This window comes from Pecten maximus, chromosome 13 (genome assembly GCF_902652985.1).
Source record: "Pecten maximus chromosome 13, xPecMax1.1, whole genome shotgun sequence".
Classification (NCBI taxonomy): Eukaryota; Metazoa; Mollusca; class Bivalvia; order Pectinida; family Pectinidae; genus Pecten; species Pecten maximus.
Genome location: NC_047027.1, coordinates 26,936,502 through 27,080,680, shown reverse-complemented (window position 1 = coordinate 27,080,680; position 144,179 = coordinate 26,936,502). Strand labels below are relative to the sequence as shown.

At 36.7% G+C, this 144,179-nt stretch overlaps 4 protein-coding genes across 8 annotated transcripts; 1 reads left to right on the top strand and 3 right to left on the bottom strand.

Annotated features, from left to right (window-relative positions):
• Positions 1-31,920: 31,920 nt before the first annotated feature.
• Positions 31,921-63,908, bottom strand: LOC117340773 (ubiquitin carboxyl-terminal hydrolase 25-like). Of its 2 annotated transcripts, none has more exons than XM_033902541.1 (24): positions 63,608-63,908; positions 61,395-61,577; positions 60,163-60,334; positions 59,667-59,796; positions 58,839-59,004; positions 58,062-58,142; positions 57,312-57,470; positions 56,850-56,941; positions 54,954-55,045; positions 54,452-54,600; positions 53,507-53,634; positions 53,060-53,155; positions 49,535-49,675; positions 48,748-48,950; positions 48,004-48,074; positions 47,100-47,325; positions 45,755-45,925; positions 45,318-45,472; positions 43,793-43,980; positions 43,090-43,165; positions 40,490-40,569; positions 39,950-40,076; positions 38,288-38,474; positions 31,921-33,973 (listed from the first exon to the last, which is right to left on the bottom strand). In XM_033902541.1, exons 1-24 carry the CDS (start codon positions 63,650-63,652, stop codon positions 33,789-33,791), a joined length of 3,303 nt encoding a protein of 1,100 aa, XP_033758432.1. In that variant the 5' UTR covers positions 63,653-63,908; the 3' UTR covers positions 31,921-33,788. The 2 variants fall into 2 exon arrangements, with proteins under 2 accessions (XP_033758432.1, XP_033758433.1); XM_033902542.1 differs by having other exon boundaries at positions 59,667-59,784.
• Positions 63,909-64,252: 344 nt separating this feature from the next.
• On the top strand, positions 64,253-85,008 carry LOC117341490 (Golgi pH regulator A-like). The gene is made up of 15 exons (XM_033903365.1): positions 64,253-64,424; positions 65,971-66,030; positions 66,864-66,967; positions 68,345-68,451; positions 69,109-69,219; positions 69,615-69,735; positions 70,207-70,287; positions 70,900-71,012; positions 71,497-71,585; positions 72,254-72,346; positions 73,101-73,196; positions 73,660-73,749; positions 74,611-74,676; positions 82,028-82,086; positions 82,457-85,008. The coding sequence occupies exons 1-15, from the start codon at positions 64,383-64,385 to the stop codon at positions 82,599-82,601; spliced, it is 1,377 nt and encodes a 458-aa protein (XP_033759256.1). The 5' UTR covers positions 64,253-64,382; the 3' UTR covers positions 82,602-85,008.
• A 2,479-nt stretch (positions 85,009-87,487) lies between these two features.
• On the bottom strand, positions 87,488-122,173 carry LOC117341487. Of its 3 annotated transcripts, XM_033903362.1 has the most exons (6): positions 122,056-122,168; positions 116,002-116,300; positions 114,355-114,432; positions 110,430-110,618; positions 109,082-109,272; positions 87,488-88,549 (listed from the first exon to the last, which is right to left on the bottom strand). In XM_033903362.1, the coding sequence occupies exons 2-6, from the start codon at positions 116,288-116,290 to the stop codon at positions 88,085-88,087; spliced, it is 1,212 nt and encodes a 403-aa protein (XP_033759253.1). In that variant the 5' UTR covers positions 116,291-116,300; positions 122,056-122,168; the 3' UTR covers positions 87,488-88,084. The 3 variants fall into 3 exon arrangements, with proteins under 3 accessions (XP_033759253.1, XP_033759251.1, XP_033759252.1); XM_033903360.1 differs by lacking the exon at positions 87,488-88,549 and having other exon boundaries at positions 108,380-109,272; positions 122,056-122,173; XM_033903361.1 differs by lacking the exon at positions 87,488-88,549 and having other exon boundaries at positions 108,380-109,272; positions 116,002-116,291; positions 122,056-122,173.
• LOC117341489 lies at positions 88,549-100,413 on the bottom strand. Of its 2 annotated transcripts, XM_033903363.1 has the most exons (5): positions 100,327-100,413; positions 95,398-95,687; positions 93,793-93,855; positions 89,829-90,017; positions 88,549-88,730 (listed from the first exon to the last, which is right to left on the bottom strand). In XM_033903363.1, exons 2-5 carry the CDS (start codon positions 95,684-95,686, stop codon positions 88,615-88,617), a joined length of 657 nt encoding a protein of 218 aa, XP_033759254.1. In that variant the 5' UTR covers position 95,687; positions 100,327-100,413; the 3' UTR covers positions 88,549-88,614. The 2 variants fall into 2 exon arrangements, with proteins under 2 accessions (XP_033759254.1, XP_033759255.1); XM_033903364.1 differs by lacking the exon at positions 100,327-100,413 and having other exon boundaries at positions 95,398-95,696.
• Positions 122,174-144,179: the final 22,006 nt, after the last annotated feature.

The following is a 144,179-nucleotide window of genomic DNA, read 5'->3' as shown; positions in this document are numbered from 1 at the left end:
TTGGATTTTGACAATTGAAGATTGTTATCGCTATTTCTCAGAAAGTAACGAAGGGATCTTTCTCAAATTTCATACATACGTTCCCCTCAGTGCCTTGATATGCATACTGCATTTTGAGACCAATCAGAAAACAACATGGCTGACAGGTAGCCATCTTGGATATTGACAATTGAAGTTTGTTATCGCTATTTCTCAGAAAGTACTGAAGGGATCTTTCTCAAATTTCATATGTAGGTTCCCCTTGGTGCCTAGCATTTTGGGACCGATCGGAAAACAACATGGCCGACAGGCAGCCATCTTGGATTTTGACCATTGAAGATTGTTATCGCTATTTCTGAGAAAGTACTAACGGGATCTTTCTCAAATTTCATATGTAGGTTCCCCTTGGTGCCTAGTTATGCATATTGCGTTTTGAGACCAATCAGAAAACAACATGGCTGACAGGCAGCCATCTTGGATTTTGACAATTTAAGTTTGTTATCACTATTTCTGAGAAAGTACTGAAGGGATCTTTCTCAAATTTCATAAGTAGGTTCACCTTGGTCCCTTGTATTGCATTTTTGGACCAGTCTGTCCTGAAAACAACCTGGCAAACAAACAGCCATTATCGTTAAATCTCAAATTTCTTATATAGCTTGGATTCCCTTGTTTGAAAAGTACTGGAGGGATGTCTCAATTTGCACAAATTAGTAAAATGAAGGGAAAAGTAGAGAAAAGATCGATCCGACATGGAACCTATGAAGATCATTCAATGGTGGGCGCCAAGATCCCTCTGGGATCTCTTGTTGATATAACTATAGTGATCCAATCAAAAGGCGTGTTTTGGGTATACATCAAGCATGATATCATGTCTAAAGCCAAAACTATAGTTAAGTGGATAAGATTTGTTTTGTTTACTTTGATGTTAAGAACAAGCTTTGTCTTTGAAGAGTATAAATAAACCCGTTAAAGGTACACTGACAAAGGACGCCATTTTGAATATCGGTGTACTGACGCTGTGATATCATAGTCCGATATTAAAAACCTGCTTATTGATCGAAATATATCCTAAACTTCAATCAAATCCATAGTAGTCTATAATATAACCCTCGTTAAACCTAAAATACCATGTGTTTCCACAACCTTCTTTTTTTCAATTTTCAACATTTTAGTCGCACCAACGACTCAATAACACTATGTGCATTAGATCTTTACTGGGCAATTCAATCAATGCGTCTCATAATTGGCCATAAATTACAGGTTAGACGTTTCAATATGGACCGTTAACTGCATGTCTGTAGTGCTTTCTGGGTTACCCCCTTTTCATACCCCCCCCCCCCCCCCCCCCCCCCCCCCTTTCCACATTACATTCACTCTTCCATACAAATCGATCGGTATCTCTACCTAAATTTTAATATTTTAATAAATGAAACACTTTCATTCTTATTCTCAGTTCATTATATGTGGTGTCGTCTTCAATCAACCATCACCGTCCGCGGGTGTAGTTATATTCTTCCCTCTACCATCCTTTTCTATTCGTCAACTCTATCAGCCTCCGTTCTTCCTTCCAACTACCCTTTACCCACCCCTCAGTTACTCTCCCGTTGTACGGTACATACATGTATGCACAAAACTCCTTGCCTACCGGATACATTTCCCGCCACACCCATACCAGTCATAATACAGTCGTCTGCTCTTTCGAGGTATTGATTAACATCAGTCACGCGAGCCGCTTTTTATTACAGCATTATACAAAATAGTTTTCCATCGTATAAATTTACAACAACTCATTAATTTGTAATGACGACGTAATGGTTTACTCATACACAGTGTTTCGATTGACCGACTTGTCTCGTGGTAGTGTTGACGGTGGTTAGAAACACTGAATGCACTACCTAACGTGACCAAGAAGTGGCGAAGGACAAATTACCAATGTCTTTACATAAGTATATCTGATGTAACAAACGCGTAGCTATGTAGGGTCAGGACGGGTGATGTCGCCGAACACGACATTAAATATAGACCCTGTTGTCCGGAACCTTGTCATAAATAACATCCTGACCGTTGCAATAATAAACCGACATGTGTTTCGTAATCACATGCACTAGAACAATTTATTCATCTGACACACAGAACCAGGTTCAAATTAAAATTTATGAGTTTCACCTGATTTTCATAAATCAACAGTTAAATCTCATCACACGTTTATTGCCAGAAAACGCCGCCATTAAACAAATAGACAAAGGGCATTGTTTGTCTACAACAGAGCTATGTTATTTGATAGGCGATCTCCCAGGTCGTGTAATATCAGAAACGGTACTGGTATTAAAATCCGACTTTATTGATGAGATGGTCTTTATCCTATGTATCATATTACAAATAGCCACGTCATAAAACGTAGCAGGCAAATTGACGTTCGACTTTATCCATATTACTCGTGTTCTATATGTATAGCAATACATATCCAAGTTCTACAAATGCATATTATATCTGATTCTCTCAGAAACTCCCAAAACTTCCAAGAAATGGCGTCGATGTGAAAGAATGTTGGTGTTGGATAACGGGTTTTACTACTAACTTCAGTAAGCTGTGTTCGTCAGATAACAACTAGTACAGTAATTCATGTCTCGCTACGTCAGCTGAATAAACAAATAAGCTGTGTCATCCTATGCAGCAGTCGCCCGCTGTGTATATATGTCCGCAGTGGAAGAGGCGTTGGCTGCAGAAGTCGACAGTTGCTATGGTAAACATTGCTCGTTGTTATGCGTGTGTTGCGTAATATGTCGGTCAGAACCACACAGTAGAACCGTGTATGGAGTTGTTTCGGGTTCAAAAAGCAATACGGAACGACGACAACGACGAGGAGGCGATGATATAGAGGAAATAAGGTGTCTGTATTAGAGACATAAATAGAATAGACAGTTATAGATATATGTGTCTTGTTTAATTGAGGATTTAATGATTTAATGAATAAAACAAAGAGGAGAAAAATAATATAATCAACACCACCACCACCGTTGAAAATGATGAGTGGATAAAACAACCAAACGAAAAAATCTACATACACTCATTCAGGGACGTATAACAGATTATCATATTGTTATATATATCCCAGATTTATTGGGAAAATAGACGAACGGACAGACGGACGAAATTCTCTTGATTTGCTGTGTTCATAGTTAGGTGGGCCACTTGGTTTGTTTTTGTGAGGCATGACTAACGATCTAGGAATCGATGTGTTACAAGTGTTTAGAACGGTCTAGACTTCGGTGGCGTCATATGACGTCACCAATCGATAGTTTCACCGCGCTGGAACTGATAATGAGGCACGGAATTTATCTGTGCTTCTGATACGGGTGATACAGGAAACATGGTCTATAACGAGATATCAACTAATTTATACTTTTATTTTGACATTATCTGGTACCGTGGATCCTCCAGATCGCGCGTTTATCGGTGTATTCAGATAAAAGCCAGACTCATGCGTGTGTGCGCGCACATTCCTTACGTATACGTGTGGTGCTGTCTGAAACCAGATGTCACGGATCAACGGCAGATGGAATCTGGTAATAAGTAGCCCGAGTTTCCTCTGGCCCTGAAACTATGTCTGGGCCTGCATCAGACATGGCGTTAGGGCCAGAGGAAACTCGGGCAAGGTTATTTCAATCCTCTAATACACGTCTCTGGTACAACGGAGTTACAAAAATAAATGTACCAAATATTGAGGACTGTGTGTTTCGGATTGTTTTTTGTTTTTGTTTTATATATATATACGATTGTTTTTGTCAGCAGAATATATGTAAAGTCCAGCCAGCAAATTTAAAACCGTGCGTGACTTCGTTCGCATGTGGAACCATAGGTCAAGCCAAATACTAACCATGAAACAACCTAATGTTGATTTGTCCACGTACACTTCATTTTGGCGATATAAGCGATCAACTGGACAGGTCAACGAATGGTCAAGCATGTCTTTGTTGTGTGAGGACGCATCATTATTTCGGTCATTTGATATGTCAAGTATCCGACATCAAACAAAACATCTCTTCCGGTCAGACATGCGCAAACATGTCCCTGCATTTGTTCATCTGGTACTTTTGTAGGCTGGCCCCCTGTCTCTCTAATATTTAAGTTATAAACAAAATTGACCTTTACGATTTTGGCCTCTAGGATATGTCTGATTCAAGTTTCAAACAAGGGGGAGACAACCTTGTATTAGAAACTCAGGGACATGTGGCCGGTCTAACTCTTCTGATACGGTCGATAGAATGTAAGTGAAGCCATCTAAATCGCTCAATAAGATTTGATAGCTGTCGTGATATAGGTCCGATTTAACAATGTCTGTAGTGTCCATGGTAAGTACGACACACCGTAGTTTTACCTGTAGATACAGGTGTGTACTAAAGTCTTAATCAAACAATTTTATCTCTACTTCCCGAATCGACATATAAAACAGTCGGTGATTTCCCTATCACATTCCTGTTTATCATCCAAATGCACGCAACTGACAAATGACACTTTGAAATTAGACTTTAAACAAGAACGTGCATGATTTACGAGATATAACATATTTTTACAATATCTTTTTTACCTGAACAATTGCTTGTATACCGTGAGAATTTCACCATGTACATCTTCCGCAATCGGCTAGGTCAAAAATGGGGATTAAATAAGTTTAAGAAGACCCAGGCAAGGTGACAAGACCAACCTGTAAGATCAGCGTCCTCCCCCGCCACACACATACAGTTTATAATTAGGGTGACCCAGTGAGATGTATATGTCCCCTCTCCCCCCTCCCCCCTCTCCCCCTCCCCCGCCACACATGTACAGTATAAGTAGAGAGGGCGACCCAGTGAGATGTATATGTCCCACTCCCCCCTCTCCCCTTCCCTCTCCCCCTCCCCCGCCACACATGTACAGTTTATAACCAGATAGAGTGACCCAGTGATATGTATATCTCCCCCTCCCCACTCTCCCTCTCCCTCCACACATGTACAGTATAATTAGTGACCCAGTGATATGTATATCTCCCCCTCCCCACTCTCCCTCTCCCTCCACACATGTACAGTATAATTAGTGACCCAGTGATATGTATATCTCCCCCTCCCCACTCTCCCTCTCCCTCCACACATGTACTGTACAGTATATATCCCCTCTACCTTGCCACAAACATACAGAATAATTAGAGCGACACAGTGAGATGTATATCTTCCCCCTCCCTACATGCACAATGTATATTCCCCCGCCCCTCCCCCGCCACACATGTACAGTGTATACCCCCCCCCCCCCCCCCCCCCCCCCCCTCACAAACCCGTCTCCTCTCCCTATCCTGTTTGTCAACAAATGGTGGATGTGATTACAGACTATTCACAATTTATGGGACTCCATTTCCATTAAAGATCTCTATACTTAAAGTTATAAAGTACCAGAGGCCTTCATTTAAAATCCACATCGGACGAGTACAGACCCGTACTGACATCATAGATGATAAAATATTCAGGTGGCTCTATATAAAATAATCCTGTCTTTACTTGAACACTATGACAATATGACCTAACCAGAGACAGGTGTGGTTTAAGATTAAAATTTCATTTCTTGGGTTATTTTATAAAGTTTTGTTTTTGTTTTTTTGTTTGTTTGTTTGGTTTTTTTTTTTTTTTTGTTATTTTCGTTTTTTGTTTATTTGTACTATTCATTCTAATAATCATCCTTATAAATGTGCAAGTTAGCACACATGTATATTACAAATTCGTCTCATTCGTGACTAATTTTGTGATATTTTTTTAATGAAATGTACATTCCTAACACAATGTACTATGTATTCAAATCGTTTTATTGTGTTTAATGTTAATATGACCAAAACTGCAAAAGTCTTTTGTCTTCATATATGTATTGTACCAAAAATGTTTTACAGGACAAAAATATGTTCACTTTTCATTATCAAAAAGTAATGCTCTAGAGTTTGGGACCTCCTATTCTCTTGGACGCTGTAGTGATCAAAATCTGATACATTAATTCGATTTTGTGATATTTAATCAGTACATAATTATCTTACCAATTTAAAATTACAAAACTATCTTATAATTGCATTTTTGTTTGTAATACATGTATATGATGTACAATTGTTTAATATGTTTGGCCATATGTGAGATGAGTCTTTAACTCGATATATGTAATAAAGTTTTTAAAAACAGACTATTATCATCATTACTTATTATAAAATATATCACAAATCATTCAGATTTATTTTTATTTCAATTATTTCATATATAATGTAATATTTATTCTCGTTTTTACTCGTCGTTATGGAAATTTGAAAATCTGAACACGGCGACTGTTTCGTATAATCAAAGAGAGCACAACATGAATCTGTCCTTGTTAGTAAAATTAAACAATTTTGACACGGTGACAGTTTCGTTGTATAAAAGAGAGCAAATCACGAATATATTTCTACAGTATACAAATAGATATCACTTATCCTAAACGCTGGACACGGTGACAGTTTCGTAGTATAAAAGAGAGCAAATCCCGAATATATTTCTAAAGTATACAAATAGATATCACTTGTCTTATCCTAAACGACAGATTGGTGGTACAATGTATCAGAGAGAGCACAACCCGGACGTTGGACGGACTCCAACTTCCCGATCCTTATCAGTAAAATTATCACACGGGCTGTTTTATCTCTGTACACCAGACCTACTTGACACAGGACACAAATAAACGAAACACGTGTTTTATTACCGTCCTCGATATTGTCCTTCATACGACCGATGATACAGCGAGTATGGAAGCCCTAAGTCGCAGTATTTTTTTAAGGGAGTTAACGTCCTCGTAACAGCCAGGGCCATAGGAGGCCGGGTGTCATGGAGGCAAAGCACAGAAAGACGGAGTAGTGAGCAAAGAAAGGAAATATTTGAGATCCAAGGAGATTCAACGGGACAGAAGATTGTTGTAAATAAATAAATCGCTATAACTGATAAGATATCCCACCGCCTACCCACCCGATTACCAGATTATAATGATATTGGAGTTTAACAAAAAAATCACAAAATAACCATTGCTCGCCGTGATGTCGAGAGGTATTCTCGAAAGAATAATGTAGAGAACCCAGGTTCGTTTGTAAATGTGAAATAAGATAAAGTTTTGGGTTTGAAATCTCTGACCAGTTTTTTTAATTTAATTTCACGTGGTCCTTGGACGTGACGGCTCTTTGCAAGTTTCCATCCAATGCCGACAAACTACGTACGTTATCTGAAATAAAAATACAATTTCCTTTTGCTCATAATCAATACCGTCTAAGTAGCACTTGTTTTAGTCAAGTGCATGTCGGATGTGCAAAAGCGCGTGATTACTGGTATCAGGACACGTGCATCGTACGTACATCCTCCTGGTCGCCATTAACTCCGGGAAATATTTACCGGACAATGGATCTGTACTTCCGTCGACTGATCATACTTAGCCATATCGACTGCTACAGCATGACTTTTAGTTTCCTTATTTATCACATATCAGGGATAAACACGTCATTGTTCTGTGTACAATTTCATCATATAAATTTCTAGGAAGGCCTGGTTTTCCAACCCTACGACGACATCTGATACTATACACGCCAGCATGATTCATAATCATAAGTATTATCGGAACTGAACAAGTCTGGCGTGGTTATGTAGTGAGGATGTGTGTCTGATTACACAGAAACACTAGATTTGTACTGTAATACCTACAAATTGAACATGTGTCATTAAAAATAACACTTGAAAATAATGATAAACCTAAAGTTTGAAATATATCAGCATTATTAACCATAAATTAATCTACCACTGTTTAAAAGTTCAATATATTCAGCTGACACATTATGGCAAGAACACCACATATATTGTTCAGTCGCGTGAGTTTATAAACATCCCAGTAGCTGACACCATGATAGTACCATAGTAATTATTACAAAGTACAACTCACTCCCACAAACCACGGACTGTGATCAAAGGCTCAAAACATACATTCCTCTTTCAAAAGTCAAATAATGCTGCATGTTCTTGTCTATTGCACACGTAAATAAAGAGTTTGAAAAATTTAATCTAAATCTTGGCATATCAAATGTCAATAGTGTAATTATGTTATTGCCAGTGACTTAAACTTCCTGGTACATAAGGCAGACTTTTAAAAAGGGTATTGTTATAACATCCTTGGATCTATTTAAAACATTATTTTCGTCTTATTGTTCATCTATCTTGATAGGATGAAACACGAAAACAATTTTTTTTATCTCAAATGACAATGTTCAACACTGAATAGAGGCTATCCGTGTCAGTGAAACTTGTGTGTATGTGTCATGGTTTTTGCCGAACTGTTGGTTTCCCAGACGACAATCATGTTTTACCTGGAATTTCCCCCGCATTGCAGCTCGGAAATTCCCGTTAGGTGATTCCCCTGCTGATTTAGTAGCCTGAATTATGAAGACGTTGAACTAAATAGGACCGGGTCCATTGGTATCGAATTTGAGCGAGAAGCGTAAATTGATGTATGTTAGGTAACGCCCAAATCAAACAGAGCTACTGCTTATAATCAATCGGTAGTTTCGATTATTTTGAATTTTAAAAATCATTCAAATAAGCAATAGTTATGACAGAAAAAAATATTTTTGAATTATTTTATTAATTCGTATCCATAGATTATAAAGTGACTAAGCAAATGATTATTTTGGAACAACTTCCGTATGGGAATTTCCCAAAATAAAAAAAAACTTAGAGTCACAATGTATAATTGAACCGTAGTTTCGATTATTTACACTGACCAAGTTTAATTTATTTATGAAAAATATCCAATTTGAATTATCCCTTTCTTCAAATAAAACAACGTTCTTGTAAAATTTTAGCATAAGAATCACAAACACAAAAATTCACACAAACAGCTTTATCTATCGGGGCCACCGCCCGAATTGCCGAACTCTATTCAGCCGGTTAGTATCGTGGTTTTCACTAGTTGTTCAAGTTTAATTTTGCACAACATCATACTTTCTTGTAGAAATATAACAAAAAATATCATAAACAAGATGTTCCAGTAAAAACAAGTTGTTGTAAATTGTTGTACTAGGGAAAATCAACACGGAAGTATAAATATTTCAGGGCGTGGTAATATAGTGAACAAACGTTAGCATGCTCTGTTAATGAAAAACGCAAAGGAGTTCCGATAAAGGAAAACAAATACAGTTTGCCTAACTGGTGTACTGGGTTGTACAAATTTACAGATTACTTGTAAATTTACGGAATTTCATAACAAAAATAAAACGGACGAATATAAATTGAAAATAAATTGAAAATAAATAATGCCAGTTGATAGATATTACTAAAAACAACCAGGTAGTTAGGAAACATTACATACACAGAACACACACAGCATGTTTGCTTGTATTACGGAGACGACATTGATATTTTTTTTATGAATACCTTGAAGTAATATAATTTGCTTATATAGATCTCTACGTCATTTCCTCTGCTTGAAAAAAAAAAAAAAAAATAAAAAATGAATAACTACAAAAAATGAAATAATAATAATGATAAAGAAATAAAATAAATATCCCCGTCAACAATAGTCCTCCCTGTTTTTGAACAGCTGTCTACCTCATTTTCAATTGTAAATAGTCTATTAATGATCACTATTTGGTGATGGAAAATCTAGCTTTCATATGTTAAGTCTTCCTATCTTGCAAACTTGAATTAAACCCAGTAAGATAGCTCAAAATAAGAAAATGCTTACAAAATGTATGATTTCAGTTTTCTATGATCGGATACGTGCTACAGTGGTAACACTCCGGTTTCTTCCCACTGACCCCTCGCGCGCTTCAATCCCGGCCAATAGGTGTGATTAATGTAATTCTATGTTATATGCTTCGCCAGATTGTTGTTAAAAAAAAAGAAAGTTTATATTTGTAATATTTATAACAGTATGAGATTTATAAGGTTTTTTTTAAGAAAATAGACTTTAGACATGCCAGTGTGGCTGCAAAACAAAATATCAATTTCAGTATATATAGCATCTTACTACATGTATACATGACTGTGTTAACTTGGGTACCGCGAATCCAGGAGATGAATTCAACTGGGAAGAAATTAATAGATAAATATCAAACATATTATCATGATTTTTAATATTTCCATTTGCTCCGCATTGTCACTAAACGAACTTGCAAATCAAAAACAAACAAAGGCAAAAAAAAAAAAAAAATCTCAATAGTGTAGCGATATGAAGAACAATGTTTGTGTCTGACGTCACTGCATTAGGTGTAATTTTGACGTCACAAAAATTCGTGCTACCAAATTGAAAAATCCAGACTGATCGGCGTAACTCGTAGCGATTTATGTAGTTATGTTATATAAAAGGCGAATATCTTCAGGTTTGAATATATTGATTAAAACGTCCAAATCAAATTGTTGATTTTGTGTTTAATTCTACGAAGTACATTTTTTTTTCGCCGGTCGCTTGAACCCATGACGGCCATGTCACATTGATATACGGCAGGGCAAGATTTGACTTCGGAATGTGGTAACACTGTCACAGGTTTAATAAAAGAAAAATATTTATTATTGTTTACTTCGGTTGATGTTTTTTTCAGAGCCGAAAGAAAGCAGGTGAGTGCGAGTGACGAGTCCGTGCACAACGTTCTGCTAACGAGCGGTAACACATTTCAGACCGTTTTTGACATTATAACCATCTAAATTACCCTATTTGTTGATAAATATCTAAAACTTAAAGAAATACGAGATGACTTTCGTGAAAATCGGAGCATTTCTAATTTTTTTTGTCAAATTATCGTAGTCGAATAACCGAAAAATACGACTTTTCCAACCCAATTAAACGATTTTTTAGCATGATTCAAGAGAAAATGGTTTTGGTTTTTGAATTTTTACCCCAATAAACGAAATACCCTATTAAGCGTTACCCGATTAACTGGAATGTACTGTATTTACAAAACACGGCTGTGGACACTTCGTTTTCGTAATTAAGGGAAAGACCGAGTTATAGGAAACATTTTACAACAATATTACACCTGGTAACATTCTCCAACGCAGATTTTTTTTTTATTTATATAGTGCTTAAAACGCACAAAACATGCCATACGTGGAAATTTGATATTCTTTTTAGTGAATTATATAAGAAAAATACCCTATCCTCGGAGGTACCGAAACATGGCTGATGACATATAATTTGCGATTCCGACTTTCCCTGGTTTTTCTCCCCTTTACTGTTATTGTAGGTGACAGGGTGTTGGTAGGTGACAGGGTGTTGGTATATATATGTAAGTAACAGTTTAACATCCCAGCGTAAATCAGGCTTAGAATTACCCACAGTCAAGTCCGTACGGCTGCAACTTTGGGAAATAAATCTTATATGGGAAGTTCTATAGGCCCCTGATGAATCAGTATCTTCTTGTAATCCAATTGCTCAATCTATCGAACTTGCTTTTAACCGTCGATTCCGATGTAAACTTATTTCATAGTGGTAACCGTTTGCTTTAGTTTACGCACCTTAACAATTTCTTCCAATCTTACCCAGAGCGTTGCCAATCCATCTTCTGCGCTGAATTGTCTTCCTCTCTCCCAGATATAGTTGGTACAAGTGATCATCCTTAATTAACGATCTGTCGTGTCGGTGAAACTTCCTTAATCAGGCTATTACCATTGTCTTGTGTATAATACTCTCAAGAATCTCCAAATTCATTTAATCATGGTTCAAACGTAACATTTGGCTATATGACCTTGGTAACTATGACGATGACCTTGGTCACAATGACGAATACAGAGAAAGAACTTTCTAAAATCAACCGGGGCGGCACTTTAGATAGTAATGACATAGACAAAAGTACCGACCTACTAACTGACATTATATTTAATAAAATAAAAATGAATCTTAATCATGAGTGACATATTTTGTAATAAGTACTTATATTGGCTAGAGAATTATACCTAATAAGACTATAACTGTAACAGTACCGCTCCTGTATGGCTGAACAACACCATCAGGAAACTGATCCGAAAAAAAAGTATTTTCATCATAAAGCTAAGCAATCCGGTAAAGTAAATGACTGTTCTAAATTCAGAAAATACAGAAATACTTGTATAAACGTCGTTCGTAAATCCAAACAAGAATATCTTAAACTCTGTGACCAATTTAACTATATAGTAATGATACTAGTGCTAAGGAATGGCGGGAAATAATTAATGCTACACTTTTGTATACATTTTGTATGTCTATCGCTAATAAAAAAGAAGTGTCATTCCTCCTATGTCTAACAAAAGCTACATTTTATAGTACGATCTCGATAAAGTCAATCGTTTGTCTCTATTTCATACACTTTCTGACGTTGTTATATCTCGACAAGACGTTCTCGATGCAATACACGCTCTTGATGCCAGGAAGACCGTTCGTCCTGACCTTGTAAGTCCTCGTTAAATTAAGGAAGTTGTCGATGTCATAAGCTACCCGCTACCTTATTGAATCTTTCGCTCACTCCATGTATTCATCCTGGAAAAGTGCTAATATTCACATCAGCTTAAAAAAAAAGATCTATCTATTTAAGTAATTATCGTTATATTTCTCGAATATCAATTGTTGGGGAAATGATGGAACGATGTGTATATAAATATGTCTACAACTATCTAATTAACAAATATATTAATCAACACCATGTCAGTCTGTCTTCAGATCCGGCGAGTCCACTATACATCAATCAATATCTATTTCTAATGACATTCTCTCTACTTTCGATAAAGGTAAAGCATTCAGAATGGTCGTCTGTGATATCGTTCTACAATAAGATCTTTAGTGTCATAGATTGTTTTACCAAGTTATCATGCTACGTACATAATCGCTGTCAACGTGTCGTTATAAATGGTAAATAATCCCATCTAGCATACATTACGGCAAGAGTTCCCCAGGAATCAATTTAAGGTCCATTATGGGCTGAAAGGCCTACGGAATAAAATGAACTGAAATGAACTGATTACTTTTTCTTATATCCTTAAATGACATTGTCCATATGGCGACTGATTTCGGTCATATCGCACTGTCGTACTGATATCTTCGCCAAGCAAAGAGCGGCAGTGCGCCATTCGAATTGCGACAGAGACCATACAAAGAGCGACAATGCGCTTTGCGACAAAAGTACCCACAAATACGACAGGGCAAATGCATTTTCATGTCGCACTATCGCATAATTTTGTCGCACTAGCGAGTTCAATTTTGTTGTTTGGCGCACTGTCGCTCTTCGCATGGCAATAGTGTCGCTCTTCGCATAGCGGGGCGCCAATGCGACATGGCCGAAATCAGGCACCATACTTATCTTAAGACATATAAAACTATTTGCTTACGATTTGTGACATTAACATATCAAAGTTGAGTCTGACCGCCAACTTTTTCAATGATAATCGAACGAAAATTCACAAGTTGTCGGAAACAAAATGTAACAATGACTGTAAGCAAGAAACTTGACTTGGTACTAAGGAAAAAATATAAAATACCAAATTTCATAACAGTGTTCATAGTCAGTGCCCTTTTTACCTAACCAACATTCTACCTGCTTGTCACTATCAAATATACATTCTCATAACATCAGAAGCTAACCATTTTTGTCGAACTAATATCTTTAAAGATTCTTCGCTACTTCTTCTATAAATTTATGGAACGCACTTCCAGATGACAAAACAAAAACACAACCCGTTAGTTACTAACCTTAAAAAAATTCCTAAATGCCGATACTCATAATGTCCCTCCACATTATTAATACTGTAGAAGCGGACACGGCCAGGTCCATCATGTACGACTGAAGATGAACCGCTGTCCGCAGCTCCTTAAATAGTCAAGCGTGCTCACGAAACTTTTCTGAGTCCGCTCTGTTCTTGTAATCAGTCTTCTTCTGAAACTATAGAACATTTCCTGTTCCATTGTCCTAACTTACTGCAAATAGGAATTCATTTTTAAGGGTTTTGCTCCTAATTATAATTTTAACCCCTTACTGCATGGTATTCCAAATATGACAGCTCGGTACAATGAAACTTTTTCATTTTGCCCAAAACTTTATCTGTCAGTCTGAGCGGTTTTTTCTTTTTTCTAAAAGCTGATATCCTTTACTTTAGAATTTCAGTTTATTGTCGTGGTGTTTATTATAGCTCTACATATTGTATCAGTGTAAATTATATATATCTTTATTTTCAATTAAAATTGTATCTGCAGTTTTGTTTGTATGAGTATTTGTACTGCTTTCAACAACACATGCAGCCCCAATGGCTCCATCGCCATACATCGTATATTATCATGCAATCAGCGTTTGTTCCTAAAATGAACAAATACCCCCAGCATCCCCCTTCCTAAACTTTCTTTTTCTCCACATGTTTATATTTGACACATGCAACGATGTAGGGCGTATACTGGAATGTTTCGACTTTACCGTCTTCAAAATAATAAAACAATAAACTTAAAAAAATGTTTTTTTTAAAAATAAAAATCGATAACATATCAATATTTTTAATTGCAAAAATCTGTTTGTTAATTGCAATAGATATTCCATTATATAATCGTTGTTAGTTGCAGTGGATATTTCATTATATTAACGTAAAGTTGCATCATTGGGCTATTTACAACTTTGGTGGGCGTTTTCCCAAATTCAAATCATTTTTTGACATGAGGCCATCAGAGGACCAACTTTTACAATATCTTATTTTATTCGATGACTCGTATGCAGCTATTTTCAACGGTTTACAAATGGTTACGTCCCCTTAGCGGTTATGCGTATATGGTAGGTGACTCTACATTAGCATTTTGATCTATCAGAGTTACTTCCCCTCGTTTCACTCCGTCAGAATGGTACAGCGATGGGACTTCAAAAATTTCAGAGAACTAAATATGTGCCATTTTCACCTAAAATTGTATCAAAGTGTTGGAAAGTTCCTATACTCATTACTCGGGGCATATATTTTGAGATTCGTGTACGATAATGTTTTTACTTAATAATGAAGTTGTCAAAATAATCGTTTTGTTGAAAAAATTAGTAAGACTAAGAAGGGGATTCAGGTTATTAAGTTATTACTGATTAATGACGTAACTAATTTTTGCTTTAAAATAAAACTTCTATATATATATTTGTAAACTAAGGAATTTAAGAAACGTCAGTTATCAGATGCAAACATTTCTGATTTTTTTTCTTTCTGAAATGCTACTATAATATAATCTTTATCAGAAATTAGTCACTTTGAGCAAGAAACCTGGGCATGCGCGTCGCGGCATATCCCCATAAGCTGCATATATGCAATTGACAAACTAAACTCATATTCGTAACAAGAGGCCAATATGGCCTCACGCGGCTCTGGCAACTTCATTGGAGAAGATCCGCATCACCATATTCGCGTCTACATTAAAATCCGCGAATTCTAAACACCAGAGAGATAAATTGATCACAAACGTTACATAATTTTGAATCACATGTTAATCAAATCAAATTTAGTATATAGGTCTCTGATCAAATGAGAACGAAGAGTGGAGATGTGAAATGATCAGGACCTGTTCAGAGAAATCCATTTTGGCTCACGGCGATAGCATATGTCCTTTAGCCATATGGAGCACAGGGCCTTGAGAATTAGCTAGTCTACATGTATTTGGACCTTCCCTAGTGTGTATCACAGGGACTTGAGAATTAGCTAGTCTACATGTATTTGGACCTCCCCTATAGTGTGTATAATAGCACATTTGAAAACCGGGGATGTCATTCTTAACGAATTTAAATATAGTCCCCTAAAACGTCTCAAACGTATTGTAGTCCAACGGAAACGGAAATAAGGGTCAGGGAACCAGACTACTTCAAATGAGGATATTCAGGCGCCGACCATGTGCATTGGTTTACAAACATACCTTGTCCACCGATTTAATATGCAATTATTTAAAGAGCTGGGAGAAAAATAATCATTCCCTACCTACTACGGAGTGTGCCAAAGAAATCTTAACCCTCGGGGAAATTCATGAAGGTCCAACCCTCGGCAAACCTCGGCAAACCTCGGGTTGGACATTCATGAATTCACCCTCGGGTTTAGATTTTTTTGCCATACCCCAAGGCAGGGAAAGATTAAATTGATCATTATACCTTACTTCATGCAGTTTTCAAAATTATACCAATTTATATATATATATATGTAAATTGTTTATTAACAAACAATCGGGAGACAATCTATGTTGTTGTAGATTTAATAAATATATTAAATAATTGCTTTTGGACCCATTTCTTCAATTTTTTTGATAAAATTGTATCCTAATGAGAGTTGTCTCCCTTGAAAGTTGTGCATGTAAGAGTTGCTACAAGTTTTCATTGACATCATTCTGATTAAAATCAGCTGTTACATGGCTACGTAGCGCATCATAGTAAACGTAGCCATGCAACATCTGATTTTTTTTTACCTTGAATGAAGGCCCAAGAAATTAAAATAAAAATTAAAAAAAAAATAAATGTCCCAGCACGAGGTCAAATCAAGGTCAAAAAAATGAAAAACAAAAATGGAATTATTTTTTCAATGAATTTGAAATGAAAGATCATCATTCATTGGTCATGCCATAAAGAATGGCGAAGAAATAGCACTTTGAAAAAACTTTGAAAAATGAAAAAATATTCCCGCCAAAATTCAAATTTCTCCAAAATGCTTATTTTGCTTCTACTCAGATTGCTTTTCATTGACCTTGACTCTTACCTACACACTTGATAATTAGCATATCTTTAACATTAAAAGCTGGCTGAAAAAAGTATGCTAATCTTTGACCTTTGAAGTTCAAGGTCACGGCCACGGATCAAAGTCAAATGACAATTTAGAGAAGAGAATCTAGAGAAAACGTAGGTAAAACGTATTAAAAGAAGATTGCCACTTTAATATAATCCATTGTATTAATACAAGGGCACAAGACATTACCGAAATCAAGGGCAATAACTCAAATATCCATTATATAGATATAGATTACTTTGAGATAATGTGTTTTTTCCAATCTGTTTATTAAGGAACCTTAAGCACAAGCAAATTTTACACTGGTCAAATTGTTGTTGTTTTTACACAATTTACTTTCAAATAGGACTACCGTTTTCCATTTGTTTCTTATTCATTGTCTGCATTGATAAAACTGCAGTCTTCTTCCGACACTGGGCCCAATCCTTGTCAATGGACTATCGCCATCGATGGTGTTGTTCATTTGAAAGGACATCATGATCAGGCAGAGCCAAAATTGATTGGCACATCAAGGTCACAAGGTGAAGTTTTGAGAAATACTAGTACTTCAAGAAATTGAGAGTGCATGTAAAAACAGGAACAGAGATTTGGTTTTGTGAAGAAAAACATGTCTCCCTTTAATTATTCGATTTCTATTTAATTTCTGTAATGGCCAAGAGGTCAGTCTGGACAAGAAATTATTTTTTTTGAAAAATTCACTTATTTGAACTTTTTGTCAAGGTCACAGTGACCTTACAGCAGTATATTGCGCAATTGATTCAGATGATGCAAGTATGCTGCTAGTTCTGCCAAGATATATACAATTTAGAAGTAATTACCCAGACAAGAAATTGTTAAGAACTGGTACAAATACAAAATATTTCCATACTTTCAAGGGGAGACATGTACATAATGAGGATGTTAGCCAGACCACATAAACATACATTTATGTGTACCGTATTTATCTTTGATAACTAGCATTGAAGTTTAGTATCAACATTTGGGGAGTACATATTTTTTTAGGTGAAACCAATGATTCTGCAAAAATGATTTGGTGGGGGAATGGCTAATTTTTCGGCATGGGCTTATTTGTAGATAAATACGTTAAGCTGTTAGCAGTAGTCATGTCATGGGGAGGCCTCCTCAACAGAACCACCTGAAACAGAAAAAAAGGGCCTTAACGGTCACCTGAGTTATGATATATTTTAGCATATTTGACCCCTGTGACCTTGCATGAAGTTCAAGGTCATCCATTTGAACAAACTTGGTAGCCCTTCATCACAGCATGCTACAAACCCAGTATTAGGTCTCTGGACCACTTGGTTATCAAGAAGTCGTTTAAAGATTTTAGCATATTTGCCCCTGTGACCTTGAATGAAGGTCAATGTCATCCATTGTAACAAACTTGGTAGCCCTTCATCCCAGCATGCTACAGACCTAATATTGGGTCTCTGGGCTTTTTGGTTAACAAGAAGTCGTTTAAAGATTTTAGCATATTTGACCCCTGTGACCTTGAATGAAGATCAAGGTCATTCATTATAGCAAACTTGGTAGCCCTTCATCCCAGCATGCTACAGACCATATATTGGGTCTCTGGGCCTTTTGGTTAATAAGAAGAAGTTGTATAAAGATTTTAGCATATTTGACCCCTGTGACCTTGAATGAAGGTCAAGGTCATCCATTTGAACAGACTTGGTAGCCCTTCATCCGAGCATGCTACAGACCTAATATTGGGTCTCTGGGCCATTTGGTTAACAAGAAGTCGTTTAAAGATTTTAGCATATTTGACCCCTTGTGACCTTAAATGAAGGTCGAGGTCATCCATTATAGCAAACTTGGTAGCCCTTTGTTCCAGCATGCTACAGACCTAATATTGAGTCTCTGGGCCATTTGGTTAACAGGGAGGGGTTGTTTAAAGGTTTTAGTAAATTTAACTCCTGTGACCTTGAATGAAACTCAAGGTCATCCATTTAAACAAACTTGGTAGCCCTTCATCCCAGCATGTTACACACCTAATATTTGGTATCTGGGCCACTTGGTTATTAAGAAGAAGTCGTTTAAAGATTTTAGCATATTTGACCCCTGTGACCTTAAATGAAGGTCGAGGTCATCCTTTTGAACAAACTTGGAAGCCCTTCATTCCACCATGCTACAGACCTAATATTGAGTCTCAGGGCCTTTCGGTTAACAAGAGGAAGTTGTTTATAGATTTTAGCAAATTTGACCCCTGTGACCTTGAATGAAGGTCAAGGTCATCCACTTGAACAAACTGTATAGCGCTTCATCCCAGCATGCTACACACCCAATATCAGGTCTCTGGGCCTGTTGGTTTTTTAGAAGAAGTTGAAAATATAAATTGTTTACGACGCACGACGGACGATCCCGGAAAAATGGCAATCGCAATAGGTCAACTGAGACTAAGTCCAGGTGACCTAAAAAGTTGGTTCCCGTCAGATCCTTTCAGTTCCCGTCTGTGAAATAGATGTAATAGCTTTTATAAGACCAACCCCAGTAAATTCTAATTCTAAGTGATATAATAATGGGTACCACTTAATATTACAATGTTACATACACTGTATGATACAGCATTTACAGGTTTACTATCAATTGAGAGAATGATGTTTATTCACTATAATTCTTTGAAAATTACAATGATTAAAATCTGCTAGCAAATGTTGTAGAGTTTATTTTTCTCTGAAACTGTTAAAAACATACAGAATATGGAATATTTATCAAAATGTATGGTGCCATTCTTTTTGGTGTGAGGGACTGGTCCCCGTCGACACGGGAGGATGCCCGTATCCTATTTGGACATACATGTACATGGGTACACATTTTTTATCTAAGTTCTCTACTAAAAAATTTGTCCATTCCTTCACAAGTATTTAACCCAAGGCACAAACAATCACCCGATACAAGATTTACAAGCAATACTACGGAAGCCAGTTAGGGTCACAGCGAAAAAATATATTATGTCGTAATAACGACATAGTATCTCGTAATAACGACTTAGCTATGTCGTAATAACGACTTAGTATCTCGTAATAACGACTTAGTATCTCGTAATAACGACTTAGCTATGTCGTAATAACGACTTAGTATCTCGTAATAACGACCCAGCTATGTCGTAATAACGACATAGTATCTCGTAATAACGACATAGTATCTCGTAATAACGACATAGTATCTCGTAAAAACGACATAGTATCTCGTAATAACGACATAGTATCTCGTAATAACGACTTAGCTATGTCGTAATAACGACTTAGCTATGTCGTAATAACGACATAGTATCTCGTAATAACGACTTAGTATCTCGTAATAACGACTTAGCTATGTCGTAATAACGACTTAGTATCTCGTAATAACGACTTAGCTATGTCGTAATAACGACTTAGTATCTCGTAATAACGACATAGCTATGTCGTAATAACGACTTAGCTATGTCTTAACTTGGAGCAAGTCATGTGTGGTATTATTGTAACGACTGGGGTTAAAGCAACATACTCCCAAACAATCTAAAATTCTAGTTGCACACATGTATTTATAGCAATCCAAGATGCTCATTCACTCTCTCCTAACATTAAAATGACCACTGGCCTGGACGCTTGACCGGGGGAGTCCTTGAGACATCAGTGTATACAAACATTTATCGCGAGATTTGTCACGGAGCCGAGAACGAGGCTACTACATCTGTATAACAACGTGCACTGCACATAAACTACACAAATGGTCGTTCACATATCGAGCATACATGAACAAATGTATGTATGTATGTCTAATAATGCTTTCATTTAAACATATTAACAGAATATTCGCGTAATAACTGAACAAGATAAACATAGTTTACATTTAGATACGTAGTTTTTTAATGTAGCAATATGCATGCAACAAAAATTCGATAAAATTTAGATCGGTGAAGTTTGGTTGAAATGCAGTGATTTGGTTGATTATTGGATGACAACTTGACTTGCCATACAAAAAGTCAAAACATTAAGATACAGGTTCAAAACTGCGGGTCTTCGTGACCGTCTTGGTTTAATGAGGACCATAAAATACTTACCGACAATGATAATACCTTGAAACTCATATTTATGGCTGTACGCATAATCTATTTTAATACACTTGCTGTGTAAAACCATCGAAATATTAGGTGATGAGTAACACTGTTGTCGGTGCTAAGCAGAATTCATGTCTCAACAGTTGCAATATGTTCGTTCTACTCATTTCTGAGTGTGCTTACCATGAACACCATAGTACAAACTTATTGAAGTACTCAATCCCATGGACATATATCTTTAACCGCATGGTACTTAGCAATACCAAAACGAACATCAAGCTAACATGTATTTCTTACTTTTAATCATTTCGTTGATTTCACGTAAATTTAAACAATGCTAGTCCAATCACTTTATAGTCAAGTGCATTCATCGTGAGTCCCAAACACCGGTCTCATTGTTGCATTACTCAATCCATGTTCAAATAGTAAGAGCCGTTTCACAAAACGTTTGTTCGAGTCAAGTGGTTGTAGCTATAAGTGTGTAAACATTTTACAAATTCAACGATGTTTGCATTAAACCGATCAAGTTGATGCTACAGTAACTAACTGTTACATTTTGAAAGAAATAAGGAGCTCAATACAAAAATGTTGTTACATATTTTGTCATAACAAGTTTGTACAAATGATTGTTTTTAACTTGATGGACGTTGGACCATCTATATTCTATCATGTTTCGGAGTTGAGAAGCAGATTTTTGAAATATATGTCATTTTGACCTTTTCTGGTCCCGCCTCTCAGGCTTCCTGGTGGTGAGGACCACATATTTCACAGTTTTGGTTGAACATTCATCGAATTTTGTCGCAGGTAAATTGTTTACAAACGCACAAAGGAAAACGATGGACAAAGGGCAACCTAAAATCATGTCTGAAAGTGGCACTGGAACAAAGAGCTTCACCTTTACCTCTCACCAACGATGATCTTCCAAATTGTTCCTTGCCAAAATGCCAAAAACGTATACAATATTTAGATACTAAATGACTTACTAAGCCATATTTTACACTGCGCTCCAATATTCCAAGATGAACTTTTAATGTATGCATATAATGTACCAAACTTGTAGAGTCCAGTTTAACATTACCAGTTTCTGTGTACTCTTAAAACCCGAGATGGCCACTTGGTGGCGATATTGTGATTCTGGTCAGTCCCAAACAGTAAAATGCACAAGGACTAGATTCTACTACATTAGAATGTACAACTAAATTAAAATGGGATTTGAAAAAGATATGTGCAATATTTTCTGATAATAAGCAATCAAAAGCTGAAACTGATCAATCCAATGAAGTCACATGTCCCAACAGATGACTTGCTGCAAGTTAAGACATAGCTAAGTCGTTATTATGAGATACAAAGACGTTATAACGACATAGCTAAGTCGTTATTACGACATAGCTAAGTCGTTATTACGAGATACTATGTCGTTATTACGACATAGCTAAGTCGTTATTACGAGATACTATGTCGTTATTACGACATAGCTAAGTCGTTATTACGACATAGCTAAGTCGTTATTACGAGATACTATGTCGTTATTATGAGATACTATGTCGTTATTACGACATAGCTAAGTCGTTATTACGAGTTACTATGTCGTTATTACGACATAGCTAAGTCGTTATTACGACATAGCTAAGTCGTTATTACGAGATACTATGTCGTTATTACGAGATACTATGTCGTTATTACGACATAGCTAAGTCGTTATTACGAGATACTAAGTCGTTATTACGACATAGCTAAGTCGTTATTACGAGATACTAAGTCGTTATTACGACATAGCTAAGTCGTTATTACGAGATACTAAGTCGTTATTACGACATAGCTAAGTCGTTATTACGAGATACTATGTCGTTATTACGACATAATATATTTTTTCGCTGTGACCCTAACTGGCTTCCGTACTACTTCCGTACAATAACATACATTTTCAATGGAATCTTACGTAACAACGTGTTCCAGTTTCGTTAAATACCCAATGCATTACCTCCCCAGCAAAACCTGTTTGGAAGTCGGAAAGGTGTCTGCGGTCAAGCATGACGGTGTTACAATAGGATTCACTGAGAGTGTTGTCTCAATAGCCCTGGGCATATGTACGGCCAGGTGTGATTACCGTAGTCACTTCGTAAGAAGCCCTGGGTTTACAGGTAAAATAAATCTGAACAGAGATTTTATGTCAGAAGCGTGGACATGTACCTTAAATAAAAACAAAACAAACTTTCAAATATGACCAAGAACAAGAGGTCCAATGGGCCTGTATCGCTCACCTGGCTCTACAGCAACTTTGAAGTTGAAATATTATAGTAAGCTAGGTTTATTCATATTAATAAATGTTCTAGTCCTTCATTCCAGCATTCTATTGGCCTTATATCAGGTATCGGAGGCTCTTGGCTAACGCAAAATTATTGTTTACAGATTTAAGCCGATTTCATGCCTGTGACCTTAAATGTAGGTCAACGTCATTTATTTGAACAAACTTTGTAGCCCTTCAATCCAGCATGCTACAGGCCCAATATCAAGTCCCTGGGCCTTTTGGTTATTGAGAAGAAGTCATTTGAAGATTATAGCCTAATTGACCCATGTGACCTTGAATGAAGGTCAAGGTCATTTATTTTAACAAATTTTGTTACCCTTCACCCCAGCATGCTACAGGCCCAATATCAAGTCCCTGGGCCTCTTGGTTATTGAGAAGAAGTTGTTTGAAGATTATAGCCTATTTGACCCATGTGACCTTGAATGAAGGTCAAGGTCAATTATTTGAACAAACTTGGTAGCCCTTCACCCCTGTATGCTACAGGCCAAATATGAAGTTCCTGGGCTTCTTGGTTATTGAGAAGAAGTTGTTTAAATGAAAAAGTTGACGACGGACGGCCGGACGGCCGGACGGATGGACGACGGACGCCGCTCCATAGCATAAGCTCACTTGCCCTTCTTAAACATAACAAAATACATGTATGTATAAGATACGTCTTGGTGATTCGAACTCAGAACCTTCGAGTTGCTAAGCGATAGTTCTACCATGAGCTACACTGACTTATGGGAATTTGATGCTCATGTTATGAATTATAGTCAGTCTGGTTAATGCGAAAATTAAAATATTTTATTAACTACGTTTTTTCAATTTTTCGATACCAGCGCATAAAGTTTCTCATATTTAGCCATATACAATGATTCATTGCATTTTCATTTCTCAGCAGTCAAAAAGTTTGACCCCCAGGGATTTCAAATTAGGGTCAAGGTCAATTCTTTTCTCACTTTACCCAACTTCATCTGAAACATCTACCTATAACCTAAAACCATTACACTCCATCAATGATTCTTAAGAAGTAGCAAGAAAGGAAGATAATGATATCGGACAAATCGAGATGGGATAGTTTCTGCACATGTGCTACGGAACAAATATGTAACATGCAAAACAGTTTTCGAGAAAATATCAGCATTTAAATTTTTTATGGTTTGGTATTGGTCAACATCCTATCAATACAATGTTCATTTCAGAATGGCCTCCCATATTTGTTTGATATGCATGTGTCGGGTGGATGTGTAAGATTTTGAAGACTGTGGTATATTTATTTGTCTCTTTGTTATAGAACAAAGCCAATGTCAACTCTATATATAGTCAAACCACCTTGAATGGTCACCTTGAATAAGCGGCCACCTCTGTTATGCGGTCTGTCTGTGGTCCACCGATGGAAAATACTAAATAATGAACCTTAAATAAGTGGTCAACTGTCTAAAGAGGTCATTGGTCACTAAAATCTGACCCTAGTCATTATCACATCCTGTATTGAGCAGCCATTGTGTTCGGAGGTAAACATCCGAGATGATCACATGACCAGATTTTATTATCGATCGTCGTATGATTTGTTTCGTTTACAATAATTTTCATACTCTGACCCTTCTTGGCAGGATTAAGTGTTATCATGCAAACCGAGGCTGAACATGACAAACTTTATGTGAAATATTGCAAACAAACCACAATAGAAGAATATTTTTCAGATGCAATAAATTTATGAAAACTTTGGTTTTTTGTTGTGAGTTTCTGGTGAACCTGGTTTTAGCAGCCACCTGTCTTAAGCAGCCAATTCTGTCGGTCCCTTGGGTGACCGCTTAATACAGGTTTGACTGTAGTGCTAGCAAAGGGTAAATTTGAACCAGTCCTCTAACTCCCAAAACGCATTTTGTCAAGAGAGACATAATGAAAAAATTGTTTAAGAAGAAAAGAAAAACTTTGATCTCAAATTGTTGGCTCCTACAATCATACCATGGGAGCGAGGGGTACAATTCTAACATGACTTATCAATTAATAAATAAAATTACTACAATGTATCAATAATATAGATGTATGATACTTTTGATTGATATCATGGTGGAATCAAGGAGGAAATTAATACCATCATATCCTTAGGAGGAAAATAAAAAATAAGACATTCATTAAGATTTAATTTTTTATTATTTTTTGAACAACTCTCTCCGATATATATCCTCTCATTTCAACTTTCAACATCACTGTATACTGGGTAACTATGTACAAAGCAGTGAATTTAAACATTTAATACATATTTACAGCAGAAATCGTTATAACATCTACCTAATGTTTGTGACATATCTACATGTATACATATTTACCTGGCTAAAATTATTACCTGGAAAACGGGTAACATTTATATACCTGAGCCGAGTTTTCTCTGGTCCAGACACAGACATGATCGAGGCCAGAGAAAAATTGGGCTAAATATACTTGGCAACGTGTGTGTGTGCCTAGCAACAAAGGTAAACATATATACAAGTGCATGATGGGAAGTGTACATAGCAACACACTATAACAACAGAAATCTTTAATGGCGAGTTTGTGCTGATTTTTGGCAAATATTTCTCTATTTGATAGATGAAGAAGAATTAGTCGTTTTTCATTTACAATTGAAACTTGTAAATTTCTAGGAATAACACAAGCAATGAACCTTTTTAAACAAGCCATCTAATGTTCAACTTATGACAAAGTTCAATGATTTGCCATCTAATGTTCAACTTCTGATGAAGTTCATTGATTAGCAATCTACTGTTAATCTTCTGACGTTCACTGATTAACTTAAAGATAATTTATTAACTTCAAGGTAAATTTTGGTTTTCTATAGAAGTATTAACTCTGCACTAAAAGACTCGACTAATCTTGGAAGACAGAAGTATATTCTTTCAGTATCCAGACAAAGACTGTGTGGACCCTACACAGGTTACAACCCCTTCGTGACATTGTAATGATCTGTAACATATACATACATGTTTAGTTCATCACACAGTGTGATTATAAGGGTTTACCAGAAATCAGCAGAAACCATAAAATTTGAATAAAAATCTTCAAAACTAACTTAAATTTGAAAAATATGGTGTCACTATTGTACTTTAGATGAGTAATTGATGATTTAATAAAACGCATGTGTAAAATATTATACTGGAAAACCCCAAATTAACTGTGAGTCACCGTCGGATACCCATGGCTGAGCGCACTACACTACGCTACACTTATAGCTTATCTGATCTGGTAAATGTAGAGTAGTGTAGAGCAATCAACCATGGTATCGGACAATATGACTGGGAGTAAAACAAATGAGAAATACTGGACTCAACAAAGCTTATACTGATATGCTATCAATGACATCTACAATATCAAATGTGATTTATGGTGACAAAATCTTCCCATTCTGATTCTTCTCATCTTACTGTCAAAATTAAACTTTTATTTTCAGCCTTCAACAAATTTAAATGTCATGATCATTCATGATCAACACATAACACATTCTCGATTTCAATTTGCAGAAAATATCCTATTTTAGATTTGACTATAAACTGCAATATATATAAAGAATGACAAACTTGGCATGTGATGAGGTTAGCACATCGATACATAAAACACTTTAAAACACTGTTAAAATCAAAACCAGACCCTGACAATCGTAACTTTATATCAGACCACAGAAAATACAGGGACATTAATTATAGACATTTCAGTACAGTATGATCTATTTATTAATTATAAAGTAATGATTAATTTATGCAAGAGAATTTGTTTCTAACTAAAGTTAGATTAGATTAACACAGAGGAAAGCATGTGCACAAGCCTCGTGTTTCTACAGGACTTGAATCATGCCGGGCCTAAATGTTCGTCGCTGAATGTAAACTTTGATTTGGAAAGTTTTTGTCATTTAGACACTTCTAAAAAAATAATGCTTTCCTGGAAGAACTAAAGGAACTTCCAGACATTGATGAATCCAGTACAAGGAATTTACATGTAATAAGCTACCAGATATCCATGAAATTGTGTCAGTACAATTAGAAATATATCGTTGTTATTGTACAGGATCTTTGGACAAAATTACATGCGAATTATTTAATTATTTACTGTGGAATTACGGAGTTCTAAGGTCTGACGGATAGACAGGATTTAATTTTGATAAAAGTGAATGTCTTGGTAAAAATAAAACTACACAAAAATAAAAATATTTAAATTCTAATAATCTGTTATGTGGAAAATATTCAACTTGCAATTTCGTAACGTGAAGTTTTAATTAAGTCAATACTATAGGTGTAACAAATTAAGATATTTTTTTGGTCACAGAATAAAATGACACTTTCCTGTTGTGTAGTAAAACATTGATAATACGAGTAACTCTATATAAAGAAATGATATGTATGGAAGTTTCCAGTGTCATCCCAGTCCTCATTAATCCCAGATCTTTGCATTTGGAGATTAATCTGATTTAATAAACCAATACACACAAAGCTGATCAACCAAGCTTATCAACATATTCCTCTTAAAAACTTTTAAATGTGAACTTTTATTCATTTTACAACAATTGCAAAACATGTTAAATCAACTTATATTAATCCCTTATCATCTCAGAGGAAAACGTTGGGCTGCAGGTGCCCACCATATCTTATCACTTGAGATTACAGAGTCAAACCCAGGTCGTTTATGTATCCTACCACTGCTATATCACCACCAGGTCCTAAAACTGATCAATAAAGATTGGAGTTTTACTAAGTATGTAAAGCTGGTATATAATTTTGACAGTATTAATTTCCAAACCCTCCCTACTGTTAATTTAACTGAAATATTAACAATAGCATGTCCACCTTCTACCATTTGAGCAATTAAGGCATCAGCTGAAAAGATTTACAATATACTAAAGTGATCTGAACCGTCCTCATTCAGGACTTGTGTAATCTAGCAAACCAGAACTCAGTTATCAGAAATACAAATCTTTAATTTCCCAGCTTGATAGTATATTAAGATGATTGTAACATCCAGACTTATTAAAAAAAAATAAATAAATAAATAAAAAAATCAATAAATGAAAAAAAAAAAAAAGAAAAAAAAGAGGCCAATGGCCACGTAGCTGGTGGGCTTTTTTTCATCATTTGATAATACATTTAAGAATGGACAAGATGAAAAAAGTTCCTTATATCATCCAAGTCCAATTTTCCCAAATACATGGCAAAGACAGGTCTTCATTGTTTTTGAGGTTTGAGCGATAAAAAAATGATTAAAAAAGCTGGCTCATGTTTAGTGATTTACATGAAATGTTGATAAAAATTAAATCTCTAGAACATCTGAATTAGTGATTAATCACCATGACAATCAATTAGATTTTGATATTTTCGTTTATTGAAACAAACATTTCTGTTTACCAATTGCAGCTTTGTAAAACCATGAAAATCAATAGAAGTCTATTTTTTTTTTATAAATGCACGAACAAGAGGTCTTACCAAAACTGATACCAGCAACCTACTTTTTTTTTTTAAAACAGACGTGCACTGTCCACCTGTCAAAATAACAATATTCTGATTGTCCCCATCATTTTCATACTACATGTGTGACGTCACATTACGGCCAATGACTGGAAAATGGACAAGCTCCATGTGTTGAGATAGATATTCTAAATACTGGAAAGTAATTAGTAATCTTAGAGGATGGAATGATCCTCGATATGTTATGAAGAAAAGGCGCATGGAAAAAGTTGAATGGCTTGTAACCCATCAATGAGAAGTCCAGTGTGTGTACTTAAATGTGTGAGAAATTTATACCCAAATCCTAAAGGACAGCCAAACATCGATATATGGGTCATAGATGGAAATAGGTGTAATATATATACCACATAAATCTTCATTTTCGGTGACATATTACGCATTCAAATTAATATCTATATACCGTATACATGTATATCAATTTAAAATCAATGAATCCTAGGGATATTATTAAACGATATGACATGTTTTTTCACAGCTAGGTAGGGTAAACACACTTTCGATTAACAGTTATCATGATGGGGGTATCATGTTGCATATTACTGTACAGATCTTTGTCCCCTCCTCACAACAGCCAGGTTTAGGCTGCTGACCTGTCACATAAATTTGCTGCAGAGCCCAACACAGTGTCAGAATTGTTAGGTCTAGCAGAGACAGACCCTAGCCTGTTGTGTCATTGGGTGTGTATATATATACACCAACCCAGCCAACAGACCCTAGCCTGCAGTGTCACTAGCTGTATATGTATATACAACAACAGGCACTGTGCTGTGGACACTATTTTTAGCACAGCTCTACACATATATACAAGCACGTTGATGAGGACAAAATCAAAAAAATAAATTAATGACAGATTAACCGTTTATCACTCAAACCTCAAAAACAATAGCGATCTGTCTTTCTCAGACAGGACAAGACTTTGAAAAGATGAGGTCAAACAGACCCTTTGATTTTGAGTTATCCTGCCCACAAGGCCTTTCACCAGACATGATAGCATAAGCGAGTGGGCTTCGCCCACCAGCTAAACAATAATATTAATGAAAATAAAACAAAAATGAAAACAAGGCTGTGAATACTGTAACATTATTGAATTAAATTAAATGTTGGATTGTAATTGAATAAAAATCTATTACAACTATTTAGAGGCTATTCCCTGTTTACAGATATGTTGATGGGCCGGGTAAATCATGAATGTGTACCAATATCAACATCACCCTACAAACAGATATGTTGATGGGCCGGGTAAATCATGAATGTGTACCAATATCAACATCACCCTACAAACAGATATGTTGATGGGCCGGGTAAATCATGAATGTGTACCAATATCAACATCACCCTACAAACAGATATGTTGATGGGCCGGGTAAATCATGAATGTGTACCAATATCAACACTATATACCCTACAAACAGATATGTTGATGGGCTGGGTAAATCATGAATGTGTACCAATATCAACATCACCCTACAAACAGATATGTTGATGGGCCGGGTAAATCATGAATGTGTACCAATATCAACATCACCCTACAAACAGATATGTTGATGGGCCGGGTAAATCATGAATGTGTACCAATATCAACACTATATACCCTACAAACAGATATGTATTTTGACTGTTCTAAACCTCCTCTAGAAGGGGTATATATATGGGCCCTGTTACAGTAATATCACAAGGCAACACCAAAGTGGAAATTTATTATCTAGACAACATGGCCATGAAAAAATGGGCATGATCAGGATGCATATATATATAATATTTATACATATATTACGTTTAACTAGCAATAATTCTTTGTTATGGAAATAATTTTGAATTTCAGAATTTTTAGTTTTTAAAGTGTTTATATCATGGACTTTAATCAGCAGCAAAGATGACACTGTCAATTGAGACTACCTCATATTCTAGTTATCAGATCAATATATTATCCCCAAAAGATAACAATGGATGGCATTTTTCAAGCATTAAAAAGATTTGGCAGCTAAAGCGAGACACACGGTATTTACACAGCTCTATACTAAGTGCATGATCAGTGCTACTAACTCCATATATATATAAACAATTTAAAGCTGTTATCATTAAATAAATACATGTATGTAATAAATACATGTATGTAATAAATACATGTATGTAATAGATACATGTATGTAATAGATACATGTATGTAATAAATACATGTATGTAATAGATACATGTATGTAATAAATACATGTATGTAATAAATACATGAAATGAAAGACTGGACTTCGTCTACTTCTAATTCAAATCTCAGATCTGAACCTAGCTATATATACACTGTACTTTATTGGCGTACTCACAAATTTGAGCACATTTCCGAATTTTAATAGATCGTTTTATATAGAGGAAGAGTTTATAAAATGCATTTAGCACATTCATAATTTAGTGTAATATGATCCTCCCATCATGAAAAAATAAGATAACTGCTCAAATACGGATGTTTTACAGTAAGCTAGACCTGTTAATATTTTTGTCAGATTTCTGTCAGAAAAATCTCCAAGTAAACAAACAAGAGGCCCAAAAGGCGATTAGAATAGGTCACTCGAGACTTTGTCTCAGGTGACCGAAAACATTCTTCATGTCACATATAGCTGCTGTGTTGATGATCCTAAGTGTCAGAATTAATCTTAAAATATATGAGGTAAAAGTATATTGCCTGGTGAAGAATGGTGAAGATTTAAGCGAAAGTCTAAATATAGAACTTGTAGCTAATTAAAAAAGATTTACTTAAATTCACAATCTAAAAATAGCTTACCAACATCTGTGAATGTACACAAAATGGAATTTGTTTACAATGAATTGACTGGCATACAGTGATAAAGACACAAAATTTAATGTTGTTTTTACTTACTCCAGTAACGTATTACTAAACATCTGACTAAGCTTAAAATGTAAACTTGTTTACAACAAGTGTAAAATCAGTTACTTTAGTATATCGACTAATATTAATTATAATCACTCTTGTTAAATCAGCCCGGATGGAAGCACGCAAATTATTTTGGGAACCCGAGTACCCAGAGAAAACCCACATGATCGGACAGGTGACCTCTAAAAGTTTGGTCGAGAAATTAAAATCAAACCCTGGCCGCCTATATATATATCTAGGTGAAGGGCAAGTGTAGGTGCTACCAGTACTAGTGTCACACGACCACTTGTAAACTTGTACCGAGTAAAACACTTTAGTGATGAAACAAGCACTGAAATTGATAGTGTAATTTGACTTTATCTTATTATCTGTAATGTTTCATTTGTTATACTGTGTAAAATGAATGCAGTTTATCTATATCCTCTATTTAGATGCATGTCGATAAAAACAATTAAATTAAAAAAAAAATATATCAAAAGTTTAATAGTTAATATGTTTCAATTAATTATATATCACTGTCACACAGATGTACTCTCTGTATTTAATGTGAATCAGCTATAAAAATGGTGACCATTGTATAGCTAGATTGTGATGACTGATCATGAGGGCTGACAGTACAACTTCACTATGAAAATAAAAATAACATACAGGCTACTACGTATACTTATCAACACAGAAAGGTTGTTTGAGGAATATGGTTCATCGAGATCAACCAATGTAACAAAACTATCATTGAAGATTCTCACAAACTTACAGAGGAAACAAAAACTCAAATTTCCTTTAAAATATCAACTTCATTTACGTTTGTAGCATAACAGAAGAGTTGACAACTTAAATGAAAAAGTCGTACTTTTCAATTAAAACATAATTGTATAAGTATTCTTTACGAGAAAACAGGCAAATACTGGCATGCATGTAATTAGGTCAGTAATAAAACAATATACCATTCCCAGTGATGTTGTGCCTACTCGACTTAAACAATTCACCATCTGTAGGCTAAATATAGAACGACAGAGAGGAAAAACAACACTTTAAAAAAAAAAAATTTCATTGAGAAATTTCTTCCATCCATGTATAACTAGAAAATATATATATGTGTGTTTCTATGAATAATGAGATGTCTTCACAGGCTCAATATTTATCCCATCGACTTTTGATGATATGACGATTAATTTTATAACATTTGAGGAAGAGGGATAGAGGAAAGAAAACTGGGCCTTTAAAAAGGTTTGGCATTTAAACACGAGTTTACTGTTTTAATTTTAATCTACCAAAGTTACTGATCATGAGGAGTTCAGAGAGACTATGTGAAACTTTTGTTTTCATTGAAGAAGAACAGTTTCAACTTACAGTTACAACTTCACTAAAAACATATTAAATTTTTGTAATCAATATTTTACCTTATTGAGAATTTGAATTAATTCAAAACCTATGTCTAAATGAAAGAAAAAGTTTGATGAAAAACTATAGATAAGCGTTCCACCTCACTGCATCAAATAAAGAAATTTTATATGTAAATACTTTTGTACTATCTGGTACAAATGTTTTATAAATAACAAATATCACAATCTTTGATATGCCATCAGTCACACTTCACTGATTAACGATTTAGGACCACACCCCTTTCCATTCAATGTTGGTCACACCTCACAGAGATATGACCACACCCTTTTCCATTTGATGATGTTATACATGTCACTGATGATGTTGCTGGTCACACTTCACCGATTTTCGATAACACACCTCTGCATTTCATGTTGTTGGTCACACTTCACTGGTTATCAACAGCCTTGCTTCACTGGTTTCCCACTGACTAGCTTCAATAGTAAGAGTATGCTGTGTATATGTGGTGTGTATTGGCCATGATCATCCAATTTGTATTGTCTTTTGACCAGTTTGTATTGTCTTTTGACCAGTTTGTATTGTCTTTTGACCAGTTTGTATTGTCTTTTGACCAGTTTGTATTGTCTTTTGATTTGTTAAACACCAACTCCAATGGTTTGGTATTGCATTCAATCCTTATAGGATGTACCTCTCGTTCATAACTGACCAAGCCTCAACTTTTCATCAGCGACAATACTTCCATGGTAGGTCGGTGACAAATCTTCCATTTTTCATCAGTGACGATACTTCCATGGTAAGTCGGTGACAAATCTTCCATTTTTCATCAGTGACGATACTTCCATGGTAAGTCAGTGACCAATCTTCCATTGTTCATCAGCGACGACACTCAAATCCTTTGATAATAATCCAATGAACTTTTCCATTTGAAATTTCAATGGTTTACTATCGATAACACTTCAGTGAAGTTAACACTAACTGATGGCACACCCTACTGACTGTCTAGTGCCTTCTCCACCAAGCCACTGTTCACAGCGATGTCTATTACATTCAAATATTGTCTGTATAAGTCTTTCAAGTCCTGCATCTGTACCGTCGGCAGGGCAGGTGGCCGCGTCTCATTTGGCGGATCAAACAGTTTTGACATGAAATCTTGAAGCTTCTCAATTTTCCGAGCTGTGAAATAAAAAATATCTTTGTGATCATAACACTGAATGAAAATTAAAACCCTTCTATAGAGTGGCTGTCAGTCTGAATGACTGAGAGGAGCAAAGCATTGAACTTAAAACAAATGTTATTTTTTATATAGGACAATACTGATTCATACATTACCAGCAAGCTTTTGTCTGATACAGATTCCAACTCAATTTGAATTTGTTATTCCCAAATTACAGTGGAGCCTTTAGATTGAAAAGCCAATCTGATGCTCAACATGACTGTCACCACGAGGACAATAACCATGACTGTCCCCATGGTGACAATAACCATTACTGTCCCCATGGTGACAATAATTTCAATTCTTAATACCACTTTATCACAGCAATATTATAGCAGCCTCAATGCTGTTCACAAGTTATACTATCACAAACGCTGGGCAAATGATAAATGTCATTTAGTCCTTTAAATCACATTCATTTCATGTAAGTTTATATCAGCATTGCCATGCCAACGGTACAATGATTAATTGGAGTTTGAATTTCATGTTCCTACTGTGATACTTTTTATCATTAAGTGTACAGAAGATTTAGCTAAAACTCAGTTTAAGTCTGAAAATGACAGTGATATTCAATTTTGTAGACACACTGCTAACTAAAAGGATGTTATCAACTACTACCCTGTCATCAGCAGAAAATTATTGTCAAATCACAACAAGTATGTACGCTACATATAAACTGAGTGATATGGAGGCCGAGGTGTCGGGCCAAGAAAATATCCTGTGGGTAGGGGAGACACTTAACAAGAGGCCCAGAGGGCCTGTATCGCTCACCTGGTTTCATGAGATATGAAACAAGAATGATGCTTAAGTATATTTGTCGCTGGTATTGCTATGTCAATATATATCATAAGCATTTTATATGGGTACATGTACAATGGTTTTATTTTAATACTAAAAATGCCAAAAGGTACATTAATCCATGAAATGAAATTGACTTTTGGCGCGACCCCATAGGGATGCTAACACACAAATGTGAGTGATATCCATTGCTTAGTTTCAGAGAAGATCTTGTTTAGACCAATTGGCCCCTTTTGACCCTGCCCTAGCTCTGCCCCCTGGGAGTCAGCTCCTTCCTTTATACAATTTTGAATCCCTACCCCAATAGAATGCTAATAGTCAAATATGAGCTGTTTCAGAGAAGTTGTTCATATCAATTTAGCCAAATTGACCCCTTTTGGCCCAGCCCCTCAGCCTCCAGGGGGTCGGCCCCATCATTTGTACAATTTTGAATCCTTAACCAAAGTGAATGCTACCAGTCACATATTAAAGATATCCATTGCTTATTTTCAGAGAAAAAGTTGTTTATATCAATTTTGCCAAAATAACCCCTTTTGGCCCCGCCTCTTAGGTCCCCTGGGGTCAGCCCTGTCATTTGTACAATTTTGAATCCCTACCCTAGGGGGTTGCTACCAGGCAAATATGAGTGATATCCATTGCTTAGTTTCAGAGAAGAAGTCGCTAATATCAATATAGCTATATTGACCCATTTTTGCCCCGCCTCTCAGGCCCCTAGGGGGTCAGCACCACCATCGGTACAATTTTGAATCCCCGACCCATAGCGATTGTTTCCAGGCAAATAGGAGTAATATCCTTTGCTCGGTTTCAGAGAAGAAGTCGTTTATATCAATGCAGCCAAATTGACCCCTTTTGACGCCGCCCCTCAGGCCCCTTGGGGGTCAGTCCTGTCATTTGTACAATTTTGAATCCCTACTCTAGGGGGTTGCTACCAGGCAAATATGAGTGATATCCATTGCTTAGTTTCAGAGAAGAAGTTGTTTATATCAATTTAGCCGAATTGACCCCTCTTGGCCCCGCCCCTCAGGCCCCCCGGGGGTCAGCCACACCATTTGTACAATTTTGAATCCCCACCCCATAGTGTTGCTACCAGGCAAATATGAGCAATATCGTTTGTTCGGTTTCAGAGAAGAAGTTGTTTATATCAATATAGCCCAAATGACCACATTTGGCCCCGCCCTTCCGGCCCCTGGGGGTCAGCACCATCATTTGTACAATTTTGAATCCCCACCCCAAAGTTATGCTACCAGGCAAATATGAGCGATATCCATTGCTCAGTTTCAGAGAAGAAGTCGGTATCATCAATATAGCTATATTGACCCATTTTGGCCCCGCCCCTCAGGCCCCTTGGGGGTCAGTCCCATCATTTGTACAATTTTGAATCCCCACCCCAAAGTTATGCTACCAGGCAAATATGAGTGATGTCCATTGCTCGGTTCCAGAGAAGAAGTCGTTAATATCAATATAGCTATATTGACCCATTTTTGCCTCGCCCCTCAGGCCCCTAGGGGGACAGCACCACCATTTGTACAATTTTGAATCCCCACCCCATCGTGATGCTTCCAGACAAATAGGAGTAATATCCTTTGCTCGGTTTCAGAGAAGAAGTCGTTTATATCAATATAGCCAAATTGACCCCTTTTGGCCCCGCCCCTCAGACCCCTGGGGGTCAGCACCACCATTTGTACAATTTTGAATCCCCACCCCATAGTGATACTTCCAGACAAATAGGAGCAATATCGTTTGTTCGGTTTCAGAGAAGTTGTTTATATCAATATAGCCCAAATGACCACATTTGGCCCCGCCCTTCCGGCCCCTGGGGGTCAGCCCCATCATTTGTACAATTTTGAATCCCCACCCCAAAGTTATGCTACCAGGCAAATATGAGCGATATCCATTGCTCGGTTTCAGAGAAGAAGTCGGTATCATCAATATAGCTATATTGACCCATTTTGGCCCCGCCCCTCAGGCCCCTTGGGGGTCAGTCCCATCATTTGTACAATTTTGAATCCCCATCCCAAAGTGATGCTACCAGGCAAATATGAGTGATATCCATTGCTCGGTTCCAGAGAAGAAGTCGTTAATATCAATATAGCTATATTGACCCATTTTTGCCTCGCCCCTCAGGCCCCTAGGGGGTCAGCACCACCATTTGTACAATTTTGAATCCCCACCCCATAGTGATGCTTCCAGACAAATAGGAGCAATATCCTTTGATCGGTTTCAGAGAAGAAGTTGTTTATATCAATATAGCCAAATTGACCCCTTTTGGCCCCGCCCCTCAGGCCCCTGGGGGTCAGCACCACCATTTGTACAATTTTGAATCCCCACCCCATAGTGATACTTCCAGACAAATAGGAGCAATATCCTTTGCTCGGTTTCAGAGAAGAGGTCGTTTATATCAATATAGCCAAATTGACCCCTTTTGGCCCCGCCCCTCAGGCCCCTCGGGGGTCAGCCCCATCATTTGTACAATTTTGAGTCTCCTACCCATAGGGATGCTTCTGATCAAATTTGGTCAAATTCTGATCAGTGGTTATGAAGAAGAAGTCAATTGTTGACGGACGGACGGACGACGGACGATCGGACGGACGGACGACGGACGCCACGGTATGGCATAAGCTCACCTTGGTCCTTCGGACCAGGTGAGCTAAAAAATGTCGTAATTGAATAATATGGAATTAATGTTTTTACAAGCAACTATTTATCGTTTGAAAATAACTCCAAAATGTTCAAATAAGACATTTTACGCGAAAATTTTATTTCCAGGTCAAAGAAGATGGAAGCCCTGGGGGCCAAGGAAAATATCTTGTGGGTGGGGAGTAGTAGTCACGGTCTCAGGAGATGTAAACCCAGGGGGCCCAAGGAAAATATCTTGTGGGTTGGGAGAATACTGAAGATTACAGCGGAGATGAAAACCGAGAGTTATAAGATTCCCATAATAGTATATTTACATTACAACTTCATTGGTTACCTTTAATTTACATAATATGAATCAAGTTTCTTCTAGATATTTATATAAATCAATGCTTTTCATTCTCCTAAAATGACATTTCATTCATTGGTCACAATGATATATATAAAACAAGTAGTTGATCTGATCACTGGCCCTAGTGGCCAGCAGTCAAAGGGAGATAATTTTGATCTGTGTCTACAACTTGTTGGGGGAGATTTAATACAATAAATACATTTAACTTTTTTGTGTCGCCATCTTTTCCATTCACAAAATTTACTTTCTTTATGAAGATCATAGAAATTCATTAATCTTTTAGTGACAAGTACATGTCAATGTATTTTGTTTTGTTAAAATAAAATTTCATTCAATAATCACAATGATGTGTTTCAGCTAGTGCTGTAGTTTTTTCCTTTCTTTTTTCTCAGAAACGAGCCTCAAGATTTAGATTTTACTTATCAAACAAAACAGTTTTGAGGATTTATGTAACGACCGATCACCATTCAGGGTTATCAAGGACTCTTACCACTGATCTCCTGCCCGAGAAAGGCACACCACTTTTCCCTCACCACCTCCATGGCACTCGTATCCTCCTGTGAGGACGAGTGAGTCATTGGCTGTAGGCATGGCAACATGTGTGTGTTCATCGCTTGAAGGGTATCCGTCACGTCGTCTTGTTCCTGGAAACGGGCTGCCATCACAGTGTTGAGTTTCTGAGGGAAAAGATCTGATTTGTTACAATAGTATAGTCTTGTTTATCTATTATAGCCTTGTTTATTTAGTATCTAGCTCGTCTAATCCTGTTGTCTCACTATCTGACCCCAACTAATCCTGTTGTCTCACTATCCAGCTAAAAATAATCTTGTTGTTTCACTATCCAACCCCAACTAATCTTGTTGTTTCACTATCCGGCCCCAACTAATCCTGTTGTTTCACTATCCGACCCCAACTAATCTTGTTGTCTCACTATCCAGCTAAAAATAATCTTGTTGTTTCACTATCCGGCCCCAACTAATCCTGTTGTTTCACTATCGACCCCAACTAATCCTGTTGTCTCACTATCCGGCTCAAAATAATCCTGTTGTCTCACTATCCGACCACAACTAATCTTGTTGTCTCACTATCCGGCCCCAAATAATCTACCGTACTTTTGGATATTTTGGACTTTTGGATATTTTGGATATTGTTATATTTTTATTATTTGGTGCCTGGGGTGAATAGGCCAAAATTAAACACCAAAATTTCACGAAAAAAATCATCGGAAGAATATCTGGATTATAGCAACCGTCTTTTCCGCTTATTTACTACATACCCATTACTAGCTTCTGCGATCTGTGTTGATGTGTGTTGGAATATTGATTTTTGATAAAAACGTGTCAATAAAGGTATGTTTTCATCTAAATGTGTCATAAAATTCATTCATGTTGTTTTCATATTGATTGTTGTATTAGCTGTGTTCAATGACAAGTCGTGTCTCGATCAATCGATTAACTTGTCTACAAAGTGAAGACTGTTTTCCTGTGCAACCAGGTGAGACGAAATGCAAAAGACTTTCATAGCGTAATGAACAAACATATCAATTACATAACTACAGATAGGTGACAAAATTTATTACACCTAATGGTGAACACAAAAATTTGATGCACCAATATTTAACCACCCTATTTTGAGCAAAACGCGCCAAATTTTGGCAATGCCAAAATATCACAAAGTACGGTATTTGTCCCACTATCCAGCCCTGACTATTTCTGTTGTCATCACATAGAAAGCTAAAACTTTGAAAAAGTTACATCAATACAGTACCAGGGTGCACTCATAATCAGTTTCGATTACAAATATAGGCATACAGAGTTCACAAATGTCAGTGTGATCACAGACCCTCCAGTCAAAGGGAGATAATTTTCATTTTTGGTCAGCAATTTACTCAGTTCTGGTATTAGAGTAGATTTTAAATGAGAACAGATATACATCACTTCTATACTTTTTTATATATAATTTATTAAATTGATTAAGCTATAAGGTGATTTTGTACTCAAAAGGGCACAGTTTCTTAGGTTTAGATAAACATCAGGTTCTCTTTTATTTTCTCTTAAAATTCAACATTTTTTTGCTGAAGAAATTTAGAAAATACCAAATCCACTAAAACAATTAAGACTTTTCATTTCATCAAGGTCTTCTGTGCTCTTACCAGCATGCAGTGTCGTCTGTAATACATTACAAGCTTCTTAGAGAGTCCTCCATCACGTCCAAACTCGCTGAGCAATTTCCGATTATGGTCATAAAGGTGTAGAAAGTAAGGCATTGCTTTCTCATAGCTAGGAATAGAAGACAGTGTGATTATATATAACACCTAATCATAGAATTTCTTCATGTTAACTATGAGGGTTGAAATTTATTCCTACTTATAAATCTGATTAATAGACATGGATCTGGGGTCCTTAAACAATGAGACTTCAGTATTTAAATGTCTATTGTCAATGACGTATCAACATCTTATCTTTAAAACATGAAGACACACCCATTATAAATATTTTGATCAAATCAAAAGTTGAAATTTGGACTGTAAATATGATAGATATTCATACTTATGAAATGTTATGTGATATTATCTTTTTTTGTTGTGAAATTGAATACCCATTCACATGCAATAATACTTATAACAGTTACATTTATTTAAAAGCTGAGATAATCCTTTTTTAAAATGACTGATAATTAAAACCGAACTTACTTTTCCTCATTGTAGTAGCGAACACCTTGAATAAACCAATACACTAACTTTCGGAACTTGTCATATCTATCGTGCCAATGCTGAAATGAAGAAATGTCAAAAATCATTAATTAATTAAACTATTACGAAATATGTGCCATTTTGACTATGAACTAATCTGTAGGATAATTGGAGAAATGAGTAACAGAAATTGGAAATCTACCGGGTAGTTATATGGTATACTGTGTGGAGGGACGGTCTGTCTGTGGCCAGGACTACCGGGTAGTTATATGGTATACTGTGTGGAGGGACGGTCTGTCTGTGGACTACCGGGTAGTTATATGGTATACTGTGTGGAGGGACGGTCTGTCTGTGGCCAGGACTACCGGGTAGTTATGTGGTATACTGTGTCGAGGGACGGTCTGTCTGTGGACTACCGGGTAGTTATATGGTATACTGTGTCGAGGGACGGTCTGTCTGAGGGCTACTGGGTAGTTATATGGTATACTGTGTGGAGGGACGGTCTGTCTGTGGACTACATGGTAGATATATGGTATACTGTGTGGAGGGACGGTCTGTCTGTGGCTGGGACTACCGGGTAGTTATATGGTATACTGTGTCGAGGGACGGTCTGTCTGTGGACTACCGGGTAGTTATATGGTATACTGTGTCGAGGGACGGTCTGTCTGAGGGCTACTGGGTAGTTATATGGTATACTGTGTGGAGGGACGGTCTGTCTGTGGCTGGGACTACATGGTAGTTATATGGTATACTGTGTCGAGGGACAGTCTGTCTGTGGCCAGGACTACTGGTTAGTTATATGGTATACTGTGTCGAGGGACGGTCTGTCTGTGGCCAGGACTACTGGGTAGTTATATGGTATACTGTGAGGAGGGACGGTCTGTCTGTGGCCAGGACTACCGGGTAGTTATATGGTATACTGTGTCGAGGGACGGTCTGTCTGTGGCCAGGACTACCGGGTAGTTATATGGTATACTGTGTCGAGGGACGGTCTGTCTGTGGCCAGGACTACCGGGTAGTTATATGGTATACTGTGTCGAGGGACGGTCCGTCTGTGGCCAGGACTACAGGTTAGTTATATGGTATACTGTGTCAATGGACAGTTTGTCTGTGGCTGGGACTACATGGTAGTTATATGGTATACTGTGTGGAGGGACAGTCTGTCTGTGGCTGGGACTACATGGTAGTTATATGGTATACTGTGTCGAGGGACGGTCTGTCTGTGGCCAGGACTACCGGTTAGTTATATGGTATACTGTGTGGAGGGACAGTCTGTCTGTGGCTGGGACTACATGGTAGTTATATGGTATACTGTGTCGAGGGACGGTCCGTCTATGGCCAGGACTACAGGGTAGTTATATGGTATACTGTGTGGAGGGACGGTCTGTCTGTGGCCAGGACTACATGGTAGTTATATGGTATACTGTGTCGAGGGACGGTCCGTCTATGGCCAGGACTACAGGGTAGTTATATGGTATACTGTGTGGAGGGACGGTCTGTCTGTGGCCAGGACTACATGGTAGTTATATGGTATACTGTGTCGAGGGACGGTCTGTCTGTGGACTACCGGGTAGTTATATGGTATACTGTGTGGAGGGACGGTCTGTCTGTGGCCAGGACTACCGGTTAGTTATATGGTATACTGTGTCGAGGGACGGTCTGTCTGTGGCCAGGACTACCGGTTAGTTATATGGTATACTGTGTCGATGGACAGTCTGTCTGTGGCTGGGACTACATGGTAGTTATATGGTATACTGTGTGGAGGGACAGTCTGTCTGTGGCTGGGACTACATGGTAGTTATATGGTATACTGTGTCGAGGGACAGTCTGTCTGTGGCCAGGACTACCGGGTAGTTATATGGTATACTGTGTCGAGGGACAGTCTGTCTGTGGACTACCGGATAGTTATATGGTATACTGTGTGGAGGGACGGTCTGTCTGTGGACTACCGGATAGTTATATGGTATACTGTGTCGAGGGACAGTCTGTCTGTAGACTACCGGATAGTTATATGGTATACTGTGTCGAGGGACGGTCTGTCTGTGGCCAGGACTACCGGATAGTTATATGGTATACTGTGTCGAGGGACGGTCTGTCTGTGGCCAGGACTACCGGATAGTTATATGGTATACTGTGTGGAGGGACGGTCTGTCTGTGGACTACCGGATAGTTATATGGTATACTGTGTCGAGGGACAGTCTGTCTGTAGACTACCGGATAGTTATATGGTATACTGTGTCGAGGGACGGTCTGTCTGTGACCAGGACTGCCGGGTAGTTATATGGTATACTGTGTCGAGGGACAGTCTGTCTGTGGCCAGGACTACCGGGTAGTTATATGGTATACTGTGTCGAGGGACGGTCTGTCTGTGGACTACCGGGTAGTTATATGGTATACTGTGTCGAGGGACGGTCTGTCTGTGGCCAGGACTACATGGTAGTTATATGGTATACTGTGTGGAGGGACGGTCTGTCTGTGGCCAGGACTACCGGGTAGTTATATGGTATACTGTGTGGAGGGACGGTCTGTCTGTGGCCGGGACTACCGGATAGTTATATGGTATACTGTGTTGAGGGACGGTCTATCTTGCCAGTACTTACCTGGCACCTTTCCCGGTCATGCTTATCATTGTAATTATTCACTATCCGTAGTGCTGTGTTTTTCAAGGCCTTGTACCTACAGAAGAAAATAAGGTAAATCAGCATGGAATAGAAATCAAATTTAACTTGAAGTGTATATATCTCATCAGGTCCTTTCAGTTTAATGGGAAATTTAAAACTTTCATTCTGACATAAAAAAATTCTGAAAGAAAAAAAATGGAAAATCTAGAATTTTGAACATTTATATATGTTCTGTTTGTTTTGGCTAACTTAATCTTTTTTTCTGAAAACATGATGGCATAAGGATCTTGGCACCAACCAAATGAAATTGACTTCATAAAGTGAGCATAAAACTTGATCTACGGACTATATACGGATATTCTAGTGAAACTTCTTATCAACTTCAGATTTGTCGAACAGGGACCGCCTATAGAACTACAATTTATTTCAAATAGTACTACATACTGCATTTTATCTAACACCCATCAAGTATAGAATTTCTTTTTTTCTGGATTACTCCCATTGGATATATTTCACTGCAATATCCCTTCAGAATTGTGTAATAAAAAGAAATCATAATTCAAAATGGCTACTAGTGGCCATCTTGAATACTTGATACGATTTAAAAAATATTGATTATATACATTCTTATTATAACAAATTGATTTTTGGACCCTTCAGACGATAAAACCCTCCCTGGTACCTCTCTTCTGTGTCCAGTAGACCACAGTAGGCGACCTGTTCACACATGATCCGGTGACAAACACGCTCTTCTGCCTTACAGACTGTGAGGTACACCAAAGGGTGTTGCAGACGTGCATCTTCAATCGGTAGTTTGGTTTGGAGGGAACTAGCCACTTGTTTCACTCGCTTAAGCTCAGACTCAATCACCTGTAGAAAAATCATCATCATCATAAAACATGGCCATCTTTGACTGATTATCACTGGATACAGAGCGATTTGGAAGAGGCTGTTTTGCTTCTTAACTGTTTTGGTCATTGATTTTTGTTTGATGTCAACGTACGTCTCTTTGTGGTTTTGATATAATAATAGGTAGTAAGCTGTCATTGGGAAAGATTGGCCAGTGAATTGTTTCTCTGTATCAATGTTATCTTGTCTAATCTATAGAGAATGTCTTCAAGACATGAATATCTATGTAACCTAAGTTTTAAAATCTCGACCACAAATCTAAGTATTATAGATACTTTTTCTGTCTTTATGACGCTGGACAGAAATATTAAATGACGATGCCACAAAGGATTGTACAAAGACACAGATGACATAAGCTGTAAAATTGATTATCACAATTTCCTGAGTATTGCCCCCAACGTTAGATTGCCAACACAAGCCGAAATAATGTTTTTCTAGTTCAAAGTCTGAATATAGCCTACTCCGGTATATATGACTACAGTCGTTCTGCTCCATGATAAAGTTCTCACCATACAGCTGTTTTGTCCTTCTAGGACTTGTCAGTGGTACATATAGCCTAAAGCGACCATAGGTGGAGACCAAAACTCAAAATAGGTTAAAGGGAATGTCAACAAGCATGCTGGATATGTCCCCTAACGACCCCTGCTAAAAATAGTAACAGTGACCTTGATCCAAAAATCCTGAAACTTAAAATTGGTCTGTAGCTAATCATACTGAAGCTATATACCAACTTTAACCGAAGTACCGTGAAGCAAGGCTGAGGAAAGAGTGGATGGACTGACAGACAGACGGATGGAGAGGAGGAAACTTATAGTCTCCCTGGCTTCACCTGTATGAACTAAAACTATTAGATTTCTGGAGAATGCTTAATATGTATGTATATTCTGATCTGTGTCACTATTCAAATGAACTAAAACATGACAAGTATGTTACGATAAAACTCTAAAAAACTAAAAAAAGTACCAGCAGTGACTACCAACTGCAATCTCAAAGGTTTGTACAAAAGACACGAGGTATTCGCACCCTTCATAACACAACAAATACAACAATGTAAAGTGGAAAGACATGCTAATGACCAAAATTAGGATTTGACTTAGATTGAAAATTCCCTCTTGTCCAGTCAGTAATAGGCAAGACTGTATCTACTGTACAGTCACAATTACAATCTGAAATCCGGGTTTAATGACCATTACAGCTAGACTTATCCTTATACTGAGTTGTAAATTATTAGTATGCACTATAATTTCCTTCAGGAACAAGTGAGAGCTTTGGTGAGGTGACCTGACCACCATACATACACTATAAAGGGCTGGCTCCGGGTTCTTAATGTTGAACACGTCCTTGTCAACCACACTGGCCACAGCCTCCGCAGTGTCCGTCACGGAGAGTGATGCATGTACAGCCGGGTGGAACACAGTGGCAGTCTGGGTAGCAACTGTACTCGTACTAGCTACTTTAAACAGAAATATTGCCTTATTTAACCCTTTCACCCCTATAATCATGTTGGGAGTTCCCATTATAAATGTATGGTAGAGTCCATTTCAGTTTCTGAGGGTTGAAAAGGGTTAACCCACAATTCTTTATAAGGAAATTAACTAGAGTGGAAAAAACTTTGACTGACCCTGATATAGGTCTTTAGCATGAGCTACATCTGACTGTACGTGAAATATTTACAAAGAAAATACAATCTTAAATCAAATTTATTTTTCAGAAATTGTAAGTGATTATGACAGACCTGGTTTGTGTTCAGCTGCGGCTGCCGATTCTCCAGCAGCTTTTCTCGCCTGATCGTTGTCCCAGTCAAGGATTTCCTCCTCAAACTTCTTGTTATCTAGGATGACGGATTCCTTCAAGTCCTTTGGTAGACTGTCCAAATCCTTGCCTACTAAGTCAATATCTACCAGGTCTAAACAGAGAGCAAATATCACTGTACATTAGAATCAGAAACAATAACTGTTAACTATATAAATAATGTGGTCAGAAAACAGTGAAATCAGGTTTCCAGTCTGTCTTGGCAAATTTACACTTAAGATTTTAAAGTAAAATGTTAATTTTTTCTTATTTTTTTCACAAACAGAAGAATATCCACTTTTAAAAAGCTGTTAAGATATCTATACCTCTTAAATACTAGATTTGAATGAAAATGCATGATGATACAGATTTTAATTAAGATTTTTATTGTGACTCATTTGAGAAGTTCAGGTAGGAACAATAACGATTTGCAATATCTTAAGATATCTAACAATATCTACAATATATGTATGTATGGCTTTAAAACAGTTAAAGGGGGAATAACAATCTCTGGAGATTTTGATCACGATGAATAGATGAATGGACATGGAAGACACAACATGGCCTCTGGCAGAGTAAAAGACAGATTTCGACTGCAATGTGAAGTCTATAATTGTCAGGTAAGTTACATTGTCCTTACCTGTCTGTTGTAACTGTGAAGTCTATAATTGTCAGGTAAGTTAGATTGGTCCTTACCGGTCTGTTGTAACTGTGAAGTCTATAATTGTCAGGTAAGGTCTATAATTGTCAGGTAAGTTACATTGTTCTTACCTGTCTGTTGTAACTGTGAAGTCTATTATTGTCAGGTAAGTTACATTGTTCTTACCTGTCTGTTGTAACTGTGATGTCTATAATTATCAGGTAAGTTATATTGTCCTTACCTGTCTGGTGTAACTGTGAAGTCTATAATTGTCAGGTAAGTTAGATTGTCCCAGAATATCCTTACCTGTCTGTTGTAATTCTATAATTGTCAGGTAAGTTAGATTGTCCCAGAATATCCTTACCTGTCTGTTGTAACTGTGAAGTCTATAATTGTCAGGTAAGTTAGAGTGTCCTTACCTGTCTGTTGTAACTGTGAAGTCTATAATTGTCAGGTAAGTTAGATTGTCCTCACCTGTCTGTTGTAACTGTGAAGTCTATAATTGTCAGGTAAGTTAGAGTGTCCTTACCTGTCTGTTGTAACTGTGAAGTCTATAATTGTCAGGTAAGTTAGATTGTCCTTACCTGTCTGTTGTAACTGTCAAGTCTATAATTGTCAGGTAAGTTATAGTGCCACGGATCATCCTTACCTGTCTGTTGTAACTGTGACTTGTCCACATACATGAGACAATAAGCACTAGCGTTGTGGTACCCTCCGACACTCTCCTTGGCCAGCTCGTCCCACGAAGCTTCCGACACGGTGATGTCGTTAAACTTTAGCCACCTGTCTTTGGCAGTGTTATAGATATAGGCCCAGTAGTGACCCGACGCTGCCTGTCCTTCATGGACAAGGACCGCATGGAGCTGGTACGGGTACTGTCAACAGATAAAAGAACTTAAAATACTAAAGGCAAATTACAAGGACCAGGCCCTGCTTTCACGAAACTTCTTAACTCCGTTCTCAATTCTCAACTCTGAGTACATGCTTAACTTTAAGCAAATTCTTACTTCTCATTTCTCAGATTTTAAGTTGAGAACGGGCCAATATTTGAGAATGGTCCTGAGCATGCTTAAGTCTGTCACATCGTTCTTAAATATTTAAGAACGTGTTTGAAAAAGCCATTTTTAAGTACGAACTTAGCTTGAGAATTGAGAGTTAAGAATTGAGAAGTTTCGTGAAAGCCAGATCTCTCTTAATACTGGTAAATGACACCCTCCGACAGAGTTGTCTCCCTTCCTAGACGTCTTCTCAATGAAAACAGTATGTGTTAAACCAGAAGCAGTACTCCTAAGGGCAACTACCCTTAAACCAAAGTTAAATGTAAATTGATATCAACACCAAAGTAATGAAAATACTGAAGACCAATCAGAATTCACAAGGACCAGAGCTGGTCTGGGTACGGTCAACCCAAGGATGGGAGCTGAACCCGGTATTGTCAACACAGAGCCAAATATAGCCCTTGTAAACGTCTATCATCAATATTTAAACCTATTCTGTATGTAATTTTGAAAGTATTTATCCTATGATGAAGACAGAGGAGAATCCCAACTCACCCTCTGCATCGCCTCATCACTGTACATCCTGTTGACATTGTCCTCCAGTATGTTGATGTTGTCCTGTAACTCTGTGGAAAGATCAGAACTTAGTCGTGTCCTCTACAAGCCCATTTACATCAATACAAGTGGACTATTAACATCTCAACAAGCATGTGATTAGTCTTTGGTATATCACAACTAGCACTTGAGTTTAATTGTGACATTTCGGTGACTACTCTCTGCTATCTTCATCACACAAATAACTAGTTAATTATATGTACATAAGGACCCAAATTTGACCCCTGTGACCTTGAATATCGGTCAAGATTTATTTTTTTTGTGAATTCTGTCGTGCTTTTTCACAGGAATTTACCAGCTAAATATAATAATTCCAGGCATTTTGGTTTTGAGAAGAAGCCAGTTAAAGAACAAAGTTAAAGCCAGATGGAAAGACAGATGATAGATGATAGAGGACAGATGATAGAGGACCGATGATAGATGATAGAGGACAGATGATATATGACAGATGATAGAGGACCGATGATAGATAGGTGAGTGATAGAGGACAGATGACAGATGATAGATGACATATGATAGATGGCAGATAATAGATGACAGATAATAGATGACAGATGACAGATGATAGATGATAGATGCTGTACAACGGCATAAACTCACTATGGCTTTCTGACCAGGTAAGCTAAAAGCATATCTGCCACTGTTTTCTAAGTATGGGACATGTTTCCGTATTGCTGTACTTACCTCTCACGTCCTGTTCGACTTCCGTCCTCCAGCGATGGAGACAATCCTGTAACACTTGCAGCTCTCCGTCTGTGATGTGACGGGGGGCTGGGCTTGAGGTTACTCCTGACGTCCGGTGAGGGCGGGGAGGGGTTGCAGGGGTCATGGTGACGTCAGTCCCCGGGGACTTTACTGGGGAGGATTCAGTCACCATAGTGATATCACTGTAAGAGACAATCAATAATATCTGTCATGTTTGAAACAATCATTTCTTTCCTCAATTTAAATATTGTTGTTATACAACTAAAACACAATTATCTATTTAATTTTGTAACAAAATCACACTATTATTTCAAAGATCCTTGTCCTCCAGCACAACAGTCAATATAATACAACAGTCCAAGGGGAGATAATGCATTCCTCATACATAGATTTTTAATGATATTATACACAGTCATGTAAATCTATTATGAACTGTCTTAAGGTTTTCAATATTTCAAATTCACTGACTGATGCCTTATCCAAATTTTTTTGTAAGAATAATTTATCTAAAAATACATTTACTGCTTTTAATATGCAGTCTGTATTGCTACAAATCATGTTGAAATATAATCTACTTTTGCAAATTGTGTAACTTGGTAGTCTTTCTCTGAATGGAAAAAATTAACAACATAGATTCATCCTGAGACTAGGGAAAGAATACCTACTTTTGCAGATTGGGATATTCCTTTCTCACTGTTTAGAGGGAGCTTACATACTTTCATGGATTGAGGGATTCCATTTTACTATATAGAGGGAGTTGACCTACCTTTGTGGCTTAGGAGATTCCATTTCCACATCTTGGGGGAGACTAGAAAAGTGGTCTGGTTTACTTTGAGCAAACTCCAGAGCATAGGATAAGACATCTTGTAGTGGCACCTTCTTACTACCCGACCCGTAATGGTTAAATCTGAAACAGTCAACGCCATCATATCTTACCTAGAACTACCCGACCCTTAATGGTTAAATCTGAAACAGTCAACGCCATCATATCTTATCTAGAACTACCAGACCTGTAATGGTTAAATCTGAAACGGTCAACGTCATCATATCTTACCTAGAACTACCCGACCCATAATGGTTAAATCTGAAATGGGCAACGTCATCATATCTTACCTAGAACTACCCGACCCGTAATGGTTAAATCTGAAATGGGCAACGTCATCATATCTTACCTAGAACTACCCGACACGTATTGGTTAAATCTGAAACGGTCAACGTCATCATATCTTAGGCCACACCAAATTAATCAGTTGTTCTTCGGGAAACTGGTAAAAAAAATTGGGGCGAGCGAGCGAAATTTTTTTTTCTAGCAAAAAATTTCCATTTAGAGATTTCAAGAGGCGAAGTGTTCAAATGATGTGCGAGCGATATTTTTTTCCGTTATTTTTTTTTCCACCAAATGTTGGAAATAAACTGAATACCATATTGAACAGATGTTTGTGTCTATTTGTGATTAATTCAAGTACATGTATATCATGAAGTGATTTCATACACAAATAACTAAACAATTGTATGTAAAATCCAACAACAATTTAATACCTGATCTACTTGATCAAATCAAACTTAACACAGTTCTCTCATTTGTATGGAACAAATACCGGTATAATAGAAAATAATGTATGAAACAAAAGAAAATTGGCACAGAAAAAACAAAATCACTATATCATATATAATTATCTGGAACAAAAATAATAATAATACCATATAAAACAACAGAAAATTGGCATATTAGAAACATAATCATTAAAATGTATATGGCTATCCCAAAGTTAGCTATCTTTTAATGTTTTTGGGAATTCAGCATCTATCAAATATAATTGACACGTATTTAACAGTAAAACTAAGGGCTTTTCCAGTAAAACATCTACCCTACCCCAGGAGTCCATTTTTTTTAGGGGTACCACCCAAAGAATTTATTTAATTAATTTTAATACACAGAAGTAATTGGAGCGAAATCCAACCATGGACAGAGGTGAATTGTTTTGGAATCCTGGGGTCATTTAGATATTTTAATGGAATAGCCCTAATACTAAGAGGACAACTATAAATCTGTGAAATGATGAAATTGGAATAAAATAATTCCACATTTTCTTATTATTACTATGGAATACAAATAAAAAAATATCACATAGGTACTGACCTGGTTTAACAAAAAATATCATTCTTCAAAATAAAATAAATACTTTGATTATTACCACATTACAAAAAATGTAAAACTAACAAAACATGTAAAACTAGATACATAAAAAAGACTTTTCAGGTTTTTTTCATAAAAACATATTTAACAAAATGCAGTTTGGTAAATGGACGGAAAACAATACAGATCATAATCGCCTTCTTCCGAGCAAACTATGGATTTTACATCCATTCACACATCGCAGCATTGTTCTTTTACTTGAGATTGATACAGAATGTATTTTACATTAAAATATTATCACAAATAATGTTATCAAACTGCATGTCCTATCAGAATTTGTCAAGCATTGTATGATCAATATCTGATTTACACCTTTCGCTTTTTGACGTGTTTGATGTTGTATTTCCAAGGTGGTAGTTAATACTGCGAATAAAAAGGTCATAAAACGTTTCATTGTTCTCCGCTTCGATAGCTGTATTTAACATTAGTGCACCCGACCCCCTCTGTACACTTACTATAAAAATACCCATACTATTCCAAGAATTTACAGCAGACTATCCTCGTGCTAGGCCGGAGCCTTTCCGCCATTTTTTTCATCTCTGCATCAGGTATCAACGAAACGCTTGTTTGGGTCGGTGTTTCAAGCGTCGAAATGTGTTGTAATAACCGGAAAAAGAAGTCGGAAAACGGGAAAAAAAATCCGGATTTGACGATTTTTCCGGAGGTGCGGGAAAAATTTATTTTTATTTTTTTCTCGACTTTGATATTTTTGGAGCGGGATTCCCGACGAACAACTGATTAATTTGGTGTGGCCTTACCTAGAACTACCAGACACGTAATGGTTAAATCTGAAACGGTCAACGTCATCATTTCTTACCTAGAACTACCACACCTGTAATGGTTAAATCTGAAACGGTCAACATCATCATATCTTACCTAGAACTACCAGACACATAATGGTTAAACTGGAACAGTCCACGTCATCATATCTTACTTAGAACTACCAGACACGTAATGGTTAAATCTGATATGTTCTAAACAAAATTAGATTAATTCTCCTTCCACCATAGGAGTGTCGGTCATCTTACCACGATATATCTTAATGATCAATAAAATCAGATAGCTTTATGATCAATAGAATTAAATATACCTTTATGATCAATAGAATCAGATACCTTTACAATCAAAAGAATCAGATACCTTTACGATCAAAAGAATCAGATGCCTTTACGATCAAAAGAATCAGATGCCTTTACGATCAATAGAATCAGATGCCTTTACGATCAATAGAATCAGATGCCTTTACGATCAAAAGAATCAGATGCCTTTACGATCAAAAGAATCAGATACCTTTACGATCAAAAGAATCAGATACCTTTACGATCAAAAGAATCAGATGCCTTTACGATCAAAAGAATCAGATGCCTTTACGATCAAAAGAATCAGATGCCTTTACGATCAATAGAATCAGATGCCTTTACGATCAATAGAATCAGATGCCTTTGCGATCAATAGAATCAGATGCCTTTACGATCAATAGAATCAGATGCCTTTACGATCAATAGAATCAAATAGCTTGATGATCAATAGAATCAGATGCCTTTATTATCAATAGATTTAGATACCTTTATGATCAATAGAATCAGATTCCTTTAAGATCAATAGAATCGGATACCTTTATAATCAATAGAATCAGATACCCTTTTCAATAAAGCTAACTATGATATAAGTAAAGTACTACATTCTTTGCTGCAGTCATATTATTTTTCTTAACCTTAGATTATAGATTATGTAACCTTCATTTATCTTACAACAACCAGAAACAAGTTCTATCAACTTATATTAATCATGCCTGATGCCCCAGATGGAAGTCTGCGATGATTTTATTCAGGGAAAAACCCACAGGGTCAGGCAAGTGACCCCATACCTTTTGACGCCCAATCAGGGAATCGAACCCCGGCCGCCTAGTTGAGAGACAAGTGTTTTACCACTGTGCCATCCAACAAGCATTTAAATACCTTTACTACATAGACCATTTGCCTTAACAAAACATGTTACCAATATATATATTATGTATACTAAGGAGGCTGTGGATCTACCGATGATTGATACAAGAAGTACCATGGATAAATCGATAGATCCTGCCATACTTACTTGTTAAGCCTTGTATTAAGAATAGATAATTCCTCTCGTAGCTTTTTGACCTGTTCTCGTCTGTGTCTTGTTTCTATTTTGTTACAGCACATATACCTATAAATGAAACGTTCATCGTTACGAATCACATATACATATAAATGAAATGTTCATCATTACGAATCACATATACATATAAATGAAATGTTCATCATTACGAATCACATATACATATAAATGAAATGTTCATCATGACAGATCACATATATCTATAAATGAAACGTTCATCGTTCCCGATCACCAGACACAAATCGCTAATTTAATCATTATTAAGCCATTCTTCTTTCACACACAAGATTCCACGTTTTCTCACTTCACTCTGTTGAGTTATTTGATAGTTTGTATAACAATTAAAACACAGGACGACAATAGATCTTCCTTACACACATGGTCTAAACATCATCTCACCTGTCCATGTAGATCACCTGGGGAAATTCTATTTTATTGTGAATTTTCTCCGGTCGTCCTAATTGCTGATTAAATTGAAATCTAGATAATTCAAAAGTCAACACAGGCGGCAGTCGTGTAAACCAGAGCTGAAATAAAACAACAAGGCTTATTATTCAAGTGTGGAAAAATGATGTGATCGAAGTAGATACTTGAAATGATAAAATAAACAATCAGAAGAACAGCTGTACAAGACATATACAACATTACTGATAATACTAGTAGTAGTCCAATTCTCATGTTGTGTTGATATGTTACATCAAATAGCATACGCTGCTCTTATATTTACCTGCTATGATCAGGACTGTTTCATTAACCTCCATATAATGTACCTGGCTGTTAAGTTAACCTCCTGATAATGTACCTAGCTGTTATGTTTACCTCCTGACTAATAAATTATAACACATAACCAATAGTTACCTCCTGATAATGTACCTGACCATTACGTTTACCTCCTGTGGTATAATAAAACGTTACCAATAGTTACCTCCTGATAATGTACCTAGCTGTTATGTTTCCCTCCTGATAATGTACCTGGCTGTTATGTTTACCTCCTGATAACGTACCAAGCTGTTATGTTTACCTCCTGATAACGTACCAAGCTGTTATGTTTACCTCCTGATAATGTACCTAGCTGTTATGTTTACCTCCTGATAATGTACCTAGCTGTTATGTTTACCTCCTGATAATGTACCTAGCTGTTATGTTTCCCTCCTGATAATGTACCTAGCTGGTATGTTTCCCTCCTGATAATGTACCTAGCTATTACATTTCCCTCCTGATAATGTACCTAGCTATTACATTTCCCTCCTGATAATGTACCTAGCTATTACATTTCCCTCCTGATAATGTACATGGCCGCTATGTTTACCTCCTGCGGTATAATAACACGTTACCAATAGTTACCTCCTGACCAGATGTTTGCGTAGTGTTACCACTGATGGTTTCTATCACCCCCGGAGCAGTGGCAGCTTCTAAACTCTCGTGAACGTCCCGGAAACCATTTACTTGTAGAGGAAACTGGCCGAATGTCTCATCGTTACTAAAACCCTTACCTGTACATTCCATACAGAAAATAACATTGTTTAGTTATATAAACAAAATATTCTGAATAATAGTTTAGTTATATAAACAAAATATTCTGAATAATAGTTTAGTTATATGAACAAAATATTCTGAATAACAGTTTAGTAATATGAACAAAATTCAATTTCAATTTTAATGCTTTTAGTTAAGTCTTAATAAACTGATAAATATCTTACTTAATCAATTCATATTTTAACTATAGCTCTTATTCTTGTTTGTTTTAAACTTAAATGAAGATTTAAAAAATCTGTTAATCTAAAAATTAAAAAGTGACAGGATTCAAAAATAATAAAAATTTAAAAGAATGTCCGAACAGTCTTACCCTCATTTGTACCCTCGGCACGATACTGTCCGTAAAACAACTCTACCATGGGGTTCTTCATCTTCTTCGTATTGCTATCTCCCTCAGCACTTCTGCAACACAAACCAATACTGTGAAACATGGAATACAAGGGTATCAATCTTCAATTGCTTAACCATATCAAGATGGAATATTGCCCAGATATTGACAATATGTTAACGAATTGAACATAGATTTCTCTGATTAATAACTTTCTACTGTAAACAGTTCCAAATATTTCCTGATCAACTTATTATGACTTTCTACTTCCACATTTATTTTCTGAACAAGAATTATCAATGAATCATTCCCCCCCCCCCCCCCCAATAAAAAATTAGGCACTAAAACCATGTTTATACCTTTGTTATATACTCAATATCTATATTGCCGACAATGACAGGTTTAGCGTACCATCAAACAAGTATGAGTGCGTACATAAAAACTTTTGCTTAAAGAAATCAGTTTGTCACATACAGTTACAGCACTATCATTCTTTTTTATGACAAATGTCAGCTTCAGGACAGGTGACACATAAACACCTTCGCTTAAAGAATCAGCTTGTCACATACATTCACAGAGCTTTTTCTCACTGGTTTTGGAAGGGGCCTTTTTGTCTCATTTTGGGAAGAAAATAGTGAATTGGGATTTTTTTCGAGAACAACAAATTTTGGGAATTTAGCTTAAATATGAAATACAGTCAAACACCTGTCTATAGACACTATAGACAGGTTGCCTTTATAGACAGGTCAAAATTATTGCACCAACCAATTTACTTAAAACTGCCATAAAAAAATTGTCATTGAACAGGGCATTCAGAAGACCAGTCAGAAGTTAAATAAATGCATAAACTTTATAAATCTGAAGGGTTTAATATTTAATGGTTTTGTGGACCCAAAGACAAAATATAACTCAAAATGGTCTTATGGATACTTTTTTTAAAATATTTCGTTCTGAAATAATGCTATATGTATCTATCAAATTATCTCCCTTACTTTCATAAATAAAGAAAAAGAATACACAATAATTAATTAATTATATTTGTGTTACTACTAATTATTTTGTGTTATAGTCTTACTTCTTAAAACCAAAATATTTGTTTTCCTGACCCAAATTCAAATCCAGATATTTGTGTCAGTTTACGACTTTTTATTAGTATTGACTAATTAAAGATGGCGGCAGTACAAACGCTAGTACCGACAGCTACGATTAAGAAAGGCATTATTGGCTTTCATGTGAGTAAATCTTGTTGACAGATATGACCAGTGTTTGTTATTGAAGTGATGTATCCTAGTTGTAATCACAAAATTAACTGACCGTGTCAAATGAAGCCACCTGTGCACAGTTGTACTGTAATATCGACACGCATGGTGGCCCGACTCCTCTCTTACCAAGCCCCAGGCCAGGGCAGCTACAGTGATTATAGGCTAACAGGTGGTAGGGGTCTTTTGTTTATATACTCAGGCCAGGGTTGTGGTAGTCCTTTGTTTGTATAATCAAGCCAGGGTCGATGTGTCTGAATTTTCTGGGGATTTTATGAGGTATGACTGCCGAGAGCAGAAGATGGCCGACAGAAATCGGTCGCTATAGAAAACAAATTAGCGACCGTCGTTCCGAAATCACCTGTCGTTAGTCACATTAGACAGGTAGTCGCTATACAGAGGGTCGTTATATAGTAAAATTTCACGGGGAATCTTAAAACCGGTCGTTATAGACAGGCAGTCGTTATATACAGGAGGTCGTTAGAGCAGGTTTGACTGTAATTCCAATTTGACATGGGGCCGATTAATGGCCCCCAAAAGCCCTCAGAAAAAGCCCTGATTCACAACACTATTGTACTTTTTTTATGACAAATGCAGAACTGTTGTGAAGAGTACTCACTCTTGCTGTTCTGGGGAGGAGGGGCATGACGTGTCAGCTTTAAAAGCATCCTCTAGCCACTCCAGTAACTTATGTTGGAACTCGCTAACGTCCTGTAATGAAAAGGTTATAATGTATCAACATCTGTAATCATCAAAATAGTCATTTTACAAAGGAGATACATATGGGGGAAAGTACCCTTTTAATATTCATTAAATAATAGATAAAAATTTGCCAACTAATAAATAATAATATCATATAATTGCTTCCTGCTAGAAATATATATATTATGCTTGTGCTTGGAGGAGGGGGGGGGGGGGGTGTTTCCAAAAAATGGACATTAACAAACTTTAGGAAGATAAGAAAGTACAAGAATGTCTAAACAGATATGAGAATATGGAGAACAAATGCATCAATCCTACAATTTCAGACGGGAAAAAAAATCAAAGAACAAACTTAGTGAGAGACACTGGCGATATTTACCTGTTGACTCTCGCCTACTCCAGAAGAAGATGGTGAGGAGGAGAACGCCTCCTTCAGTATCTCCACAGCTTTAGAAGGATCTACATACTTCTTATGAGATCCGATCATTAACCCAAAAAGGTACCGTAGTTCTGTCATGAAGCGGAGATTTCTGGACTCCTGTAGATAAATCACTTGATCTTTTCAAATTATTGTTAACCATGCATTATCTTATTATGATTTTAATGAGAACTGCCAAAGTTTACAAATATTTTGATCCAAAGCATGTTTGATTTGAGAGAAAACTCAATATTGACACATAAATGATTAGTTTTTAGTTATACTGCTAATACAAATCAAAAGGCATGCAGGATTTTTTTTATCTATTTTCATATTTTGAGGTGTTGTAATTCTACAGTGAGTGCGGAGAATACAAACTGAGAAATATTAAACGTATTTGTCTTTTTTATATTCCTCATTTTGCCAGAAAGGTACAAAAATTAACTTGTTAGGACTTAAATTAAGTTTTCTTCATTGAACAAGAACAAAAACTTTCAGTAAAAAATACCATATTTACATTTCAAAACAAACAGGTTAAAATAAAGCATTCTGACAAAAACCCCAAAACTCTGAAAATATAAATTAAGTTCTGATATCAATACTTTCTAATCACTTCTCTTATTTTATAGAATTATTGTAAAATCTATAGAATTATTTATAAAATCTATCAAAACTGATTTATATATTTCCAGTCAATCTGATTACACTTACAGCTCCATTTCCTTGGTCAGATTCATTTGGCGAACGAAAATTCAGGACAAGGTGACGAAACCTTCGTATATGAAACAACGACTGAAAACACAACACAAATACTGAGTTAAAGAGATTTATAATTATTTTTCATAGAAGCCCCAGCCCTGCCGAAATTATTTTCAAAGACAGTCACAAGCAATCAGGTCTCTGCAGCACAAGTAAAAATACTACAAGTTTCTTATTGACATCTGCTTATTACTGGTCTAAAGTGAAGTTAATTTCATAAGAGTCCGCCCAAATATTTGATACGGTAAACATGTAAATTTACGCGAGGGGAAATTTACACTAATAACACAGAGTCCTTTTGATCGCGAAAATTTCCCCCACATGTATTATTTTGATATCAATTTGTGAAATCTCGAACTACAAATGAACGTGGACCGATCTTGTAAATTACCACAACACATATAGCTCACATATCAAAAACGCAAAATTAACCCCCCGTGAAAATAACCACATTTACAGTAGTCAAAATAATCATGTTTACATAAGAATAACAATATGTTTTCAATTGTATTAAAATTTCAGGTACCGCAAGAATTTATTTACTCTACTTTAGTTTCTTTACCAGCATATCTATCACTGCACATGTATAATTCATGTCCCGCATTCATTAAGGATCCTTACTCGGTATATCAGATACACTGCCCCATACACTACATACATCTTCTTTATACCCTCATTCTACATCTGATGCAGAGTAAAATGAACACTGATACTAAGTCAGAACACTACCTGTATGACAGCACTAAACCAGCAGGTATTGCCCACGTTTTTGAGTCCTACAGGACAATCCTCCTGTCTTTTCCTCTCGTGAGGGTTCAGAGGATCCACAAACCAGATATCTCCTCGCTTTCTCTTGGTACCAGCCTTACTCTCAGCTAAACTCTGCTCCAATACTCTGAAAACAAAAACATATGTAGCTTCTATTTGAGAATATATCACATTTTACTAAGTCTATGCCCCACAACATATTCACAGCATGCTAACAAATGTTACTTATTCATGTATACAATTCAGCCGATAAAGATCATTTTTGTAAGAAATGAAATATGCTTGGACAAACAGGAAAATTTTCAGAGAGAGTCCTATGTGCGTGACAAACAAGTATCCAAAGGGCCTGCATTGCTGATGAAGATATTTAAAAAATCACAGGAAAAAATATTGTTATTTCTAGTAATATAACAATTATTATTGCATTCAGATACTGCATCAAAATACCAAGGGGGGCAACTCTGTCTCTCTCTCTTCCTTTAGATAAGATTTCCTGGTCCCAAGGATGATTCATAGCAAATTAAGCACTTGACCGCAGCAGTTTGATATAAGTTGCTCTCAAATTCAGTAATTCTCCATTGCAAACTTTGTCAAATCAATTCATATGTACTGAAAAAGTTTTTAAATGTAAACCCACGTTTCCCTTACGTGACCTTTCTTTCAACATCCAAAAGTGGTCCATTCCTGATGAAGTGATACTTACATTGATAACTATCAATAACTTAGTGAATCTGTGACAATATTTGTAGATTTTTTTCTTCATGAATTTCAAACAAATTCATTTTATACCTGCTTATATCCTGTTCCTCGCGTGACACCTGCCCTCCCAGAATTCCTTGGGTATCTTGGAGACTGGCAACAATGGCTTTGTGTAGGTCACTGGTTGGTGCATTCTCATTGGTCAGATCTATAACATTTCCTGTAGCCAATCAGAGCAAGGTGGATAACTCTTGTCATCCTTAACAGTGCTTCCTGAATGAATAACTCGCGTTTTTTTCAGATGACAACTGGTTTCAGTATCAGAATATTCAGAAGTAAATAAAACACATAACACACTTTATAATGTGATGAAAAAAACTTAATTCCCTGAGAACGAATTTTGAAAAATATATAAATTTTGTATATCTCCAAATATTTTTGTAATTCATTCCCTCTAGAATTTATCATAGTAGTTATACCGAAAGACTTTCTATGAACTTTCATTTCTACCCCCCCCACCCCCTCACCCCATTGTATGTAATCATACTTTCTAACTTGTAAAACACCATAAACAATAAACATTTACCACTTTTCCTTGCTGTAGCTCCCTGTGTGCCAGCCTCTTGTGTTCCTTGTGTGGTAGTTTCCCTCTCAGAGGGAGGCAAGCGTGCCCTTGCATCTACAGTAGTCGTCCCAGCTTTTACTTCAGATGCCGCATCTTCTTGGACAACGATAGAGGGTACTGCTGTTGTGCCTGACTGTTAAACAAAATTTTATATACAACCATTAAATGGGTTCGGTAATATCTTCTTTCACCAGATATGATATTTCAATAATAATAGTGAATTAAACAATAGATTCATAATTCAGGGCTCAAAGTGGCGCCTATTTTAGTGGTCATGGTACCTGAAATCACCATTGGCGACCAGTTATTGACCTATAAGGTGCCTGCATGGCCATTAAAAAATTTGTGTAAATTTGCGATTTGGTTAATTTTTCAAAGGTTGCAGTGCATGCTAAATGAAATTCACAATTAAAAAAGTTTCAGAGATATCATACTGATCTAAGAATAAATTTAAAAGACATTTTTAAAAAAGTCAAAGACAACTAGGCCAGGCGATTAACTTTTCTAATTGGCGCCTAGATTTAATGACTTGGTATAGCTATAGCCAAATAGGCCACCTGGTAAAAATATCCACTTTGAACCCTGCATATTTCAATGATCTCTGTCAGTCTGACAGCCAGGTAATATTTTCTGCCTGACAATATGAAATAATTACTTTAAAACCTAATATTACAACAGTATTATTTTATTTCAAATTTTTTAAAACATAATTTATGTTTAAAACTGTTCAGGAGAATGTGATTTCAATAAAATTGTTATCAAGCATCTAACATTACGTGTTTTACCCTTTAAATCTATTAATACATGACCTTTTATGCCTCCATTAAATATCTTCAGTTTTGGAGAAAAAAAAAATTCCCTACCTACCAAAGTTCAAAACATAGGGTTGGGCAAGGGGAGACAGACATATTTTTAATTGTGGTCTAATTGTGAGCCACAACACAGACTAACAAATAATATACCCTATATATCTCCAACTGTACATATAAGGATATCATCATAAAAAGGCTAGAGTACAAATTAAAATTAACTAGAAGCCCATTATATATATGATATAAACATATTAAAGCGGATTCCACTGTATCTCAAATCTATAAAGTTACTGATACTGAATTCATTAAGAATTTGGATGGATAGCTGTAGAATGAGAATTCGTGATTCACAACAATTTTGTATCTCCAGTAGTGGATTACCTTTTTCTTTAAAGCTGGATTAACAAAGTCGTCAGCAAGCAGCATTGTTACAACATTCTCAATTTCATATTTCCCATCGCGGTCCTGACAGGCAGTTATGGCCCTCCTGATGACACGCTCATCATCTATACCAGTAATTTCCTTGATCTGGGCGTACACATAGTTCTCTTCCGCACTTCTTGGCTGAAGAAAAAAATTCTGACATTAAGATTTATATAAACAATGAACTTGTAGGAAAATAATTTTGAAATCTGATACAGAGAATGGGGTTGTGATAGTTCAGTCGGTAAGAGCGTTGGTCACGTAATCTTGGGTAAAGGTACAAGATGCATTTTGCATTTCCTGGGAGCTGAGAAACAGGCCAGTGTGTGCTGTGCATGTTGTGGTTGTGTCCTTGGGCAAGACACTTTACCCTTATTGCTATGGATATCATGTCACAGGCCCTCCCGTATGTTGTTCAGTGAGGTAGTCACCAACTGCTACAAGGAGATCCCATCTCAAAATGACCCAGCTGGCTGATCATGGAGCAATAAACTCAGTAAAAAGACAATGAAAACTTAACTATCACATACAATTTCCAGAAGGCAGCTATGTTCATTACATTATATACATGCACTCAGTGTATATTAGTACAGCAAGCACTTTACTGTTTTAATTACCTTCAAGGTAGTTTTAAATCATGTCTAATAATATGATCAGGTGCCACTGGTGAAATATGATGATACAAGTTTTATTTTACTACCGGTATACTATTAATCTGAAACTTGATAATAATGTTACAAGTGTGATAAAGGTAGCTTTTGCTAGTTTGAATCTTTTATCAACAATAAATTTATATATACAACTTTAACTTGCATATCAAACCATTAATGATCATTGGATATACAATTTCCAATAAACCATTATTTCATAATATAAAATAAACAGGTCTTAGATATTACTTTTATCCGTTCCAATAATTTGTCACATGAAATATTGTGGTAGTGAATTATGGTAATGTTTATTAACTCCTTTTTATCTTATTCAGCTGAGTTTCCTTTCCTCTCTCATGATCATGATCAGATGATGTTACACAGTTGTAAAAAGTAGAGAGTAGATCTAGAGGCCACCTTATACTAGCTCAATCTAGTGAGAATTTCCTTTTAGCCTAGTGTTAAGATATTTGCCTTCAGAGTGATGATTGTTAAATGATCAGTTATATATCAGTTGTTGGTCTTTTTAAAGCTATCAGCTCCCTAATATTGATTCTCCACCTTCCAATGGAGCTCCTGGATTTCTTTCCTAAAATTTTTTGTTGACTTATATATATGTATATTATTTTATGTTGCACTTCTTTAGTGCCTCATATATAGTTGACTTTAAATTAAGCCACAATATACATTGTTCATACAACTTGGGTTGAACTTAAGCTTCCTGTAATGGTCTTTCCAGTGTCGGTTCAAAGCTGATTCCAACCCGTTAAATGTACATGTGCCTGCGTTTACAACACTGTCTGGCAATGCAAGCTTTTCCAGTTGTCTGTAACCCAAACTCAAAAGATTACTTCCTGATGACATTACTTCCTTTTCCTTTTATATTCTATCCAATGATGGTAAATCAAGAGATAACCTTTTGTTGTGAGATTTTTTTTACTCCTTCCAATTACATAGTATAAGATCTGCTAAACCCGTTGTGGTAGGAGTGCAGCGAAACTGGACGGTCCCGGGTTCGAACCACGATCTGACTGCTACCAAGGTTATATATATATGAGGGCTATGAAAACTCAAATTTCGATGCATACACTTTAAGGTTTTAAATGCCTCAAGTTTCTTCTTTGAGATAAATTTAACCAATTATTTTAATGCATCTAATTTCATCAGGTGGCAAGACAAATGTCAATATCAAAATTTATCTCAATAATCTGCAACCAGTTTCGTTAACATGCCATACATTTAAATAATATCAAAACTCAACAGTATGTGACAGTGACAGTCTATAGGTTGACATGCAACTTTACATTTTCACGTGTAACTTGCTTTTATATCAATTAAGCTCAACACACAGGCAAAGTTGTTGGATGGGATTGTCGATAAAGGCAAGCTTAAGATTCCTATCGTATTTGATCATACGAATTCCTTTGCCTTTCCCAAAATAATGATTTTGATACTAGAGATCTAAATGTGACCAAATTAATTCATAGACAGTTGATTATCTATCATATGATTCTGAAATACCTGTGTATGACAGCGCTGGTGTAGTGCAGGTTGTTCAACAGTCATGGTAAGATTTTATACGCTGCCGGTCTAAAATGCACGGCATGTGCAAATCTTGCGCACCAACGTCCAAGTTCCACTACGCAATTCCAACCAGAGAAATGTCTGCAAGACCAACAACAGTCGAGAATGATTTTGCGTCTTTACAACAAATGGTGGTGAATTATCTCGTATAAAATTTGTTGTTTTCGTTTGCATTAGCCGTAAGAAATTTTCTTTCGGCAGACATTGTTTACGGATGTTTCACATCATTCCGATCAATGGCCGACAAGTGCAGGGGGTTTTCCTGTGACCGAAGACGATTTGTTATCTAAGCGTTGATTCGCTACATGAGGAGATTTCCTTCTTTGGGATTTCCTTCTGAATCTCTCCGCTAAGCATTTATTTTCACATATAAATACATTTGCATGATGAAAAAATAAGCTACAAATTTCTCTAGTGCCATCAAACTATTTTGCACATGTTTTAATCATAAGAAAATAATGAGTAATTACAAAATTGATCTATGAAATGATACCCAATCAGAAGTATTGATACATCCTTAGTCCATTTGAAACACCTCTGCTTTCAGGGCGGGATTTCTATGAAAAAGTCAGTCGAGTGAGTACCCGAAAGGCGTAGAGAGTTTCCACACGTGTAGATGTTGACGTTCGAAAGGATGAAGGATAAGATAAATGATCGATTTTGATATCGTTCGCCGATATTGCTCCAAAGTGAAAGGCATCTAGATTTAAATATGTCATTCCTCGTTGATTCCACGCTGATCGTCCTTTCGCAGGTGAGGGAATAAAAATAAATAGACAATCTGACAAATGTGGTTACTGTCAACTTGAGCTGCTCGACGAATCCAAGGGTTACTGGCTGCTAACTTGTTTGTATTTAAAGAATTCAAAGCATTTCGAATTTCGCTCTCATTTTTGATACTATATAATGATGCAATGATGTTCAGACAGCGGCTTCGTGATTCCTCTTTGTGTTTTTATTAAATTCATGTCTTAATTCAATTAGTAGTCGACAGTTTTACTCTGAATAGGAGCTATTTGGTGGTATTAATAACAATTATATATATATATAAAAATATAAAATATAAAAATAAAAATATATATATAAGTGCTGTGACTTGTGAACCAAACTATTTCGGAAACAAAAAACATACTTGTCAAAGTAACAAAATGTCTCACTCTTGCGTTGTGACGTCCTGGTAACAAAACATCACAAATGAAAACAAATTCCCCAATAAGGGGAAGAATTTAAAAGGAATGTGGTAGGAATCCTCAGTGGATAAGAAACAGTATTCACAAAATCTCCACCGAGGAAAGTGGCTACAATTGTAATAGGAAAGAGTAATGGAAAATATCTCTGTCTTTATACCATGCTTCAAACTAGAGACCTTTCGCTCCCACTGCAAACATCCTACCACTTACATGTAGGCTGCAGGATGGAACGTCAACATCTGGTTTCCATAGTTACATAATAATCAGTTGTTAGTCAACCCTCTTTACAGCAGACCTTAATTATTGCTGCACTAGAATGTCAATCTTCTTACTGAAAACTGTATCACAGCAGGACACAGAATATGAATTCTGTTTCACTAATATAACTGTAAGTATTATATGAACGTCCTTCTTGACAGCTGTTTTAACTTACATGTGTATATATATATACCTGGTAATATACAGAGGACCCTAATTACCAGCTCCACTATTGATGTTTATCATATTGTCACTGCTTCCTAAAATTCGATTAAAGAGAAATTCCTTTTAGCTCATTTAGTAGACTGTATATAGTTTTGTAATTGCGAAACCTCGGGAATACTAAATAATAATCTATATATATTGAGGCTGTGATTTCCTGAGTGTTAATAGGACATTAAGCAAAAACAAACCAAACAAACCAATTTGCTTGAGTACTTTTCTAAACCTCATGTTTATTCTACAACAAATATAAATTATCGAACAATCTTTGATTCCTTGAATATATGTATTAGCTATATACCCCTGCCTGAAATTAATGAATAATTTTAATTATTCCCCGGCATGGGATTAATCAATGAATAGAGTATATATGTATTTGCATAAATGTAGAGTAAGTGAATTGAAATGTACTTTTGTGTCGAATATAAAATTTACCCTGCAGGTTTAGTGATATATTAATAGTGTTCTGTTAACTCACTGGCAGAGCATGCGCACATGCTTCTTTTTTTTTTTGGCTCAGTCGTTAGAGCCGGGGATTATCAGCCAGGGTCCAATTCTTCTGAGATTGTCAAAATGGCTTGCATTATTAGAAATATATCTATTATATCTTCTGATTTTTTTTTATTGCAGATCCTGTTTTTTGGAGGTGGTTGGGTTTTCTTCATCAAAAAGCTATTTAGAGACTATGAGGTAAATATGCATCACCACAGCAGAAAAACAGATAACGTGTCATCAGTTATATATCATTTCCATTTTATAAATTTTAATTAATGTGTACAACTACAATTTTTAAATATGTACCATAAATTATGTAAAGGTAGCAGGTGAGTATGGCTTGAGCAGTGTTGAATATGATCTCTGTCACTCAGCTGACAAGCATGCTTCTTTGGCTTAGTTGTCAGAGCCAAAGATTATCAATGGAGACCCAGGGTTGATTCCTGTCAGGGTACTCAACTGTACGAGTCGACATTTCATTGTGATTGTGATCTTACTTTAAGATACAAACAAATTAACAGCCAGAACAGTTACTAAACAAGTCCATCGACTGTTACTGATACAACATATTGTAAATGAGAGCTGGACTGGGTCAGTCATTGGCGACCAGGTAGCTCAGTGGTAGAGTGTCCGTCTAGAGTTCGGAGGGTCCCAGGTTCGAACCCCGGTCTGACTGCAACATTTTCCCCTTTTCCTGTTACATAATTGGCGAGCTTGCCTACCATTGTTTAAAGCATTGAGAGTATGCTTAGTAAAGGGATATCCGAACTTGTGGTCTTCGGGGGCGAAGACTTGAAAAAAGGAGGGAGGATTGGAGCGGAACTGGACTGGGTCGATCATCAGTGACCAGGTAACTCAGTGCATGTTGCAGAGTTTCCATCTAGAGTTTAGAGGGTCCCAGGTTGGAACCCTGGTCTGGCTACTCCATTTTTCCCTTCTCCTGTTACATACATATATGTATTGTAGATATGATTTGTTTCAGTAACTGTAATAAATAACATTGTTTACATATACTATTGTTTTGTCAGGTCCACCACTCCATCGTCCTGCTGGTGTTCTCCGTCACTTTCTCGCTGTCCTGTACTATGTTTGAGCTCATCATATTTGAGATTCTTGGATTTATGGATTCAAGGTAATCATTGAGTATCTGTGTATACTGTGTACAAGCTGTGTATCGCAAGGTGGGTCACGATGCGATACATATGATAATATGAGAAGCTGATGACCTATGATCAGATATCTGGTATTCCATTGTACAGTAGTCATGTTTTGTTTGTGGTATTTCCGGAATATATAAGTGTTTGTCTACATTTGTTACAAACAACATATGTTTTGTCCATTTCCAACAAAGTGTTCCTGAATTTAGATAATTTGGATTTGAAAGAAATCCAACAGGCAGCTTTATGAGCCACTGGAAGAGCCTTGTCAGCCATGTTGTTTACTAAAAAGCATAAGCTAGCGTTGGTCAAGGGAGATAACTACAAATTTTCAAGTATCGCGATACAAATCAAGGATAGATGATGCATTGATGCACTGCTCTGCATTTGATACACCGATGCATCTGTGAATCGTTACATCACTATTGAGTATCAAAGCCAAAGTGTTTTTAGCTCCCTTATATGAAACCCTTCACCCAATGTGTGGTGTCGGTTTGTCATGTGTTGTCCAGTACTCTCGGGCATCAACCTTTTCCTTGAAGCTCAATTACCAAATATACCTGAATGAAAATTTATGGCTGGTAGCTTCCTTGGATGAAGCCTGACAACATTTGAAAAAAGAAATGACCTTGACTTATGTTCAAGGTCACAGGGGTCAAGTTTGTTTGTTAAACAGCTTCTCAATTAGCAAATGTTCTTCTAGAATCAAGATATATGTATTCAGCTGGTAGGTACAAGTAACCTTAGATCATGAGGCCCATCAAAGTTTGCTAAATAAATGACCTTAACCCATATGCAAGGTCATAGGGGTCAAACTTGTTGATACACTTACAAAAATTCTGATTTAAAGGCCTTCAGTTGTAATATTTAGCTTGTAGGCACAGCCCGCTGGTATGAAGCCAAACAAATTTTCATAACTCGTAACTGGTTTACTAAAAGGCCTTTAATCATGATGTTTTAACCTAGCAATGGCTTCCTTGGGTGAAGTCATGCATGATTTGTGAAAATAAATGACCTTACTCCCACACTCATTGTGAAAATAAATAACCTTACCCAACACTCATGGTGAAAATAAATGACCTTACCCCACACTCATTGTTATGGGAATTACCTTTCTTAAACTTCTTTTACTTATATTTACTGAAAGGTCTAGGCCTTGAACCAAGCAAGATACTAGCTATACAGGCCCGTCAATTCTTGTCGCATTTCATTGTATTATTTATATACTAAAGCAATATAATGTTTTGAAATAAAACCCGTCCAATTCCAACTTCCTTGTATTTTTTGCCTTAAAGTGTCTATATTTTTATACACTTCACCATTATTTGATGTAATTAATACTTTCCTTGCAGTTCGAGATATTTCCACTGGAAGCTTGGACTATATGCCATCCTGTTTGTGCTCATCGCTGTTTTACCGTTTTACATCGCTTATTTCATTATTGGTAATCTAAGACTAGGTAAGTCATATTGTACGTATAGCGTTACCAGGTAAGCCCTCGACAAACTTTAATACTTACCATATAGGGAGCAGAAACTTACAGGGGAGGGGCTGAGGGCTTACTTGTGAATAAATATGGTAGTAATTTGATCCTTTATTAAGCTGTCCTAACTTATGTCTGAAATATTATTGACTTTTTTTACTGTATATTTGTACTAATTTCAGTTTATGAAAGTAAATATGAAAATTCCATAGACAATTCGTCTACAGAAAATTGAAATCTTGTGGCCCAAGTCATTTTTCTATAGACCCATTTTGTAAGAAGGAGATGAAAGATGACTTTCGTGTAACATTTGGCCTAGCACCCTCTAGTATATGAGCCCTGTTGTTTCTATATTCAAGTTCATACTCGCTCAAATATATATGAAGCCCTTAACGCTTTGTTCTCCGTAAAAAAAAAAAAAAACTACTTTGTTGGAAGTTCTGATTTCATATGATCGTTTGTCAGTAAATACTACATGTACATGAATTGTAATGTATGTAAGGACTCAAAATTTGCATAGCCAATCGGGCCAACACGCAGAAATATTACATAGACCAACCAGGTTTTTCTACAGTCTCTGGGCCTTCTGACCACCTTTACTTCCGACCACTGAAATTTTGACTTCTTCTTTAGTGCCCCAGAAGAGACATGTGATTGGGATGCTGACTGTAGCTACTTGGCTGGCGTTCCTCTACTTCTTCTGGAAGATCGGCGACCCATTTCCTATCCTTAGCCCTAAACATGGTAAGTTTAAAACTCTGTCATTCATCATCAATCGTTTTCATTTTATGTCAAAATAATTTCTTCTTCAGAACCATAAGAATGTGTATTGGATCCTTGATATTTTGTCTTTTGTTGGTTAATGGTATCATGAAATGACCTTGATCCATTTTCAAGGTCACAAGCAGTGTCCAGCTGTATTGATGTGACCAGTAAAGTTGAATACTTCTCTGTTGTACAGGTATATTATCTATGGATCAGGTATATTTTCTATAGAGTAGTGTATCGGCCGTGTAGGAGTGATCAGAGTCATTAAGATGTTTACATTTCTGCTATACAGGTATATTTTCTATAGAGCAGTTTATTGGACGTGTTGGATTGATCAGAGTCACTAAGATGTTTTTGTTTCTGTTATACAGGTATATTTTCTATAGAGCAGTGTATTGGCCGGGTAGGAGTGATCGGAGTCACTGTGATGGCGTTACTGTCAGGGTTTGGTGCGGTCAATTATCCCTACACATCTATGTTCCTTTTTATAAGGTAAGTTGTGGATTATTCTCATGGGGCATGGCACAAACATTCAAATAAAAGTCCGTATTATGTTGGTGTATAATTATTAAACTTAAGGTATCAATTCCTTAAAAGACCATTTGGGAGTTAAATTATTATTCATAACTACACAAAAGATTAAAACATTTTGACTATTCAAATTAAAGTCTGGCCTGCCATTTCCAAAAAGACAAACTGCAGCCATCTTAAGGAAAATGTATACTGGAATTTACTTACATGATAGTGTTGAAAAGAAATACTGGTAGTAAGCTGTTAATACAATTTTGTACAATATTTACAATATTAAAAATATCTTCACTGTTCAGGATACTGCTCAAAGTGGTTGTAGCTTGTTTATTGATCAAGAGACATGTTCGTCAATATTAGTAATTATAAATTAATATATAATTATGGTGCAGCAAACAATGATTCAACACAATACGCTTTTATTTCATATTTCAGAAATGTTACAGATGCTGATATCCATTCTATAGAAAAAAGACTTATACAAACAATGGACATGATTCTGCTCAAAAAGAAAAGGTTAGTGAACATCCAAACTGTACATCCAAATTGTACATTCAGATTGTACACCCAAATTGTACATCCAAATTGTACATCCAGATTGTACATCCAAATTGTACACCCAAATTGTATACCCAGATTGTACATCCAAACTGTACATCCAAATTGTACACCCAAATTGTACATCCAGATTGTACATCCAGATTGTACATCCAAATTATACATGCATATTGTACATCAAGATTGTAAATCCAAATTGTACATTCAGCTTGTACATCTAAATTGTACACCCAGATTGTACATCCAAATTGTACATCCAAATTGTACACCCAAAGTATACATGCATATTGTACATCAAGATTGTACATCTAAATGTTTTACACAAAGTTCCGAACATAGCAGTAATCCTAATATCTGGCCTGTTTTCCTTTCAGTCATTTCACATGAGGTTATGTGCTACTGTAAAAGATGTTTTGGGTCGTACTTATTGTTTAATCATGTTAAAAAACTTTGTAGAACATATTTCTATAAAAAAAAAAATGAAATTTTGAAAATTTTTATGATACAACCTGTGATAATAAGATTAAGTATGTAGTGTACCGGTGAACTAAGAAGCTCTCATCATTGTAGGATAGCTAAGGCGAAGGAGGAAAGTTTACGTCAGGCCACCGTTAACAAGAGCCAGGGCGGGCTGTGGGGCATGCTGAAAACTGTGACGTCAGCTGCGACTGGATCCTCGGAGAGTATCCTTTTATACTACCCCCCGCAAAGGATGATGGGATATGCTATTCTGTGTCATCAAGGACTACGTTTAAAGTATTTTCTGGATTTTATGCTGTTATAACCCATCTGTCCTGTATACATAATCGTAGACTTGTAGTCTATTGAACTGAAACAGATATACAGTAAAAAAAAATCATGAAAATATGAAACAAAGAAAATTTGTGTAGTTAACAGATATAAGACCTCTTTACTAGTTTTATCGGTATTTGAACAGTGATGCGGAATCCTAAAAGTTAACTTATGAATATATTGTGAGTAAATTTTTCTACTCAAGTTTATTTTTCGGTGATAGCTGAAGGAACCAGGCCTGTACAAACTTATTGTTCCTCAGTAAAGAAGTTTTCCTTTAATCCAATAATGCTTTGATGTGGAAGATTTAAGTTAAGGAATACCAATGAAACAGGGCCTTGAATAGACCAAACATTATCTCCCTTGACTTGTCAGACATTGGGTTATTGAAGCAGGACACTGCAGCCCTAGAGGAACTTAGCAGGCAGTTGTTTCTGGAGAGCGTGGATCTTCACTATGCTCAGGTAAAGATAAGATATCGTGTAACATCTGTCGTTTCAAAAGGTAATTTTGTTGAACTTAATACAGAGGAATAATACAGAGGAACCCACTTATTTGCATATCGCTTATTTGAATAAACCGCATATTTGCACAAAATTCTCAGGTCCTGATTTTTTTCTTCTTTATCTTTGTATTTTAATCCCGTGTATTTGCATCGACTAAAACACAGACTCCTGTTAATATGCAAATAAAAATTCCAAAAAATCGGAAAAATTTAATTGTTTTTAAGGGTATTTTTGTGATTTTCCCATGATACAAGTTTTATGAAATGTGTTTTAGCTTACATATTCATTTGACACGATGTGCAATATTATCTAATCATTAGTATTTAAGGTATCAATTTTGAAGCATTAAAAGGTTATCATTTTAACTCCTTCCGTACTCTGATGCCTTGAGATGTTGCTGTGAATATGGTTTCTTTCCTTTGTAACGACTCTGAACGTCATGGCGACTGCCGATGTCAAGATGCTATAGACATGGTTGTAACATGGATTTGATAGGTTGTAATCAGGAAATGGCGTGTAATTAAATGGTTTGATATAGATGTTGTGTATATAGGAAACTGACTGTTGTTTGTTTCAATATTCAACTTTGGTGTGTTGTGAAGAATGGAAATCATTTTCTCTTTCAGGAGAGGATTGCTTATTCAAAGACATTTAAAGGGAAATATTTCAATTTTCTTGGATATTTTTTTTCAATATACTGCGTGTGGAAAATCTTCATTGTAAGTATAACATGATCAATTGAGTTAAATTTGACAAGAAATTCATTTCCTTTTTAACCATGTTTCAGGTTTAATACTTCGTATAGATTATCTTAGATAACATTGTATGTCTGGTGTTTAAGTGTTGCGACTTGTCACGCTGGAACGGTTTCCAGTTTTAGATGGTTAGATTGTCTGTATTGTCTATTTACTCGAAGTTTGAGTGGGGTTTGGGGATTTAAAGCCAGCAAACTCCTAACATAGAATAACACAATTGTCAAAAGTCTTCTTACTATCAGATTTGCTGATTATACTTCAGGTAACATAGTTTGGGGGGGGGGAGGAGGAGGATATGGGGGGCCGTGGTGGCCGAGTGGTTAAGGTGTCCCGACACTTTATCACTAGCCCTCTACCTCTAGGTTGCGAGTTCGAAACCTACGTGGGGCAGTTGCCTGGTACTGATCATAGGCCGGTGGTTTTTCTTCAAGTACTCCGGCTCTCCAAAACATGGCACGTCCTTAAATGACACTGGCTGTTAATAGGACATTAAACAAATCAAACCCAACAACAAAATTAAGATATGGACCAACTAAGTTGAAAATTGATAACCATGTGCAAAGGTTTTGAAGGATGGCAAATCCAATGGCACTATTTTCCAAAACAATAATTTATATGAATAAAAGCTCTTTAAAAATCCCTATGTTGAGACACACCCAAAATATGTTGACTGTTTTATGAAGCTTTGATTTACTGTGCTATACCATTTAATTTGCAGTCGACTGTCAACATTATCTTTGATCGAGTTGGCAGGGTGGATCCCATCACCAGAGGTATAGAAATAGCTGTCAATTTCTTCGGTATACAATTTGATGTAAGTTCCCCAGTCAATTTTTCCTCCTAGTTTTTACACAATAACCTGTCGAATGTCATTGAATAAAACTTTAATAGTGACTTCGAGACAGGTCAATAGATACCAGATCAGATTATTTTTCAGTTCTTCTAAATTCTGAAATTGAATGAAAAAAAAAATCCCTGTCATCTGCAACCATACAAGTTGTATGAGATAGTTTTGAATGAAGGTCAAGTTTATTAACCGTTGATATATTTTGTATGTACAGAATGTATGTACGTCTTTTTTAATCACATGGTCTTTTATGTTTGAAAACTGGATATCCATCTTGAACAGATCTGAGGCTTAATGTATATTGTTTTTGTATATATAGCTTTTGTAGATATAACGTTTTCTTTAAATTATAACTTGATAAATGGTTTTGTTTGCCAAAGTATGATAAGGATTAACAGCGATGTGACACTGAGGTTTGTGTTTGTGACAGGTAACTTTCTGGGCGCAGCAGATATCATTCGTCCTCATTGGGATTATTATAATTACGTCTATTCGAGGATTATTGCTGACGCTTACAAGAGTGAGTATATTTTATAGAGAAATCGTGATTTCGAGGATTATTACTTACAAGAGTGAGTATATTTTATAGAGAAATCGTGATTTCAAGGATTATTACTTACAAGACTGAGTATATTTTATAGAGAAATTGTGATTTTGAGGATTATTACTTACAAGAGTGAGTATATTTTATAGAGAAATCGTGATTTCGAGGATTATTACTTACAAGAGTGAGTATACTTTATAGAGAAACCGTAATAAATATATAAAAAATCATCTAGGAAGTATACCTAGTATATTCCTTATCAGAACATAAAGTAATGGGATCCAGCACCCCAGGGTTTTCCTCATTAAAACCTTCTGCATGTAAGTATTTAGTCAAACAATAGTGATTCATGTTAGTTTGAAACCTTGTTTAATGATAGCTGTGAAATTCAGTTTACACCATAGTCTGCATAAAATTAGTCACCTAACTATGGAGAAGGTTAATAGACTTAGAGGGCGCAGGACTTGCATCCCCTTGCATTAGATCAAATAAAAAAAGTTCATACTCGTATCTCTTGCCATATTCACGCTTCGTGCTCCCCCCGAGTGCCTCGCCGCACCACGTAATACAAGGGGACGCTAGTCCTGCATCCTCCAATTTCGTTAACCTTTTCCATAGTGCAACTACTACAAGGGGACCTCGCCATAAAATGAAAACAAACAAACATTTGCTGCAAATATAAAGGGACTTCAGTTATCGCTAGATGAAGTGAAAAGGGAGGTAACCGTAATGTCTAAATTCGCCATGACAGTTGGTCTGAGCACATGTTATTTGAAGTATATTTTATATATCTATTCAGATTTTAATTGATTGTACTGTAATACTTGTTTTTTACAGTTTTTCTATGCTATTGCCAGTAGTAAGTCTTCCAACATTATTGTCCTTTGCCTTGCTATGATAATGGTAAGTCTGAAACTTTCTCAGTAGTCTGTAGTGATCAAAGTTATCTACATACTTATATATCTTTGCACTCTCTATCTCATTACTAAGTCGACTCTTCCCCTTGAGCTGTGTTAGTCTCTATCTCACCACTAAGTCAACTCTTCCACCTTGAGTTGTGTTACATTCTCTCTATCTCACCACTAAGTCAACTCTTCCCCCTTGAGCTGTGTTAGTCTCTCTATCTCACCACTAAGTCAACTCTTCCCCTTGAGCTGTGTTAGTCTCTATCTCACCACTAAGTCAACTCTTCCACCTTGAGTTGTATTACAATCTCTCTATCTCACCACTAAGTCAACTCTTCCCCCTTGAGATGTGTTACAATCTCTCTATCTCACCACTTAGTCAACCCTTCCCCCTTGAGTTATGTTACATTCTCTCTATCTCACCACTAAGTCAACTCTTCCCCTTGAGCTGTGTTAGTCTCTCTATCTCACCACTAAGTCGACTCTTCCCCCTTGAGTTGTGTTACAATCTCTCTATCTCACCACTAAGTCAACTCTTCCCCCTTAAGTTGTTTTCCAGTCTCTCTATCTCACTACTAAGTCGACTCTTCCCCCTTGAGTTGTGTTACAATCTCTCTATCTCACCACTAAGTCAACTCTTCCACCTTGAGCTGTGTTAGTCTCTCTATCTCACCACTAAGTCAACTCTTCCCCTTGAGTTGTGTTACAGTCTCTCTATCTCACCACCTAGTCAACTCTTCCATCTTGAGTTGTGTTACAATCTCTCTATCTCACCACTTAGTCAACACTTCCATCTTGAGTTGTGTTACAATCTCTCTATCTCACCACTAAGTCAACTCTTCCCCTTGAGTTGTGTTACAATCTCTCTATCTCACCACTAAGTCAACTCTTCCCCTTGAGTTGTGTTACAATCTCTCTATCTCACCACTAAGTCAACTCTTCCCCATTGAGCTGTGTTACAATCTCTCTATCTCACCACTAAGTCAACTCTTCCCCCTTGAGCTGTGTTAGTCTCTCTATCTCACCACTAAGTCAACCCTTCCATCTTGAGATGTGTTACAATCTCTCTATCTCACCACTTAGTCAACTCTTTCCCTTGAGCTGTGTTAATCTCTCTATCTCACCACTAAGTCAATTCTTCCCCCTTGAGCTGTGTTAGTCTCTCTATCTCACCACTAAGTCAACTCTTCCCCCTTGAGTTGTGTTACAATCTCTCTATCTCACCACTAAGTCAACTCTTCCCCTTGAGCTGTGTTAGTCTCTCTATCTCACCACTAAGTCAACTCTTTCCCTTGAGCTGTGTTAGTTTCTCTATCTCACCACTAAGTCAACTCTTCCACCTTGAGTTGTGTTACAATCTCTCTATCTCACCACTAAGTCGACTCTTCCCCTTGAGTTGTGTTACAATCTCTCTATCTCACCACTTAGTCAACCCTTCCATCTTGAGATGTGTTACAATCTCTCTATCTCACCACTAAGTCGACTGTTCCCCTTGAGTTGTGTTACAATCTCTCTATCTCACCACTAAGTCAACTCTTCCCCTTGAGTTGTGTTACAATCTCTCTATCTCACCACTAAGTCAACTCTTCCCCTTGAGTTGTGTTACAATCTCTCTATCTCACCACTTAGTCAACCCTTCCATCTTGAGTTGTGTTACAATCTCTCTATCTCACCACTAAGTCAACTCTTCCCCCTTGAGTTGTGTTACAATCTCTCTATCTCACCACTTAGTCAACCCTTCCATCTTGAGTTGTGTTACAATCTCTCTATCTCACCACTTAGTCAACCCTTCCATCTTGAGATGTGTTACAATCTCTCTATCTCACCACTAAGTCGACTGTTCCCCTTGAGTTGTGTTACAATCTCTCTATCTCACCACTAAGTCAACTCTTCCCCTTGAGTTGTGTTACAATCTCTCTATCTCACCACTTAGTCAACCCTTCCATCTTGAGTTGTGTTACAATCTCTCTATCTCACCACTAAGTCAATTCTTCCCCTTGAGTTGTGTTACAATCTCTCTATATCACCACTAAGTCAACCTTTCCATCTTGAGTTGTGTTACAATCTCTCTATCTCACCACTAAGTCGACTCTTCCCCTTGAGTTGTGTTACAATCTCTCTATCTCACCACTTAGTCAACCTTCCATCTTGAGTTGTGTTACAATCTCTCTATCTCACCACTAAGTCAACTCTTCCCCTTGAGCTGTGTTAGTCTCTCTATCTCACCATTTAGTCAACCCTTCCATCTTGATTTGTGTTACAGTTTCTCTATCTCACCACTAAGTCAACCCTTCCACCTTGAGTTGTGTTACAATCTCTCTATCTCACCACTAAGTCATCTCTTCCCCCTTGAGTTGTGTTAGTCTCTCTATCTCACCACTAAGTCAACTCTTCCCCTTGAGCTGTGTTACAGTCTCTCTATCTCACCACTAAGTCAACCCTTCCATCTTGAGTTGTGTTACAATCTCTCTATCTCACCACTAAGTCATCTCTTCCCCCTTGAGATGTGTTACAATCTCTCTATCTCACCACTTAGTCAACCCTTCCATCTTGAGTTGTGTTACAATCTCTCTATCTCACCACTTAGTCAACTCTTCCCCTTTAGTTGTGTTCCAGTTTCTCTATCTCACCACTTAGTCAACCCTTCCATCTTGAGTTGTGTTACAATCTCTCTATCTCACCACTAAGTCAACCCTTCCATCTTGAGTTGTGTTACAATCTCTCTATCTCACCACTAAGTCATCTCTTCCCCCTTGAGATGTGTTACAATCTCTCTATCTCACCACTTAGTCAACCCTTCCATCTTGAGTTGTGTTACAATCTCTCTATCTCACCACTAAGTCATCTCTTCCCCCTTGAGTTGTGTTACAATCTCTCTATCTCACCACTTAGTCAACCCTTCCATCTTGAGTTGTGTTACAATCTCTCTATCTCACCACTAAGTCAACCCTTCCACCTTGAGTTGTGTTACAATCTCTCTATCTCACCACTTAGTCAACTCTTCCCCCTTGAGTTGTGTTACAATCTCTCTATCTCACCACTAAGTCAACCCTTCCACCTTGAGTTGTGTTCCAGTTTCTCTATCTCACCACTTAGTCAACCCTTCCTTCCATCTTGAGTTGTGTTACAATCTCTCTATCTCACCACTAAGTCAACTCTTCCCCCTTGAGTTGTGTTACAATCTCTCTATCTCACCACTTAGTCAACCCTTCCATCTTGAGTTGTGTTACAATCTCTCTATCTCACCACTAAGTCAACTCTTCCCCCTTGAGTTGTGTAACAATCTCTCTATCTGACCACTTAGTCAACCCTTCCATCTTGAGTTGTGTTACAATCTCTCTATCTCACCACTAAGTCAACTCTTCCCCCTTGAGTTGTGTTACAATCTCTCTATCTCACCACTTAGTCAACCCTTCCATCTTGAGTTGTGTTACAATCTCTCTATCTCACCACTTAGTCAACCCTTCCATCTTGAGATGTGTTACAATCTCTCTATCTCACCACTAAGTCAACTCTTCCCCCTTGAGTTGTGTTACAATCTCTCTATCTCACCACTTAGTCAACTCTTTCCCTTGAGTTGCGTTACAATCTCTCTATCTCACCACTTAGTCAACCCTTCCACCTTGAGTTGTGTTACATTCTCTCTATCTCACCACTAAGTCAACTCTTCCCCCTTGCGTTTTGGTTCAATCTCTCTATCTCACCACTTAGTCAGCCCTTCCATCTTGAGTTGTGTTACAATCTCTCTATCTCACCACTAAGTCATCTCTTCCCCCTTGAGTTGTGTTGTCACTCTCTGTCTAACCACTAATTTAGTGGAAGGTTATGTTCATTTTCATTTGCAGTTTTTCAAAATATATATTCTAGACCAGGAGAAAAATTATTGTTTAGATACCTGTAGTTTAATATGACACATGACGAAAAAATTTGCTTGCATATGGCTGTATAATTCATTGCCTAATCCGATGTGTTGTAGAATACACTGTCTAATCCGACGTGTTGTAGAATACACTGTCTAATCCGACATGTTGTAGAATACACTGTCTAATCCGACATGTTGTAGAATACACTGTCTAATCTGACGTGTTGTAGAATACTTTGTCTAATCTGACGTGTTGTGGAATACACTGTCTAATCCGACATGTTGTAGAATACACTGTCTAGTCTGACATGTTGTAGAATACATTGTCTTATCTAATGTGTTGTAGAATACACTGTCTAATCTGACGTGTTGTAGAATACACTGTCTAATCTGACATGTTGTGGAATACACTGTCTAATCTGACGTGTTGTAGAATACACTGTCTAATCTGATGTGTTGTATAATACACTGTCTAATCTGACGTGTTGTAGAATACATTGTCTAATCCGACATGTTGTAGAATACAATGTCTAATCTGACGTGTTGTAGAATACACTGTCTAATCCGACATGTTGTAGAATACACTGTCTTATCTGACGTGTTGTAGAATACATTGTCTAATCCGACATGTTGTAGAATACACTGTCTTATCTGACGTGTTGTAGAATACATTGTCTAATCTGACATGTTGTAGAATACATTGTCTAATCTGACGTGTTGTTGAATACACTGTCTCATCTGACATGTTGTAGAATACATTGTCTAATCTGACATGTTGTAGAATACACTGTCTAATCTGAAGTGTTGTGGAATACACTGTCTAATCTGACGTGTTGTAGAATACACTGTCTAATCTGACGTGTTGTGGAATACACTGTCTAATCTGACATGTTGTAGAATACACTGTCTAATCTGATGTGTTGTAGAATACACTGTCTAATCTGACGTGTTGTAGAATACATTGTCGTATCTAATGTGTTGTAGAATACACTGTCTAATCTGACGTGTTGTAGAATACACTGTCTAATCTGACGTGTTGTAGAATACACTGTCTAATCCGACATGTTGTAGAATACATTGTCTAATATGACATGTTGTAGAATACACTGTCTAATCTGACGTGTTGTAGAATACACTGTCTAATCTGATGTGTTGTAGAATACACTGTCTAATCTGACGTGTTGTAGAATACACTCTAATCTGACATGTTGTAGAATACACTGTCTAATCTGACATGTTGTAGAATACACTGTCTAATCCGACATGTTGTAGAATACATTGTCTAATCCGACATGTTGTAGAATACACTGTCTAATCTGAAGTGTTGTGGAATACACTGTCTAATCTGACATGTTGTAGAATACACTGTCTAATCTGACATGTTGTGGAATACACTGTCTAATCTGACGTGTTGTAGAATACACTGTCTAATCTGACATGTTGTAGAATACACTGTCTAATCTGACGTGTTGTAGAATACACTGTCTTATCTGACGTGTTGTAGAATACATTGTCTAATCTGACGTGTTGTAGAATACATTGTCTAATCTGACATGTTGTAGAATACATTGTCTAATCTGACATGTTGTAGAATACACTGTCTAATCTGACATGTTGTAGAATACATTGTCTAATCTGACGTGTTGTAGAATACATTGTCTAATCTGACATGTTGTAGAATACACTGTCTAATCTGACGTGTTGTAGAATACACTGTCTTATCTGACGTGTTGTGGAATACACTGTCTAATCTGACGTGTTGTAGAATACACTGTCTAATCCGACGTGTTGTAGAATACACTGTCTAATCTGACATGTTGTAGAATACACTGTCTAATCTGACATGTTGTAGAATACATTGTCTAATCTGACGTGTTGTAGAATACACTGTCTAATCTGACGTGTTGTAGAATACACTGTCTAATCCGACGTGTTGTAGAATACACTGTCTAATCTGACATGTTGTAGAATACATTGTCTAATCTGACGTGTTGTAGAATACACTGTCTAATCTGACATGTTGTAGAATACACTGTCTAATCTGACGTGTTGTGGAATACACTGTCTAATCTGAAGTGTTGTAGAATACACTGTCTAATCTGACATGTTGTGGAATACACTGTCTAATCTGAAGTGTTGTAGAATACACTGTCTAATCTGACATGTTGTAGAATACACTGTCTAATCTGACATGTTGTAGAATACACTGTCTAATCCGACATGTTGTAGAATACATTGTCTAATCTGACGTGTTGTAGAATACACTGTCTAATCTGACATGTTGTAGAATACACTGTCTAATCTGACGTGTTGTGGAATACACTGTCTAATCTGAAGTGTTGTAGAATACACTGTCTAATCTGACATGTTGTGGAATACACTGTCTAATCTGAAGTGTTGTAGAATACACTGTCTAATCTGACATGTTGTAGAATACACTGTCTAATCCGACATGTTGTAGAATACACTGTCTAATCTGACGTGTTGTAGAATACATTGTCTTATCTAATGTGTTGTAGAATACACTGTCTAATCTGACGTGTTGTAGAATACACTGTCTAATCTGACGTGTTGTGGAATACACTGTCTAATCTGACGTGTTGTAGAATACATTGTCTAATCTGACGTGTTGTAGAATACACTGTCTAATCTGACATGTTGTAGAATACACTGTCTAATCTGACATGTTGTGGAATACACTGTCTTATCTGACGTGTTGTAGAATACACTGTCTAATCTGACGTGTTGTAGAATACACTGTCTAATCCGACATGTTGTAGAATACACTGTCTAATCTGAAGTGTTGTGGAATACACTGTCTAATCCGACATGTTGTAGAATACATTGTCTAATATGACATGTTGTAGAATACACTGTCTAATCTGACGTGTTGTAGAATACACTGTCTAATCTGATGTGTTGTAGAATACACTGTCTAATCTGACGTGTTGTAGAATACACTCTAATCTGACATGTTGTAGAATACACTGTCTAATCTGACCTGTTGTAGAATACACTGTCTAATCTGACGTGTTGTAGAATACACTGTCTAATCTGACCTGTTGTAGAATACACTGTCTAACCCGACATGTTGTAGAATACATTGTCTAACCTGACGTGTTGTAGAATACACGGTCTAATCCGACATGTTGTAGAATACACTGTCTAATCTGACATGTTGTAGAATACACTGTCTAATCTGACGTGTTGTAGAATACACTGTCTAATCTGACATGTTGTAGAATACACTGTCTAATCTGACATGTTGTAGAATACACTGTCTAATCCGACATGTTGTAGAATACATTGTATGACTTCTGTAAAAATAGAATGACAAACCTTTTGGGTGGATACGAATTTCTTCAATACTATTTACAATATTAGTACAACATCTGGCTAAGCTTTGTCCTCATTTGAAAGTGTATGCAAATGGGTAGCCTTAAAACATGGAGGCCATTTGAAATGTGATGTTAATCTTGTCTTTCAGGGAATGTATTTTGTTTCATCAGTCCTCCTGATCCGGATGAATATGCCGGCCCAGTACAGGTGAGACTATCAGTGTACAAAGTAAATATTAACTGTGGCTCGTCAATGTTACTGAGGTATTGTCTAGCTTGGGAATTAGTTAAACTTATATTATTTGAAAATATTCCAAAGGAATTTGACACAAGTTAGATAGCAAAACACATCCTTTATGAAAGGTTTTGCAAATTTTTTTTATATTTTTTTTTTTTTCAAATTTTCAGTTTCATCATTTCACAATGCCAATTTCATAGTTTCACTATGTCCATTTCACAGTTTCATCATTTCACAGTTTCATCATTCCCATTTCACAGTTTCATCATTTCACTGTTTCACCATGCCCATTTCACAGTTTCACCCTTGTTAATTGTTGTCTTTTTGTGTCATGTTACAGGTCAATTATTACAGAAGTATTGGGCGATCTCCAGTTCAACTTTTATCACCGTTGGTTTGATGTGATATTCCTCGTCAGTGCTCTGTCTAGTATTGGATTCCTATACATAGCTCACAAACAGGCCCCGGAGAAGGATATATTGTAGTGATAACACACAAACAGGCCCCGGAGAAGCATATATTGTAGTGATGACTCACAAACAGGCCCCGGAGAAGGATATATTGTAGTGATGACTCACCAACAGGCCCCGGAGAAGCATATATTGTAGTGATGACTCACAAACAGGCCCTGGAGAAGGATATATTGTAGTTAAAACTCACAAACAGGCCCGGAGAAGTATATATTGTATTGATGACTCACAATCATGCCCCAAAAAAGGATATATTGTAGTGATGACACACAAACAGGCCCCGGAGAAGGACATAATGACTCACCAACAGGCCCCGGAGAAGGACATAATGACTCACCAACAGGCCCCGGAGAAGGACATAATGACTCACCAACAGGCCCCGGAGAAGGACATAATGACTCACCAACAGGCCCCGGAGAAGGACATAATGACTCACCAACAGGCCCCGGAGAAGGACATAATGACTCACCAACAGGCCCCGGAGAAGGACATAATGACTCACCAACAGGCCCCGGAGTAGGACATAATGACTCACCAACAGGCCCCGGAGAAGGACATAATGACTCACCAACAGGCCCCGGAGAAGGACATAATGACTCACCAACAGGCCCCGGAGAAGCATATATTGTAGTGATTAGCTTCATTACATGGGACTGAAAAAATCAGCTGTATATGATTTTTGTACCAAAAACTACCGTCGTGTAGGACTACAATACAGAGATATGTAGTGAGTGGCCATGGTCATGTCATAGATGTCATAAAACATATGTCAACTAACACTAACTTGATGACCTCATGAGGATGTCACGTGATTGTTTTGACGGGGAAAGCATACCGTTCGAGTCAAAATTAGCCAGCCTTAAAAGGAAACGAGAATTTTCGCTTTTTATCTCATCAATATGAGATGATCAATGGAATCTTGCACTTTGGTCCATGCAATACTGAATTTAATAAGGTACTTCAATGTATCACTTGCCTAAACACTTTCCTACATATATAACTCACATCCACAAAAAAAATATATTTATCCTGAAGCTGATGTGGACTTGGATGTAATGGTTGAATTTAAAGTTACCAAGTTACATTTCCTAAGCAGCAAATATTTTTTGGGAACTGTGAGTTGAGAAACTGGGCAACTGTGTCTGTTTGGAACATTGTGGTTCATTAATATAAGATATGTTGAACAAATTGTAGACAACTTAATAAATAATATTTAAGATTTTAGTATAAACACATTTCCTTCAGTGGAATTTATTAGTACCGTATTCGCAGTAATTAGTGCCCAGGGTGATTAATAAAATTGTTACAGAGGGGGCACTTATTAAGGTAACTATCGCAGTAATTAGCGGCCTGGGCACTTAATAAAATGGTTACAGAGGGGGCGCTTATTAAGGTAACTATCGCAGTAATTAGCGGCCTGGGCGCTTAATAAAATGGTTAAAGAGGGGGGGCTTATTAAGGTAACTATCGCAGTAATTAGCGGCCTGGGCGCTTAATAAAATGGCTACAGAGGGGGCGCTTATTAAGGTAACTATCGCAGTAATTAGCGGCCTGGGCGCTTAATAAAATGGCTACAGAGGGGGCGCTTATTAAGGTAACTATCGCAGTAATTAGAGGCCTTGGCGCTAAATAAAATGGCTACAGAGGGGGCGCTTATTAAGGTAACTATCGCAGTAATTAGAGGCCTGGGCGCTAAATAAAATGGTTACAGAGGGGGAGCTTATTAAGGTAACTATCGCAGTAATTAGAGCCCTGGGCGCTTAATAAAATGGCTACAGAGGGGGCGCTTATTAAGGTAACTATCGCAATAATTAGAGCCCTGGGCGCTTAATAAAATGGCTACAGAGGGGGCGCTTATTAAGGTAACTATCGCAGTAATTAGAGGCCTGGGCGCTTAATAAAATGGCTACAGAGGGGGGAGCTTATTAAGGTAACTATCACAGTAATTAGAGGCCTGGGCGCTTAATAAAATGGCTACAGAGGGGGCGCTTATTAAGGTAACTATCGCAGTAATTAGAGCCCTGGGCGCTTAATAAAATGGCTACAGAGGGGGTGCTTATTAAGGTAACTAAATCTACATTATAAACAAAAAGTCTAAAGAGTTTGTTAGGAAAAAGTTTGATGCATTGTTATCAGATATTCAAGATTTAGCGAGTGCCTAGCTTGAAGTTTCTACATATAAAATGTCACAATATGACCTATTTTTGTTAAGTTGTTTCCGGATTTGGAGGGACATTTACATAATTTTAATTTCTCTGCCAGAAGGGGGAGGGAAGCTAACTGCGGTGAATACAGTCATATCTTTTGCCTGTCATATGTTTATTTAATATGTGCATTGTATGTTGCTAATTATGAAATTTATGTTAGTAAAAATCTGTGTCATTAAATTATGCAGAAAATGTCCATTAAAATGTTAATGCTGTGATGTAGTTACAATTGATTCAATACAACATTTCATCATCTATGAATCTTCTTTGAGATGAAAACTATATTGACTGAAATGAGGTGGTATCTTTCCAACCGAAGGTTCCATTCATATACACAGATTTCACCTTTGGCAGATTCAGCCTTTTCCCTTTAAGCTTTCAAATTATCCTGCGATGGTTTTCCTGGGCGTCCAATGAAATTGCATGTTGCATATGTGGATGACATCCGTGCAAATGGCTAGCTTTTTAGCCAAAAATAGGGAATTTACAATACTGAAGTATTTTGTTGGCCTTTGTCTCTGAGTTTAATCAAAGCAAGATTTTATCTAAGTCTGTGGTCAAACTAAGAAAAGTGTGTTGATCAACTGAAAATCGACTTCCGGAAGATGGTGGTTTTAAACTCAGGACCCAGCCATTGGCATATAGTAAGAGTCAGGAAAAGTAACGTCGTAAAAAAACAACACCGAAGTTTATAGAAATAAAAAGTAAAAAGGAAAATACTTTAATATCAAAATATGCTGCATCATCTAAAGTTTCTACACTGCTCACAAAAAATCATAAAACGACATCCATGTAAAAGAAAAATATCTAATTAGATCCAACTGGTTTTGTATATAAAAAATTGTCATGATCTTAGTTGAAATATTCTATTTCCTTATGCGAACTGAAGTCGGACATGTTCCATGCTTGTTGATATGCCTAGCAGGGCTCAAGGTGGATATTTTTAACAGGTGGTCTATTTGGCTACCAAGTCATAAAATCTAGGCGCCAATTGGAAAAATTAGTCGCCGTGCCAAGTTGTCTTACATTTAAAAGTAAAAATCTTTTAATTCTTTCGTTCAGGGTAACATCTCTCTGTAACTTTTCAATTGTGAACAATCAACATCATTTTAGAAATGACTGCAACCTTTGAAAGATTAACCAAATCGTAAATTTACACAATTTTTAGTGGGCATGCAGGCGCCTTATAGGTCAATAACTGGTCCCCAATGGTGAATTTAAGGCACCATTGCCACTAAAATAGGTGCCACTTTGAGCCCAGCCTAGTGGTTCTGTGGTCACCACCTTACTCTCGTTTTACCATACAACTGTTCCCAGATTTGACCTAGATTTGTATGGCGGGTGTCGCCGTGACCTAGATTTGTATGGGGGGTGTCGCTATGATCTAGATTTGTATGACGGGTGTCGCTCTGACCTAGATTTGTATGGCGGGTATCGCCGTGACCTAGATTTGTATGGCAGGTGTTGCTATGATCTAGATTTGTATACCGGGTGTCGCTGTGACCTAGATTTGTATGGCGAGTGTCGCTGTGACCTAGACTTGTATGGCAGTTGTCGCTATGATCTAGATTTGTATGACGGGTGTCGCTGTGACCTAGATTTGTATACCGGGTGTCGCTGTGACCTAGATTTGTATGACGGGGGTCGTCGTGACCTTGATTTGTATGGCGGGAGTCGTCGTGACCTAGATTTGTATGCCGGGTGTCGCTGTGACCTAGATTTGTATGACGGGGGTCGTCGTGACCTAGATTTGTATGGCGGGAGTCGTCGTGACCTAGATTTGTATGGCGGGTGTCGCTGTGACCTAGATTTGTATGGTGGGTGTCTCCGTGATAAAGATTTGTATGTCTGGTGTCGCTATGATCTAGATTTTTATGACGGGTGTTGCTGTGACCTAGATTTGTATACCGGGTGTCGCTGTGACCTAGATTTGTATGGCAGGTGTCGCTGTGACCTAGATTTATATGGCGGGTGTCGTCGTGACCTAGATTTGTATGGCGGGTGTCGCTGTGACCTAGATTTGTATGGCGGGTGTCGCTGTGACCTAGATTTGTATGGCAGGTGTCGCTGTGACCTAGATTTATATGGCGGGTGTCGTCGTGACCTAGATTTGTATGGCGGGTGTCGTCGTGACCTAGATTTGTATGCCGGGAAGCTGTGACCTAGATTTGTATGACGGGTGTCGTCGTGACCTAGATTTGTATGGCGAGAGTCATCGTGACCTAGATTTGTATGCCGGTTGTCACTGTGACCTAGATTTGTATGGTTGATGTCGTCGTGACCTAGATTCGTATGGCGGGTGTCGCTGTGACCTATATTTGTATGGTGGGTGTAGCTGTTATACAACATCTACTGCAATCAGATTTGGCGAGAACATGTAGTTATAGATAAGGACAGAACAGATAAAATCTGGAGACAAACAAATTTGAATTGAAAAAAAAAATCATTTCCTCTTTATCATAGTAAGAATATTGATTTGTCAAATACAATGCATTCGGGGTAAAAGATATGGCTGACATCTCCACTTCAAACTGAAAAGTGTTTTAAATGAAAAGAGTAATTATGTATTTCAATGATGTTTACTCATTTTCCAAACTTATCTATGATATTATAATTGCTTTTACATTATATTTACCTATTTCAGATATTCTATATTCCTTGTTTTTACAGTCAAACTGCTCCAACAACCCCCTGTATATAACGACCCTCTGTATAGCGGCAACCTGTCTAATATGACAAACGACTGGTGATTTTGGAACGGCAGTTGCTCATTTATTTTCTATAGGAAACAATTTCTGTCAGTCATCTCCTGCTCTCGGCAGAAATCCCCTCATAAAATTTCCGGACAATTCAAACACATCGACCCTGGCCTGATTGTAAAATAAAATAAAATAAAACCCCACCCTACGGCCTGTTAGCCTATAATTACTGTAGCTGCCCTGGTTGAGGCTCGGAGGAGTCGGGTCACCATGCATGTCAGTGTGTTACATTTTGTGTATTTGATTTTGAGTAAGTATTATGTTGGAATTATCAGTTATGTCAATCAACCATATTTTTTTTTCTGTAAGCAATCCATCAATACATGTATGATTTAAAGATGAAGGCCAGAAATTATTTACACAATAAATGTCAGTGAATTTACTAAGATGTAAATCACTAAATTGTTGGTTCCTGTTGATACAAATAGGATCGACTAGTCTCTTGTTGGAATGCTGCAAAATTTTCCTTGGAGTGTTTTTGAAAATCGGAATGCTGTAATAATACTTAAACATCCGCATCAGTTTTTCAGTCTTACGAAAAACAATCGCCAAATATATCCTTTTTCAGATCTTGGCCACTTTCCCCATTACGACTAAGCTCATCAGCGATGGTCTCCATTTTGATACCTTGTTCGATCATTTCTTCCCGTGGGACCCTAGCTCCGGAAGAGATTTCATTCGGATATCCACGCAATAACATCAATGTGCAGACAGGTTCTTTTCCGTCATTTCCCATCACAATTCCCGGAGACCCGGATGCTCCCCACTGGACCCAGCAGTCAAACAGGACTTTCTCTTCATCGCAGATTCCTGTATACTCAGGCTTTGCTTCGCCGTTCTCTATCATAAGGTTTCGTCTATCACTATTAACAGCCAGGTCAAAAAGCATAATGTCGGAATCAAATTGCATGATTCCATTATTTGCTTGAGGGAAACCCAACATAGCAAATAATTCTTCGTAGTGAATTTTCTGAAACTTTCTGATTGGTTCAGGGATTTCTAGTTCAGTACGTGCACGGTTAAGTTCTAAAATTGCGTAGTCAAGCTCCTTGGATCCTGTTATCAGTTTGGTTCAAAGTGAAACTTTTTACCAACATATTTTTCCGGGAATTTGAACTCGATCCACACATTTTCCTTACCTAGATGAGCCCAATTCTCTTTATCAGATTTGTGTTGCTCTGAAAAGAAATTGGATAAGTGTAAAACTCTAAATCATTCCTGAAAACTTCGGACATCATCTCGGTCCAACAAGAAATATAAACAGGCAGACAAGGTTTTACTCCATGATCCCTATATCTTTTGTGTTTTGTAGTTATGTTATTAACATATGTATGCAAACTTATGATATTGACAAAGATAGACCAGAAATGAAACATTACAAATCCTTGCCATATGAATATGCACTTTCTCAAAGAAACTGAGAAAGTTTAGTTAAAACAGTTCATTACTGTATACATACTAATTTTGGCACATTCAAATTTTGACCACAACCAATTTTTAGATTTCATTTACATTTTTAACTTCCTTTGTAACTGAGAGGCTCAGGGTCTTGCTATTGGGCCAGTAGTATGCTGGGATGAAGGACTATCGGATTTGTTAATATCAATAACCTTGACCTACTTTCAAGGTAACAGGTCAAGTATGTTAAATTCAGGGTCATGATATTAGGACAGAGGCACCTTTAGATGGAAGAGCTTAGAAGTTTGTTCAAATCAATGACCTTGACTTACTTTCAAAGTCACAGTGGTCAAATGTGTTAAAATCTTTTAAGAGGCCAAAACCCATGATATGGAACCAGTAGCATACTGCAAGGGAGGGATACCAAGTGTGTTCAAGTGAATGACCTTGGCCTACTTTCAATGTCACAGAGGCCAAATATGTTAAAATCAGCTTCTTAATAATCAATCCGCCCAAGGTCATGAAACTAGGACAGTGGCATGCTTTGAAAACAGAGTGAACTGTTTGTTTAATTGAATGACTTTGACCTGGCTTCAAGGGGTCAAACGTGTTATATTTTCAATTTAAAAACCCCCAACCCATCAACTATCAGTATTATATGTATTTCAGAACTTGAGTGACCGTCAAGGCCCTTGTACCCTTGTTTATTGTAGAACTAGTATATATAATTGATGCAACCATTATCTTGTGCAAATGTACCAACAGCGCTAAATTATCATTACCGCTGAAATATGTACGGTTTTCAGTCAACAATAAGAAGAATCTAAAAGTGGCAATAGCAATCAGTATCAATTATCTACTTCTATCATTAAACTTACTTGTTATATCTGCCGCTACATGGTATGCAGTCATTATGTAATCCGTGCCTACTCTAAATCCTGTACCTCCAGATACAGGTCCTTTTATAAGCCCAACAGATCGCCTCGCACGTCCCCATACATCAATGATCCGTGCATCATGGGTATTGTCCATCTCTTTTCTGAACTGATGTGAATCATCCTCTTCAACTGATAATGGAAAGTGTCTCAAATTATCACTTACTATGGATATGTAATAGAGCACATGATTAATTAAATCTAGATCACTGCCTCTGCTAGGGATCGAACCCAGGACCTCCGGTTTTACTAGTCTTGCGCTCAACCTATCGAGCTAAAGAGAAGTTCTCCCAAGCTGAGCATATGTTGTGGTTAAGTATTTACCAGGGTTACGGTAAGTCAAAAGGATGGCTGTATACAGTGTAGCCCGAGTTTCCTCTGGCCCTAACACCAGACATTGTGTCAAGGCCAGAGGAAACTCGGGCTATATACAGTGTAGAATGAATTAGATATGTACCAGGTAAAATAATATTCCTCTATTCATACTGTCATTTATTTGTTCGTTTGCTGGGTTTATCACCCTGTGCACAGCCAGGGTCATTTTGAGGCGGGGTCTCCTTGTAGTAGTTGGTGACTACTTCACTGAACAACATATAGGAGGCCCGTTGCATGGCACCCAAAGCAATTAGGACAAATGATCTTGTCCAAGGACACAGCCACAACAGCACAGACCGGGCTGTTTCTCAGCTTCCTAAGAAACACAAACCGAAATTTAATAGGTGGAGTGGAGGTTGTAAGTACCTCTAAATAGATTTGGTTCATACTTACACCATAGTAAGATACGTGTAACACAAAGTTCAGTGCATAGTTCTAAGGGTCGCAGGTTCGATCCCCTCTGGCTGATCACCAAGTAAAATGCATAAACTAGTGAGTATATTTACATTGAATTAAGTAGCTTATCCTTTGAACTTTGACATGATAATATTTTGGTTAAAATCTTCTAAAACAATTAGGTTATTGATCAGATTTATTTTCAACACCATTTTTCTTCACGAGTAACATCATTCGTCCTTTTTCCTAAACACCAGGGCCCAGTTGTTCAAAAGGTGATTAGGCTATAATCACATTTTAACAACATTTTTCAAATCCTTATATAATGATTTCTGGTAGAAATTACTTGACAAAACTTTATAAAATTCTGTAATTCTTAGTTCTCTTCCAAATGGCATAATTTCAAGATGATATACTCACAGATTTTTCAACAAATGAGAAATAAAATGTTCACTAATCAAGTGATTAAGCTAATCACTTTTTGAACAACTAGGCCCTGATCATCAGCCTGTTTTAACAGAAAGTGACAGGTTTGAAGTTATAAATTTACACAAGAGATTATTCTAATACTAAGGTTTATTTAGGTATTCCTTACAATCAAACTTTATTTTGGACGGGGGTACACAGTTTCCCTTAATGAATTATCACGATATCATTTAACATTACATTGATCTTAAACCGAAACTCGTCAAACAAGTGGTGCCCGAAGCAATATACATGTAAATAGATTTATCCTGCAACTGCCACCGCAGCTGTGACGGAAAGCAGCTGTATTTTGGAATCTTAGCACGTGCGTCAATTCGACTGACCTGCTTCCTAGCAAAACAACGTTTATTCGACATAGCCGTCTAATTTTGTTTTGGTCCCGGCTATGACGCGACAGGTGGCGTTACTGGTCAAGATGAAGTATGTGATTGGTCAATGTAGCGGTCAATGCAAAATGCAGATATACAGTTAAAAAACGAAACAAAGTTAAAGGGACAAATATTTATTTTGTATTTTTATCTTATTATTGGGTATATCTTTTAAAAAAATAACCTGAACAATAACCTTTCGAGTTCGATGATGTAGGTACATTAAACATCAATTATCAATTATTAAGAGTTATCACAATTCGCTGATGAACAATCTGAATAAACACATGGACACAAAAATGGCTTCCAATCTGAATCGACTGCGGCTGAAAATGATAACAGCTTCCGCAATGAAGAGAATAATAGGGAAATGGGTCAAACACAATCCTAGAATTAAACTTGGGAAGCAGTACAATAGACTGTAAACATGAAAACAGCAGTAATACGGACGCCGCTCGTATTCTTCTTGATTCTTTGATAGTAGGTCATGACAATCTCGGTTATATTTACACAAACTCTGTAAGATTTCCACAATCTCAGTAATATTTACACAAACTCTGTAAAAAATCCACAAACTCGGTAATATTTATACAGTCTGTACCAGTACATCGCTACTGTCACTATACTATATGAACAATGTTTACACTTATTTACACATAAATATGTGTGCCGTAATATAACCACTGTATAATATCGTTATCCAACTAACCCAGAATATAGCCTTGTAAACTATCGTGTGTTTGTGCTGCCATTATTTCAAAACAGTCACGTAATGATTTAAAAATAATTTCCGCGCTAAATTTAGAGGGGGATTTCCAACTAAATCGAGTGGTCAAGCTGGACATAGGGATTGACTGTGAACATTGGGAGAGCACAGAAACATAACTGGAAAGGAACAAAACGCGTACATTCAGTGAAAATTGCAACGTTTTTACCGTGATGTCCCTTTTAAATTGAATGCAAGCTGAATAAGTGGATGCATCTATTCAAATGACACATTTGCAGTCTTATTATCACCAAAAATGATTCAAACTGATATAATTTTGTTATCCGTGCTGAAACTGCGCATTTATTAATTACAATGTAGTTCGTTAACTTATTTCACCAGTAGTTTTACATTATAACCACCAGCATTAAAACTATGCCGTTTATTCGGCATAGCCGTCTAATTTGGTTTTGGCCCCGGATATGACGCGACAGGTGGCGTTCTGGTCAAGATGAAGTATATGTGATTGGTCAATGTAGCGGTCAATGCAAAATGCTGAATATGCAAATGTTGTGACATATACGGAAACAAAAATGGCTTCCAATGTGAATCGACTGCGGTTGAAAACTATAACAGCTTCCGCAATGAAGAGAATAATAGGAAAATGGGTCAAACACAATCCTAGAATTAAACTTGGGAAGCAGTACAATAGATTGTAACAGTTCAAACATGAAAACAGCAGTAATACGGACACCGCTCGTATGCTGCTTGATTGTTTGATAGTAGGTCATGATAATCTCGGTAATATTTACACAAATACAGTCTGTACCAGTACATCGCTACTGTCACTATACTGTACACTTATTTACACATAAATATGTGTGCCGTAACATTTACAGAACGTGTTATCTAACATTTAAACCACTGTGTATTATATCGTTATCCAACTAACCCAGATGGAATATAGATATCGCCTTGTAAACTAGGCCTATCGTGTGTTTGTGTTGCCACGATTTCAAAACAGTCACGTAATGATCTAAAAATAATTTCCGCGCTATATTTAGAGGGAGATTCCCAACTAAATCGAGTGGTCAAGCTGGACATGGGGATTGACTGTGAACATTGGAACAGCACAGAAACATAACTGGAAAGGAACAAAACGCGTACATTCAGTGAAAATTGCAACGTTTTTACCGTGATGGCCCTTTTAAATTGAATGCAAGCTGAATAAGTGGATGCATCTATTCAAATGACACATTTGTAGTCTTATTATCACCAAAAATGATTCAAACTGATATAATTTTGTTATCCGTGCTGAAACTGCGCATTTATTAATTACACCGTAGTTCGTTAATTTATTTCACCAGTAGTTTTACATTATAACCACCAGCATTAAAACTATGCCGTTTATCTTTTTTAAAGATATTTCTTGTTTATAATCATTATTTTTGATAGGCTAACTTCAGGACAGAAAGACAAAAGTGGCTCGCCAAGGGTCGGCACTTTTGTCTTTCTTTACCCTCGCCAAAATACAGCTTATATTTTAAGACACTGACCATGTATTCTCTATGTTTACCTTTGCGTCGTTTGGGTGTATTGGACGGTTCATCTTCGTCACTTCCAGGACCGTCCTTTTTACCTAGACATGATAAGCAGGCATGAATTTTCCAAATCAATTGTTTTATTCAGTTAATGACTACCGGTATATACAATTCAATATTTACAGCTACTGAGTATCAAATTACCAGGAAAAAGACATGCAAATTTGACACCATTTATCGTATGAGTATCTACCAGTAGTAAAATCGGAGTAAGAGATATCAAAACAAATTCAGCCGAATAAGTCAACATTGTTATCTCGAAGTCAGTTAGGTCGCGAGAAAACTTCGAGATATCCCCAGTGTTCGAGTTAACAAGTTTTTTGAAATAAAACTTTTTTTTTATTGAACTGAATTTTTACCTCGAGATAATCATGGTCTTCGAATAAGTTCAAATAACGAAGTTTGACAGCGTAAGAAAAACAAACATGTGAACCCACTTTAAAGGAAGTGTGTCTTAATGTTATAAAACCAGGACTCGACTCTCAAACGGTAAGATCATAATTGTCAGAAATGTAAAAGAATATTGTTTTCCACAGTTTTGCTTACCAATCTATTGTTACATATAATAAAGTTCATGCTAGTTTTCGGTAACAGCCCTGTTATCTTCATCAGACTTGCCTCGGAACTATATATATCTAATTACCTTATCAATCTGAAGTTACATACTTTCTAGGAGTGGGCAATTTTGTTTGGTTATAGACACCGAAACTTGGAAATACAAAACCTGATTTCATTTCTATGGGGAATACGTATTTGAAAGGATACAATTGATCATTCTACCATGTTTGCTATGCAACGCCAGTTTTGATTGGTTGAAAATCATGTATTATTTCCCAATAATACACGCTCGTGCCAATAATACACGCTCGTGAGTCACGGCTGTTACAATTTTACATATCTAATCACAGGTGCCTGACTCGTTTTATAAAATAATAACATATATGTTACTGTACATATAAATGAGATTTATATGTACTCTATATGTTATTATTTTATAAAACGAGTCAGGCACCTGTCATCTAATATTCACATATTTCAAATAAGATGATTATAGCCGAGTGGGCTAATGGGTTAAATTTTTATCACGACGCGAGTTCGAATCCTACGGAGGCCCACTTTTTTTCTTTTCTTTTCTTTTTTTATCCATTTTTTTAAATTTTCAAAATCAATGCCATATGATAGATGCTCTTGATCGTAGTACTGTAGTGCCTGTAAAGAAATGTATATTTCATCAACAAATAATGCAATACTCAGGAAATAAATTACAAGGTTTTCCCAGGGTTTCTTTGCTGTTTTTCTATTAGAAAGAGGTCGATCTCAGAACTAAACAGTACATGGTAGAATAGAAATAATCAACTTTGACTCGTGTATTGTTGCAGGATATACAACTCGGACTCGGATATTTTGCAATTTTAATTAATAACTCAGGCCTGCGGCCTTCGTTATTAATTTAATTGCAAAATATCCTCGTCTTCGTTGTATATCCTGCAACAATACACGAATCATCGTTAATTATTTCTTAAGTAATCGGTTGTAAACGTTTCAACATTTTTTTATTTATGTTGTAACAATGATCTTACCTCGGATCAGTTTCGTGTACTTGTCAATTATTCTCTTGGCTTTCCCATGATTTCCTATAATTTCTTTCAAGTTCTTGTAATCGCCGTAGTTAATTATTTCATTTTTCATTAAACATCTGCAGAGATCCTCCATGCTTGTAATGTCGCCCTTTTCCCTTTCACTGATGTATTTCAGTGAAAGGCATTTGTTGATAATGGAATTCCAAGCCTGGTCTTTTGGTGAAAAACATTCCGCAAGCTCAAATACCATAGCAGTATGATGTTTACGGACTTTTTCGGACGGTTCCATTCTGTCAGCCCTGTCAGTTATGAAAAAATAGAGCAGGTTATATAAAAAAAATAGCATTTAAATAAAACTTTATTATAATATTATCACTACCATCAGATGGCGGTGGCCGAGTGGTTGCCCTCCACCTTTGGGTTGCGTGTTGAAACCTACATGGGGCAGTTGGCAGTTACTGACCGTAGGCTGGTGGTTTTTATCTGGGTACTCCGGCTTTCCTACACCTCAAAAACCAGGCACGTCCTTAAATGACCTTGGCTGTTTTAGGACGTTAAACCAAACCAAATACACCAAACCAAATGGCGGACTAATCATACACCCTTCGTCAGATGGTATAGATGGTGGTCACTGGTCAGTCATCTGCTGGCCTACTTTACTAATTATAATGATGTCACTGTCTGTCTACGTTACTAATGTATGACGTCACTGTCGATCTATGTTGCTAATGTATTACGTCACTGTCAGTCTAGGTTACTAATGTATGACGTCCCTGTCGGTCTACGTTACTAATGTATGATGTCACTGTCGTTCTATGTTACTAATGTATGACGTCACTGTCGGTCTACGTTACTAATATATGATGTCACTGTCGGTCTATGTTACTAATGTATGACGTCACTGTCGGTCTACGGTACTAATGCATGACGTCATTGTCGGTCTAAGTTACTAATGTATGACGTCACTGTCGGTCTACGTTACTAATGTATAATGATGTCATTGTCAGTCTACGTAACTAATGTATCACGTCACTGTCGATCTATGTTACTAATGTATGACGTCACTGTTGATCTACGTTACTAATGTAAGACGTCACTGTCGGTCAACGTTACTAATGTATGACGTCACTGTCGGTCTATATTACTAATGTATGACGTCCCTGTCGGTCTACGTTACTAATGTATAATGATGTCATTGTCAGTCTACGTAACTAATGTATGACGTCACTGTCGATCTATGTTACTAATGTATGACGTCACTGTTGATCTACGTTACTAATGTATGACGTCACTGTCGGTCTACGTTACTAATGTATGACGTCACTGTCGGTCTATATTACTAATGTATGACGTCCCTGTCGGTCTACGTTACTAATGTATGACGTCACTGTCGGTCTACGTTACTAATGTATGACGTCACTGTCGGTCTACGTTACTAATGTATGACGTCACTGTCGTTCTACGTTACTAATATATGACGTCACTGTCGGTCTATGTTACTAATGTATAATTATGTCATTGTCAGTCTACGTAACTAATGTATGACGTCACTGTCGTTCTATGTTACTAATGTATGACATCACTGTCAGTCTATGTTACTAATGTATGACGTCACTGTCGGTCTACGTTACTAATGTATAATGATGTCATTGTCGGTCTACGTTAGTAATGTATGACGTCACTGTCGGTCTACGTTACTAATGTATGACGTCACTGTCGGTCTACGTTACTAATGTATGATGTCACTGTCGGTCTACGTTGCTAATGTATGACGTCACTGTCGGTCTACGTTACTAATGTATGACGTCACTGGCGGTCTACGCTACTTATGTATAATGATGTCACTGTCAGTCTACGTTACTAATGTATAACGTCACTGTCGGTCTAAGTTACTAATGTATAATGACGTCACTGTCGAGCTACGTTACTAATGTATAATAATGTCACTGTCGGTCTACGTTACTTATGTATGACGTCCCTGTCGGTCTAGGTTACTAATGTATGACGTCACTGTCGTTCTATGTTACTAATATATGACGTCATTGTCGGTCTACGTTACTAATATATGACGTCATTGTCGGTCCACCTTACTAATATATGACGTCACTGTCGGTCTACGTTACTAATGTATAACGTCACTGGCGGTCTACGCTACTTATGTATAATGATGTCACTGTCGGTCTACGTTACTAATGTATGATGTCCCTGATGTTCTACGTTACTAATATATGACATCATTGTCGGTCTACGTTACTGATGGATACTGATGTCACTGTCGGTCTACGTTACTTATGTATAATAACGTCACTGTCGGTCTACGTTACTATTGTATAATGTCGTCACTGTCGATCTACGTTACTAATGTATAATGACGTCACTGTCGGTCTACGTTACTAATGTATAATGAGGTCACTGTCGGTCTACGTTACTAATGTATACTGATGTCACTGTCGGTCTAAGTTACTTATGTATAATGACGTCACTGTCGGTCTATGTTACTAATGTATGACGTCACTGTCGGGCTGCGTTACTAATGTATGATGTCACTGTTGGTCTACGTTACTAATGTATAATGATGTCTCCGTTGTGATTTTATACAGATATATCTAATCATCAAATACAACTGAATTAAATAAGTAAAACCCCAAAACGGCATGTCATACATCTTTTTATATTTTTAAAATGCTACGAATTATTGATTTGGAAAGATTTGTAATATGCCAGCTACGGATAGCCTTGCAGCAGTGTCTCTGATGGCAGTTATATATAGATGACAGTTATATATGTAGATGGCAGTTATATATAGATCTCTGTAAGAAGTACGGAAATTTCAAATGAACATATGCTCAGGTCCAAGAATCAGGTATCAAAAATAAATAAACAAGAGGCCCATGGGGCCTGTATCGCTCACCTGGTTGTATTTGACCAAATGTCAAAATAATGTCCATGTTCAATTTGTTAATACATATACTCTCTAAGGGACTGAAAGACCCTACAAATTATTTTTACAATATAATTCTGCTTAAAGAAACTAAGTCTCTTTGGGTGGGGACAGACCCTTGTGCCTATTTTTACATAAGAATTGTGTTTATCCCTTAATGTCCAGCAATGTTATACATAGTTATGGGATGGAGGGTCGAAGTAATCATTTTTGCAAAATCTGTTCCCCTTTCACCAAGGATGTTTCTGACCAAATTGGGTTCAAATCCATTCATAACCTGATGACTAGTAGTGATTTAAGGAATTTTCTCTATTTTCCCTATTGGGCCCTGCCCCTTTGGCCCCTTGGGGTCAGACTAAAAAGTTATACAAACTCTTTCCCCCTTCCCCAAACGATGTTCCTTGCCAAATTTGGTTGATTTCCATTTAGAACTTTATGACTAGTAGTGATATAAAGACAAATCTCTATTTACCCTATTTGGCCCCATCCTTTAGGCACAAAGGGGGTCAGAGTCAATATTTATTCAAACTCTTTCCCCCTTCCCCCAAGGATATTCCAGACCAAATTTGGTTCAAATCCATTCATAACTTTATGATAAATAGCAATTTAAAGGATTAATCCCTATTTTCCCTATTGGGCCCCGCCCCTCAGGCCCCTGGGGGTTCAGAGTAAAAATTTATACAAACTCGGTTCCCCTTCTCCCAAGGATGTTTCAGACCAAATATGGATCAAATCCCTTTATTCCTACAGAAGAAGAAGGATTTCAAAGAATTTGCTATATTTCCCCTATTGGGCCCCGCCCCTCAGGCCCCTGGGAGGCCAGACCCACTGTTTATACAAAATTGGTTCCCCTTCACCCAAGGATGCTTCAGACCAAACATGGATCAAATCCCTTTATTCCTACAGAAGAAGAAGGATTTTAAATAATATGCTATATTCCTATTGGGCCCCACCCCCAGGCCCCTGGGGGGGGGGGGGGGGGGGGGGGGGAGGAGGGGGTAGACCCACCGTTTATACAAAATTGGTTCCCCTTCACCCAAGGATGCTTCAGACCAAATGTGGTCAAAATCCACTGAGTAGTTTAGGACTAGTAGCGATTTAAAGGAAAAGTTGACGGACGGACGACGGACGGGCGACGGACGCCACGCCACGCCATGCCATAAGCTCACCAAGTGAGCTAATAAACCACGCTACCATGGACGATAAGCACTTGTTTTTAATAATTCAACTAATTATCAATGCATGCTAACATGGACGATAAGCACTTGTATTTGATAATTAAACTAATTAGCAATGCATGCTAACATGGACGATAGACACTTGTATTTGATAATCAAACTCTCTACACAGGAGCTTGGAGCAAACCACAGGATTTTCCTAAATATATAAATAGTAAACTATAAATAGATATGACCTATCTATTTTAGATAAGCGGTATTGTCTGTGCGAACGTTAATATTCAACTTGACACTAGTTTAACTTAGAAACCGTTATTACCTGACATTCCATAAAACATTAGCAGACAATGTATACACAAAATGTAACTGTTTAGAAAGAGATTATCATTGTGCCTTATTGTAAATTGTCAATTTATGATAACCGGGCCTCGAGCCGATTATGCTTGACCTAAATAGCGACCTCAGTTTCGTTTTTGTAAAATGTTAATATTTTAACAATAAACATTAAACCTGCATACATTTCTATAGGTGTAGAAATTAAATATGCCAGTGACTTTTCCAAACAAATTCTGACAAAGAAGCTACATGTACAGATTCTCTATTGAGGCGTCACGGTTTTTCCCAGGATAATACAATGTACATGTAGTCCTATAATAAACTAAACAAAACCGCCCCTTAAAAGTAATACACACGACATTTGAAATGACGTGTATCTACATTTACATTATTGTATAAACTATCAGTATCTACAATAGATATATTCAGTCACATTTGAACCATAATCAATAGGTCTTAATTGATGAAACTTACCTTAAACAAAGAGTTTCACTTTGACAGCTGACCAGACTACCCCAGCACAGTTCAATTAATTTACTTCCTGTGACGTTTTAGTTATATACAGCTATGACGGGTGTTTGAGGTTCCGACGGGTTATACCAAAATGATAATACCCAGATTAAATTCTATATTATTTTGGGTGGATTAGTGTACTGACCACAGCTTTGCCCCGTATGTGCCCCATGTTAAACACGGTTGTTAAAATGACACAGGATTAGTCGGTAACTAGTCCAACTAACAGTATACTCCCATATAAGTCATTTTTATATTTCGTTGTCAGAATGTTAATTTTGTATGAAGTCATCAGAATGACATGCGTCATTTTTTTTCTATTCTCTTTTTCTTTTGCACCATCAGGGTCCGGTTGTTCAAAAGGTGATGAGGCTAATCAACTATATTAAAATCTTGATAAAATAATTTCTGGTAAAACTTATTTAACATTTTTTTCTTAAACTATTAACACCTATAAAAATGTACATGTACCATACAGTCTTTTCATACCTGCTGATTTTGAAGAATATATACACACACATGATTTGAAGCAAAGGAGAAATGAGATATAACGTCATTTTTTTTTTTACTTTGTACCATCAGAATGTTATATATATAAATACTTGGTTTTCTTAACTATCAGAATGGTATGTGAAGTCATTGTTATTTCAAAACAAAATCACCTTTATAATTTCCCGAACCCCATTCGAAAAGTACATGCATATATTTCTGACCAAATTTGGTCAAAATCCACTGAGTAGTTTAGGACTAGTAGCGATTTAAAGGAAAAGTTGACGGACGGACGACGGGCGACGGACGCCACGCCATGCCATAAGCTCACTGGCACTTCGGGCCAAGTAAGCTAATAAACCACGCTACCATGGACGATACGCACTTGTATTTGATTACGCACTTGTATTTGATAATTAAGCTAATTATCAATGCATGCTAACATGGACGATAGGCACTTGTATTTGATAATTAAACTCTCTACACAAGAGCTTGGAGCAAACCACAGGATTTTCCTAAATATATAAATAGTAACCTATAAATAGATATGACCTATCTATTTTAGATAAGTGGTATTGTCTGTGCGAACGTTAATATTCAACTTGACACTAGTTTAACTCAGAAACCGTTATATCTGACATTCCATACATATAAGAAGACTATGTATATATACAAAAGGTAACTGTTTAGAAATTTAAGAGATTATCATTGTTCCTTATTGTAAATTGTCAATTTATGATAACAGGGCCTCGAGCCGAAGTATGCTTGACCTAAATAGCGACTTCAGTTTCGTTTTTGTAAAATGTTAATATTTAACAATTAACGTTAAACCTGCATACATTTCTATAGGTATAGAAAATAAATATGCCAATGACTTTTCCTAACAAATTCTGACAAAGAAGCTACATGTACAGATTCTCTAATGAGGCGTCACGGTTTTCCCCAGTAATAAACTAAACAAAACCGCCCCATAAAAGTAATACACACGACATTTGAAATGTTCAAAATGACGTGTATCTACATTTACATTATTGTATAAACTATCAGTATCTACAATAGATATATTCAGTCACATCTGAACCATAATCAATAGGTCTTAATTGATGAAACTTACCTTAAACAAAGAGTTTCACTTTGACAGCTGACCAGACTACCCCAACACAGTTTAATTAATTTACTTCCTGTGACGTTTTAGTTATATACAGCTATGACGGGTGTTTGAGGTTCCGACGGGTTATACCTAAATGATAATACCCAGATTAAATTCTATATTATTTTGGGTGGATTAGTGTACTGACCACAGCTTTGCCCCGTAACTGCCCTATGTTAAACACGGTTGCTAAAATGACACAGGTTTAGTCGGTAACTTTTCCAATTACAATGCTATTTTTCATTATCAGAATGTTGCATGAAGTCATTTTTGTTTTTCGTTATCAGAATGCTGTATGGAGTCATTTTCATTATATTTACATTTGGATGGCAAAGCCATGATATAAACAAAGTAAACAAATTTGCAGTCTATGAGAGTATAACTGACACCCAAAGCGTGACACCATTCTATGCATAACTGACACCCAAATCGTGCATTCAGGTGTTATTCATACGCGATCGGATGTACGGACGGGATCCCCCGGAACTACTTGCAACCAATGTAAACAAATGGCATCTTATAATTGCTCATCATGCTATCGGATAGAGTACGAGACCAGAAAACAAATCTTAAAATGTAAAACGAAAATAAAGGTAAGAATGGTTAACAATCACGAAAATGGAAATAAAACAAGATTTAATAAACACATATGTTGACACATATTTGTTCCGGGGCCAGAGTAGAAAATCATTACACACCACATTGTTTGCGCGCCACCGCCATCCAGTGTTTGAATGACAAAAATTTTGAAACCCCGACACATCATGTTTATGTCAAATCATAAGAACGAGGCTTCACTCCGGTCGTACAATAGAACAGTTTCTTCTTCACAAAAGAAAGCATCAAGTGGTGCATTATCGTGTCTAACGCATCCTAAACTTGAAACAGCCATGGTACCCGTCACAAGCAACGTTGTCGCTGAAGCTCGTCTAACTCCCTCGGCCACTGTCACTTCTCTCATTGGTCGTATCCATGACACCGGTGCTTTTGTAGCTACTATAAACTGTAATCAGGTTTCCATGCAATCAAAGAACGTGTTTACATCTGTTTTTTTGGCGAATTCCACTTTCTCCCACTGCACATTTAACTCCTGTCAATGCTGTCAGCCGTTGCGTGCGCGTGGTGACGGGTGAAATTTCCATCCGCATAATTGTTCCGGATGGTAAATTTTTTTTTTTTAAATCCGAAATCGTTAACAAACTGAATAATTCATCCTTTATTCTGAAATACTGACTACCAATATTACTGATATTGTTATTAAAATTTCTAATGATGTTTTCAGTAGTTTTTTAATTATTTCCACGCACTATTTTTTTTTTTTTTTTTTGCCAATCAGCACGTGAATCACAATAGGCTGTTCAATTTGTTGACCTCTGACAATGGAAACGTCGGTAAAAGTAAGATTTTAAATTATAATGAAAATTAAAGTTGAAATCGAAAAGAAACTAATATAGAAAACGTAAATATAAGCATTAAACTGTCTTTTTATGGATTATATGGTCTATATAGATGCCAGAGCTTTGCAGACAATCATTTCATAATGCGCTAGCGCGCATTATGAAGATTGTCTGCAAAGCTCTGGCATCTATATAGACCATATAATCCATAAAAAGACAGTTTAATGCTTAAATATTTCTTTAGTACTATCAGAATGTTATATAGCGTCTTTTTTGTTCTCTCTCTCAGAATGTTACATGAGTTATAGTTATTATTTAACTATCAGAATTGTATGTGAAGTCATTGTTTTGAGTTTAAACGTATTTTATTGTAACAAAACAACAGGAGTGGGCACAAGTTATTACAACTTATAAACGCCCTCTTCTAACACAATGACATATAAATAATTACAAAATGCTATAAAATACATATTTAGTATTGAATAATAGATATACATTTTTATAGAGAGAGAGAGAGAGAGAGAGAGAGAGAGAGAGAGAGAGAGAGAGAGAGGAGAGAGGTGGGGGGGGGGGGGGGGGGGGGGGGGGGGGGGGGGAGAGGGAGAGAGAGATAATTTATGTATGGGCAATAAAAAAAAATGTACAAACTGACACAAACAACAATGGTATGCATTCAATAACGTATAACGCATATAACAAACAAGTAATAAGGATAAACATTCTCATTTAAGACACAATGGATACACGTTTTACTTTAAAATATAAATCGATTGATTTCTTAAAACCTGTTACTGTCCTTTATGAAATGTTGAACACATAAGAATACTTCAGAATCAATATTAAAAGACATTTCTTGATTACCATATAACAGAAATTGATCGCGATAATTGGGTATTTTTGACAAAAATCATAGCAAATTCGTCATTTGACAGTAGGGCAGCCGGATAATATTGAGCATCAATCAAACACGGCAAGTTTATGAGATTAACGAAGTACTGATATGTATAAAGGAAATAGCGTAGAATTCCGTGGGTATCATCATATTTCCGATAGTGTGTTAAAATGCCACGTATCACTATAAAACATACCCCAGCCATGTCCTTACGCCTATCGGGTAGATACTCCCCGTCTGTTCACGTCTGATCACATGATCAATCGGTCAAAATGGGAGGCCTTTTGGATACGGGCTTCATCCGAAACTCTGTAGTGTGTGATGTTTGTCACTAGAGTATTTATCAACACGAATTAAAGGCAAGTTGCTTAAAAGTTGTTAAGCTGTTTGTTCACGCGTTTACCTTATTTTTTCTTTAATTACTTAGGACTAAACTTTGTTTAAATTCAAATTCAAATTCATTTTATTCTCTTTTCACATATTGACATGATATATAGAGAAAAACATATGTACAATATAATATATACAATTAAAGTAGTGTTCGTAGTTGATACATGGCACAGTTTCATAACAAAATATTTTCATTCTTAATTATCAAGGAGGACAAATCATGTTGTTAATTAATCTGATAAAAATACACATTTTCATTAGTTTTTTAACATTAGTCATATTCATTAATTTGTTAAATTTAATAATATTTGGTCTTGACCAATAGCATTTGTCTATATATAAAATTCTGTGAGCAGATAATGCTGTACATTCAAGTAAATAATGAAATTCATCACCAATTTGTTGACCATTACAATGTGGACATTTTCTTTCCTTATACTCAATCTGGTGCCATCTGCCAGTTTCAACAATAAATTTATGATTAGTAGTGCGAAATTTACAAAAAGTTACTCTATCTTTATCAGGTAAAATATCTAAATAGTTATAAAATTACAATTATCCTTAAAAATTCTGTAACATATAGCCTTTGAGGAATTGTGTACATCACTCTGCCATTTCTGTAAGTACTGGTCATAAAGTCTTAACTTAATAAAATGTTTTAGCCATACTGGATTACATTCAGAAGAATATTGTATATCCCACAAGTAACTCATCCCACATTCATTTAAAATACCTTTAACAAATCTTATGTAAGGAACAGGTTTGTCATCAAAATGATGACAATAACAAAGAAGTTTATACAATTTAATAGTAATCTTACTTAATTTAGAATGAGTCAACTGTGACCAATATGTTATTACTCTTGTTTTTACCGTAATTTCTAGTGGAGTTGTACCAAGTTCTCCATATACCATATAATTAGGAGTACTATTTTTCAATCCAAGTAATAATTTACAAAATTTTAGGTGGACACGTTCAATTATTTTGAGGTCAGTTAATCCCCAAATCTCACATCCATACAGTAAAATTGGTTTGACAATCTTTTCAAATAAGTCATATATACAATGAGTCGATCAGTTGTGTAGTCTACCTTTCTTAATCACATCATACATTGCTATAGTACGATTAACGTTAGTGATTCAGAGCCTGATCAGACTGCATCATTAGAACGAAGTCATACCCTTCCTACACTGCTCTGAGACAGACATATTGTCGTCCAGATCTACGTTATCGCAGCTAGTATTTCATAAAAAAACATGTATCATGGGTCAGTGATAGTATGCTGAAATCCGATCGTTTATCTTATTAAGCTAACAAAACTATCGTATATGTTAGTCGTAGTGGTCATTCCGACATTCGTGATGTTTACTGCACTCTTCCCTCTCAAAGAATATACAAAATGTACAGAATTTGGAATTTTTGAAATAATATTAACTGCAGTTGGTTATAGTATCAATAATAAATACTCCTGCCATAGACATCTACATTAAGTTCTTATAACTAATTACAATTGGAATATTTTCAAATCTAAATGGTCCATCATTAGGGAGTACCCCAACTGGAAAGGCATTTCATGACAATTTTTACAACTGATGATTTAATCAGCTTGTCTTAATCTTCAGCTATAAATGTAGCCTTTTATAATTATTTTATGTAATGTACACAAAGCTGTGAAACTTTTGTGTTATATTGATAAATAGTCCGAGTTTTCTCTGGCCCTGTCACCATGTCTGGTGTAGGACCGGAGCGCGCTACTATATGAAAACGTGGAATTATCCGACACCGTTTAGTGTCTCTAAGAATTTGGTGCAAATACAATAAAATCAGATGTGACATAAAACCTACCTTACATATATGGATAAATCATATATCTATTTACCCAAGAACACCCATTTAGTCCCATCTAGGTGTTTTATTTCGTCCGTATAAATTCATAAATAATGAATTTTTGAATTTAATATAATTCACACAGGTTTTGGGAAATGACAAGCTTAATTTTCTTAATTTAAACTAAGCAAGAAGAAAAACACAATAAAGCATATGTGGTCTTTTCGGTCCATTGAGTTCCGATTCCGGTGGTGACAGGGCCATAGTAAAATTGGGCTAATTAATAAAATGAAAAATGATTTTAGATAATCAAAATGTTTACCAGTTACATACCATATACTACTTTTTGACGTATATATATATATATATATATATCATTAATATCTTCAATAAATATTAATATTGCTGTGAAATTGTTTATATTGTAACCCTGGTATTAATACTTGTCGCAATATAGCCCTACCGCTCAGCTAGAGAGATCTTCTCTTTAGCCAAATTGGTTGAGTGTAAGACTAGTAAGCTAGAGGCCCGGCTTCGATCCCTAGCGGAGGCAGTGATTTAAATTTAATTAAGCATGCGCTCTGTTTACAATATCTATCACAGGGGGCAGGGGAGGATCAACGTCACAAAAGTGATTGTTAGATAAATAATCTTATGATGGTGGGCTAATAAATGGACAAAAATGTTTTAGCAAACTCTCGAAAAAGTTTTAGAACATTTGAATTTATGTCGGAAGCTAACTCCTGTTATGTATGCAGACATTTAGCGTACAATGTGTCTGTCAAAGGTATTGTTCAAAACTGTAAAACTTCTTACATTGTAGAGATGAAACACACACATATATATACACACACACACACACACATTTATGCTGACAATGTTATTATAATACAGTATGTATATGATTCTTTGACAGGCGGCTCATAATACAAAAAAACCACATTATAACTCATCATAATTATAATTGTATAGCTCTATTTTTTCGTTGAAAGAACATTGTTTGTGTTTGGTATTTCCATTGTTCATTTAATTCATACTCAAAAGTTGTAACTATGACTAGGTGCTGTCATGAATTCAACATATCAACGATTATATGTGTTCTTGTTATTTCTGTTTCTAATTGAATTACATGTATACTTAAGTGCACAGATTAATTCTTAAATGTGAAAATACATTGTAAACGTTTAATAAAAAATTAACCTGTCATGTTAAACAATATTAATAGAACCATGTGAATAACAATACTATTCTAATACACAACCGTATAATTGACAGTTGTTTGTAGATCAGTATAATAGTCTTTGATAATGCAATTCAATAGTACTAGTCTCTGTGAACTGGACAAGTGGAAGTTTGAAACTTAATTGGACAGTTAAGACCGTCATCAGGATGGTAAAAAGCATTATGTTCATCAGGACGATTTAAACACCTAACTAATATGAATGTTAACTACTAAAACAGAAATTTGTTTGAAACACTTAAGTAGAAATGTTTAACTATTTAAGTGGAAGCTTGTTTAAGCAATTAGTAGAAATGTTAAACAACCTAACTAAAAGTGTTGACTTTACAGACTTAAGTGGATATGTTTAAATAATTTAGTAGAAGTTTGTTTGAAACTTCAATATGGTTAAAACCATTGTGTACATCAAGACAGTTAAACCATTACACTGTGTGTCCATCAGGATTGAAAACCATTTCATCTAATTGGCTTTAAACTCTTGAGAAGAAACGTTTAAGTACTTAAAACCTCACTCTTGAATGTATCTATCAACAATCATGTTGATATCAGTTTAATCATTCTTCTTGCTTTATTTCAAATATCACCTTTTCATCTGATTAACGCCATCCTCAGTACTTTCAGTACTTTGATTTTTTCTGTAAGCAATCCATCAATACATGTATGATTTAAAGATGAAGGCCAGAAATTATTTACACAATAAATGTCAGTGAATTTACTAAGATGTAAATCACTAAATTGTTGGTTCCTGTTGATACAAATAGGATCGACTAGTCTCTTGTTGGAATGCTGCAAAATTTTCCTTGGAGTGTTTTTGAAAATCGGAATGCTGTAATAATACTTGCACCCGCATCAGTTTTTCAGTCTTACGAAAAACAATCGCCAAATATATCCTTTTTCAGATCTTGGCCACTTTTCCCATTACGACTAAGCTCATCAGCGATGGTCTCCATTTTGATACCTTGTTCGATCATTTCTTTCCGTGGGACCCTAGCTCTGGAATAGATTACATGCGGATATCCACGCAATAACATCAATGTGCAGACAGGTTCTTTTCCGTCATTTCCCATCACAATTCCCGGAGACCCGGATGCTCCCCACTGGACCCAGCAGTCAAACAGGACTTTCCTGTCATCACAGATTCCTGTATACCCAGGCTTTGCTTCGCCATTCTCTATCATCATAAGGTTTCGTCGATCACTATTAACATCCAGGTCAAAAAGCTCAATGTCAGAATCAAATTGCATGATTTCATTATTTGCTTGAGGGAAACCCAACATAGCAAAGTATTCTCCGTAGTGAATTTTCTGAAACTTTCTGATTGGTTCAGGGATTTCTAGATCAGACTCATCAGTATGTGCTTGGTTAAGTTCTAAAATTGCGTAGTCAAGCTCCTTGGATCCTGTTATCAGTTCTGGTTCAAAGTGAAACTTTTTACCAACATATTTTTCCGGGAATTTGAACTCGATCCACACATTTTTGTCACCTAGATAAGCCCAATTCTCTTTATCAGATTTGTGTTGCTCTGAAAAGAAATTGGATAAGTGTAAAACTCTAAATCATTCCTGAAAACTTCGGACATCATCTCGGTCCAACAAGAAATATAAACAGGCAGACAAGGTTTTACTCCATGATCCCTATATCTTTTGTGTTTTGTAGTTTATGTTATTAACATATGTATGCAAACTTATGATATTGACAAAGATAGACCAGAAATGAAACATTACAAATCCTTGCCATCTGAATATTCACTTTCTCAAAGAAAGTGAGAAAGTTTAGTTAAAACAGTTCATACATACTAATTTTGGCACATTCAAATTTTGACCACAACCAAATTTTAGATTTCATTTACATTTTTAACTTCCTTTGTAACCGAGAGGCCCAGGGTCATGCTATTGGGCCAGTAGTATGCTGGGATGAAGGACTATCGGATTTGTTCATATCAATTACCTTGACAATTATCTCTCGTAGCCCTAGGGCTGTTTGTGATCCTCATTAAACAAATAAAGAATTAGAACAATTACCTTGACCTACTTTCAAGGTAACAGGTCAAGTATGTTAAATTTTTTGAATGACTTCTCAATAACCGTGAGGTCCAGGGTCATGATATTAGGCCAGAGGCACCTTTAGATGGAAGAGCTTAGAAGTTTGTTCAAAGCAATGACCTTGACTTACTCTCAAAGTCACAGGGATCAAATGTATTAAAATCTTTTAAGAGGCCCAAACCCATGATATTGAGCTAGTAGCATACTGCAAGGGAGGGATACCAAGTTTATTCAAGTGAATGACCTTGGCCTACTTTCAAGGTCACATAGGTCAAATATGTTAAAATCAGCTTCTCAATAATCAATCCGCCCAAGGTCATGAAACTAGGACAGTGCCTTGCTTCGAAAACAGAATGAAATGTTTGTTTAATTGAATGATTTTGACCTGGCTTCAATGTCACACTGGTCAAACGTGTTATATTTTCAATTAAAAAACCCCCATCCCATCAACTATCAGTATTATATGTATTTCAGAACTTGAGTGACCGTCAAGGCCCTTGTACCCTTGTTTATTGTAGAACTAGTATATATAATTGATGCAACCGCTGAAATATGTACGGTTTTCTGTCAACAATAAGAAGAATCTAAAAATGGCAATAGCATAGTATCAATTATCTACTTCTATCATTAAACTTACTTGTTATATCTGCCGCTACATGGTAAGCAGTCATTATGTAAAACGTGCCTACTCTAAATCCGGTACCTCCAGATACAGGTCCTTTTATAAGCCCGACAGATTGCCTCGCACGTGCCCATACATCAATGATCCGTGCATCATGGGTATTGTCCGTCTTTTTTCTGAACTGATGTGAATCATCCTCTTCAGCTGATAATAGAAAGTGTCTCAAATTATCACTTACTATGGATATGTAATAGAGCACATGATTAATTAAATCTAGATCACTGCCTCCGTTAGGGATCGAACCCAGGACCTCTGGCTTACTAGTCTTCCGCTCAACCTATTGAGCTAAAAAGAAGATCTCCCTAACTGCGCAGTATGTTGTGGCTAGTATTAATCAGGGTTACAGTTAGTTAAAAGGATGGCTGTGTACAGTGTAGCCCGAGTTTCCTCTGGCCCTAACACCAGACATGGTATCAAGGCCAGAGGAAACTCGGGCTATATACAGTGTAGAATGAATTAGATATGTACCAGGTAAAATAATAGTCCTCTATTCATACTGTCATTTATTTTTTCGTTTGCTGGGTTTAGCACCCTGTGCACAGCCACGGTTTTTTTGAGGCGGGGTCTCCTTGTAGTAGTTGGTGACAACTTCACTGAACAACATATAGGATGCCCATTGCATGACATCCAAAGCAATTAGGACAAAATGTCTTGTCCAAGGACACAACCACGACAGCACAGACCGGCCTGTTTCTCAGCTTCCTGAGTAACACAAACCGACATTTAATAGGTCCATGGAGTGGAGGTTGTTAACACAATGTAGATTATGCAGTCATATCCTAAGTACCTCTAAATAGATTTGGTTCATACTTACACCATAGTAAGATACGTGTAACACAAAGTTCAAAAGTTCAGTGCATAGTTCTATTCATGTAATGTGCTGGGAATCTGACGTAAGATGTCCCCATAAAATTCCAAGCATGCAGCAGTTTGATGTTCCAAATATAAGTTAACGAAAGTAATACACAATCTGTTACACATTACATAGTTATAAGAAAGACAGTTCAATAAAATGTTAGAGATTAAGTACGTATTATGAGAATTCCTCACTACATATCTCAGAATATTTAAGAATTACCAAACAAATAATAAGTATTCCAAGTACACCAATAAGGATGTTACTATATATACATAATCTATAACGCAATTTCTTGAAACAGGTAAAAGTATTTGAATTAGGTTTATCTTGAACAAGACTTTCGGAGTTTCCTCTGGCCCTGGCACCATGTCCAGTGTAGGGGCTCTACACAAATCATTGAGGAAAGAAAGGAATTATTTAAGATCCAAAGTTTTGCAATGGGGGCATGTCGACATGCAGCAAGGTACAGATGGCATATTTTCCTCGCTCCTACACGAGTTTCGAAGACGTAGTTGACACAACAATAACAACTCTCATAATGTCTTATACTCTTTTAGCAAGTCGGGTTTTAATTGTAAATACTGTACATAATTGTATGGTCGCCTTCTAGCTTTGGGCTAGGGGGAATTTCCGTTTAGCTCAGTCGATAGAGCGGCGGCGCGGACCAGTAAGCCAAGGGTCACGGGTTCGATCGCGGCTGGCTGCACACTACTACTCCTTGGACTTTTATACTCTTCGTAAGATCACCAAGTTAAATGACATATTGGGATGATAATATTTTAGTTAAAATCTTCTTCTAAAACAATTAAGTTATTGATCAGACTTATTTTCAACGCCATTTTTCTTCACGAGTAACATCACTCGTCCTTTCTCCTAAACACAAGGGCCCAGTTGTTCAAAAGGTGATTGGGCTAATCACATTTTAACAACATTTTTCAAATCCTGATATAATAATTTCTGGTTGAACTAACTTGACAATTCTTAATTCTCTTCCAAACAATCTAATCAAAATCTAGATGGTCATTCTCACTACGTTACATGAACATCTAACAACATCCCATAAGGGGTCACGTTCTGATGACCTCTGAGATGTGCGTATTTCACTTTCAGGGCGAATTGGCATTTTGTCGGTATCATCAAAGCAAAACATTTCGTCACAGCATGCATCTGAAGCAAACCATTTCGGCACAGTGTTTATCTATATATGCTTTATAGGACGAAATGCCTTGAAACAAATTGACAGATTATACAATCTATACACTCTATTCATGCTAATTAGGACATATTAAATTCACTTCCAAGATTCTGGAAGTAGTCAGTTTATTGGTTAATCCAAAAGGTCACACTGACGTGACCCCTTATGGGATGTTGTTAGATATTCATGTAACGTAATGATAATGATCATCTAGATTTTAATTAGATTGTCTTCCAAATGGCATAATTTCAAGATGATATACTCACAGATTTTTCAACAAATGAGAAATAAAATGTTCACTAATCAAGTGATTAAGCTAATCACTTTTTGAACAACTAGGCCCTGATCATCAGCCTGTTTTAACAGAAAGTGACAGATTTGAAGTTATAAATTTACACAAGAGATTATTCTAATACTAAGGTTTATTTAGGTATTCCGCACAATCAAACATTATTTTGGACGGGGGTACACAGTTTCCCTTAATGAATTATCACGATATCATTTAACATTACATTGATGTTAAACCGAAACTCGTCAAACAAGTGGTGCCCGAAACAATATACATGTAAAGAGATTTATCCCGCAACTGCCACCGCAGCTGTGACGGAAAGCAGCTGTATTTTGGAATATTAGCACGTGCGTCAATTCGACTGACCTACTTCCTAGCAAAACAACGTTTATTCGGCATAGCCGTCTAATTTGGTTTTGGCCCCGGATATGACGCGACAGGTGGCGTTCTGGTCAAGATGAAGTATGTGATTGGTCAATGTAGCGGTCAATGCAAAATGCTGAATATGCAAATGTTGTGACATATACGGAAACAAAAATGGCTTCCAATGTGAATCGACTGCGGTTGAAAACTATAACAGCTTCCGCAATGAAGAGAATAATAGGAAAATGGGTCAAACACAATCCTAGAATTAAACTTGGGAAGCAGTACAATAGATTGTAACAGTTCAAACATGAAAACAGCAGTAATACGGACGCCGCTCGTATGCTGCTTGATTGTTTGATAGTAGGTCATGATAATCTCGGTAATATTTACACAAATACAGTCTGTACCAGTACATCGCTACTGTCACTATACTGTACACTTATTTACACATAAATATATGTGCCGTAACATTTACAGAACGTGTTATCTAACATTTAAACCACTGTGTATTATATCGTTATCCAACTAACCCAGATGGAATATAGATATCGCCTTGTAAACTAGGCCTATCGTGTGTTTGTGTTGCCACGATTTCAAAACAGTCACGTAATGATCTAAAAATAATTTCCGCGCTATATTTAGAGGGGGATTCCCAACTAAATCGAGTGGTCAAGCTGGACATAGGGATTGACTGTGAACATTGGAACAGCACAGAAACATAACTGGAAAGGAACAAAACGCGTACATTCAGTGAAAATTGCAACGTTTTTACCGTGATGTCCCTTTTAAATTGAATGTAAGCTGAATAAGTGGATGCATCTATTCAAATGACACATTTGTAGTCTTATTATCACCAAAAATGATTCAAACTGATATAATTTTGTTATCCGTGCTGAAACTGCGCATTTATTAATTACATCGTAGTTCGTTAATTTATTTCACCAGTAGTTTTACATTATGACCACCAGCATTAAAACTATGCCGTTCATCTTTTTAAAAGATATTTCTTGTTTAAAGATATTTCTTGTTTATAATCATTATTTTTGATAGGCTAACTTCAGGACAGAAAGACAAAAGTGGCTCGTCAAGGGTCGGCACTTTTGTCTTTCTTTACCCTCGCCAAAGTACAGCTTATATTTTAAGACAATGACCATGTATTCTCTATGTTTACCTTTGGGTCGTTTGGGTGTATTGGACGGTTCATCTTCGTCACTTCCAGGATCGTAGTTTTCACAACCGTCCTTTTCACCTAGACATGATAAGCAGGCATGAATTTTCCAAATCAATTGTTTTATTCAGTTAATGACTACCGGTATATACAATTCAATATTTACAGCTATTGAGTATCAAATTACCAGGAAAAAGACATGCAAAATTGACACCATTTATCGTATGAGTATCTACCAGTAGTAAAATCGGAGTAAGAGATATCAAAACAAATTCAGCCGAATAAGTCAACATTGTTATCTCGAAGTCAGTTAGGTCGCGAGAAAACTTCGAGATATCCCCAGTGTTCGAGTTAACAAGTTTTTTAAAATAAAACTTTTTTTTTGTTGAACTGAATTTTTACCTCGAGATAATAATGGTCTTCGAATAAGTTCAAATAACGAAGTTTGACAGCGTAAGAAAAACAAACATGTGAACCCACTTTAAAGGAAGTGTGTCTTAATGTTATAAAACCAGGACTCGACTCTCAAACGGTAAGATCATAATTGTCAGAAATGTAAAAGAATATTGTTTTCCACAGTTTTGCTTACCAACCTATTGTTACATATATATAAAAGGTTATAAGACACAACTAATAAAGTTATTGCTAGTTTTCGGTAACAGCCCTGTTATCCTCATCAGACATGCCTCGGAACTATATATAGCTAATTACCTTACCAATCTGAAGTTACATACTTTCTCGGAGTGGGCAATTTTGTTTGGTTATAGACACCGAAACTTGGTAATACAAAACCTGATTTCATTTCTATGGGGAATACGTATTTGAAAGGATACAATTTATCATTCTACCATGTTTGCTATGCAGCGCCAGTTTTGATTGGTTGAAAACCATGTATTATTTTCCAATAATACACGCTCGTGCCAATAATACACGCTCGTGAGTCACGGCTGTTACAATTTTATATATCTAATCACAGGTGCCTGACTCGTTTTATAAAATAATAACATATAGAGTACTGTACATATAAATGAGATTTATATGTACTCTATATGTTATTATTTTATAAAACGAGTCAGGCACCTGCCATCTAATATTCACATATTTCAAATAAGATGATTATAGCCGAGTGGGCTAATGGGTTAAATTTTTATCACGACGCAAGTTCGAATCCTACGGATTCCCACTTCTTTTCTTTTCTTTTCTTTTTTTTATTCATTTTTTTTAAATTTTCAAAATCAATGCCATATGATAGATGCTCTTGATCGTAGTACTGTAGTGCCTGTAAAGAAATGTATATTTCATCAACAAATAATGCAATACTCAAGAAATAAATTACAAGGTTTTCCCAGGGTTTCTTTGCTGTTTTTCTATTAGAAAGAGGTCGATCTCAGAACTAAACAGTACATGGTAGAATAGAAATAATCAACTTTGACTCGTGTATTGTTGCAGGATATACAACTCGGACTCGGATATTTTGCAATTTTAATTAATAACTCAGGCCTGCGGCCTTCGTTATTAATTTAATTGCAAAATATCTGAGTCCGAGTTGTATATCCTGCAACAATACACAAATCATCGTAAAATATTTCTTAAGTAATCGGTTGTAAACGTTTCAACATTTTTTTATTTATGTTGTAACAATGATCTTACCTCGGATCAGTTTCGTGAACTTGTCAATTATTCTCTTGGCTTCCCCATGATTTCCTATAATTTCTCTCAAGCGCTTGTAATCGCCGTAGTAAATTTTTTCTTTTTTCATTAAACATTCGCAGAGATCCTCCATGCTTGTAATGTCGCCCTTTTCCCTTACACTGATGTATTTCATTGTAAGGCATTTGCTGATAATGGACTTCCATTCCTGTTGTGTTGGTGAAAAACATTCCGCAAGCTCAAATACCATAGCAGCATGATGTTGAAGGTCTTTTTCGGACGGTTCCATTCTGTCAGCCCTGTCAGTTATGAAAAAATAGAGCAGGTAATATAAAAAAAATAGCATTTAAATAAAACTTTATTATAATATTATCACTACCATCAGATGGCGGTGGCCGAGTGGTTGAGGTGTCACGACACTCGAGCACTAGCCCTCCACCTTTGGGTTGCGTGTTGAAACATACATGGGGCAGTTGGCAGTTACTGACCGTAGGCTGGTGGTTTTTATCTGGGTACTCCGGCTTTCCTACACCTCAAAAACCAGGCACGTCCTTAAATGACCTTGGCTGTTTTAGGACGTTAAACCAAACCAAATCCACCAAACCAAATGGCGGACTAATCAAATCACCCTTCGTCAGATGGTATAGATGGTGGTCACTGGTCAGTCATCTGCTAGTCTACGTTACTAATTATAATGATGTCACTGTCTGTCTACGTTACTAATGTATGACGTCACTGTCGGTCTACGGTACTAATGTATGACGTCATTGTCGGTCTAAGCTACTAATGTATAACGACGTCACTGTCAGTCTATGTTACTAATGTATGACGTCACTGTCGGTCTAAGTTACTAATGTATAATGATGTCATTGTCAGTCTACATAACTAATGTATGACGTCACTGTCGATCTATGTTACTAATGTATGACGTCACTGTCGGTCTACGTTACTAATGTATGACGTCACTGTGGGTCTACGTTACTAATGTATGACGTCACTGTCGATCTATATTACTAATGTATGACGTCCCTGTCGGTCTACGTTACTAATGTATGACGTCACTGTCGGTCTACGTTACTAATGTATGACGTCACTGTTGGTCTACGTTACTAATGTATGACGTCATTGTCGTTCTACGTTACTAATGTATGACGTCACTGTCGGTCTACGTTACTAATGTATGACGTCACTGTCGGTCTACGTTACTAATGTATAATGATGTCATTGTCAGTCTACATAACTAATGTATGACGTCACTGTCGATCTATGTTACTAATGTATGACGTCCCTGTCGGTCTACGATACTAATATATGATGTCACTGTCGGTCTATGTTACTAATGTATAATTATGTCATTGATAGTCTACGTCACTAATGTATGACGTCACTGTCGGTCTACGTTACTAATGTATGACGTCACTGTCGGTCTACGTTACTAATGTATGACGTCACTGTCGTTCTATGTTACTAATGTATGACGTCACTGTCGGTCTAGGTTACAAATGTATGACGTCACTGTCGGTCTAGGTTACTAATGTATGACGTCACTGTCGGTCTACGTTACTAATGTATGACGTCGCTGGCGGTCTACGCTACTTATGTATAATGATGTCACTGTCAGTCTACGTTACTAATGTATGACGTCACTGTCGGTCTACGTTACTAATGTATAATGACGTTACTGTCGGTCTATGTTACTAATGTATGACGTCCCTGTCGGTCTACGTTACTAATATATGACGTCATTGTCGGTCTACGTTACTAATATATGACGTCACTGTCGGTCTACGTTACTAATATATGACGTCATTGTCGGTCTACGTTACTAATATATGACGTCACTGTCGGTCTATGTTACTAATATATGATGTCACTGTCGGTCTACGTTACTAATGTATAACGTCACTGGCGGTCTACGCTACTTATGTATAATGATGTCACTGTCGGTCTACGTTACTAATGTATAATGACGTCATTGTCGGTCTACGTTACTAATGTATGACGTCCCTGTCGGTCTACGTTACTAATGTATGACGTCACTGTCGTTCTACGTTACTAATATATGACGTCATTGTCGATCTACGTTACTGATATATGACGTCATTGTCGGTCTACGTTACTAATATATGACGTCACTGTCGGTCTACGTTACTAATGTATAACGTCACTGGCGGTCTACGCTACTTATGTATAATGATGTCACTGTCGGTCTACGTTACTAATGTATAATGACGTTACTGTTGGTCTACGTTACTAATGTATGATGTCACTGTCGGTCTACGTTACTAATGTATGACGTCCCTGTCGGTCTACGTTACTAATGTATGACGTCCCTGTCGGTCTACGTTACTAATATATGACGTCATTGTCGGTCTACGTTACTAATATATGACGTCATTGTCGGTCTACGTTACTAATATATGACGTCACTGTCGGTCTACGTTACTAATGTATAACGTCACTGGCGGTCTACGCTACTTATGTATAATGATGTCACTGTCGGTCTACGTTACTAATGTATAATGACGTCATTGTCGGTCTACGTTACTAATGTATGACGTCCCTGTCGGTCTACGTTACTAATGTATGACGTCACTGTCGTTCTACGTTACTAATATATGACGTCATTGTCGATCTACGTTACTGATATATGACGTCATTGTCGGTCTACGTTACAAATATATGACGTCATTGTCGGTCTACGTTACTAATGTATAACGTCACTGGCGGTCTACGCTACTTATGTATAATGATGTCACTGTCGGTCTACGTTACTAATGTATAATGACGTTACTGTTGGTCTACGTTACTAATGTATGATGTCACTGTCGGTCTACGTTACTAATGTATGACGTCCCTTTCGGTCTACGTTACTAATGTATGACGTCCCTGTCGGTCTACGTTACTAATACATGACGTCATTGTCGGTCTACGTTACTAATATATGACGTCATTGTCGGTCTACGTTACTAATATATGACGTCACTGTCGGTCTACGTTACTAATGTATAACGTCACTGGCGGTCTACGCTACTTATGTATAATGATGTCACTGTCGGTCTACGTTACTAATGTATAATGACGTCATTGTCGGTCTACGTTACTAATGTATGACGTCCCTGTCGGTCTACGTTACTAATGTATGACGTCACTGTCGTTCTACGTTACTAATATATGACGTCATTGTCGATCTACGTTACTGATATATGACGTCATTGTCGGTCTACGTTACTAATATATGACGTCACTGTCGGTCTACGTTACTAATGTATAACGTCACTGGCGGTATACGCTACTTATGTATAATGATGTCACTGTCGGTCTACGTTACTAATGTATAATGACGTCACTGTCGTTCTACGTTACTAATATATGACGTCATTGTTGGTCTACGTTACTGATGGATAATGATGTCACTGTCGGTCTACGTAACTAATGTATAACGTCACTCGGTCTACGTTACTTATGTATAATAACGTCACTGTCGATCTACGTTACTAATGTATAATGACGTCACTGTCGATCTACGTTACTAATGTATGACGTCAATGTCGGTCTACGTTACTAATGTATAATAACGTCATTGTCGATCTACGTTACTAATGTATAATGAGGTCACTGTCGGTCTACGTTACTAATGTATAATGAGATCACTGTCGGTCTACGTTACTAATGTATAATGATGTCACTGTCGGTCTAAGTTACTTATGTATAATGACGTCACTGTCGGTCTATGTTACTAATGTATGACGTCACTGTCGGTCTACGTTACTAATGTATAATGATGTCACCGTTGTGATTTTATACAGATATATCTCATCATCAAATACAACTGAATTAAATAAGTAAAACCCCAAAACGGCATGTCATACATCTTTTTATATTTTTAAAATGCTACGAATTATTGATTTGGAAAGATTTGTAATATGCCAGCTACGGATAGCCAGCAGTGTCTCTGATGGCAGTTATATATAGATGACAGTTATATATGTAGATGGCAGTTATATATAGATCTCTGTAAGAAGTACGGAAATTTCAAATGAACATATGCTCAGGTCCAAGAATCAGGTATCAAAAATAAATAAACAAGAGGCCCATGGGGCCTGTATCACTCACCTGGTTGGATTTGACCAAATGTCAAAATAATGTCCATGTTCAATTTGTTAATACATATACTCTCTAAGGGACTGAAAGACCCTACAAATTATTTTTACAATATAATTCTGCTTAAAGAAACTAAGTCTCTTTGGGTGGGGACAGACCCTTGGGCCTATTTTTACATAAGAATTGTGTTTATCCCTTAATGTCCAGCAATGTTATACATAGTTATGGGATGGAGGGTCGAAGTAACCATTTTTGCAAAATCTGTTCCCTTTTCACCAAGGATGTTTCTGACCAAATTGGGTTCAAATCCATTCATAACTTGATGACTAGTAGTGATTTAAGGAATTTACTCTATTTTCCCTATTGGGCCCTGCCCCTTTGGCCCCTTGGGGTCAGACTAAAAAGTTATACAAACACTTTCCCCCTTCCCCAAACGATGTTCCTGGCCAAATTTGGTTGATTTCCATTTAGAACTTTATGACTAGTAGTGATATAAAGACAAATCTTTATTTACCCTATTTGGCCCCATCCTTTAGGCACAAAGGGGGTCAGAGTCAATATTTATTCAAACTCTTTCCCCCTTCCCCCAAGGATATTCCAGACCAAATTTGGTTCAAATCCATTCATAACTTAATGATAAATAGCAATTTAAAGGATTAATCCCTATTTTCCCTATTGGGCCCCGCCCCTCAGGCCCCTGGGGGTTCAGAGTAAAAAATTATACAAACTCGGTTCCCCTTCTCCCAAGGATGTTTCAGACCAAATATGGATCAAATCCCTTTATTCCTACAGAAGAAGAAGGATTTCAAAGAATTTGCTATATTTCCCCTATTGGGCCCCGCCCCTCAGGCCCCTGGGGGCAGAACCACCGTTTATACAAAATTGGTTCCCCTTCATCCAAGGATGCTTCAAACCAAATTTGGTCAAAATCCACTGAGTAGTTTAGGACTAGTAGCGATTTAAAGGAAAAGTTGACGGACGGACGCCACGCCACGCCATGCCATAAGCTCACCAAGTGAGCTAATAACCCACGCTACCATGGACGATAAGCACTTGTATTTGATAATTCAACTAATTATCAATGCATGCTAACATGGACGATAGGCACTTGTATTTGATAATTAAACTAATTATCAATGCATGCTAACATGGACGATAGACACTTGTATTTGATAATTAAACTAATTATCAATGCATGCTAACATGGACGATAAGCACTTGTATTTGATAATTAAACTAATTAGCAATGCAGACTAACATGGACGATAGTCACTTGTGGTTGATAAGTAAACTCTCCACACAAGAGCTTGGAGCAAACCACAGGATTTTCCTAAATCTATAAATAGTAACCTATAAATAGATATGACCTATCTATTTTAGATAAGCGGTATTGTCTGTGCGAACGTTAATATTCAACTTGACACTAGTTTAACTTAGAAACCGTTATTACCTGACATTCCATAAAACATTAGCAGACAATGTATACACAAAATGTTACTGTTTAGAAAGAGATTATCATTGTCCCTTATTGTAAATTGTCAATTTATGATAACTGGGCCTCGAGCCGATTATGCTTGACCTAAATAGCGACCTCAGTTTCGTTTTTGTAAAATGTTAATATTTTAACAATAAACATTAAACCTGCATACATTTCTATAGGTGTAGAAATTAAATATGCCAGTGACTTTTCCAAACAAATTCTGACAAAGAAGCTACATGTACAGATTCTCTATTGAGGCGTCACGGTTTTTCCCAGGATAATACAATGTACATGTAGTCCTATAATAAACTGAACAAAACCGCCCCACAATAGTAATACACACGACATTTGAAATGTTCAAAATGACGTTTATCTACATTTACATTATTGTATAAACTATCGGTATCTACAATAGATATATTCAGTCACATTTGAACCATAATCAATAGGTCTTAATTGATGAAACTTACCTTAAACAAAGAGTTTCACTTTGACAGCTGACCAGACTACCCCAGCACAGTTTGATTAATTTACTTCCTGTGACGTTTTAATTAAACAGCTATGACGGGTATTTGAGGTTCCGACGGGTTATACCCAAATGATAATACCCATATTAAATTCTATTTTATTTTGGATGGATTAGTGTACTGACCACAGCTTTGCCCCGTATGTGCCCCATGTTAAACATGGTTGCTAAAATGACACAGGTTTAGTCGGTAACTTTTCCAATTATAATGGTACGAATTATAAGTCATTTTTGTTTTTCATTATAAATCAGAATGCAGTATGAAGTCATTTTCTTTTTTCCTTATCAAAATGTTGAATTGATAATTTCTATTTTTCTTTATCAGAAAGTGGTATGAAATCATTTTTATTACATTTTTACCAGTGAAATATCAAAAATTATTCATTCTATAAAAGTGATATTTTTCACTAGTGAAGAATATCATATTTTTCACTAGTGAAAAATATCACTTTTGCTGATTTGACCAATCAAATTAATGATTAGAAAATACCACAATAATTGACCAATCAGAAAGCCCGACATATATGTCAGCACCTGGACAGGGGGAACTACATTTTTTTGTATGCAAACTTTCGCTGTAGGCCTAGTTAGCATACGGGGTAGGTTTTTCGTTGATAAAAAATGTAATAAACAGAATATCTAACAGTTACTTCAGTAATACAAAATATATTTCACTCGTGTGGCTAATATTTTGATATTTTTCACTCGTGCTGCGCACTCGTGAAAAATATCAAAATATTAGCCCCACTCGTGAAATATTTTTAATAATACTGAAGACACTGTTAGATAACCTCTATTTATTTTTCATTATCAGAATGTTAATTTTGTATGAAGTCATTTTCATTTTTTACATTATCCAAATGAATGCGTCATTTCTTTTTTTCTTTTCTTTTTTTCTTTTGTACTATCAGAATGTTATATGACATCATCTCTCTCTCTCTCTCTCTCTCTCTCTCTCTTCCTAACAAATTCTGACAAAGAAGCTTCCCTAACCCATTCGAAAAGTACGTGTATATATTTCTAATCTGAATGCTCTGCTATGTATTTGGTGATTTTAGAGAATGGTAAATGTCATGATGACATAAGATGTGATGATTGCAAATTATTGAGACTCGTGTGTGGATGGATTCTCTCCAGTTAGACTTGGTGATGATCATATACCCGAATGGGAAATAGAATCTGCTAATTAACATAAATGATCTATACAGCTGTAGACATTAATATATTCTGTATTGTGGACCCATTTTTTTCATTTCATTTATTTATTTATCTTATTCATGAAGATTGGCAGACAAGAAATATTTTGTGTGGTACATTCGGACTTATTTATACGCTTGTAAATGACCAATTAAAATATCTGAAAAGTCAGCTTATGAATTTACACAGTTGCATTCCCTTCGGACATCAGAAATATGCACAATTTCTGTTGATGAAATCTATGTCCAAACGATGATTATATGAGCGTTTCTGCCAACAAGTAATGAAATAAACACCGAAATGTACAGGAAAAACGCGTATCGTATACAAATACCGCATGACTTTGTGGTAATTAGTGATGCTTCGGGTCGATTAAAGAATTTTCAGGACCTAATACTCAAAGAACTTTAGTTTATCTTGAAAGTAAAGCTGCCGTATTAATGTAAATATTATAACTTTACTACTTGGAAAAATACGTCGGTTTAATTTTGATGACCAAAACTTTATTCAAACGAATTAAGGATTGTGCCCCTTGAAGTGGTCTTTAACTTTTTCCAATACCGCTTGAGCTCGTAGATGCAGCCAAACATATTTTAAGAAACCATGGTTGCTAAGAAATATTATTTATAACCGTTGCTATATCACACACCTATGAAATATATTTTCATGACTTAAATAGAATAACATTTGCCTACTGGGACCAGGGGTGGGGCTTTGACAGCGAAAGATGGACCAGGATATCAAAGAGACATTATATACATCCCAATAAGTCGAAGCTTAAATCAAACTTTGCTAAAATTGTGTTCCAAACTGTTTTCCATATTTACAGTATATCTAAACTTAACTGCTAATCCTTCATGAACATGTAGCTTATAAGCCCGAGTTTCTTCTGGCCCTGGCACCATATGTGAGAAAGGCTAAGTATACGAAGTTATGGAAGATGGGTCGAGCGTACGTGGGACTAATACAATCTTACATGGATCTGTTCCGTGACCAGAGATATATCTCTACCCGAGTGTAAGCGTTTTGATGGCTGGCACGACGATAATCATCGAGTAGCGTCATATAGCGCTTATCAGCTGTCTTTTCCTACCCGGTGTGTTTACCGGCCCTTACAAGATTTTTTAAAAGGTTGACAAAACATCAGAAACCATCGGAATATTGATAGCTGATATGATCCTATAGTGATAAATAGTCTATTAGATTATATGAATTCCTGGATTGCAATATACATACGTGGATGCAGATTGTACACATATTACAGATATTCAACTCGTAATAATGTGTTGGTCATTTTTGTGTAAATCATTTTGACCAGCCATAGTTACTTCCCTTTGTATCGCTTCCTAGTATGTACATATACATGTATATGTATATATATATATCACTTTATAAATACTGTGATTATAAACTTATGTATGTAAATACTGCAATACATATTTAAACAAGAAATATCTTTAAAAAAGATAAACAAATAAATGCTGGTGTTTATAATATAAAACTGCTGGTGAAATAAATAGAGGATATCTAACAGTGTCTTCAGTAATACCAAATATATTTCACGAGTGGGGCTAATATTTTGATATTTTTCACGAGTGTGCATTTTTTTTATCAACGAAAACCCTATCCCGTATGCTAACTAGGACTACAGCGATAATTTGTAAACAAAAACAGTAGTTTCCCCTGTCCAGGTTGTGACATATATGTCGGGGTTTCTGATTGGTCAATTATTTTGGTATTTTCTAATTTTTAATTTGATTGGTCAAATCAGCAAAAGTGATATTCTTCACTAATGAAAAATATCACTTTTATAGAATAATTTTTGATATTTCACTGGTAAAAATGTAATAAATGAACGAACTAATGTGTTTCAGCACAGATAACAAAATGATATCAGTTTGAATACTTTTGGTGATAATACCATGCGCGTAGCCAAGTATGTGTATGTAGAGAAATGAAATGAGGGGTGAATGAGTACCGTATTATGATATACAGTTAAGTGTTTGGACAATTTAAGTCCGTCTTTTAACGATGTCGGAATATTTACGTTGTCCTGTTTTCTTGAAACGACGAGCCTTGTACAGCATTTAGAATAATAATTTGTGTTGACTTTACCTTATTTTTCACGCTTGGAACACGTTTACATAATGTCCGAATATGTGTTCAATAACCATACGTACATAACCATAGTCCAATGGGCAAAGCAATACCTTTCCTGTGGGAAGGGCTGTAAAAGAAAGAAATCAAGACCAAAAACCTGAGATCAACCTTGTATTTAAGTCACGTTACCGTAACACGACGTTTTTGGATGATCATTGCGACAATGGGTGATGATTTCATGACGGTATGTGTAGGTAAAATACATTTATATATAAAAATACAGTTGTAGTTATAAAAGTCTGGATGTTGTATTTTTCATCTTCTATTTTAAATAATTGGTGCCCAACTATCCCACAGAGTCAGGGATGAAGACCTTGTTGGAGGATTCTAGCAGAATTGGACTATTCATTTCCTTATGAAATGTGTGATTGTCAGAAAATTGGATTGATGAAGGGTTTGGCACTCATGATAAAAGTCGGTACTATAAAACTGGGGTAAAAGAATGGATCATAGGTTAATATTTCAATTTCTACTCAAGTTGGACTCAATGAAACTACCAAACTTAATCTGTTTCATTTGCTCATGAATTTGACCAGATTAACACTGATCAGTGCGTATGAATACAAGGTTAAAATCCTTCAGTGGAATTATTTCCCCTTTTCTACATTGTTGTTATAAACATGGAATAATTATTCAAATAATCGAATTGATAATGTATTCTTGTATTTTATGAAAGACCAAATATGCTAAATTCTTTTATTTTGACAAAATAATGCTGTTTTTAATCCTTATATTGCGGACTATTTTACTCGACCGACTAGCCATGCACAATCCGGAACTCCTCGGGCTTTCCCCCATTTTGACTTGCACAAGTTTCGAGACATTAATTTCTCTCATCCTACCGGTATCATACTGGTCCAGGTAAATACACCATGCTTGCTATGTGTGTATTACCTCGCTTCCGGTGTAGGATAGCCACGCGCGCGCAATGATACAAAAGTAGGTCGCCGACAGGGCTGCTGAAACAACGTTAGACTGTGGAAATGAATGGTTTCCTTCATTTTTAGAACAGCAAACAACGTTTGCATATATGGGGTATGGTAAATCGATTGGCGCTGTTCTTTTTTTATTATATGCAGTAGAAAAAAAGTTTGAATTGAGAAAAAAATAGCGTCTATCTGAGAAAGCTATCGACAGATAGTGCCTATTTTTGCATATTTTAGGTTGGGGAATGAGAGAAAAATACTCAATCATATGTGGTTCATGTAGGATAGGGATATTTCACCCTCTGGGTCACAAAATGTGGTAAAACCCTCGGCGGAGCCTCGGGTTTTACCACATTTTGTGACCCCTCGGGTGGAATATCCCTATCCTACATGAACCACATATAATACAGTCTTATAATCTAGACTGACATTTTATTCGAAAAAAAAACCAATTGAAATTCGCAGTTCATTAAATTTGTCTCAAGAGCAACTCAATTCATGAACCCATGAAATCGACCAAAATCAAGATTCAATCCTTAAATGAAAAATTAAAGTGTAATTGTCAGTGACTCTCTGTAAATTCATGTTCTTTCAAATTAACCGGCCTCGTTAAAGTTATGGTAACTCCAGAGGTGGAGGACTTGTTTATAAACAGCAAACAAACTTTCCAATTAATATCTATTGGGGATATTTCATTTAAATCAACTTCATTAGCACCAGAGAATTTGATTTGAATCCAACAAATTATTTACATGTACAATATTATATAGTATCAGTGACCTAGATCTTTTAAGATCAGGCCAAAATTTTATCAAAAGCTAACATTTTAATCTTCAAAAACTTTTCAAATTATATCACTGTTATACATGTTGATTATGGTCATATTGGGGTGAGCGGACCTGATCCAGCCATTAGAAATGCAAGCACAAATTATCAATGTAAAATATCATTGTTATAATGTATGTATATGTCATGTGCATGTACAATAAGGATATCAAAAACATATACAAAATTTGTAATATCATGTACATCTTTTCTTTTTAGCAATTTGGTTAACATGAGAGTATTTTTCCACAAAAGTCTGTATACCGGTTATGTTAAAAATTAAAAAGTTCCCGAATTCAAATTCATAACGGTTTTATTTTTTCATATTTTTGATCATTTTTTCAGAATGATACTTCCATCATCACTTACAGAGGTCACTTTAAGGGCAGATACCAAGTGATGGGGAGATGGTTAATTAATTATGATAGCATATTACTACAAGTTACACCACCTGAAAAGGTGTGTTCTCCATTTGCCCACTTTTTTTCAAAAAGAGTATACATAGGAGAACAATGGAAAACCAATTATAGTCAGTTCCATAATAATTTTACCTGTGTTTACCTGTATGATTTACCTGTGCTAAAAAGTGGGCAAAAAGAGAGGTATATTTATGTACCCGAGAAGTGGGGAAAATAACACTAAGTTATAGTATTTTTTTTAATTTTATCATTTATTCGTGAATTTAATTAACATCAGCTTGGATAACGACCGGAATTCTCTTTACATAAACATAGATAGTAGATAGGTAAACGAAATTTAAATGCTGACATAAATTTTGAATTGTACAACATCAAATGAAAATACATCTTATTACTTTTAATATTAAACATTAATAGCTTTTAAACAATTTTTTTTTCATATAAAGTACTGTATATTTAAATATAAATACTTATAAACAGGTACATTGCGCATCATAAATAACAACAAAATAATAATACTGTATTAAATCAATGTGTATTTTTTCCTATATAAAGTACTGCATAAAATTATACATGTAGCTACTTATATCTTATAGTTCCTTATAGGTATGAGCCATGTAGCACAGGTAACACAGGTGAAAATCACACAGGTAAATCACAGGTAAAAACAAGGTGAACTACTTTGAAATAGACTATAATCCCTATCACAACATTTTCCCCATATTGTGATTTTAAAAAGTGGGCAAATGGAGATACAGCCCCTGAAAAAACCCTCCCAGCATAGGCAGCAAGTTGACTGATACCCATTGCATGGCCATGTTAGAAGTACCTGACATTGTCCGCTCTCCTAACTAATGGATTCAGTACAAACCATATCAACTAGCTTGAATACTATACAATTCAATATACTTGTAAAAGATTATTAATCAAACTAGGTACCTGCTATATATGGAGTGCTATGAATTTTCCTTAATGAATTTGACATATTGTTAAAGATTCCTTTGAAAATCTTCTTTTCAAGTTCTAAAAAAACCAGGGTACACATCCTTGGCCAGTAGATACATGTACCTGCTATGGAGTGCTGTGCTCTGAAGCTGCCTAACAACAATGACCTTGAACTATTTGCGAGGTCAAAGGAGTCAACTCTCAAGTTCCAGAAGACCCGGAGACCTGATCTTTTACCAGAAGATACCAAGGACGGAGTGCTGTAAATTTTCCTCATATCAAAATGACCGTTGTCTGGGCTCAAATATGTTAACAAGAGATCCCAGAGGGATCTTGGCGCCCACCATTAAATGATCTTTATATGTTTCATGTCAGATTGATTTTTTCTTTATTTCCCCCTTCCCCTTACTAATCTGTGTAAATTGACAAACATCCGTCCAGTACTTTTCAAACAAGGGGAGCTTATATATGAAATTGGAGACTTGGCGATAATGGCCGTTTGTCGACAATGTTTTCAGATTGGTCCAGAAATGCAATACGACGGACCAAGGGGAACCTACATATGAAAATTGAGAAAGATCCCTTCAGTACCTTCTGCAAAATAGCAATAACAAACTTCAGTTGTCAAAATCCAAGATGACTGTCTGTTGGCCACGTTGTTATCTGACTGGTCCCAAAATGAAATATGCACAACTAGGGACCAAGGGCAACAGATATATCAAATTTGAGAAAGATCCCTTCAGTAATTTCTTAGAAAAAGCGATAACAAACTTCAATTGTCAAAATCCAAGATGGCTGTCTGTCGGCCATGTTGTTTTCTGATCAGTCCCAAAATGCAATATGCATAACAAGCAATCAAGGGGAACCTATCTATCAAATTTCATAAAGATCCCTTCAGTTCTTTCTGAGAAATATCGATAACAAACTTCAATTGTCAAAATCCAAGATGGCTGCTTGTCGGCCATATTGTTTTCCGATCGGTTCCAAAATGCAATATGCATACCTGCAGACCAAGGGGAACCTACATATGAAATTTGAAAAAGATCCCTTCAGTACTTTCTCAGAAATAGCGATAACAATCTTCAATTGTCAAAATCCAAGATGGCTGCCTGTTGGCCATGTTGTTTTCCGATCGGTTCCAAAATGCAATATGCATACCTGCAGACCAAGGGGAACCTACATATGAAATTTGAAAAAGATCCCTTCAGTACTTTCTCAGAAATAGCGATAACAAACTTCAATTGTCAAAATCCAAGATGGCTGCCCGTTGGCCATGTTGTTTTCCGATCGGTCCTAAAATGCAATATTGCATAACGGACGGACGGAGGGACGACGGACCACGGACGCAAGGCGATTTGAATAGCCCACCATCTGGGTTTGATATAGGTTTTGTCTTGAATTATAAAAAACACCAAATGAGGTTTTTAGCTCACTGGGGTATAATTATTTACCCCTGGCTTCGGCATCCGTAGACAGCTAGGTTTTAGTTTTAATAAAACCATGTTGTGATAATATTGTGGATACAGCTTAGGTATTTGACGTGTGTTTCTGGTGACGAGGCCTTTCCATTGGTACTACATTTGTGGACCTGCTGACCTTGACTGACCTTCGACCAAAATTACTTTTAATGTTGGCCACTATATGTTAACTACAAGATAGGGCTTTCATATTTGACATACATGTTCCTTATGACAAGATATGCCCTTACATGTTACTGCGTTTGCGGACCTGCTGACCTTGATCGTGACCTTTGACCTACTTTTAAAAAGATAATTTTGAATTTCAACCCACTCGGCAAGCTATGTTGTTTTCCGACATCTCTTGCTTTACATATTTTAATACCATTAACTGAGTGACAATGCCTCAATACAAAACTCTACATTATGGTTCACCATGGCATCAGTGAAACAGATCACCTCTAGCAGAAATATTGTATACCATTTTCTGCACAACACAAAAATAAATCCAACACCAACACATGGAAATACTGTAGTTATTTTGCCATTTTTCCTTTTATAGCCATGTGCGGGATTCGGGCCCTCTTGTTCTCTAAATGTCATTCAAGGCAAAGACCCAGTTGCCATACAATAGTGTAGTTGTTTTTGTCTATCATTGTGCACTGTCCATCTGTAAACAGCTTACATTTTGCTGCCTTTCAAATAAACCTGGACCAATTTTAAGCCAATTGACTTGAATTAAAAAAAAAAAAACTTTCTCTTGTATATGAATGTTGTGTGCATTGAAAAAAAGTCATTAAATTGTCTTGCTTAATCATCATTCTACACAAACATTTCCTAATTTCACAATTCATTAAATTCAACCCTACAACAGGGCGCGGAGACTTTAATCGGCTATTGTAAATATATATGATCATAAATGGTACATTAATTGGTACTAACAATGAGTCTATGTAAAACGTAACAGAGACAAGGACTATCAACTACTTTGGCTGGTCCCAGCTGGAGGAGATTCATGCATTAACGCCTCTACTCCCCTAGTCCAGAAGGGCAATAACTTCAATATACAAGGCAGGTATATAGTGTCCATACATGTAGGTTATTATTTTGGCTGACTTTAAATTCCATTCAATTATTTTACATTGTATTTGTATCATTGTAAATTAATATATGACACTCTTAATGAAATAATATTATTGTTATTATAATTTTTTTGTGAGTGGACAGGTGGAGTAGTAGCGGCCTGTTTGATAATTTTGAAATAAAGTTTAATTTGAGAACAGTTTTTTTCTTTCGTTGTCTATCAGTTGCAAACAAAAACATATTAACAATATTTAAATAGAGATCTCTATTTGAATACAGATATCTGAATTAAATAGGTAATCAAAGTACTGAAAGTACTGAGGGAGGCGTTAATCAGATGAAAAGGTGATATTTGAAATAAAGCAAGAAGAATGATTAAACTGATATCAACATGACTGTTGATAGATACATTCAAGAGTGAGGTTTTAAGTACTTAAACGTTTCTTCTCAAAAGTTTGAAGCCAATTAGATGAAATGGTTTTCAATCCTGATGGACACACAGTGTAATGGTTTAACTGTCTTGATGTACACAATGGTTTTAACCATATTGAAGTTTCAAACAAACTTCTACAAAGTATTTAAACATATCCACTTAAGTGTTTAAGTCAACAGTTTTAGTTAGGTCGTTTAACATTTCTACTTATTGTTTAAACAAGCTTCCACTTAAATAGTTAAATATTTCTACTTCAGTGTTCCAAGCAAATTTCTGTTTTAGTAGTTAACATTCATACTTAAGTGTTTAAACCGTCCTGATGAACATGATGCTTTTAACCATCCTAATGACGGTCTTAACTGTCCAATTAAATTTCAAACTTCCACTTGTCCAGTTCACAGAGACTAGTACTATTGAATTGCATTATCAAAGACTAATTATTATACTGATCTACAAACAACTGTCAATTATACTGTTGTGTATTAGAATATTATTGTTATTCACATGGTTCTATTAATATTGTTTAACATGATAGGTTAAATTTCTATTAAACATTTACAATGTATTTTTACATTTAAGAATTAATCTGTGCAAGTATACATTTGTACATGTAATTCAATTTGAAACAGAAATAACAAGAACACATATAATTGTTGATATGTCCATTGTTGAATACATGACAGCACCCAGTCATAGTTACAACTTTTGAGTATGAATTAAATGAACAATGGAAATACCAAACACAAACAATGTTCTTTCAACGAAAAAATAGAGATAAACAATAATTATTATAATTATGATGATTTATATATTTTTTTTTTTGTATTATGAGCCGCCTGTCAAAGGATCATATTTTAGCTCACCTGGACCGAAGGTCCGGTGAGCTTATGTCATAGCGCAGCGTCCGTCGTCCGTCCGTCCGTCGTCCGTCCGTCGTCCGTCAACATTTGCTTCAAATCGCTACTAGTCAAAAAGTTCTAACTGGATTTTGACCCAATTTGGCCAGAAACATCCTTGGCAGAAGGGGAACAGATTTTGCATAAATGGTGACTCTGACCCCCCGAGGGGCCAAAGGGGCGGGGCCCAATAGGGGAAATAGAGGTAATTCCTTTAAATCGCTACTAGTCATAAAGTTATGAATGGATTTGAACCCAATTTGGTCTGAAACATCCTTGGGGGAAGGGGAACAGATTTTGCATAAATGGTGACTCTGACCCCCGAGGGGCCAAAGGGGCGGGGCCCAATACAGGAAATAGAGGTAATTCCTCTGAATCGCTACTAGTCATAAAGTTATGAATGGATTTGAACCAAATTTAGTCAGAAATGTCCTTGGGGGAAGGGGAACAGATTTTGCATAAATGGTGACTCTGACCCTCGAGGGGCCAAAGGAGCGGGGCCCAATAGGGGAAATAGAGGTAATTCCTTTAAATCGCTACTAGTCATAAAGTTATGAATGGATTTGAACCCAATTTGGTCAGAAACATCCTTGGGGGAAGTGGAACAGATTTTGCTTAAATGGTGGCTCTGACCCCCGAGGGGCCAAAGGGGCAGGGCCCAATATGGGAAATGGAGGTAATTCCTTTAAATCGCTACTAGTTATTAAGTTATGAATGGATTTGAACCCATTTTGGTCTGAAACATCCTTGGGGGAAGGGGAACAGATTTTGCATAAATGGTGACTCTGACCCCCGAGGGGCCAAAGGGGCGGGGCCCAATAGGGGAAATAGAGGTAATTCCTTTAAATCGCTACTAGTCATAAAGTTATGAATGGATTTGAACCCAATTTGGTCAGAAACATCCTTGGGGGAAGGGGAACAGATTTTGCATAAATGGTGACTCTGACCCCCGAGGGGCCAAAGGGGCGGGGCCCAATAGGGGAAATAGAGGTAATTCCTTTAAATCGCTACTAGTCATAAAGTTATGAATGGATTTGAACCCAATTTGGTCAGAAACATCCTTGGGGGAAGGGGAACAGATTTTGCATAAATGGTGACTCTGACCCGCGAGGGGCCAAAGGGGCGGGGCCCAATAGGGGAAATAGAGGTAATTCCTTTAAATCGCTGCTATTCATGCATAAAGTTATGAATGGATTTGAACCAAATTTAGTCAGAAATGTCCTTGGGGGGAAGGGAAACAGATTTTGCATGAATGGTGACTCTGACTCCCGAGGGGCCAAAGGGGCGGGGCCCAATAGGGGAAATAGAGGTAATTCCTTTGAATCGCTACTCGTCATAAAGTTATGAATGGATTTGAACCCAATTTGGTCAGAAACATCCTTGGGGGTAGGGGAACAGATTTTGCATAAATGGTGACTCTGACCCCCGAGGGGCCAAAGGGGCGGGGCCCAATAGGGGAAATACAGGTAATTCCTTTAAATCGCTACTAGTTATTAAGTAATGAATGGATTTGAACCCAATTTGGTCAGAAACATCCTTCGGGGAAGGGGAACAGATTTTGCATAAATGGTGGCTCTGACCCCAAAGGGGCCAAAGGGGCGGGTCCCAATACAGGAAATAGAGGTAATTCCTTTGAATCGCTACTAGTCATAAAGTTATGAATGGATTTGAACCCAATTTGGTCAGAAACATCCTTGGGGGGAGGGGAACAGATTTTGCATAAATGGTGACTCTGACCCCCGAGGGGCCCAATATGGGAAATAGAGGTAATTCTTTAAATCGCTACTAGTTATTAAGTTATGAATGGATTTGAACCCAATTTGGTCAGAAGCATCCTTGGAGGAAGGGGAACAGATTTTGCATAAATGGTAACTCTGACCCCAAAGGGGCCAAAGGGGCAGGGCCCAATAGGGGAAATAGAGATAATTCCTTTAAATTGCTACTAGTAATAAAGTGATGAATGCATGTTCTAAAAACAATTCTTGAGGACTTTCAGACCTTAGATAGTCTGGACTTCATTAATCTTTATAGCAGTTCCGATTCCCACACTATAACCATATATAGCATTGTTAGAGATTTACAAATAAAACAAATTGAATATGAACATTATTTCGACATTTGGTCTAATTCAACCAGGTGAGCGATACAGGCTCCATGGGCCTCTTGTTTAATCCTGTACATACTGTATTATAATAACATTTTCAGCATAAATGTGTGTGTGCATATATGTATATATGTTTCATCCCTACAGTGTTTTGAACAATACCTTTGACAGACACATTGTACACTGAATGTCTGCATACCTTACAGGAATTAACTTCCGACATAAATTCAAATGTTCTAAAACGTTTTCGAGAGTTGGCTAAAACATTTTTGTCCATTAATTAGCCCACCATCATCAGATTATTGATCTAACAATCATTTTTTTGTGTGACGTTGGTCCTCCCTTGCCCCCTGTGATAAATATTTTAAACAGAGCACATGCTTAATTAAATTTAAATCACTGCCTCCGCTAGGGATCGAAGCCAGGGCCTCTAGCTTACAAGTCTTACACTCAACCAATTTAGCTAAAGAGAAGATCTCTCTAGCTGAGCGGTATATTGCGGCTAGTATTAACACCAGGGTTACAATATAAACAATTTCACAGCAATATTAATATTTATTGAAGATATTAATGATATATAGATACTTCAAAAAGTAGTATAAAGTATACAATTGGTATACATTTTTATTTTTCATTTTATTAATTAGACCAATTTACTCTGGCCCTGTCACCACCGGAATCGGAACGCAATGGACCGAAAAGACCACATATGCTTTATTGTGTTTTTCTTCTTTCATAGTTTAAATTAATAAAACTAAGCTTATCATTTCCCAAAACCTGTGTGAATTATATTAAATTCAAAATTTCAATATTTATAAATTTATACGGACGAAATAAAACACCTAGATGGGACTAAATGGGTGTTCTTGGGTAAATAAATATATGTAAGGTAGGTATTATGTCACATATGATTTTATTGTATTTGCACCAAATTCTTAGCGGCACTAAACGGTGTCGGATATAATTCATCGTTTTCATATACCCGTAGTAGCACGCTCCGGCCCTACACCAGACATGGTGACAGGGCCAGAGAAAACTTGGGCTATTTATCAATATAACACAAAAGTTTCACAGCTTTGTGTATATTACATAAAATAATTTGAAAAGGTTACATTTATAGCTGAAGATTAAGACAAGCTGGTTAAATCATCAGTTGTAAAAATTGTCATGAAATGCCTTTCCAGTTGCATTGGGGTACTCCCTAATGATGGACCATTTAGATATGAAAATATTCCAATTGTAATTAGTTATGAGAACTGAATGTAGATATCTATGGTATGAGTCTTTATTTTTAATACTATAACCAACTGCAGTTAATATTATTCCAAAAATTCCAAATTCTGTATATTCTTTGTCAGGGAAGAGTGCAGTAAACATCACGAATGTCGGAATGACCACTACGACTAACATATACGATAGTTTTGTTAGCTTTATAAGATAAACGATCGGATTTCAGCATACTATCACTGACCCATGATACATGATTTTTATGAAATATTAGCTGCGATAACGTAGATCTGGACGACATTATGTCTGTCTCAGAGCAGTGTAGGAAGGGTATGACTTCGTTCTAATGATGCAGTCTGATCAGGCTCTGAATCACTAACGTTAATCGTAAACTAAGTTTAGTCCTAAGTAATTAAAGAAAAAATCAGGTAAACATGTGAACAAACAGATAAACAACTTGTAAGCAACTTGCCATTAATTCGAGTTGATATATACTCTAGTGACAAACATCACACTACAGAGTTTCGGATGAAGCCCGTATCCAAAAGGCGCTCCCATTTTGACCGATTGATCATGTGATCAGACGTGAACAGACGGATCACGTGATCGTTGATTTAATTACATATTTTGATACAAAGATATGAAATATGACATCTAAAGAGACAATTTAATCTTTTGTAAGTTATTGATTTCTGATTTCGACTTTTCAACACACACAACAAAAATGAGACATATGGATACGAAACTACAAGTAAAGCTAGGATAGATGTTTACATAGGAAATAGGGGTAAAGTTGCGAAGTCATTTTAGTAAGTGATTGAAACAACTGAACAAAATAACTGTTTTGTCGAGTTATTACGTCATATTTTAATGTTTTTATTCTTGCAAATACCGGTATTTTGTGAAACGAATGTCGGTACGGTTCTTGTACCGAGTATACCGGTTGCCAACCCTTCTCGCACTTGGAACTCTGCGATGAATTTTTGATAACAGGCTACCACCAGACGTCTCAAATATATACATTTTTCTTGTAATAGCACTTTATTTGAAGTCTTGAAATTTTTCATAAATGCATATATAATTTAACTACATCATATAGGAATCAAAGCGAAAAAAAACCCCAAAAAACTGGTAATATAATGAAAGCGAGAGGTTTTGACGTCACAACTCGTAGGTGATTGTAAACGTCCCTATAAAAATATAAATACATTATGTGGCGGTTGAAATATTATCTCTTCAATATAAATCCATCTTTATCTATTTATTTTCTCATTCATGCAGGTCGTTGGTTTTTACTCACAATCAGACTAGCTGGGTACTTGTGTGCCTACTATGTGTAGATATAATGTTTTTGTTATAATACATAAGCTCTGGTGGCATTCAAAGTCGATGTAAAATGAAATATATTTCTTTTGTGGGATTTGATGAGAATTATAATAAACAATTACAACATTCAAAATATAGATCTACTATCGAGATAAATTGGTTGTGTATTGTGTCGGTATGTACGAGTTGTCTCCCGTGATTACGGAGATAGCCGCATGAGGTACCAAACGATTGGTTCCGCAATGAAATCCTATAGCTGATGCTGTAATGTGAGGCACGCCTCCCATAAAAACCCAAATACTTTTTTTGTAGCTTGCCATAATTTATACCTATGGTTCAGGGTTTAATGTGGGTTATTGTTTTCAAATAAGCTATATAATTTTGTTGAGTCAGCTTGTGGTGAATGTCAGTAATCATAACTATAGCTAATTATTTTATGAGAGCTATCACCAAAATAGCTATGTGCTATTCATCCTGAGGTATGCGATTATGTTAAATGCTTTGAGTACAGACCACACAAAAAGTTAAAGATAATTATAAGTATCCTATGAATATGCGCATCTGAACAAATTAAAGTCAATTGTATTTTAACCCAAGAAACGATTTTTTTATCCTTTCCATTTTTAATTTGTCGTTTTTTCAACAATGACATACCTGGTATTTCCCCCCTGAATAGTCATTATAAACATAATTTCCCTTCAGTAAGCTTAGCCGGAGTGTTTCCTCTGGCCCTGACACCAGGAAACTCGGGCTACAGTAAGCTGTGTTGTTTATAAATATTTAAATGTCCATTAACACTTCCACCAAATAAAGAAAAACACCAGATTTGCCCCCCCCCCCCCCCCCCCCCCCCCATCATCAGTCAACGGCAGTCCGATTCCTGTGGTCAGTGGTAGGCCTAGTACGTGATCATGCTGTTCGGGTGTTTCCTCCCTCTGTCTCCTCATGCAAAACAGCAGGTAAAATATATAATTATATGACTAATATTTCACGGCATGTAAAATTCCCCTGTGGCGTATTTTAGTGTGCATACTCCGAACATGCATGCAGGTAGCTTCTTACACTGGCTACGGTATATTTTGTACCGGCATTCTAAAAACGCAATGACAGTCGCCGCCGACATTGTAACGCGATCATTTTAACTGTGCAATAACGGTAAACATATTTAATGACGTAAAACACACAACTCATGACCTGTTCCAATGACAAACTGTTCTGACTTGCAACTCTCACGGTTCTTGCAACTCTCACGGCGACCGTACTCTAACATTGTTGGAGTAACGGCGACCGGTGTCCCTCCGTGTAACTTACAAGTACCGGAAGCGGAACTTGCAACTCTCATGGACTTACAAAATATTTACATTTGTGTGGCATTGTCACTATATAGTCTGTTTGAGAGCTCTGGCATTGATGAACGTTTAAACGCCATCCATCACGCGCTACACTTATCAGCGTATTGATACAACACAAACCGGAACTACAATATCCAGGATAATTAAGTTTAACGACTAATTATTTTGTCTACATTATTTGTTATAAAAATATGACATTTGCGCATTACGTTGATTATAAAATGATTAACAAAATTTTCCATGAACTATTTTGTTTGCCAAAAAGCATGCGACCATGTTCCGGCTGTTCCAACGACTGACAAAAAATCTGCTGACTGTCGGTAAGGCGGGGATTATGAATTTTAAATATGAATTATAGCATTTAAAAAATAAAAAAAGTATAAGGAATATAAATATAAGCGTTGAACTGTTTTTGTATGATATTTATGATCTATTTGAATGCCAGAACTTTGCAAGCAAACAAATCATAATGTGCTAACGCACATTATGTTGTTTGCTTGCAAAGCTCCGGCATTCAAATAGATCATAAATAACATACTAAAACAGTTCAATGCTTAAGTACACGCTACAACGGAAAGCAGCTGTATTTTGGAATCTTAGCACGTGCTTCAATTCGACTGACCTACTTCTGTGACGTTTACAGGGTCCGTATCAGTCACTACTGATGATCCATATTGTCTAACATATAATTAGTTTCACTCAGTCCTCAGTGCAAAAATATACAGAAATATACAGCTGACCTGGCTGTGTTTATGTAATATACATCAAGTACCAACTAGCTATAAAGTTGAAATATAACACAATGATTGCTCAGTTCTTCTGAGTAATCCTACAGTATAACTACAAATATACTTAAACAGAGAGCTATTTAACAGAACAGAATAATATCCTACATGAAATACTGAGTGCTCCCCTGACCAAAATAAATCTTCCCTATCTGGGGTTTATTCAGGGTAATATCACATTATACAACTATAATTACTATAAGGGTAAAAGAGTTACAACACTCATTGACTGAGTGAGCACTCACTGCTACTGAGTGCTCACTTTTACCGAGCGCTCACTTCACCGAGTACTCACTGCTACCGAGCACTCAAAATACCGAGCACTCACTGAGTACTCACTTCTTACCGAGCACTCCCTAGCATATCAACTCTGTGCTCTCAGACACTTTCTTATGAACCACGAGCAGACCCAAGGCTATTGATATTACTCAACTTACAACTTATGTGATGTACCGATCACATAGACTTACTAGAGTCCCCACGGAGAAGGGAAGCCTTACTAAGGCACATCTGCCTCCGTACTCTACCTAAGTTATCAAATACACAATACAGTGCTTTGATATAGGGAAACCTTGTTCAGGCACGTCTATATCTTTACTATTACCTCTTTGTCCGGCCTTGTCGCGTCCGTGTCAGACGAAGAAGTCGCCTTTTATACTCTCGCGAAAGTGGAAACAAGTGCCACCTATTATAAAATCAGGATCTTTAGAACGCTTCTAAACCTCCTAGGTGTATATTACTTACAAACGTCTACCTGACGTCGAGACTAATAAACAAAGTGGAAGACGGACAGTCCGGAACGACATGTAACATAACAGTGGTTCACCACACTACCCACGCCTCCGAGCAACACGTGTCCTCACGTCCTAACACAAGTAAAGCTAAAACAATAACTAACACTCAAGGGTTTATTCAGGAAGTTACATGAAAATCGATTTAAGAAAAAGGCGTTTGAAGTTCTCCTGCTCAAAGAACTCGGAAATCTCGACTGTCTTGATGTCGCATCCTCCCTCTGAATACCGGGTAGTCTTCGTTACTGTCCTCCGGCTGGCTGTTGGCTCTTGCTCTGTCTGAGTGGCAACATTATCGTAGGTGCATGTTTTCTTTGCACTTGGGGCCATGTTGATAGGATCCTTCGGATGGGGCTTGACTGAAGTTGCAGTTTCTGACTTCCTCTTTGGGGCTCGAACTGGTTCTGGTCGCGTTGGTCTTCTGATAGTACGCTCAACCAGAAGACTGGTTCCCTCATCTTCAGAAGACAAGCAATTACCCTCAGAAGATTCAGATATCTCCCCCAGGAGGTCACCAGGATCTTGCGTCTTCCAGCTCTCTACATCAGTTTGTACAGCGGGAGTTGGGGATGACGTTGAGGGCCGGTCTTCCTCTAAACTCATATTAGCAGCACGGAAAGTTTTGCAGCTGCAATCAGGGCACCCGAGAGTCTTCCTTGCCATCGTCTCTAGGCCACACTCCAGGATATGCTTCATCATGTCATCCATGTTGTTGGCACGGAAGGGAAACATAGGGAACTGTTTGACGGGAGTTGTCTTAGTCTTAACCATTCTGGGGATGTCTGCAATGGCAAAGAGAGGTAGTTTACTAAACAGTAGTGACCATTCTAGTAGCATGAAGTATAATCAGAATGCCACTGGGGTTTACGTTGCGTACGCCTTGGGTTTGCTCCATTAGGTTCACACTCATTCTCAATACTGAATTTCTCACCTAATTCCTCAAGCACCAAGTTTTTCTCAGTTTTCTCTACACTCCCATTCTGACTTTGCTCAAAACACGTTTCATCCACCTGAACTTGCACATCTTTTCGTCCGAATGCTTCCGCTCTACTTTCACCACGCAATACTTGGGGGTGTCTCGGTCTCATGCGGTCAGCATGGATCACTTGAGTCTTTCCCTTATTACCACACGGAACCCTATAGGTATAATGTATAATGACGTCACTGTCGGTATACGTTACTGATGTATAATGACGTCATTGTCGGTCTACGTTACTAATGTATAATGACGTCACTGTCGGTCTACGTTACTAATGTATATGACGTCAATGTCGGTCTACGTTACTAATTTATAATGACGTCACTGTCGGTCTATATTACTAATGTAAGACGTCACTGTCGGTCTACGTTACTAATGTATGACGTCACTATCGGTCTACACCGACAGTGACGTCATTATACATTAGTAACGTAGACCGGCAGTGACCTCATACATTAGTAACGTAGACCGATATTGGTCTATGTTACTAATGTATAATGATGTCACTGTCGGTCTATGTTACTAATGTATAATGATGTCACTGTCGGTCAACGTTACTAATATATAACGTCACTATCGGTCTACGTTACAAATGTATGATGTCACTGCCGGTCTACGTTACTAATTTATGATGTCACTGTCGGTCTATGATACTAATGTATGATATGACGTTACTGTCGGTCTACGTTACTAATGCATAATGATGTCATTGTCGGACTACGTTACTAATGTATGTTGTCACTGTCGGTCCGCGTTACTAATGTATGATGTCACTGTCGGTCTACGTTACTAATGTATGATGTCACTGTCGGTCTACGTTACGAATGTATAATGACGTCACTGTCGTCTACGTTACTAATGTATAATGATGTCACTGTCGGTCTATGTTACTAATGTATAATGATGTCACTGTCGGTCTACGTTACTAATGTGTAATGATGTCACTGTTCGTCTACGTTACTAATGTATGATGTCACTGTCGGTCTACGTTACTAATGTATAATGACGTCACTGTCGGTCTATGTTACTAATGTATGAAGTCACTGTCGGTATACGTTACTAATGTATGATGTCACTGCCGGTCTACGTTACTAATGTATAATGACGTCACTGTCGGTCTATGTTACTAATGTATGAAGTCACTGTCGGTATACGTTACTAATGTATGATGTTGTCACTGTCAGTCTATGTTACTAATGTATAATGATGTCACTGTTGGTCTACGTTACTAATGTATAATGATGTCACTGTTGGTCTATGTTACTAATGTATAATGATGTCACTATTGGTCTACGTTACTAATGTATAATATGATGTCACTGTCGGTCTACGTTACTAATGTATAATGATGTCACTGTCGGTCTACGTTACTAATATATGACGTCACTATCGGTATACGTTACTAATGTATAATGACGTCACTGTCGGTCTATGTTACTAATGTATAATGATGTCACTGTCGGTCTACGTTACTAATATATGACGTCACTATCGGTCTACGTTACTAATGTATGATGTTACTGTCGGTCTACGTTACTAATGTATAATGACGTCACTGTCGGTCTACGTTACTAATGTATAATGATGTCACTGTCGGTCTACGTTACTAATGTATAATGATGTCACTGTCGGTCTACGTTACTAATATATAAAGTCACTGTCGGTCTAAGTTACTTGTGTATAATGACGTCACTGTCGGTCTACGTTACTAATGTATAATGACGTCACTGTCGGTCTACGTTACTAATGTATGATGTCACTGTCGGTCTACGTTACTAATGTATGATGATGTCACTGTTGGTCTACGTTACTAATGTATAATGATGTCATTGTCGGTCTATGTTACTAATGTATAATGATGTCACTGATGGTCTACGTTACTAATGTATAATGATGTCACTGTCGGTCTATGTTACTAATATATGATGATGTCACTGTCGGTCTACGTTACTAATGTATTATGTCACTGTCGGTCTACGTTACTAATGTATGATGATGTCACTGTTGGTCTACGTTACTAATGTATGAAGTCACTGTCGGTATACGTTACTAATGTATGATGTCACTGCCGGTCTACGTTACTAATGTATAATGACGTCACTGTCGGTCTATGTTACTAATGTATGAAGTCACTGTCGGTATACGTTACTAATGTATGATGTTGTCACTGTCAGTCTATGTTACTAATGTATAATGATGTCACTGTTGGTCTACGTTACTAATGTATAATGATGTCACTGTTGGTCTATGTTACTAATGTATAATGATGTCACTATTGGTCTACGTTACTAATGTATAATATGATGTCACTGTCGGTCTACGTTACTAATGTATAATGATGTCACTGTCGGTCTACGTTACTAATATATGACGTCACTATCGGTATACGTTACTAATGTATAATGACGTCACTGTCGGTCTATGTTACTAATGTATAATGATGTCACTGTCGGTCTACGTTACTAATATATGACGTCACTATCGGTCTACGTTACTAATGTATGATGTTACTGTCGGTCTACGTTACTAATGTATAATGACGTCACTGTCGGTCTACGTTACTAATGTATAATGATGTCACTGTCGGTCTACGTTACTAATGTATAATGATGTCACTGTCGGTCTACGTTACTAATATATAAAGTCACTGTCGGTCTAAGTTACTTGTGTATAATGACGTCACTGTCGGTCTACGTTACTAATGTATAATGACGTCACTGTCGGTCTACGTTACTAATGTATGATGTCACTGTCGGTCTACGTTACTAATGTATGATGATGTCACTGTTGGTCTACGTTACTAATGTATAATGATGTCATTGTCGGTCTATGTTACTAATGTATAATGATGTCACTGATGGTCTACGTTACTAATGTATAATGATGTCACTGTCGGTCTATGTTACTAATATATGATGATGTCACTGTCGGTCTACGTTACTAATGTATTATGTCACTGTCGGTCTACGTTACTAATGTATGATGATGTCACTGTTGGTCTACGTTACTAATGTATAATGATGTCATTGTCGGTCTATGTTACTAATGTATAATGATGTCACTGTCGGTCTATGTTACTAATGTATAATGATGTCACTGTCGGTCTATGTTACTAATGTATAATGATGTCACTGTCGGTCTACGTTACTAATATAAGACGTCA

Coding starts and splice junctions, on each gene's coding strand:
- LOC117340773 (XM_033902541.1), bottom strand. CDS start 63,652: ATGACTGTTGAACAACCTGCACTACACCAGCGCTGTCATACACAG. Junction 55,046..56,849: donor TCCTCCCCAGAACAGCAAGA/GTGAGTACTCTT, acceptor TTTGTGTTGCAG/AAGTGCTGAGGGAGATAGCA. Junction 48,951..49,534: donor GAATCTCCTAAGCCACAAAG/GTAGGTCAACTC, acceptor TGTCTCTTACAG/TGATATCACTATGGTGACTG.
- LOC117341490 (XM_033903365.1), top strand. CDS start 64,383: ATGTCATTCCTCGTTGATTCCACGCTGATCGTCCTTTCGCAG. Junction 64,425..65,970: donor CGCTGATCGTCCTTTCGCAG/GTGAGGGAATAA, acceptor TTTTTATTGCAG/ATCCTGTTTTTTGGAGGTGG. Junction 71,013..71,496: donor TGCGACTGGATCCTCGGAGA/GTATCCTTTTAT, acceptor TTGACTTGTCAG/ACATTGGGTTATTGAAGCAG.
- LOC117341489 (XM_033903363.1), bottom strand. CDS start 95,686: ATGGAACCGTCCGAAAAAGTCCGTAAACATCATACTGCTATGGTATTT. Junction 90,018..93,792: donor TACACCCAAACGACGCAAAG/GTAAACATAGAG, acceptor TTCCATTATCAG/TTGAAGAGGATGATTCACAT. Junction 88,731..89,828: donor TGTAGCGGCAGATATAACAA/GTAAGTTTAATG, acceptor ATTTCTTTTCAG/AGCAACACAAATCTGATAAA.
- LOC117341487 (XM_033903360.1), bottom strand. CDS start 116,290: ATGGAACCGTCCGAAAAAGACCTTCAACATCATGCTGCTATGGTATTT. Junction 110,619..114,354: donor TACACCCAAACGACCCAAAG/GTAAACATAGAG, acceptor TTCTATTATCAG/CTGAAGAGGATGATTCACAT. Junction 109,273..110,429: donor TGTAGCGGCAGATATAACAA/GTAAGTTTAATG, acceptor ATTTCTTTTCAG/AGCAACACAAATCTGATAAA.